This window comes from Aythya fuligula, chromosome 10 (assembly GCF_009819795.1).
Source record: "Aythya fuligula isolate bAytFul2 chromosome 10, bAytFul2.pri, whole genome shotgun sequence".
NCBI lineage: Eukaryota > Metazoa > Chordata > Aves > Anseriformes > Anatidae > Aythya > Aythya fuligula.
The window spans coordinates 18,120,622-18,264,423 of NC_045568.1; the positions used below are offsets into that span (position 1 = coordinate 18,120,622).

The 143,802-nt window shown below is 44.2% G+C and overlaps 3 protein-coding genes across 3 annotated transcripts; 2 read left to right on the plus strand and 1 right to left on the minus strand.

The window, feature by feature from the left end:
- Nucleotides 1-30,459: 30,459 nt before the first annotated feature.
- Nucleotides 30,460-75,922, minus strand: SHQ1 (SHQ1, H/ACA ribonucleoprotein assembly factor). The gene is made up of 13 exons (XM_032194096.1): nucleotides 75,878-75,922; nucleotides 75,331-75,424; nucleotides 74,489-74,671; nucleotides 73,559-73,623; nucleotides 72,587-72,709; nucleotides 71,344-71,495; nucleotides 69,909-70,021; nucleotides 69,511-69,638; nucleotides 62,822-62,976; nucleotides 60,980-61,033; nucleotides 58,922-59,045; nucleotides 51,887-52,007; nucleotides 30,460-31,500 (listed from the first exon to the last, which is right to left on the minus strand). The coding sequence occupies exons 3-13, from the start codon at nucleotides 74,629-74,631 to the stop codon at nucleotides 30,852-30,854; spliced, it is 1,827 nt and encodes a 608-aa protein (XP_032049987.1). The 5' UTR covers nucleotides 74,632-74,671; nucleotides 75,331-75,424; nucleotides 75,878-75,922; the 3' UTR covers nucleotides 30,460-30,851.
- Nucleotides 75,923-80,210: 4,288 nt separating this feature from the next.
- Nucleotides 80,211-103,562, plus strand: GXYLT2 (glucoside xylosyltransferase 2). The gene is made up of 7 exons (XM_032193939.1): nucleotides 80,211-80,401; nucleotides 86,769-86,958; nucleotides 87,159-87,290; nucleotides 94,169-94,420; nucleotides 95,475-95,598; nucleotides 98,799-98,971; nucleotides 99,260-103,562. The coding sequence occupies exons 1-7, from the start codon at nucleotides 80,211-80,213 to the stop codon at nucleotides 99,440-99,442; spliced, it is 1,245 nt and encodes a 414-aa protein (XP_032049830.1). The 3' UTR covers nucleotides 99,443-103,562.
- Nucleotides 103,563-112,166: 8,604 nt separating this feature from the next.
- On the plus strand, nucleotides 112,167-140,349 carry PPP4R2 (protein phosphatase 4 regulatory subunit 2). The gene is made up of 9 exons (XM_032193922.1): nucleotides 112,167-112,437; nucleotides 113,040-113,121; nucleotides 129,031-129,201; nucleotides 134,078-134,171; nucleotides 135,613-135,650; nucleotides 135,896-135,970; nucleotides 136,380-136,523; nucleotides 137,137-137,405; nucleotides 137,989-140,349. The coding sequence occupies exons 1-9, from the start codon at nucleotides 112,404-112,406 to the stop codon at nucleotides 138,300-138,302; spliced, it is 1,221 nt and encodes a 406-aa protein (XP_032049813.1). The 5' UTR covers nucleotides 112,167-112,403; the 3' UTR covers nucleotides 138,303-140,349.
- Nucleotides 140,350-143,802: the final 3,453 nt, after the last annotated feature.

Consider the following 143,802-nt stretch of genomic DNA (forward strand, 5'->3'; position numbering starts at 1 on the left):
CTTTGTTAACTACGACACAACTTTTGCAGAAGCCCAAAACAAGAGCCAAGATGTGGTGAACAAAACATCCTCAGCCCAAGCTCTTTTGCTCACCTCCCTGCAGGAATCTGTACGGCTCTGCCGTTGGGCAGAAGGAAAGTTTGAACACCTTGTCAGGAGCTCGAAGGTGACTTCTGGTTTACCCTCTCCAGCGTTGGTTGGTCGCACACACGGGTGTCTCACCATCATTTCCCCTCTTCTGCCTGCCTCCTGTGCACCTCTGAGGTTTCTCTTCCATACGCCCTCATAACACCTGACTTCTTTCAGCCTTAATACCTGCGTATAATAGCTTAATAACTCTCATAATAGCTCCAGCCTGTCTCCTGAGAGGCACAGAAATAAACCTGTCTCTCCTCGTTGCAGGGAAGACGTTAACAGATCCATTACCGGCCAGAACAGAGCCGCTGAGATTGTCAGCATCCCTCGCTCCTGCTCCCAGGGAGCGCCTTGGCTTCCTTCTCTGCAGGACGAGAAGTGCCTGCACCCGAGCAGTGCCCCCCGGTATTTTTGCCTGTCCTGGAAGTCTGTCAGCAGCACGCTGCGGCTGACCCCACTTAGCCAGCAGGACGGAGGGAGACCACAGGCAGGCAGGAATGAATTTAAGCCATGCCCAGCAGCAGGCTTCTAATCCCTATCACAAAATCTGCCCGTTCTGCCGCTGCTGCCATTCGGCTCCACAAGTTTGCAGGGCCAGGACCGCCAGCACTCAGGCTCCTTCGCTTTAAGCTGGAGGCTGATATCCACAGGATCTCGGGGAGTTGTGTTCATCGCATTTGGCTCAGCTGGGCACTTATTTCATTTTTAGGGCTCGGAGACGCAGCAGCACTCCTCGCTGCAGTGGCAGAGTTCAAACCCCAGAGGAGAGAAGTCAGGGAACGGTGCATGGGCGATGCCTTGACGCTCCTCAGCATAAATATCAATTTTCACACCGTGGTCGGGTTCTGTAAGTGTGGGGAATTGGTGTGGCAACAGGATTGTAAAGAGGTCTGCCGGAGATTAATCCCTCCGTAGGCAGTCCCCCTGCGCGCGCCGATTCCTTGCGATCACTCGGTAATTAAGAGACTAAAACCAAACCAAGAGGGACCACAGTGAAAAACTGCCCCCCTCCATCTGTCTGCCCACACCTGCTCCCAATCTGACCCATGGGCAGGGAGCAGGGCACTCCAAAACCTCCCCATCCCTCCTGCCAGCGAGCCTGGGCAGCCCGGGCTCAGCACACACCCGCATTACATCCCTTTTACTGACCGTCTGCCCGCAGCATCAGCCCCGTACCCTGGCTCCCAGCTCAGCATTACATCTCACTGTGCTCCCGAGCACATCCACCACAAAGGGACAGCTTCATCCCCATGTCCCCCGGGGAGCAGCCCGGAGGGATGCTGCGGGCAGGGGTTAGCCCATCGCACAGCACGTTAATCGTATTACTGCAGAAACCTGACACAGTTCCCAAAGTGCGAGCCGCCGAATCCTCCCGGCGCCCGGCGAGCCTCATTGCAGCATGCCAGAGGTTCTTTAATTCATTAATCATATTTGCTTAATAACCCTGTATCTCTCCAGTGGGGGGAACTGCCAGGCTCGCACGAGGTAATTGGGGATGGCTCTTCTGGGGAGCAGCACCAGGGTTGGGGCACATGGAGCAGCCCTGCAGTCATTTCCAGCTCCCAGCCCCATCCCCAAAGCCCAAGGGGGGCACACACCAAGCCCCACGGGTGTCAGGCACCCTTCTGACAGCTCTCCTCTCCCCGCCTGGCAGCGAGGCTCGTGGCAGAGGATTTATGACGCTGCCAGGTGATTGACAAGCCCGCGGCCGGCAGCAGCGTGTTTATTGCGGGTAATTACTGATGATGTCAAGGAAAAAATTGCAGAGAAGATCCCGCGCGCAGCCTGCTAATTGTACCTGCTCCTCGCGCTAGGAGTTGTGAGAGGTGTAATCCATCAGAGGGGCTTCGTGCGACTTCGCAGCAGCTGGCTGAAGGCCAATTCTGCTGCTTTTGGAGCCAACAGCAGCAGCAGGGCTGGCGGCAGCAGCCCCAGCTGGCACTGCCCAGCAGCAGCAGCCCCACATCAGCACACGTGCGGGTGGATGGGGTCAGCTCTGGTGTGTGAAGCTCTCCTCCACTCATTCCCTGTCCCTGCAGCACCAGTTGCTCTCATACTCACTGCATCGAAGCCCCTGAGCCCAGCACTGGGTGGTGGCAGCGCTCGGTAGCTGGGGTTTGGGTGCTTCCCATGTTGAGGATCAGCCTTCTTAAATATCCTGTGATAACAGCCCCAAAAATCTTCAGCTGGCACTTTTTCCAGGACTCCACTGCTGGCAAAATGTGTATCGACCACCCCATGGCTCTGCAGCCCCCCAGCATGCCCGTGTCCATCCAGCAGCACCCGGATCCCAGCCGCAGAGATACAGCCCCACGCTCTCCCCACAGCATCACCAGGGGGGTGTTTTTTCCTCACCCATGATCAGGGAAATCAGCTGGCAAATCCCATGGCCAGAGCATGGATGGGGTGGTCTATTTAATTGCTCGTTATCATCCAATGCCACCCACCTGAAGCACAGCCTGGGCACACCAAGGAAGCTGCTGCACCTTTATGGGGGCCCACTGGGGCTCCAGCTGCCTTTGGGGATGCAGGGAGCATCCCATAGCTGCTGCTACCTCTCTCTTCCCCCTTCCCAGGCAAGGATCAGCTTCACACCAGCAGCCTTATGGCCACAGAGCAGGCCAGCTTTAAATCAGCCCCAGCTGGGCCAGCTCCTCCTTCCAGAGGGTGCTAAAACCTCACCAGCAGACTCCCTTCACGTCCCACTGACTTTGGAGGTGCTGGGTGAGCCCCCGCAGGCTGACACGATGCAGGATTTACCTGGCATGCTGCAAGCACCACAAACTACTTGTTAATCTTCACAACGACCATTCAAGACAGACAAAAAACCTCTGCCTTGCTCATCTTCCTCCACTATGGCCATCAGAGCAGCACATCCCACCCGATGTAACCCCGACACTGGGTGCACCCGCGGAGCCCCGGGTCCGGAAACCAAAGCGGGGACAGGCGAGCACGCCGCCGAGAACCTGGGAAATTAAATTGAACTGCTTTTAAAAAGCACAGGGAAAGCAGACACCCTCCCAGGACAAGGAGGCTGAAAAGGCTATTGAGAGCAGCTATAAATACAGCCGGGCCGGTTCTGGCGGAGCCATGATATCATTTAATAACGTCGCTCGGAGGCTAATTGCAGAGTTTAAAAGCAAACTTAATAAGTAGCAACTATGAAAATGTTAGTTCTTAGGTTACAGGATTATAAGAAAGCAAACCAGTCTATGCTGTATGTTAATGTCTGAATCCACGTATTAGAGCAATGATCTGCACTCGGTCTCTCTGTATAAACCTGCTCAATATTTCAGCAGCTGGGTATTTTTGCCTTGGTTCTCAGAGAGAAAAATACGCTCATTTATTTCCCCGAAATAGCATATTATGATGGATGCAACTGCCAAGCTCCAGCTAATGGATGTAACATGATGGAAAACATCATTATTTAGGTGTGGGAAATTGTTCTTTAGGAATCCAGTGTCTGCAGCAAACCTGCACTCCTTGAACCTCAATCCCACAACGCGTTTCAGATGTGGATTTTAAGTGACTGTTTCTAATTAGTGCATCACAGAGCCCTGTCAAAATACCTCCTGGTGAATGGCAACAGCGTGTGCACGGGATTTTAAATCTCACCTAGAGAGCGGCCGCGGCTCCCCGCAGCTTTGGAGGCAGGAGGCCAGCACCACGAAGCAGCGGGGCCGCCCGTGCCCGGCAGGCAGCGGGATGCCAGGCTGTGGGGTGAGCCCGGGGCTGCTGCTGGTCCCGTGCTGCTCGTCCCCGTGCTCCTCCTACAGCAGAGGTGCTGGGGAGACAAGGCAGAGGCAGCAGAGATCAGCTCGGTACGGAGGCACCTGCAGAGGCTTCTCCCCAGGGCTGCGCATCGCCTGGGTACCCAAGGGGTTTGGGATGGCAGGCGGCACCGAGACGCTGCCAGCTGCACGGGGAAATCGTGAGCTCCCCAGTGCCACCTGACGCAGGAGGAGGGCCTTTTGTGCTGTTTCCCACAGGAAAATGAAAAGCAGTGAGCAAGGCGCAGGGCTGGGTACAGCAATGAGCCCAAGCAGCTTGGCTGCTGCAGGGAAAATCTCCTCCTGGTGCGGGATCTCCCTCACTCCCCGGACTGATGGGGTCAGCCTGGCCTAACACCCACAGGGAGATGCTCTCTGCTCGCAGTGGCTCTGAGCTTTCTTTGTCCATTTACTCACAGTTTGGCACCAACTCGTTGCAAAATCCCCATTGCACCACAGCCTGAGCGGCACAGGCCAGAGCCCAGCAGCCCCAGTCCAAAGGTACTCCCTCACAGGGGAAACGAGACCCTGCTCCTTGGGCAAGGGCAGCAGCATCAACACCCACAGCTGGTTCACATCAGCCCCGCAGAGGCGTGTGCTCCAGGTGCTTGATAACTGCTCCTGGCTTCCTATGCAGGGTTCTGCTGTGCATCAGGGAGGCGCTCAGCCTGCCTCCGCCGCCTCAAGTGGGGCACCCCTGGTGGTTTCGGTGCTGCGAGAATAACTCGCTCTGCTACCCCGGCGCTCGTTTCTGCTCCTGGAGGTGTGTGAGCAGCTCCTGCTGAATCCAGCCTGGTCGAGGCTGGGCTTTTGAGAGCTTCACAGCTGCCTCTGCCAGTTTGCAAAATGCCCAAAGGCTGGGTGCTTTGAGATGCTGTTGAGTCCTTCCTGTGCTTGAGGAGGGAAAATCCAGCTGTGGTTACGTGGGCTGAGCCCTCCTGGTCACATCCAGCCCAGGACTCGGTGGCATCAGTGACCACCAGCCCTCGCTCCCCAGGCAGGGGAAGCAGCATGCACCCAGGCAAGCTGGCTTTTACCAATGCTGCTGGCACTGAAAGGGCTCCAGAAACAGCATCTCTCATTAACTGATTGGGAAACCACAATAATCAACCCGCACTAAACCTGCAACTCTGTCAGCTACGTGATTGTCACCATCATTTTGGGGATCCATTCCTACTGCTCAGCACTGCCCAGAGAATCCCCCTCCACGTGTATCCCCAAAGGCCAGAAAGCAAAAGAACTACAGCAGCAGAACAATTACCATTTTAGGATCCCAGTTCTTAGCTCTCTCTCGCTGCTCCCATCCCCATCCCTCCTTTAGTCCCCCCCTAGCATCTCACAAAATTCCTGCACCCCCGGCAGATCCCTGCCACCCCTGGAGCTTTTTGTTCCCGGTGCCGCTGGTGTGACCAAGCGCTCGTGCGGACGGACGCACGGACGGACGGACGGACGGACACGCTCCCCCCACGCTGGCATTGTTCCTGCCGTGCCTGCCCGAGCTGCTCAGCAGCTGCCCGGGGGTTTTGTCTGGCTGTTTTGTGGCTCCCGGCCGGGAGCTCATTGTGCGTTTCCAGCAGCTCCCGGCTGACCCAGGTGATGGCTCAGCTGCCGCGCGGCCTGGCGCCGGCACAACTTGGACGGGTTTCAGACACCTGGCATCGCGCAAGGAGGCAGAGAGACAAAGGAGATCGATACCCTCTGCCCCCAAGGCAAACAAACGGCATCGATTAGCTCCGGCGGCCGCGGAGACGTTGGGAAGCGATGTGGGTTTCGGCAGGTCTCACGGACACCCGCTCCAAATGTGCTTCTGGTGTTCGGCCTCCCCGAGCTGCCCGGCGGGGGTCAGGGCTTTACAGGGAGCAGCCACCCCCTAGGCAGCAGCTCTGAGGTCCTGCCTTCATGGAAACGGATCTAGGTTGGGGGTCTTCATGCACAAATCCTCCTCCTGGGGTCCGGAGCCCCCTTCCCTCCCCGTCCCCCTGCCAGGATCCCTGGTCAGGCTCGGCGCGGCTCAGAGGACCCCCCCAGCTCCATGAGCACGTGCACTGAGCCAGGCAAAGCAGGGCACGGCCTTTGCACAAACACCTGCCCTGGGTTAAGTCTCCTTGCTTGCTGGGCAGGCCCCGAAATGGGGCTGGGCAGTGGGGTTTGGGAGGAGGGAGGCTGCTTTGAGGGGTCAGGGCCTGTCCTGCCCCAGCCCCGGGGGCTCCTCGTGTCCTCTCCTCCCCGTCCACCCAAACTCGTTTCTTCTGGCTGCCCAGCGTGGTACTCAGTCAGCAAGGACACTGATAAAAGGAGAAAGGCTTTTATTTATTATTCAGCCCTCTCCAGGGTTTCGGTGCCACAACACATTACCGTCCTTCCCACATCCATTATTTATTTCCTGGTTCAGCACAGGTAAAGCTAAAGCGAAGCTGAAAGATGTTTGAAGCCCGTGCACAAAAGCTTCATCCAGCCCAGCCTCCCCCAGCTGAAATCCCTTCCCTGCTCGGAACCTGGACGAAAGAAATCCCGCTTTTGCTGAAGTCAAAGAGTTTTGGTAACGAATTTCAAGGGGTCTGCGCTCCAAGCCTCAGCAAATGGCTGAAGGGGGGGGTGGCCCTGGCTGCAGGCAGCCCCTTCCCGCAGCCCAAAAAGGCTGTTCCCCCCCCAAAAAAGGCTGTCCCCCCCCAGCCCCTTCTGCCCCCTCCCTGCCCCCTGCAGTGCCTGGTCCCCAGGGAGCAGCGCAGGAGCAGAGCAACAGGGCAGGGAGGATCCTTGGACCCTTGGATTTTGCCCAGTTTCTCCAAAAACCTCCTCCCTCAGCCCCAGCCACCCAGCTGGTTCGGGGAAGGGCGGCCCTCACCACATCAAACACAAATGATTGCAGGATCTGAGGAAAAGACAGCAGGCTGGTGGAGTAAAACCAGCGCTGCAAAATCAAAACATCTTGGATCTAGGTACTTTTTTTTCTTTCTTCATTCTCTCTCTCTCTCTCTTTTTTTTTTTTTTTTTTTTGGCATCTGGTGTTTGAAGGGGAGCGAATTCAGGAACTGGAGATATTCCCAAGCCTTTGGGTCACGGCTGCCATCAGTGGCACCGGGAGGGCAGCGGGGAGCCACGAGCCCTGCCTGGGGTCTCTGGGGAGAATGGGGACGTGGGGATGGGGATGTGGGGATGGGGACACACTGCTCCCGGGTGCCACGATGCCACAGAGCCCCCTGTCCCTGCCCTACCAAGGATGCATGGCCAGACCGCGAAGCAGGAGCTCTCGGGAGCCAGGATGGGGGCACAGCCCGGCTGGCCATCCTGAGGGGGGATTGAGGAGATCAGCTGAGATTATTCAGGCATGGAAGTGTTTGCTGAAAGCCGGAGCCTGCTGTGAGCTCGCTGCCAGCGGAAACGCTCCTTTGTGTCTGCCCGGCTGCAGAGGGCTGGCGACCCGACTCCCTCACAGGCACCTAAAAACTGCTCCCGAGCGCAGCAGTGCTGCCCACAGGGCACTGCTGTGGGACAGGTAATTAGCAGAGCCACTGCTAATGATGCACAGAGTGAGATAGTGCCTTCGCCCAGAGGCAGCGGGGACACGAGGCCGCTCCCGGGGGCTGGGAGCCTCCCCAGGACACGGGGATCTCCCGGGGATCTCCCGGCCACTGCGCGTCGATAACAGGATTAGCGATCTGTTCTGTTGAACGGCGCTGTTTAAACACGAGGTGCCCTTAAGCATGGCGCTTAATGTCAATATTGGCTGGCGAGCAGGGACAGCCGATAAGCTGCCCGCGAGGACACCGGGTGCCGGCCCCCTCCATCTGCAAGAAGAGCCTGGGACCTCGCTCCCAACCCTTTGATCGCGCCCCGCAGTTGTCTCGTCCTCAGCAGAGGAATGCGGCCCCGTATAAATAGCGCTCGCTTTGATGTAACAGCCCCGATTCCTCGCTAATAAAACGGCCTTGATTCGGCCCAGCACCCAGCGCCCGGCTCGAGCCTATAAATATTGCTCTTCCCCTCCTCGGAGCCGGCGCAGGTCCTGCCGATATCAAAGGGGAGCACGCACGGGGAGGATTCATCGCGAGCCGCGAGCCAGCCGGGCACTTAAGTGATTTGCTGAACCGGAGCATTAAATGGGAAGCAGCGAGTTCTTTTAACTGCCTATAAATACCATAACTTCTTCTCGGAGCTGGAGCTATTTTTTAATGACTGGTGCTTAGCTACATTGAAGTTTAAAACCCCATGGAAAAAAAAAAAAAAGCCCTGCTTCAGCACATGGGTAACACAAAAGCAGCATTTCTTGTCCATATGGAGAACATATTGGCTGAACTCAGCTACGAATCGACCTTTATCTTCGTTCGGGAGATGAGACCAATTAAGTCACTGGTGGCAGCGCAGCCGGTGAGTTATCGCTCTCCTTCCTCGGGCAGATAAAGGTCAGGCACGAGCCGGCAGCACGGGGCTCGCTGCGGTACCTGTTGCCCCGAGCTGGCTGCGGATGCCCACGTGCTGCTGCTCCTGGTGTGCCCAGAAGCCAATTCCCAGCTAATCGGGGGGGGTTTGGAGCCCCCAGCCTCGAGCGGGGGTGCTGGGGAGAGGCTCCTCAGATGGGCACAGAGCCTCTGCTGCCCTGTCCTCCCTCTGGGGGCACGCAGTTTGATATCTCGAGCCAAAAAAATCCTCCAAAAAAACGCTCTCCGCGCTCCAGTGGAGCAACCAGAGCACAGATTTTGCCCCTTGTCCTCAAGTCCCTGCCTTCAGCAGGCTCCTCGGGTTATCTTTTGGGGTCTGTGTGTATGTATGGCTGCGTACGAGTGCCTGTATCCACACACACCCCGTCACGGTGCACAGCAGGGCTGCGGGCAGAGCAGCCTGAGCCAACCCCCCCGGGGGCACGGCTGGGGGCACGTGGTGACCCTTGGTGGCCTTTGGTGGCCTTCAGGCCGTCCATCAGCACAGCCAGCATCAGGGCCAGGGTGCAGGGCAGCCGCCTCCCCCGGGGGATGAATTACGGAGCCATAAAGCGCGCTGGGCTCAGCAGGAGGGTTTTATGCTCGCCATCAATCAGGAGACACAAACAGCTCCATTCCCGGCAGAAATCACGGCAGAAACGGGCACGCGGGGACGCTGGGGGGGGTTGTTGAGAGGGTCGGCCGGGGGAGCAGAGCTGGGCACCCCCCGTGCACCCACGATTGAGGGATCGCACCCCTGTCCCAGCAGAAGGAGCCCCAAAGCCTGGCAGCTCCCAAACCAGAGGCTGGTGCTGCTCACAGCCACGCACCCAAATTTCACCTCCCTGAGCAAGAACCCAAACCTGCCCCCATAACCGGGGGTTTTTGGGGCTGGTTTGGGGCTGGTGGAGCCTTCCTGGGGCAGGGGTGCTGTGGGGACAGGCTCCCAGGCAGACACTGCTGCCCTGCTCACCCCTTCGGTCTCCAAACGAGCATCGTGTGGGAGAGGAGAAGAGGCAGGGAGGGAGGTGTGCACCTACTGAGCTGTGTCACTGCCTGCCCGAACGCGGCCCTAAACACCTGCCCCAAACATATCTGCCTGTCCATCACCTGCAATCAGCAGGCAGAGCAAAATGTGAGCCAGCACATCCGAAAAACCTCACCCTGAGCATGGGGGGAGCCTCTCTCGGCTGCTACCTGCTCGCTGCTGGAGCTGCATTCTCCTTACCAACCCCGTGCTGCCGGAGGAGTTTCACACTCCGGGGTTGCTTCCCCGCTCTGCTCCCAAAGTTTTCCTTGCTGTCTTGTGGATGTTTTTCCAAGCTAAAAATAGGATTATCTCTCCACCAACCGAGTCTGTCTGGGATTATACATTCAGAGGGTGTGATATAGGGACGTGGAATAAAGGTTTAATGAATCACAAAATTGAATCCTTTATGGGCTGGCAGCATTTTTCTGAATAAAACAACAACTTAATGTCCTACGTGTTGTACTTTACGAACTGGGACCTAAACTTATCTTGTACAAAGGAAATTACAGAAGCAATCAGGGGAGGTCTTTTATTAGTAGTTCTCTCCCCGGCGCAGAGCAGAATATGAATTGATTGTCAGAGATTTTTTAAGTGCCTGTGATTGAGGAGATGATCTCTGATAAGCTGCTGGAGTAAAATAGGAGCCAACAGCTGCTCCATTTAACACCGGTTAGCCTCCAGTCCTGGTGGCTCACTAAATGACTGTTTTATCTCCCCGGCACACCCCTACATCACGGCGCCGCTGGCGCACACCTCCTGGCCGGGGCTGGGGGGATGCTGCAGACAGGGATGCTCCTTCTCCCCCTCCAGCATGGGCACCGTGTGTCACACCGCCCAGGAGCTTCTGGTGGGGATGTTTCCCTTCTTAAAATGGGGGAGAGATCATCATCCGTGCTTTAGAAGGGAGGAGAGAAGGTAATTCACTTGCTCTCCCCAGCAAAGTGTCCATCAGGCAATTAAAACACGGACCCTGCAGCTGGTGAGTTTGGAGGGGGCTGCTGCTCCCCAGATAACCCCGCTGCGCTCTCCCCGCTTGCAGCATGTCACATCACATCACCACCGGACCCATCTCACATCTGGGAGCTGCTCATTGCCATAAATTGCACAAATTGCTTTCACTTTAATGCCACCCACACCCAGATGCATCCCCGGTGCCCGCAGGAGGGCACGGCCACCCTGCCGCCCCCTCAGTGGGAAGATTTGTGTCCCAAACTCCGCCACGAGACGTGCCCCAGACACCTGCAATGAATCCTGAGCGCAGCTTTATGGCACGGGTCAGGGTGCAGCCGAAGATGTACGAGGGCACTGCGCAAAGGGGAGGGGGACCTGGAGCTGCTGATGCCCTCCGTGCCTTCCCTGCCCCTCCACCAGGGCCAGCAGCCTCTGACACGTGCTGCAGCCCGGTTTGCTGGCTGCCTGCGTTTGATGCTACCCTTGGAAGACTCTCAGACGTTCACAGGCTCCATGTTTTGGGTGAGCAGAGCTTTTTCCAAAGGAGTCACTTAAAGGCTTATGCAGGAACAAAGCTAAAGGGGCTGCTGATTATTTAGAGTTAGGCATGGCTGAGTTCACCAAGCCATCACCCATCTCAGCTCCCCACCGTACGGTGGTGAGAGGAGGCAGATTTCCTCGGGCTGTGCAGCCGGCCAACTCCCAGGCTGAATTTAGCCTCGGAAACCTCGGGTCTCCTAAAGAAAACACCACAGCCCTGCCAGAGCCAGGAGCAGGAGCTGACATCAAGTAGCTCAGACAGGCTTCGAACCACCACGACCTGGCCTGGCCCAGCTCTCCCCCAACCCACGGGGACACCGCGGGGAGCTGGGTTTGCACTGTGGGGAAGGGCGAGATATTGCTGGAGAGACGAAGGGGAAACTGAGGCAGCACCTCTGCAGCAGAGCTGAAGCCTGCTGCCATGCAAAGGGCTCTCGAGGTGCAGGAGCATCCTTCGGTGTCCCTGCTGGTGCTGATGGGGAGTGAACCTGCCCGTTGCTGGCAGCTCACAGGGGGGATGTTGGCGGGGTGGCTGCGTGGGCCCCCCTGAGCTGCCCACAGCCAGGCTCTCCCCGAGGTCTCGGCAGCGCAGGAGCAAACCTCCCGGCGTTTGGTTTCGAGACGCAACTCCGCCATAATTGATATCATAAATATTAAACCAAATAAACCCTTCTGCGCCCTGCCACGCTGGGAGAGCTGCCTGGGAGAGGCGCGTGCGGCAGCACGGGCTGGATTTACGAGGGCTGTAGTTATAGCAACAGGCGCTGCCCTGGTGCGGCACAGCCCCGGCACGGCGGCGACAGAAACCCAGAGCCACGGGCTGGGCTGGGCAGGACGCCCCTCGGGCATGGCTCAATCCCTCTGGATAGGGTAGCACGCCTGCCTTGCATGCCCTCCTCGCCTACCTTTGTGCCAGGACCCGTGGGCACAGACCCGTAGAAAAGCCAGGCAGCGTGCCCGCTCTGCTTGCCCTTTGGTGTACGCGGGGTCAGCCGGGCACCCGGCGTCTTCAGGTGGCACTTTGCTGCCTTTCTCCTCTTCGCAGCACGCAGCCAGGCTAAAGAGCAGCTCTCCTGCCTGCGACTCAGCCACCCTGCTAGGAAATCAATAGCAATTTGGTGATGTTGTGGCACTTGGCTCGCTGCATTGCAATGCCCTGGGAGGAGCTGGCAGAGCGAGCAGAAGCAGTGTGAGCAGCACGGGCAGCACGCCTCCTCCTGTGCTTGCCCCAGGAGGCAGCAGCCACCCTGCAGCAGGCATCCCGTCCTGTCCAGCACCACGTGTGGCTGCCTGGAGCATCAGGGAAGTGGGCAGAGGGCTCGCAGGGCACGGGCTCGGTGCACACAGATCTGGTTTCTGGTTTCTGCAGCTCCAAGGAAGGTTTGGGTCTCCTCCTGGCTGCTGCTTGCACATCACACGCTCCATAACAACTACAAGGCACGAAAAGTGGGTAGCCATTCACCCTTTTATTTAGCTTAGCTCAACCTATTTACCTACAGAAAGACAGAGTAGGAATCACAAAGTTCTGGTCAAGAAATAGGCAGAAGCCAGGACGTGACTCAGGATCTCAGGATCAGTCCCAGACACGACAGCAATGTGGTCCTGGTCACAGGCTCAAACGCAGAGCCAGAGAGAAATGAAAGGTGGAGGTGCCGAGCAGCAGCAGCTGGTTTAAAACAATCAGGAAACTTAAAATAGATTTAGGCAGCTTTGAACCACAAAAATAAAAGCTGCTGGCATCTTTGTTTAACAAAGAACAGTTGTTCTTTCCTGCACGTTAAGGAGGGCACGGGCATGGCTGGATTTCAGCAGGTTTCAAAGGGCAGCACACACATTATTTTAAAATGATAAATAAAATGTAATAGCCTGACCTCGGGAATACAAGGGTCTGTTTCCAATGCACTCCTGCTTCTTTCATTTTCCTCCATCTGCATGGAATACAAACTCCTGCTGCTTCCCACCTGCGTGCACCACGGTGCCAGAGCTGCTCTGGGTCCCAGCCTGGCCAGGATGCAAACCCCAATGGGGGCAGGAGGGGAAGGGCAGGGCTGTGCAGGGGGGGGAAGGACAGGGCTGTGCAGGGGGGGGAAGCTCAGGGCTCTGCAGGGCTCTTCCCAGGGCGCTGCCTGTGCTGAGAGCAGAATTAAGACCTCCAATCTATTCCTAATGGAGAGGTTACAAGAGGGCATTTGGGAAGCAATTGAAAGGTCGGTGAGGAGAGGCGGCCAGGAAATGTATGGAGTCTCATTACCTTTTATCTTCCAGGCGCATAAAGTTTGCAGGCTCTCTGTTTAGGCTAGGAGGAAGCCTCCGCAAGAATTATACACGCCGCCCGCCTGCTTATCAAGCGAGGGAGAGCTGTGCTCCATCAGCCAGCTGCGGGGCTTTGCGGAGATAAAGCTGTCCCCCTGCCCGGCAGCGCCGCGGGATAAATCATCCTGTCCTCGCTCTGCCGTCGCTCCTAACCTCTGCCTGGCCCTGCCAGCTGCACGATTTAGCTGCGGAGCCCGCAGGAGCGAGCGTGGCCGTGCCTGCTTGAAGCCTCCGAGCGCTCTGCCTGCAGTGTGGGCAAGGAGGGAGCGCTGAGTTTACAGAGTGAATCAGCTCCATCAGCTGCAAACACTGAGGTCGCGGCTTAAGCACACGCCCAGCCCGGCACCAGGAACTGCAGTGCTGGAGCTGGCAGCGGGGTGCAGGACACTCTCTGCCCTCCTTCCTGTGGCTCCCCGCAGCCCCCCGGGGATCCCGTCCCTTCCCCGGGGCTCAGCAGTGGCGGCGAGGTGCGGAGAATGAAGGAGCCTGCAAACGCAGCGGGCTGGGCACGGACACGCAGTGTCTGTGGGATTCGCTGTCGGCCAACAGCACGGAGACATGAAGAGCAGAGATGCACGGAACCGAAATCCCTGCAGGCTCGTTCTTCTCTGTAAGCACCACATACACACCTGGAAAATAAAACTGTGCGAGTGAAAGGGAACAAATTAAAATTCAATTCCTCCTATAGCAAAGAGACGCTACCATCGGTGGAAGGACGTTAGAGATATATCGGTACCGGCATAATTCCTTGGTGAACTTTTATGAGCCAATTGATAAAAAATATCCTCCTGAGAGCAATGCACATTATTTCCAGAGCTCCAGTATTTTACTAGCAAGTCAGTGCGGGGATGTGTGATTTACACAGTGAAAACAGAGGGCTACCTAGGCGCAGGCAGTACAAGCGCTAGTGCTCCGTGGGGAATTCTGCCCGGGGTCGATGCACAACGTCTCTGCTCGGCCTGCAGAGAGGATGAGCTAAGGCAGGGGTTATGGGGATCTCTGCTGTTAAAGAAGTGGCAGGCGTTTCTAAAAGCAATGTTCCCAAGCAGCACAAAACGCACCACAAGGAAAAAAAAAAAAAAAAAAAAAAAAAAAAACAAGATGCACAGCACTGCTGCATCTTTCCTTATGACGGCCTTAAACACCTTCAGCAGAGTGGAGCAATTTCCTCCGGCACTCCATGTGTTCTCCAAAACGAAGATGGAAATCTAGATGAAATGAGCTCATCCGCACCTTCCCTCCAGATGTGCAGCACCCCGTGGATCCTTGCACAGGAGGAGCCGCTCAGACGTTGCTTGCCAAGCGATGCTCAGCCTCGTGCAGAGCGGGGTGCCGGGCTGCTGCCGGTCCCTGTGTGGTGTGGGGGCTGTCCTGCACGGCCCCCGGCACCTGAGCACCCCCAGGAGCTCCCTGGAGAGCAGCAAACTGCCGGTCCCTGCCCCGACGTGGCTGCAGCTCTCACCGACATCAATCACAGGGCTTCCCCGTGGGACAGAGGATGCTGCTGCAGCCCCCCGCGGATCATCAGTCATGGTCTGCTGATGGGAACCAGATGGAAGGGGCGCTGTCTGAAGCCAGAATTACATTTGCTGCTCTGGTCTCGCTGCGTTCAGGGAGGTTTCAGCCAAGCAAGCCATGGCTGTGCCTGCAGCAGCACAGAGGTGATGCTCGAGCAGAGCCTCTGCAGCCCCTCAGCAGCTCCTGCTGTGTGCAGGCACCCAGCTCCTCCGTGCTCTCAGGGGACTGCAAATTTAGATCTAAGAAAGCCAACATCGGTCTGGTTCATGCATTCTTTGAATTCACCCGTCACGCCTCTGAAGACGAAGGTCTGCTCATTTAATTAGTGTAGTTTACATAGGAAAGAGCATGCAAAACCCAACCTGAAGCAGCACAGGAAATTTACCTTGAATCCTGGAAATTGGGTGCTTAAATGATAACATTCTGGTGTTTTACTACACCCCTGCTGTCAGCCCCGTCCTGCTGACTCAAGCAAATCACGAAGGCCCGCGACTCCGAGGATGCTTTCCTGCATGATTCACCTTGTCACTCACTGCAGCAGGAGCAGCAGGGATCAAGCTTTTCACCTGGGGCAGAGAGAGGGCTGCAAGTCAGAACCTCTCACCTCCGCGATCAGGAGGGAGAGAAGTCACTCAGCTCCTCGTGCCACGAGGGCTCAGAGGGGAGGGAATATTTACCGTGCCTCAACATTCACCTGATTTTTTGAAAATTTCGTCACATTAACTTGTATCACAGCTCAGCCATTTGTTGGGTACAAATTTATTTAAAAAAAGAATCCCAAGATGGTTAAAAATAAAAACTTGCCCTGCCTTTTCTATCAGTCCATCACCAGATATATTTTTCCTCCATCTCAGGGAGTTTTCTGGCCCACATGAGGAGTGTGGTGAAGCATCTGAGCCGAGCATCGTGCCCCTGAGCAGTCCCCACTGCAGTCCCCTGGTGCAGGGCAGACCCCAGTGGCATCCCACAGAGGGGACAGAGGATGCAGCTGGCAGGGCCAGAGCTGCTGTGGGAAGCAGGAGCTGATCCTGAAGGAAAAAACTGCTGACCATAACGACTTCATTATTTTTAGTGGGCACGGTAGTAGTCACTGTGATCAACTTTGCTGCATTTTAGCCTATTCAGCAGTTTTGTCCCTACTCATCTGCCTGTAATAACATGTGTAACTATTTTATTGAAATCTAATGCAACTACAGAATAAATAGAAACCCATCAATAATACTGAGCTCTTCAAAGACAAAAACATAGGCCACAGCAGGCAGGATCGGAAGAGGGGGCGTCCAGGCTGACCCCTCTGAAACCAACCACCAGCACTGCGGCCTGGCCCTGCACCTTCTCCGACCTCGGATTCTTTTATTTAAGTGGTAAAAGGAGCTTCACAGAGTGCCAGAGCAAACCTGAAAGTGAGAAAACCCACAGGTGCAGCCAGGCACTTGCTGTGCCCTACAGGGAACGGGGGCCAGAGCCTCGGTGGCAGCACCAAATGGCTCTGCACAGCCTGGCACAGCCGTGCCTGCGCTGTCCTGGGGGACCTGGGGAATTCCTCTGGCTTCTCAAAGTACAGCAAACACACAGAAAAATGTGTTCTAGTCAATAATTTATTATACCAAGATGGCAGCATAATTAAGTTACCAGAGGGCTTTGGGCAAGTATCTGGTAGCATAAGGTGCTACGTGCTCTTGGCACAAGCTTTATTTAAACACATTGGATCAATTTGAATCAATCTGACATGTACACACTTCAGGGCATGGCTAGTTTCAAATCAATTAAACTCCTTATGACTTTATGATTAGAAACTTGAGGTTATAAAACATTAATACAAAAACACAGTTTGTAAAGTAAAAAATAAAATCCCAGTGTAATGTTTCATGAAGATCACAGGAATCATTATACAGGCTTCATTAAACAAACAAGGTAAGGGCAATTAGACTGTAAATTGAGTACAGTAGTTAAAAAAACAGAGAAGCTATAATTAGGATGTGATGGCCACTTAAACAAAAATAAGGAAGTACGGCTAACTAGTTGTCTTCTGATTTCAGACAAAAAAGCAATTGATTTCTTCATGAGATAGAGTGTCCCAGCAAAACCTTCAACACTGAAAGCTGTTTGTAGCAAATGGCTCTAGGACAGGCAAGCTAAAGGAATTGATTTTCAGGCCTGGGAAGAGAAGACACAGATTTAAAGCAACAAAATGCATGCAGATCTCGCACAAACAGTGAATAAAAGCCCAGCTGGTATTATGGCCACATAACGATATGATTCAGCAGAGGATTTGGGCAGGTACCTGGGCACGTTCCTCTGCACGGACTTCCCTGGAAGAGCCCATGCAAGTCCCACTAGCATGGATGGGACTGAGACATGCACCTCAGTGCCCAGCAGAAATAAATTAAGCTGGGGTTTGAGAGCACTTCTGGGGGAAGGTCTGCCAACAGATTTTACCTTCTGGTGCGTTAAGCATAAGAACTGCCAAATCCCAAAGTGCTGTCCCCTGCTAAGCAAATGTTCATTACCAGAAGTCCCAGGGGAACAAAATCCTTCCGTTGCATGTTCTGTGAAAGGAGCATGATGGCCGTGCTCCTTCCTTGGCTTGGTACAGGTTACACTACACAAAAACCATCCTGCCACAACCGCGTGTCTTGGTCAGATTCAAGATGCCTTTTCAGAGGCTGTGAAAGGCCTGTGAGCAGTTCTCCTTCAGAAATGCAAACAATGATTCTCCATGTGCTTGTATCTGGCCTGACCAATAAAAACATATTAACATAATTAAGTGTTTCAGTACAAAAAAAAAAAAGCAATAGTGATAAACAACAACAGACACAACACCAGGTGCTGTGGATGGGAGAACCCCGCGGGCTCCCCCCGTTACACGTGGGGCACGGTGCCTCCCCGCTGTGCCCGGCTGTGTGCTGGCAGGCAGGGTCCAAGGTCCAGGAGCCGGCAGAAACCCTCAGCCTCGGCAGACTTTGCTCGGGGCCCCATGCACATAGGTCGTGTCCTTTGCTCCTCATTTACCAGGGGACACAGAGGCTGTGGGATCCTGGTGCCACCCCACAGCATGCCCCGTGAGCCCCCTCCTGCCCGCTGATGTCCCCAGCCCTGTCCCCTTCCCGGAGAGCCGACCGAGTGGCTGGAGGCCTGCTCCAGCCTCCCCACCGCAGCAGTGAAGCCCTGACAGCTCCAAACACACGGCGTCAAGCCTTAACACACAGCCCGAATCTGGATCGCTTCAGCCTTGCGTTGCCACTTTGAAATTCTTGGCAACTGGTCCGAAGCCTTTGAAGCTTAATCCCGGCCCTGCCTCCCTCCCGGTTCAAACGCGGTGGGGCTGGGCCGCCTCCATCAGCTGGCCGGCACATTGGGCGGGCGACCCACGGGACAGCAGCAGGGCTCGTGCTTCTCGCAGGGAACCTGGAGCTGTTTTCCCTCAGTGTCCTGACCCCACCTGTGGCCACAGGGCCCCCCTTTTGCTCCCCTCCGAAGGAACTGCCCCAAAAGGTGTTCCTCGCCACCGGCACCTGGAAGGAACGTGCTCTTAAACCCTATTTCTTTTCTTTTTTATTGGTCATCCCACAGTAAGTGCTGCCCAAAAATATAGCAGGGGAACGTGTGAGGGACAGGGAAAAAATAGGAAATCAGGCCGTACCTGCTGCCTGCTAACCCAGGCTCTGTGCTGCTTCTTTCCGAGGTGACGGCACTGCAGAAGGCAGGGGAGGAAAAGCAGCAGGGGTGGAGATGCAGAAATTGCCAGGATCTGTGCATCTGCCAGACGTCTGGGTACCCGAGTCTGGCCCCAAAACCAGGGCGCTGGGTTACAGCACCAGCGGGCTTTATCACATCAGCTCTGCTCAAGGTTCAGCTCAGTCCCCAGCTGGTTTTGGTTCTGATTTCAGGCCACAAACCAGCACCAGGCTTGTGGGCAAACGGCTCCAAGGAGGAGAAAAGCTGGTTGTGTCAGGGTGGTGGAGGCTGAAGTCATCCAGCCCCACCTGGGACGGGTCTGGGGGCTCTGGGTGCCACAAATCCCTGCCCGGGGGTGAAGGCAGCGAGAGCCTTCCCTGCTGGCTTACGGGAATGCACGAGGATGCCTGAGGATGCCTGAGCAGCGCTGGCGCATTTATTAGGGGACCTGCTGGCTCGCCAGGAAATTGCACAACAGTTAAATGCTTTATGTGCTGGACTAGTTTAGGAAGGAGCTATTTGAGGTTTTTCAGAGAGGGATCACTCTGGAAAGCACGGTACGGAGAGCAGGAGGCAGGCCCCGAGATGTGGCATGGCTCGGTGCCACTGCATCGCTGCTCACAGGGAACAGGAGCACAGCAGCCAGCACACAGCACAGTGAGGACAGAAAGAGCCATAAACCGGGAGATCTCTCCTCCCAGGAGCCTGCAAACACGTGCGAAAGGGCAAATAGCAAAAGGCGTGTGCAGGGCTGCAGCCACGTCTTGGCACCAGCAGCTGCTGCTGCGACAGGGCCTGGTCCATGAGTGTGAGCGCAGGGGGTGGCAGCAGGATAAATGCCACAGGGAATAATGTTGTTCTTATGTAGGGGCGTCCCTGATAATGCTGATCTCAGGGTGAGGAACCTGGCAGATGTGCAGGCATCTCTCTGCCCCCCCTGAGCCCTTCAGGCCTCAGGGCTGCTGCTCATGTCACCTCCATTTTCCAGCAGGCAGCTGAGACTCAGGCTGGCCTCTCACACAGGGCAGGGCTCGGAGGCTGCCGGGGGGAAACGGCAGCACAGCAACTAACGAGGAGCAATCCCCACCAGGTAAAGAGTGACTCAGGCACATTCCCCGGGCTAACAGGTGCCAAAACCAACACAGATAAACGACAAACAATGGACCTTGAGACAAGAAATAAAACAATGTGCGGAGCGGAAAGGTCGCGATAGGGACTGACCAGAAAAGTCATCAAGGCTGTTGCAGATAAGAGAAGGAAAAAAAATGCTCTTATCACAGCAAGAGGCAGCGAAGGAGCGCTGGGCTGCCGCTGCCACCCGCCCTGCAGCGTGCCAGAGCATTTTTTTTTCCCCTCACGGCTCTTTTTGCTGTGCTCACTGCATTTTTACCTCTTTCTGCTTTTTGGAGCTGGACAGAAAGGCTGTCCTTGGCTGGTGGGGTGCCAAAGTGGTGCCAACATGTGAGCTCCCAAAGGAGCTAATTAAAATTACTTCTACCAACCCGAACCAAAAGGCTGTCCAGAGCAGGAGGCAGCCGCTCCCATGGTCACGTTCCCTCCTGCAGGTCCCAAGGAGGAGAGGCAGAAAATGACTTTTCCTTGGTGGCCATAACTGTCAGCGCAGCATTTGCAGTGCATGGATTATCTCTGGAGAAAACAGGGCCGGCGAGCGCGTTGACCTTTCCAGAGGAAGCAGCCGGTACCTGCGGCAGGCTCTGTGCTGCCCTGGCAGGGCTCTGCCCCCAGCCACCAGCCCAGTTAGCCCGGGCCCAGCCGGGCGGTAGATCATGTACAACTGCGGCACTGTCACCGGCGAGGATGTGGCAAGAGGCAGCTCCAGCCGCTCACCCATGAAATGTAAATTTAATGCAACTATTTGCAATGTAAAGTGCTTTGCACTTTGAAAAATATGCCATTATGTGCGCCTTTTATTGGCGAGAGGGGGAAAAATATATTCAGAAACAGTCTCTTGTGCATGTTCGCTTCTTTCTGCATCCAGAGTTATGGAGTTTATATTGAAATTTAGCAGCTGTGGGATACGCGGACCAACAGTGCCATCACCACTAAATCATCTCTTATTTAGCTAATGCCCTTCATCGCTTGCACTCTCCTGCGAAAGCCACACACAGAATAGAAAATGACCTGCCAGGCTTACAACAGGCTGGTCAAAACAATTCCTCCTTCACTCAGTTTCTGCAAAATGCACCATCACCAGTCATACCACAACACATTTGTAAATATTCCAAGAGTATTGGGTTTATCCTTAGGCATTCATGACATTTTCCCCCAAATCTTTTTTTTTCATTCACCTTACCAGAAGTGTCCACCTCAAAATAGTTAAACCAGATGTGAAGGAATGTATGTCAATGCATTAAGGAACATCCATCCACTATGAGAGTATTTTATTCTATTTAAAATTGTGAGAAAGACTTAACTATCTAGCCTCATACTATATGTTGAGTTTGTTTCTCTTTTTTTTTTTTTTTTTTCTGTACATCTGTAGATCTTAACAAAGCAAAGGAAAAGGCTTGTAGGGAGAAGTAATTCAATTATTAAAAAATATATATATATTATTTTTCCCTTCTCATGAGTTTTAAATTACTCCTCCTTCCACTTTGATGTCAACATGGTAAGTTATGAGTTTCACAGGGAAAGGGCTGGAGCCAGTGAGAAAAGAAATGGAGATATTTGGGGGTGAGGGGAGGAAGCTGAGAAAAAAAAAAAAGTTATTGTCAGAAGTAATGCAAAGAAACTTCTTTACAAACATTACTCCTCATCCACAGACTCAGGAGGAAATGCCTCCAGCAAATCCCTGGAGAAGGCAGGATAAGCAGAGCTCTCTCACATCACATTGCCATGGCCTATTTATGCTCCTGCAATCAGTAGTTGAGTGCAGGAGAGGAGTGAAAACTCCTTTGGTCCTCTGGATCACTGAGAAGCATCTGGCTACCTCCCTGGTGATCAGTGAAAAGAAAAGAGTGGCTTCTTTATAAATTCCCCCCCTGCCCCCCCCCCCCCCCCCAAAAAAAAAAAAAAAAAAAAAAAAAAAACACCACAAAACAAACACATTTTTGCTAGTGAAGCCAAATTCTGAAACACCACACGATGCAACCTGCAAGCCAGCACGATCACTTGGCCATTTCTTTTCCTCAAAATAAATTAGCTGTTGGTTGTTTTTTATCTGAAGGCCAAAGGTTTGCATTGCTCCAGCCACTGTGAATGCATTGCCAGGCGCATGCTGGTGACAAGACTGGTCAATGGAGGTGACAAATGGCTCAGCTGCTTTGTGAGGAACGTCCTGACACCAAACCTTCATCTTCCACTAAAAGTCAGATGTGAAAGGTTGAAGCAGAGAGCCTGGCACCTCGATACCAGCAGAGCGGCCACATTTTATCCCAGGGTGACACCACACCTCCCAGAAGCTGTGGCAGGTGCCTACAAGGGACGTCCATCAGGATGTGAGGTGCCACCAGATGCGCCACGGGGGCTGCAGTCAGCGTCTTGTTACGGGAGGCTGAAGATAGATGACGGCGAGCAAGGTTTTCATCATTCAATGAGATAACAAGAGGCAGAGATAAATCCCTCTTTAGGCTGCAAGGCTGGTGGGAGTGATCTTACCTCCTGGTTCATTAAGCTTCCAGAAAGCTTCATCTGCCATCGTTAAGCACTGCGCTAATGGGCCTGGCTGGGTTTCCAGTGGCTCAGCTCCCAGGGACACGGCAAAACTTTTTCCAGGCACTTCTTTAAACGCAGTCTCAGTGGTGTCTGATAACAAAAAACTGAGGAAAGAGAAATGCAGTCCAACAGACACCGTGAGGGTGCTGTCCCAAAGCCTGACTGCCTGATCCTCTGCCATAGGAAAGCAAACACGGGTAGCACAATGTGAAGACAGAGGAAATCAGGAGTGCCAACAGGGTTCCTGCCTTAAAAAAAAATAAAAATTAAAAAAGCCTAAAAAAACAGCTGAGCACCAGAAACACCCACTCCAGTAGGACAGGTTGTGCCCAGCTTGCCCCCAGCATCCTCGTCCTGCCTGGCACAGGGGAGGATGCCGGGGGGACACGGGCTGGAGGAAGGCATCACACCAGCCACCACCTTTGTGGGCTCCCAGTGGCTTTGTGCACTGTGCTCCTTCCCGTGTGGTGTACAGAGTGAAACAGGTTAAAACCTATAGCCATTTATAATAATTGCTCTGGAGGTTGTCTGCAGATAATGTAGAAAATAACAGTGGATTTGGAAAAAAAAAACAACAACTACACAAAACCCACTTTTTAACCTTAATAAAAGCATTTCAAAGCAGTGGAAGGTTATTTATAGGGTGTGTAAATGTAACTGGAGGGGAGGCAGAGTAAAGGGAGTTCAAAGGGTGTCTCTGAAAAGGAAAAAAAACCGCAGCGTTATCAACAGCGCTTCCTGTTTTCTCACACTCAACAACATTTTGGACCAAACTAGAGGAAACAACAACAAAAAGCTCCCGAGAGCTATTTGAGTATTATTTGACTAAATAATACTCTTTGACAGGTGGGCTCCTGCTACTTGCCGTGGGTTGGAGCTGGCGGGGACGGTGCCCGTGATGCCCACAGGACAACGGGGTCACCTACCAGGTGAGGAGCTGTGGCCACCACCACCTCCTTGTCTTCTTGTCCCTTGTCCTGTGACCTTCCTGCATCACCTCCAGCTCACGGCTGGGTATACTTGTAGGACAGGAGATTCTCATCCCCTCGGGCTGAGCTCACTGGCCTCTATCCTACAAGGACCCCAATTGTTGTGGGGTGCAGCTCTGGCCTCCCCACCACAGCCCAGACTTTGGTGGGAGACAGCACTGGATGCTGCGGGGCTGCCCGCACAGGACACGTGGGGAAAGCTTTCCTGGCAGGAACACGATTTTAGGCAGAAATAAAATCACGGACTGCCCCTTTCCTGGGGCTCTGGATCATCCGCGGGCTGTGCAGGGTGAGGAGGAGGCTGAGGGCTGCCTGGGGAGGGGGACACAGCCCCCTGCAGGGATTTTCTCTGGGCGGTGCGATGCAAGGTGAGCACTGCTGGTGGAAACACCGGGCTGCAGAAGTGCTTTTCTGTGTTAGAAAATCAGCATGCTGCAGGAGAGCCATCGGTTCAGCTGCCTGCTCCCGTTATGTTTCCTGAAAGCCAGGCAGTGTATCGGATATTCATTCATTTTGGGCTAACTATCTTTTCCATTTCTGAACAGCTTCAATTTTCTTGATGTCTCGGGGAATGGTTTATGAGGAAATAGAGCCTTGAGGGTGGACAGATGGAGAAAAATCTCCCTTCTCACCAAATTGATCACCGTAATCCTTCATCCGCTGCCTGCGGAGCCGGGCTGCTGGCACTCGCAGGCCCTGCCCGTGGTGTGGCCCCTCTGGGAGCACTGGTGTCACTGGTGTGTCTCCAGTACCGGGGGGCTTGGGCATGAAGGGGCTTCGCCTCACTGCTGCCAGCACCGAGGGGAACAGAGCTGGCCAGCCCTGCTGCCAAGTGCTTGTGTAACAACACATCCATGCTCCCAGCTGTACCAAAACCGTGCTTTTTAGACTTCTTCATTTATCCATTTAACCCATTCGTTCCATTTTTAAAGAATATTTAAGAACGGGTTTATTCTGGTGCAGCTTAATTCCTGATGTTTCTTGTTTCAGTCTTTTTTTTTTTTTTTCCCTTTCCATCGATTGGGCCAAAAAAATAAAGTAGTGCCATCTCCCCGCAAGCTGCACGAACTCAATTAAGCTGATTTAAAGCACTCGGCGCTAACGGGGCTGATTTACTGCCCTCTGCTAAGCTCCGAGCAGCTGCGCGGCCGCCTCCACGCCAGGACCCGGCGCTCCCCTGCCTGCAGCTCCCACCGGCGGCCCCCAGCCCCTGCCCCAGGCCAGGGCAGGACCAAACCACATTTACAGGAATGCCCAGAGCCGCTACAGCAACAGGTGACAGACTTTTGAACCAAAGCCTGCATGGAAGCTGCACAATCGGGCTGCTTTTCCCAAAAAACACCCTTTTTTGGGCAGCAAGGACGCAGCTCTTGGTTTACATTTTCGTGTTTGTTGGCTGCCTGGGAGCGTTTCCTTCTATTTCTCATCACACCTCACCAACGAGGCTGTTCCCAAAGCTCTGAGCTGCCTTTTTGTTAGGATACGGAGCTCTGGGGAAGCACTGGCACCACCTGGGGCATAACGGGGCAGCGCTGGGCCCGCACAGCGAAACACGTGGGCTCTCCGCGGTGCTGCTCTCGAGGAATGGCACCAGCTGCACGTTCCTCGTCAGGGGCAGCAGAACAGAGCCGCAGCACCGAGGTCCCCTGTTGGGACGGGTCGTGGGGAGGAACCACGGCGAGGCAGGGCCTGTGCCGATGGCATCGGTCGCTATAAATCACCACGTCAGCAGTGCCGGTGCGGCAGTCTGCAGGTTCACACCTCATTAAGTTTCCAAGTGCCAAATTAATCAATGGGGTTCAGCACAACTGTTCTTAATTAATTGCCGTAGCGATGGAGAAAAGCAACGGCAGAAGAGAAGGAGAACTTGCTGCCAGCAGCAGCTTACGCAGAGCGAAACTCCCCTTCTGACTTGGCGGCGGGCTGGGGACGCCCCCGCCAACCTCAGCCTGCCGGGGGCTACTTCGGGGCTGGGGTGGAGAGCAAATAGGGGCTGGTGGCTTGGAGAGCCTTTCCACAGGCTCCTTGGTGGGTTTCGCAGGTTGGCAGTTGTTTATTTTTCAGTTATTATTAAGATTAAGCTGCATCCTGTCCACTTGGCCCGAAGCAAGATGCAAACCCAGCTGTGAGGGAGGGAGAGGTGGGTGCTGTGCTCTCACCTTCACGGTGCCCCCAGCTGCTTGCTCAGTACAATTTGTGATGCCAGGGTATGGTAAGGACACGGGGTTGAGCTTCGGGGACAGAGCCCAGGAGGGACAGGACTACCCCAAACACGATGCCCATGTCCTTGTGGGCTGCTTTCTCCCACATGCAGCAGCCACCACAGCACTGGGTCCCATCCACACCAACACAGGCACAGCCGTGCCCAGGGGCATCGTTATCTTCCCATGACAGCCCAAATCCGACTGATTCTTTTAATGGACTGCTCTGGGACCTCGCCTGCTTCTGTGGATTAATTTGAGCCATGCCTCCCACCAGCTCAGTACATCATTATTTTCCTTAGTTTCTCTTTTTCCCATATAAGTCCATACTAAATTAGTAAAGCTGACAATCCATTAAGCAAAAATGGTCTTAAACCGTGTTCCTAAGCCCCACACTTCCTGTGCTAGTAACCAGGGATACAAAAAAATATTATTTGTAGTTCAGTTTTGATATGTTGAGGGGGGAAAAAAAATGTGGGCTTAAAGAATTCATGGAGGTTACGTCCAAATCTCTGTCCAAAAATATCTGCACAGCATTAAAGCTCCAAAAGTGAATTGTTTTGGCACTAGAGAAGAGGTCCAAGACACGCCTATCTTACACGGTCATGAATAATTACACGGTGTAATTATTCATAACTCAAGTCCCAAAGGAGCACAGCCTTGCAGCATAACCACGGTAGCATCGCTGCCTTCTGGGGGGCAGAGGCTTCACCCAGCTTCCAGGCAACACCGTCCCGCTTCCTCCTGCCCTGCTCGTCCTGCAGCACTGTGAGCAGGGCAGAGGGCAGAAGGAGCTCCCTGCTGGTGCCTCACACCAAATCCTGCCACACAAAGCACGGCTCTTGTCTCGTAGCTCACCACCATCACCAAAGTGGGCTCCCAGCGCAGACGCTCTGACCTTGGCGGCTTCTACGCTTCTCCATTCTGCTTTTAAAATGAATCATCTCATTCCAGGTAAGTGCTTTTGAATTCCGCCGAGTGGGACGTGACTCTTGCTGACTGAGACGTGCGGGTCTCAGCAGGGAAATAGACTCGGCACAGCTCCGCTCCCTGGTCGGTTCCAAGGCTCCAGTGGCGCTCACCTGCGCTAATTTTAAACGGGAAGCCTCGCTGCAGGGTAATTAAGCACATGAGGAGCTCTGTCAGCACCTGGCAGTGGGATTCCCCTGCCAGAGGCACCTGCTGGATGGTAATTCCTCCTCCCCGCTCCCCAGCTTCAGCCCGAGCAGATGGAGCCGTCGCCCTCCTCCTCCTCCCGCAAGGCCCCCCGCTGCTACCCGGCGCCTGGCGCAGCGGTAATGCACGTAATTAGGCAAATCAGTGGACAATGCAGCGTATTAGAGTGGGAGGAGTCGCATCAAGGCAAAACACGAACCCCGATTTATCTGCCGCAGGAGACGGGATGCTGCTGCCTGACTGCCAAAAATCGCAGCCACGAGGTGAAACACGGTGACGGCACCGGCAAGAAAGGTGCTGCAGGTGGGTCACTGCCTGGAGGGCTCAGAGCATTTCATTCTCCTCCTGGCACGTGATTTATGCCTCAAACACCCATTTCTGTTCACATGCTGCACCCCCAGCCCCTCGCACACCCAAGCTAGGCAGGGTGATGGCTGCTGACGTTCACTTTACCGCTGGCACCAGGCTGAACGGCACAGCTGAAGGCTGCAAAACCCTTGCAGCAAGGAGCTTTGGGCAGCCTGGTGTGGGCTCACACCAGCAGCAGAGGGGAGGTGTGGGACGCAGGACGTGCCCACGTAGGAGCCCGGGGCTGAGCCCCACGCGGCGTTACGCAGAGCGGTGCAAGCCAAAGCGGTGCCGAGAGCTGGAGAGGCCGTTACATTTCTTGGCTTCTTCAGAGAAGGGGCTCCGCCTGCCAAGAGGAAACACCAGGGGTGTGATTCCAGCGCTGCAAACAGCCTCACACACACAGCGGGGTTTATCCCAGCCTATAAACTGGAGCACGGCCGTGCAGGGACCGCCCGAGAAGCCCAGCCCTTCCCCCAGAGCACCGCGGTGCTGCTCAAATGGTGGGCAGCCCTCACACGTCCCGCCGGGCAGGGGGCACTTCCAGATCTGTCCACACACAGCAGGACAAAGGGCCAAGCCTTCGGGTGTTGCCGGGTGGCTCTTTGTTCTCTTCTGACTTTTTGGGCTGGTTTCTGACACTTTCACGGGGTTTTGTCCTTGGCCCTAAGTGACTTCACAAAGTGGATCAGGACTGCAAAACCCGGTGTGCTTTTCCATGCCAAGCACTGCCCGGCTCTACCTGGCTGAAGGAACAGAGCTCTGCCAATGCCCGAGCCCTCACACAGCTTTTGTTCCCGTCCTCGAGCATCCTGCAAAGCACCGTCCGCTGTGCTGAGCCGTGCTGTGGCTTCTGAACACGAGACATCCAATAAAATGCAAACCAACATGACCAAACTCATTTCAGATACGATCTAAGCCAGGTCTGCAAACGCAGTAGTTGTGGAAATCGTACTGTCACTTCTCCAAAGCCAAGGAATATAAAAATAGTTTGATTTACAGGTACCACAATTCTACAACCCCAATTTATTTTGTCAATGTGAGACCGTGCCTCACACACGCCTGCGTAACCACAGCCTGCAGCCACTCACCACGAGAAAGGAGAGAGACAGCTCCACGACAGCAAACCTTCAAACCTACCGATCTGCTCTGCTGACCGGAGAGCTACAAACGTCATCCACGGCTGAAATATTTAATAAGAAGCTTGCAGGTTCACCCAGGCCGCTTGCCATGCTCACGGGACACCCCGGGAGGGGGCACCAGGTTTGCAGCACCACCAGACGCGAGCGCAGCAATCCCACGGTCGGTTCATTCCCCCGGCTTATCTTTTCGCAGCTTTGGAGTGCATTCTTCCTTATCTTGGAGACAAATGGCCTCCACGGAGAGCTCTGAACAGCAGAGCTATTTATCTGTTTGACATGTGTTTCCCTGTTTGTTTTCTCCAGCCTTGAGACAATCAGCCCCAGCTCTGACACCGCTCAGCTGTGCCAGTGGCGGGGGCTGCCCGGCCCCTTCGCTCCAGGGCTGTGAATCAATTTCTTTGCCATATTCATCATTGACTGTAGTAAATCAAGCCTAATCGATGCTTTCTTCTTTTGACATAGAACAAAGTCTCTATAAACTTTTCAGAAAGCTGGCTAGAGGGGGAAAAAAAAAAAAAAAAAAAGGAAAAGAAAAATCAATTCAGCTCCGTATTTTTCTTTCAGGAAACAAATGAAGAGGTGGCAGTGTCCCGGGGGTGACATTGTCTCCACCAAAAGAAAATAAGGAGGAAAAGAAGTTTTATCTGATTGTTTCCAGTAGTCCACTTGTTGCTTTTAGCACAGAAACCTAACCCTAGTCCTAAAGCACATCACCCAGCCTAACCCAAGCACATCTGCATGTTCTCAGGGGCTGCTCCTGGCCCTGCATGCTGCTCGTGCTGCCCCTTCCTGCTGCCAAGCACACGGACACGCTGGGTAACACAGCCACAGGGAATTCTCAGCCCTTAATAAGGAAAAACTTCGTATCCTGCTGCTGCAAAAGTCACTTCCAGCGGTTGTAAAATTGCCAATCAATGTAGAAATCAACATTCATTGTCAGTTCCACAACCACTAAACGGGATTTTGGAAAAAGGCAGTGATGAACATCAAAATGACCCCGAGTGGAAGTTATTTGGGTATGGGACTGGGTCCTGGCATACCCACGACACAGCACATTTCCCCAGGTGCAGGCACACAGAGCAGCAGCAGGAGCAGCCAGAGGGCCAGGCAGCATGCAGCAGACCTGCAAGAATGGCACAGGCACCATTATGTTTTAGGAGGCAGAAACAGAGCTCACCTGTACAAGGCCTCAAAGGTGAGGACACACCTGATGGCATCAAAGCTCTCTGCAAGTTAACGTGTGTGTGTGCATCCCATTCTCATCCAGACTCCGTCACGGTGTCACGTCCTATGGGCAGTGAAGGTATTGACACCCAAAGGGGATTCACACGGACATCGTGCAAAACGCTCCCAAGTGGCATTCAGAAAGGATGCTTTTAGATGGGGGAAGAACACGTAGATAAACTAAATACGTTGTCTTCCCTACTTGGCAGCCAGTCCCCACAAATTAAGTGGGACTACTGGAAAAAGGTACTTTTAATAGTCTGCCACAAAATTGGTAAAAGGAGAAGAAAAAGAGCTGAAGATACAGGATACTACAAATGCCTATTAATATGTAGGGTGTATATTTCCTAACTCACACTAATTTAAGGTTCTCCAGCCCACGTTCAATTGAAGGAAGTTTGTGTTCACACCTGTAATCTGGGGAGGGAGGAAGGCTACTTTTTTTTCCCTTAAACACATTTTTTCACTCAGACATACGCAGCGTAATTGCAGCTACAGCGTAGATTTTATTGCTAGCATTTAGAAGAGTAAGTGCTCCCTGACATGATGGGAAAGGTTCCTCCCCTGGGGAACGGAACACAGAGCCTGATTAAGCGACCGGTAGGTATTTAAGGACATAAAAAATAGCAGCAGGTCGGGGCTGCAGTTCTCACCAAAAAGGAGTCGGCAGAGGAACAGAACTGAACAGAACTAGCCTGCTGCTTTCCAGCAGGGTACAGAGCACTGGGGAAGAACAAGTCTTCAAGCACAGGATTTTTATGTTTTATAATAATAAAAAGGTTGAAAAGTAAGCATAGAATGGTTTGGAGCGGAAGGGACCTTAAAAATCACCTCCTTCCAATGCCCCCTGCCCCGGGCAGGGACACCTCCCACTAGACCAGGTCCCTCACTCACAGCTTGCTCCTCCCGAGCTGTTCAACAGGTAAGTCACAAAGCTGGGTCGAGACAGAGCAGGTTTGCTTGCAGTCCTGTACTGAAGACCACTGCACGATGTTGTTTCTTCATTTTGGTTAACACTACTTCAGTGAGAAGAGCATACACAGACAGAAGAAATAATAATTAGGACTTCATGTTCTTTAAAAAGCAGTAGCTGTGCTCACATGTGGAAACATTTCAAGTTAGATGAAAGAGTGAAGTTACTTCAGCACTTGTGATGTGTTAAGAACTGCAGAAATAAGCTATGAACTCTATCTTGCACTGAAAAATTTCCTTTATTTTCGCACAAAAATAGAAAAATCTTATTAACAGAATTTACATTTTTAACATTATAACCATTTTTGAAGTGGTTAGCTACGAACCATTTCAAAATGAAAATAGCAGAAAACATGAAATACAAACGTAACAGGAGTATTTCTCCAAGTAAATGCCACCATCTAAAGGTATCTTTAATGATTCTGCAACTGACTTCAGTTGTGATTAAGGACATAATTCTACTAAACAAGCTTAACAAAAACTTTTTTTTTTTTAAACAAAAACTTTTTTTTTTATATAAGTTCCCTGAAATTACACGTTCCCTCACGTAGAGATCAAACCTGACTCTGTAAAACCAAAGAAGAAAAATAAAAAAAAGTGAGGCTATCACACATTCACATCCATTCTTTTCAAAGCAGTCTTGTCCTCCAGACTGTCAACACAAAGAAGAAAAATATCAGCTTCTCTCTGCAGCTCAGCATAGCCTTGGGAACACCTCATTACAGCACCAAGCTGTGTTGCTGTTGGGTCACACTGCTCTAACATGGTCCCTTAGTCTTCATCTTCATTTGTACTGCAAAGAAAAAGCAAAGGATTTGTCTTTGAAGGCACCTCCAAGAAATTTCCCTTCCCAGTAGAAGCTTCCGAATACTTGTCAGGTTCGGACACATGGTTTTCTTCTTGTTCCCGTAAAGCAAAGCAACTTGCAGCAGCCAGTTCTTCAGGCTGTTCTGAAAGACTAATCGCAGTGCGCATTTGCTTTTCTAATTCTTCTATCAATTTTCCAGGAACAGACGTAGATTGCAAAGAAGCCGTTGATTTTTCATCACTAACCTCAACCATCGAAGTGTTTGCGACTTGCCTTAATCCATCACAGTCAATAAGTGGAGCTGTCCCCTCCTCTTGAAGCACGCCTTGTGAAGAATTTATTTTCCCATCTTCACCGGCTGAGGACTCTTGCTCATCTGAATCAGAGCCTTCTGTCTCAGATGAAGTGCTGCTCGATTCTTCAGAGTCACTTGTCTCCGACTCAGAGGAAGGCAGCTGTTGCCTGGAAACTGCAGCAGCAGCTTTTAAGTGTCTCTCCTCTTCTTGTACCAGCAGCGCTGCTGCTTCCAGCTCTTCCAGCTCAAATCCGAGGTGGGACTTAGCCAGTGCGGTTTTCTGCAAGGATTCAGAAAGTGCAGCCAACTTTTTTGACCTTTAAACAAGAACAAAACATGTTTAATGTTACAAACAGAACATTCCCATTTGATAATGAGAACAAATCAAACATTTCTACTATTCACTTGGTTTGCAAACAACTTCCTATTCCAGTTATAACTGTAAAAGTTACACAAAAGTATCCGAAGTACTGGTGATTACGATTATTCTCAGCAATTTTTCTTATATGGCTAAGCAATATCCCACTGAAAGCCTTCAGTGACATTTTCAGGAAAAAACACTGCTTTGTTGTTTCAGCAATACACAGTAAACTACTGGTTTCACAGGGATTCTCAAAACACCGATCTCAGAACAAATCTTTTCAGGATTGCTGTCTTTAGCAGTGACCTCTGCAGTATTTGGCTTATTGAATTAAGTTAAAATGCAGCAGAATCATTTTGTTTTACTGCCCTTCCAGATGTCTGCTAAACACAGATGAACTGATAGAGCAGAGTTGATCAAGTCCATCTCAGTGGGTTGTCTTCATTATTTAAATGCCTGATTTTTTACCGTTAACTCTCCCAGAACTATCTGATGCCTTCAAATCTTATACTGGTTACATATTTATCCACCTCTTAACTCCGACCTCTCTAAGAAACACAAATGACAGTCAATAATAAGCTGACTCTGCAGAACGGCCATAACCATACTCCAGGCCTCCGGGAATCAATCTTTCCTGCATTAGAAAGTTTGAGAAAAATATTCGGCAACTATGTTATTTATCCTACACTTGGTTTCCTCTGATATATTCTCCTCACTTCACAGCTACCTTGGTGCATCCACGAGGTGTCCAACACACTGTGCTTTACCCTGCATTTGTACGACAGCTGAAATGGAAGTGAAGAAAGCTATCGGGACCGTTCAGATAAGCACCACTCCTACAGCAGGCACGTTACCTCAGCTCCTGATCTTTGGAGCAGCCCTATCCATTTCCTCAAGTGCTCTGAAGTCAGCACATGCTTTACCAGAAAAGGGCATCGTGGATTTAAAAACAGAACAAAAAGCTAGGGAATGCCTGGAACTGGGGCGGGGGAGACACCACCACACAGAGGGGAAACCAGGTATAAAACCAGCAAGCATACATCCTGTTTCTTGTTGTAGAGTTTTGCCCCAGACTATCAATCAACTTTTCACCACTTCCTGCAACAGCAGGTCTGCTATAAATCCTGCAGTAACTGACTGGCTTTCATTTCCTCTGCCAAACCCTGCTAACCTGCAAGGCACGACACGCTGACACCGGAGCAAGCAGCTGATAATGTAATACATGACTCCTGCGAGGCACGAGTTAAAGTGCTTGTTCTCTCAGCTGAATGATTTTAAAGATCTTTATATTCTATTTCCCAGGGGGGATAATTACTCAGTATAACATAGACTCTTCAATTTTTCCCCCCCCCCCTGCTCCTAAAGGAATTGGATTTAAAACTGGGGGAAGGGAAGTTTAATGCAGCAGCTTATGCGTTTTTAGGCACAGCGCAACACTTAAAGGCTGAACTTGGATGAAATACAGCAACCTGCCTTCGCCCAACCCACGGAGTGGAAAACCAAGAAATAAGTGTTTACAGGAAATAACAGAAGCAACAGAAAAAAGGTATTTTTAGGACTTTTAACTCCAAAAAGCTTAAAGTTAAATCACATACCCAAACAGCTTCCAATGTAAACATGGGTTTCAAATGTTAAAGAGCTTGACATTGCCCAAATTTATTTAGGTAAAGTACTGCCAAATTTATTTATTTTTTTAAATCAATAACTTAATAATTGATCTTTTTATTTTTTAAGTTCCAGAGCATTTGAGAAGTTGCCAACTTTGTAACAGAGGAAACATCTTCCTTACTCCTTAAGTAAAAAGAAAGGCAGAAAGAAACCCCAAGCGATGCACAGCAAGGTTCATAAGGCCTTGCAGGTAAGTCGTACAGGAATAGCTGCCTCGCAGGGAAATTTGTTTCCTGAACACACCAGTTCGAAGCTGGGTTATGCTTTAAGTCACAGGAGTTTGCATCCCTTTCAGAAAGCATTTTTCTCCTTTGCTTTTGAAACACGTCCTTCCTCCTAACTTCACGCACGTACTCGCGTATGTGCCTCCTCCCACAGTAGGGGAGGTTAACAACATGAAGGCACAATTATTTTTGTCCTATCACGTGACTGTCCACAAGAATGTGACAAGCTCTACACCCTCAACTTGCTTTGTTACAGAGAATATTGTTTTCCTTGCATCGTGGCAGAGAATACGTGGTTCCTTTTAATTTCATTGACGCACAGTTTCCTCTGCTGACACATCTTCAACTCCAGCAACCTCAGTCTCACTACCTGTTTTACTACTGGCATTATAGATAGAAAATCAATTTTTCAAGCCCCATTTATCCACGTACCTTTTCTATCATGTCTGTCACTGTTTCCCAATCCTGTAGGTGTTCTTTGGCTTTTACTTATTTCTACTATTCTAATTTTTCCTGCATATTCTTCCTGCAAGATGTTCTGTCCTTGAAATCCCTTCCTTAAAAACTCCTTCCTCCTTTTTTAGTATTTTCTTATAACAAAGTTAACACTTGGGATAAAGAAATAAGGCACATAACCAAGTCAAGTATTAAGGAGATGTATGGCATCGTGTCCATTTTTACATTACTACTTCACTGTGCTCCAGATTACTAACGACAAGCGGTACAGAAGAAAATACACAGCGAGATGCTCATTTTATTCAACACACATTATTTTACTAAATTAGATGTGTGGTACCCCTGACAGATAAAAGAATGGCCCCTCTAAAGCAGCAGGTTTTTCAGCCCTCTACACTCACATGAATTTTTATCAATGAATTCAAAGAGAATGAATGAAAATGCTGGTGCCTGACAGCGGTGAACATCTGCCTTACTGGACAATGTAAAACTGCAGAAGGCATTCTTCTGAACATCTCGTTTCAATTCCTTCTGAGTGATCAAAGTAGACTACAAGATAACGATAATTAAGTCATAAAACAGCTGCGGCTTCCAGACTCACGTGTACTCCTTTTTCCTCAAACGATCTGCAACTACCGAAAGAGGAGATGCTTTTTATCTTTACAACAGATAACCAAAACATGGCATTGATTCAACCTCACAAGCAGATATTCTGCTTGAACGAGTGAATGCCTGCAAAAGGCCAACAATTCCACCCATCCTCCTGCTCTCCAGATCTGCCTTACCTCAGCTGTCTCCCATGGGGTCCCAGGGAGCAGTGTTGCGGCCACCACAAAGCACCAGGTCCCAGAGCACATCTCAGAAAAAAAGAAAGGGTGCAGACTTCATGCAGACCTGCACCACCACCAACTCAAGAATCACATTACACCAACCAGAATAGGAGTCTTCTGGTAAGCCATAAAAAGCCTAAAAAAATATTTTCATAGAAAACACAGAATGATTTGGCTTGGAAAGGACCTTAAAGATCGTCTAGTTACAATCCCCTGCCACGGGCAGGGCCACCTTCTACAGATCAGGTTGCTCAAAGCCCCACTACTATTTTTTTTAGCTCTTAGCTGCATCGGATATTTGATTTTAACTGGATTTAAAAGAGCATGAATAAAGTATCTTTTCAGTTACTCAGATTTCTTAGCAGATGAAATGTTTCCTCCCAACTTTTACTCTGGTCATCAAGTCTCTTCCAGAAAAAAATGGAAAGCCTACAGAGCTCAACATTTCAAATGTGAAAAATAAATTCAGACTGTCATGCTCTTGACAAATTTATACATAAAAGCAGCAAATTCCACTCCCCAACTTTCTAATCTTTTATATTAAAAAAAAAGGCACTCGAAGAGCAGCATTGTGTCATTGCACCCCTCCCGTTTTCCTGTGCAAGGGACTAACAGAACCGCAATTAGCTATCGGTCCATCTTGTTTAAGGGAATTATCTTATTTCAAGGAGAACTGAATTTCAGGAGTGCACTTCACATCAGCCTTAAGAAAAGGTGGCAGTACTCCTTGGACAAAAACAAGGCAAACAGCATTAAAATCAGAGCCTGGAAAATGCTTTCAAGGGATACTGCGGGTCTCTGAGCTGACAGTTTCCCTGGCTGAAAGATAAGGGGCAATTCAGGAAACAGAAGTGAGACAGCAGAAGTGAGATATGATGCGTGAGAGACTTGCAGTAAACAGGTCCTGCTGTTTCCAAAATCTTTTGAGTAGCATTTTAGAGATTAAACAGCAAATACTTTAATTTTTCAAGTATGATTAATGGAAACGCATGATTACTTTAAGACATGCTCATTCCGTATGCACATCGTGGTAATGATATCTTATTATTATGGTAATAGTGTTCTTACATAAACCTGCATAATAAGCTTTAAAGGTGCTACACAAGATAATTATTAGTTATCAAGACGTCAGTTGCTTAAGGAAAATGCTTAATTACAGGTTAAGCTGATCAGATGCATGTTTTGTTTAATGTACAGCTTCAAGAAACAGGTAACAACAGAGGCATCTCAGGTCCTGTCCATTAGTCTGAAATTAAAATCTCAAGACAGAAGTACTGCAATCCTTGCCTAGGCAGCAGGGAAGTTTGTCTAAAAGAAACAATAGATGCTGTTCTACAGAGCTCAGATTATAAAAGAGTAAAACTGGGGTGAAAAGAACAAAGATTTGAAGAGATTTAGTAAATAAAGGGAGACAGATAACAGGAAAAAAAGAGGATTATGGCAGCAGAAAAGGGAAAGCTGGGTGTAGGATGGCAATTTGAAGGACCGATCAACAGACAAAACTGTAAAGTTTAAACAAGCTACAGTCTACAATTACACTGCTGTACAGGAACTGTAAGAGTACTTTCTGCCCCAGTGGCCTTTCAGAAAGCAGAGATGGTTTTCTTTCCCTCATTTCTGCACCTCCTGTAGTGCTGATCATTCAGGATGATCACCAGGAGAGGTGAGGGCAATGGGGACTGAGTGCAGTGCCCAGTGACACGAGGGGCAGCTGGGGTGGGTGGGAAGCAGGACACGACTTCCCCAGCTACAGCCCGAGGGGCTCTGGTTCTACCTTCTGCTACGGAGTAAAGAGGGCACTGGGCTCTGATGAATGAAGATAGCTGACATCTCCAGAGCACAGAGGTACCAGACGAGGTCTCACAGAGGAAGACATACTGCAGGGACTTGCTTTTTTGCAGGAAGGCTTTTGTTAGCCAGAAGGAATGGTAACCTACCAAAATTACCTACCCAACCACAGCAGGTGAAGACCACAGGACATGGGGAGATGCATCCAGACATAAGATCCCCAAACAGTTTTCTGTTTGGGGACAAAAACCAAGTTTTCACCAAACATTAAGTACAAAAAAAAAAAAAAAAAAAAAGTGCTTCTGTATAATATGCTCATCAGTCAGAAATAGCACTATGAAAGGAAAAGGTTTAAAGAAAAAGTGTTAATGGGCCAGGCCTTTCCATCTGCCTGGTATCTGCCTTGCATCCAAATCTCTTGCTTAGCAGTTCGGCTATCTTAAAACAAACAAACAAGAAAACAAAGAACTTGAAAAATATGAAAATCAGCATTCTACTCCTCATTCTACATGACGGGTGGCACTGCATACTCGATCACAGCATTGTGAGTTGCATACCTAAAATGCTGTGCAAAGTATTTGCAAACATAGGAGTAAATAGTCAAATTGGCATGACAGCCTTTAAAAACAGGAGTCAGCAATGTTTCACTAAGGAATGAAAATAGTGTCTTCTTGTACTGGTACAAGCTTTAGCTTGCTCCTGTTTTTGTAAACAATAGAAAAATTATTTCTACTGAATCATAAGCCTGGTTTTGCATTTTACAAATGTATACAAACAGCCACTTTTCTGAAGTCCATGGTGTCAACTAGATATAACAGATAACAAAACTTTAACACAACAGAATTTTATTATTTTTTTTTTTTTATCTCCCCCTGCTCAATCACAATCAAGTTAGTGCACAGAGCACTAAGCCATGGCAGGTTGTGTTGTACTTGGGCAAGAACAGCTCAAAAGCAACAAAAGCATGGGAACCTGTGTATCAAAAACCCTGACAACAGCCTTGGTTACCAGCCTGGTGTTTGAATGCAACCTAACTGGTCTTGGAACTGAGATTCATAACTCAAGTCTTGTTGTATGAGGCTGTTCCAATGTGTCCTGGGCCTGTTAATTGTGTTACAATGGGAATCAGTCCCTAACAATACTCTAACTTGGCTCTACAGAGCTGACAAGCCCTGTTTTAAATGTAGAACACTTTCCATTAATTATATTTAAGCCTTAGAGGCAAGATAAACAACGCTCAAAGAAACAGTAGATACTTCAAGTGCAGGCTTGCCTTCGCAGTGTTGTAGGCTCCACCAAGTGGGAAAGCAGGCCTGCCTTATTGCTAAGCAGCCATCCCCTGGTAGCCCTACAGCTCCCTGAGAGCCACTCAAAGACAAACTAGCAGCACGCTGTGCCAGCCAGCAGGGCTGACAGGTACAAAAAGAGCAGTTAAATAACTTACCTCCACTCGACAGGAGCTCTGGACACCTAGTGTTCATCTAACAGCAAAGCTGCTGCGTTAAGCGAAAGGCTTCCCGTCTGCTGGGTCTTCAGGTACTCCCAACAGCCTCCGTGTGCTGGGATGGCTCCACGAGAAGCCACGGAGCTTAAGGAGAAAGCATCAGTCTATATTTAAACTCTCTCTCCTGACAAGGCCTGGCAAAATTCAGACTTAGGAGAGAAAGCCTCACAGACATCCTTTTTCTCAGATACAAGAGATAAGATAACAAGCAGCACGCCCAGCCAGTACAACCACTTTAAAGGTGTTCCAGATGACAGACCTGGCAGCACTGCTTGCAGTTTCCCACAACTACATGTACTTGTTAGCTAGAGGCACCCTCAGTACAACCCCAGGGGTATTGCTATCTCAGGCACCACTGGATTCAAACCCCAAGCAGAGCCCCAGCAGCTCAGACAGAGGGCACCTCGGTGTAAGGATCTGCACGACACTGAACACCGGGTAAGCTCTGAGGGGTAAGGGAACTCTGCCTTGCCCCAGCGGTGAGGGACAGGCTGCAACCTGACGTACCTGCTGCTTCAGCACCGACACCGGCCACCAGAAGCTGCAGACCCTGCAGCTCGGCCCTTTTCCTGCCCACAGGGGTCTCACCAGATTCCATCCATCGCTGTCTTCCAAGCCCATTTTGGCTTATGGGGCTACACAAGGGGTATGAAGAGACCTTGTTCAACATTCAGCCCATTGGTAATGCCAGCATCGACTTCTTAAAGGAATTCTGTCATCATCTGGATGAAAATTAGTCTCCCTCAGGCAGCAAATCTACTGCTTAAGGTCCTTCATGCAGAGGACTCAGTAAGTTACAGCTGACCACATAAAAAAAGAAAGTTGATACAAGAGTGATGCAGCTGAACAAGCACCCAGCTATTCTTACAGACTTGAGAAGAAAACGTGTTGTTCCTCCACCTAAAATTTAGATGTCAGCTTCCATCCAGGCCTGCACAGCTGCTTCAGCAACCGAAGCGGTGATCTTCAGGGAATGTCTTGAAGCTGGTAACTGAGCTCACCCTTTTAAGTAACACGGAAAGTCACTGGAAAAGCACATTGTGATATCCAGGGGTGCCTGATAAGGTGGGAGAGGAAGACACATAGTTGAATTACCCTAACAGGACTGAAACTTCAGGGCTTTGGGCCAACACTAGCATGCTTCCGCTAGAAACCCAACTAAAAGTCAAACATCCCTCCACATTTGAAAAACAAACTGCTAATAAGAAAAAAAATGATTTAATTCTCATGATACAGAATTGAAAGACAAATTGATTTTAATAAGATAGTCAAGACATGAAGAAGTCTAGGTTTGATCGACCCTGACTGTAAAACATAGAAGCAATAACAAAAATGACATTGAACTGAAAAGCAGACTTCATTAATGTAGAAACACCTAGAGTCAACATGCACAAAAAGCATAAATGGTCAAACAATGAGATTAGATAACAAAAAAATCCTCCAGTCCAGGAACATAATCCTTACAAACGGACATTTAGCTGCAATCGTAAGAAACTCATCACACTAAACACACCATCCATTTGCTGAAACTACTCCTAAAGCCTCGGATTCTGCGTGGAGATAAGGCCTCTGACTCAATTACACCTTTTAGCGTGTTTTATACGAGACACCGTATTTCATCACATTTTATTCCACTTTCAAGGTTATTCCTAATGAGAGCTTCGACTTATCCTCGACGCAGTGACCTCCAAAGAGAAATGGTTTTGAAAAAGCCAGCTCAGAATTAGCCCAGACTTTTTGCAGTGTTTATTTGCTAGAAGCAGTAATGCACACACCAAGAGTGAGCCCCCCCCTCCAAATTAAGCTCTGAAAGTAATTCACAGCAGAGTCTGTAATCTTGGTAGATTTTAAACAGTTGCCTATCTGCACACTCTGTTCTACTACAAACTGCAAAAAGATCCTAACTTTACAGTATTTTTACTGAAAACTACCTTATGCACCCCTTTACCCCAACTTCCCACAGGCTTGGGGAACTATACACAGATTTTATCCAGTTCTGGGAACACAACCGGTCTCTACTGTGAAATATAACTCAAACTTCAACGAAGCAGAACAACACTACCCTGAAGTCTGAGGCATGAAGTGGAAAAGAAAAATACACATTAACTGAGCCAAAGGGCAACCCTTTCTTGGAAAGGAAATGCACTCATTCGGAAGAATACAGACAGTATTTTTCTCTCTCTCCATAGGCAGACAATACCTTAAGTTCCTAATGAGCAGAGAAGTACTGAAGTCTAAAATTTTACATTTCCTTCTTCAAAAATGGCACATCTACCCTCAAAACTCCTCTTACTGTACCAGTAAAACAGAAAGCCATTCCTTTATGGAATAGACAACATCTAAAGGTTGCTCTTTCCAACCTTTACTGTAATTTCATCTGTTTTCCTGAGATGCACCATCTGAAAGGTGGCCAATCATAACCCCACCTGACTCAGGAGATCTGAAAGAATCACGGAAAAGGTAATATCATTAACAGGCAGCGAGATAAACTCAAGCAGCACCATTCAACAGTTCTGTGCGCTTAGTTTATTACATATTTTATAGTAAGAGGCAGAACCAATAAATAACCCCATTAAAATCTCATTAACTCTGATCAATGCGTACCAAAGCTAACCTAAGAACAAAGCTGAATTTAATGTGTTTGTGAAGGAGAAAGAGGACCATTTTCTTCAGGACCTGGCTAAAAATTGACCTAAACTTTAACTAATCTTCTACATTATCTACAGCAAAAGAAAGACAGATGAGTGTAAACACAACACAAACAATGCAACATCTGTTCACACGATTTAGTACGAGACTAACCACTATCTTTATAGGTAAAAAAAAAAAAAAGTCTCTAGAACACAGCACTGAAAACCACATAGTTTATAAACATCCTTATGAAAAGCCAGCTGCTAAAATAACGCGCCCAGTCTATTCAGGATGTGCAAGTGCAGGTAAGAATTCACTCTTTCCATTTTTCTTAAGAGAATGGATTCTGATTTTTAGTCTAAATAATCCAGGTCTGCACACTTATACTGTCTATACTTACTGTTAATTATTTCCTTTATAACAAATTTTCAAAGTAACAGGCAACTTCAATCAAATTTAAGAGAAACTACAGGTTGAAAAAAAATCTTTGAAATCCCGCATGTTTCGTGAAAATAAGCAGAATCACATCAGAAATAGACAGCCCCATGAGAAGGGCAGGCAGAACACAACCACTGTGTGCTGGGTTGGTGGGAGACCACAGCATGCACATCCCAACTGCAGGTACCAACCAGCCCATCGGCGCTCAGACCAGCTGCTGCCTCTTGCCTGGTGGAGGTGTCAAGGGCTGAGAAGAAACCAGGGCACAAGGATGGGATTTGTACCAAGTTTATAGAACTTTTTTTCCCCCTTCTTCCTCCTTTGTAGACATCAGACAAAGTGGAGACTGGAACCGTATTTGCTGCTCACTGAATCTTTATCTTAAAGATAAGAAAATCACGCCATAAAAATGGGAGCACTGGGTTCAAAAAAGTCTCCCATTAGGAGGGAGAACAGACAAGAGAAACTCACCGCTCGTCTTCAGGTGACAGACAGGAGTCCTGAGCACAAAACAAAGGCTGACGTGGAAGAATCCAACAGGCTTATGGGCAACAGAAAATGCTTTCATCCCGAAATTCTGGCTTCCAAAGGGCATTGCCTGAATTCTGAGCTAAGAGCGATAACTTACGCTGCGAGCCAACTCGCAGTCATGTAAACACGAACTGCTATCTACAGAGCTTAAAGTATTACAGTCTGTTAAACATAAATCAAATATGAAACGCAGCACCATCATTTCAATTTAAGTGACTTCTTTATGTTAATAAATCTGAGTATTTCAAGTGACTTTTCCCTCCATATTTATTCTGTAGTTCCACAGCATTTCTTTCATAAAGAATCTAAATACTGTATGAGCTGAACTTCACATTTATAAATATTTAAAAAAAAGATGAAGCTTTCCAGTGTAACATTTTACTTTCATTACTTGGTCTTTTGATAAGTTGAAACTAAACATATCATGGATTATAAAAGAAATCAAGGACAGCTTATGTATATGATGCTACGAAAATATTCAGAAGAAAAAACAGGCTTGTAATTAATACTGGACTATAAAAAGAAACTGAACAGTGTTTATGTTTTAAGAATGCTTTAACTGAGTTTAGAAACAGCTCAGTGTTGCCAAAATAGCTTCAATAAGTTGCAACCAGCCTAAACATCCAGCAACTGCACGGCTTCCAAAGTTCTATATGGTAAATAACATAACGCAAGATTAATAGGAACTCGCCACAGAACAGACACAGAGAAAGGAACGGATTTTAAGATGCGATAGCAAGTGTTGGCTGTGTGACAGAAACAGAATGCCGACACTTGTCCTACGTCAGCAGCATCTCACTTGGAAATTTCTGAATTGCTGTTTACCTGTAGCTTGGGCTTCACCGTGGCCTCCTCTCATCTCCTCTGCCACCACCCTGTGCTTTCAGGGTACCTCGTATCGGCTGCCCTGGGGCAGGATCTCACCTCTTACACCTTTTGGGGGTGATGAGGCCACGTCCCACCGAGATGGCCGCACACCTGGCTCCCCACCACGGCAGGAAAGCCTGCAGCCATCGTGCAGCCCGCAGCCACGGTCCTTGCGGGAAGGAGTCCCCGGGGAATAGTGGGGACAGGTCCCAAGTTAAACGACCATCCCAACCCCTTCAGCACGGTTTCTCTCGTGCCATCCCTGTTCGGTGTTGAGATGTACGGGGGAATCACCGCGAGGGGTGGGAGCGGGCGGATGAAACAGAGGCAGCACTGACAGGGCTGAAAACACAACAGGAAGGCATTATCAGGCTGCACATCGGCTCCCCGCTTTGATCACAGCTGCACGCTCCACCTGCTCAGAAAGGCAGCAACTACATGAGCCCATCCTTCCCCCGTCGGAGCAGAAGCCGGCCGAGATGTGCCGACTGCAGACACGGCACCGAGCGCTGACCCTTCGGCAGGCAGGCAGGAGCTGCCTCCCCACGACTTGGGGAAATCAAAGCAAGGGCCTGAGGGGGAAAAAACTGGCTTTCTTCTTCCCCTTCTCTACCCGCAGCAAGGTGCATGCAGACACAGCCTGAAGGAATACGAGCTATAGAAAAGCGATGGAATAAATAGCGGAAAAAAAACAAGAGAGGAAAGGAAAGGAAAACATCAAAGGAAACTGCAGCTAGCAGCTGGGAGGAGAGATTAAATCCCTTGTTAGAATCCATGCTTTACAGGGCTTGCTAAAACATATATAAAGGGAAATTTCTGGCATTATACCCACCTGTCTATCACATTTTTCAGCCTTTAGGGCAAACACTGTTTTGCTTTAAGCCTCTTAAGTCAGTATATTACATTACTTGGGTATTGTTATTTACAAAGTGCTCCACGTACACCTACTGCTCTGCAGACAATTGAAGCGACACCTCGGGCCTTAAATAAGATGCAATATTTAATGAGAAGCATGGCAGCTCAGGATGACAGTAAACAAAGAGAAACTATATTAAAAACATGCATCAAAATAGTGAAAGATGAGACAAACACAATGTGCCTGCAAATTCTTAGTTGCTATTTTTAAATCAAAGAACTGTGATCTAAGGATTAAAAGCAGATGACTTGGCATGAAAATAAATAAAATTTGGGTCCTCTACCAAATTCAGGCACCAACTGCTCATGCACTCTGATCAATTGGTAAGCCCTTACCTAAGGTCTAAGTGCTAAATGATAGCAAAAAAGGCTAAAAAAGCCTATTTTAGTAACAAATCGTGAAAAATCTCAAATACTTTCTGCACCATATCCATAGCCAGTGTTTGAGCCATGAGGTATGAACCACGAGTTACGCTGTCTTGATGGAAACATAAAACAGCACAAAAAATCACCCAACAACCTAGGGAGAATGAGGGAACGCAACATACTGCTGGTCTGAATTTTTCCTGTTTCATATTCAATTAGATGAATTTTAGCTGCATTTTTGTTGTTTTTCTTGTATTACACAATAGCTAAACAACAAATCTCTGCCCCAGCATACTTGCAGACATGTCAAAAATCAATCTTTCTTAAGAATGACCCACTAAGTTTTTCCAGTTCTTTGCCATAACGTGGGTAATTCAGACATGCACATTCATAGAGCTTTTTGTCCTGTAACTCTCACCAATTTTCAACATTTTTAAAAGTAGACTCTAGAATTAGTCAGTCTGTTAGCAGGCTCACAAATGATGCAGTCTGAGGTCGTGCCACTTTTCTCCTAAGCGATACCATTCTGCTTCTTCAGTGAAACACCGTGCGCACGCTCTTACCTACTGAGAGATGAATAGGTACTCAAGTTCAAACTGTTCTCGAGCATGACCCAAGCTATTTTTCCTGCCCTCAACTGTCTTATGTTCTTCAATTCATAACCATAATCTACAATCTCTTATTGTAAATGTGCCATCTTATACTTGATTGTATTAAAATGCATGTTGTTCAAATAAGCATATGTTGCCAATCTGGGTCAGTCTGTGCAACTCATCTGTTCAAATCATTATTTCCTACTTTAGAAAAAAGAACAACTTTAAATGTCACCAGAAATTTTATCTAAAAGAGACATACTCTGTATTTTCTTACAGATTGCTTAAGTTATCAGCTAGTACTCAGACAAAGACTCCAAAGACAATGGATGATCCTCATTTCATAAAGAAACAAAAAATCCCGTCTTTTCCTTTTTTTTTTTTTTTCCTCCCCTTTTCCAGTATTTCCTAGAACACTGACACATTAGTTACTCCAAGGGTCAGTGGTACGTAAACTGAAATAGGTGTAAAATGAACCTCAGGAGCCTGCAAAGATCCCATTTGAAGCAGCCACTCCCATTACTGGTAAAACTTTGAAAACCAGCTGAAACATCTGAAAGTTAATACACTACCACAGGCCAACAAAGAAGTGGTAGAAAAGCAAACCTAAAGCAGCACGATTACTTCAAGCAGTAAGCAAATGTAGTCTGCCAGCAATAGGAATGCCAGTTTGCAAAGCCTGGTAAGAGGGAAATACATTAACAGAGGCTTGTAATCGTGAGCTACTGTTGCAAGGCATTGCAGCCACAAAAACCAAATAGAACAGCTTTCTTACTTCATTCACTGAAAAAGCGTGATCACAGTGCAGCACATCAAGATTTTTTATTTTATCCCTTGTACCTGCATGGACCTCAATATTGAGTGGAAACTGCAAAGGAAAGAATAACCTTCAAAACATGATCTCCACAGTCCAACAAGTTGTTTTGTTTTACACAGAATATGGGGGGGGAATTAAGGGGCTTCAGTGTATCCAGATAACAATACCATTCAAGAAAAACAGTGAAAAATATAGTTCTTTAACTACAAAATACATCAAAAGAAGGGATTTTGTACTGGTGGCAAGGAGGTTGTTGACTAATAAATAATATAACCAGCTACATGAGAGCATACACTAAAAGCAGATGCTAATGGCAAGGCTGCTTTCAAAGCAATGTGAAAGCAATTTTGCTTTTCTCTGCACCACCTACTTGGAATACTGGAATTTTATCAAACCTGTAATTCCCGTATCTTTCAATAAATTAAGCTTAATTTGGCAGTAATGAAGGTAAAGTAAAACCCACACTACAGCCAAAGCAGACTGCAGTTGACCATGGAAGTGTAATTCACATAAAATACAATCCTGTGAGTTGTATTCTTCTTAAGATCTTAACTGTAGGAAACGCTTAAACATACCGTACCAATCAGTTTAATCCCACAAAACCAAGAAACAGGATTTTCATCCAGAATATATTACTGCTTATGCTTTTGTTCTTCTGAATCATGGCTGCTGAATCCAAGAGGTTAACAGCTGAAAATTAGCATATTCTTCTAACAAGAGAATGCTTTCAGCCACTGATTAATACTTCTTCTCTGCTAATGATCCCCACACACACACAGACACACACACAGAGAAAAATTAATAAACTAGCTTGCTAGCAGCATACCATTTAACAGTCTGTTTGGATAGTTTTGTTCCTGAATCTTCCTTTCTGAACTTAGTATTTTCATCATAGATATGCAGTCAACAAGATCTACGCCATTCACCTCTCATTTGAGGGTAGTCCTTAGCTGGATGTTACAGCTAAGTTACTCCTAGGAACACTGCAAAGCCACAAAGAGAGAATAGGACTTCAAGAACATTAACCCTGTAAGTCGCAAAAAAGCAAAGACTGAAAGATTTTTGAAAGTCTGTTTTTCCTCTATTAAAATATTTTGATCTTTCCAAAGGTCCAAACCACTGAAAAAAAAAAAAAAAAAAAAAGCCAAGAAACAGATGCAAAAATGGCACAAAGTAGTTTCTACACGACCTTCCAGAGTTTTCTAGATCTCAGCAAATAATGACGGGGTCAAATTTTAAGTTTGCAGATGGATGATAAATTTCAGAAATAATTTCTAACATACAGCTATTTATATTCACCTAAAGATCATAATATTTGACTACACAAGCTTAAAGATGTTATATGTTATATGTTATAAAAATATTTTCCCAAATCGAGCGGAAGCTTGAAGCAGTTCTTTCAGGAGGGCTGTCATACTTAAGCTGCTCTTAAATGCTCTTTGCCCTACAAGCAAGCACAGAAGAGTACATGGGGGAGCCAATGTAACAAAACAGAAGGAAAGTACTACAAATAAGATGCTCCACAGAGGACAGAACTTGATGTAAATTAGTAACAGACACATAGTTATGCTAACAGCTGAATAAACGGAAGAGGCTTTTGACCATTTGATGGTACAGTGTGTTTAGATGGGCACAACAGCAAGCTATCAGCACCACTCCGATTATCAAATGTATGTTTGGAAAAAAACATGAGTAGGCTGCCTTTTTTTCCCCCATATATAAACAGTTGATCACTTGTAAAATAAATATTTAATATCAGTTAAAGCCAACAAAAGAGGTCAGAACCAATATACAGAAATCTTCCCTCTACCAAACCACAGCAATGGACTAAAACTATGATGCCGAAGGCAGAGATCCTTATTCCCCTACTTTAGTGGCTTTATCATTTCTTATCTTAAAAAACCTAAATCTCGCCGATCTTACTTTTTTCTGAAAGACTTGTACTCCTTGATGCCTTTGCAACAGCAGCCCGTAAACCTTCAGGCCCACATTACGCTGTATTGATTAAAAGAGTAATTCAGAAAGCCTAGGGAAAAGGGAAGGGGAGCTGAACAATCACAGTCAATCTCATCACCTCAATGACACACTGTGAGTGTAATTAATCCTACATTTATTTAGAGAACTTCACACCCTACACATCAAGCAGCAACTCCCTGCTGGCTTCTGACTAGGTAATTATGTTGTAACAAGGACTAGGTTTTGATTATAACAAAGAGATGAAAAGGAAAACAGAGCTATGAAGCTAGGATATCTTTTAGGGTATGTCTAACCTGCAAATCAACAGAAGCAAACGGAACACGTTTAGCAATATTGACTTGGCTTTAGTCTAGTTCCAATAAAGATACCAGCTTCTACAGAGGCTGCATAAATGACACCAGGGATCCTGGTTCTTTAAAGCTTACTCTAAAGCAAACAGTCCATGCTTGAACTGGCACGTTATACCTGGAGTCATCCAAATTAGCAAGATTACATTTGTCGTAGGTGTAAGTATCTGTACTCTGCAACGAGGAGGTGTGACTGCAGAGCATGTACACACCAAAGCAGCCTGTACGCAGGTGTCATAAATCAAGTTGCAGGCACAGTTCCACGGGACATGCTGAAGCAATTTAGTGGCTCATCCCTCTTAACGTAACAGATCTCCTTTACCGTGAGTCAAATCTACAGCAACACACCATGTGAATAATGACTTCAGAATTTTTTGCAGTAGAACGGATCATGAAAAAAATATGAGATGGCAAGATAAAAATATGCTGTTGAAAATACAATGCAAATTATATGGGATCAAACATCTTACTCTTCTGCATTCCTTGAACCCACGAACTTTGGAGACGTATAAACTATAAAACTGCCTAAGTGTAACTACCCCTGGAGAACTGCCAGGGGCCCTACCAGCTTCAAATCCATTTCAGGAACACAGGAAACATACGTTTACCAATAATGAAGTGGTATATGTTTAAACCTAAACATGTATTTAAATGTTAGGTAAACATACTTTAAATCGGCATGGGCTCAATTGTTTTCTTCCACAGGGATGCAGAACGGCATGCACTTAACTGCCTGCACCACGACTCGAAGCTGTTCAGCCCTGCACTCCGCCACTGATCTTACAGCCAGCAGCATCACACGGCTGAGCTACGAACAGAGCGGTGCAAACTGGAGTACAAAGCACTGGAGAAAGACATCAGGCTACACAAAGGAACCTGAGCACAGCAGAAGTCAGTGGGTGAACTACTCTGACATCTATCCATAAGGGAAACAACTCCTACGGGGTCACAGACAGAACTATCCTCCAGCAAGGAAAGGGAAGGGAAGAAGTTCTTCTGCAATAAACCCACACTTGATTCCCCGCTCTTCACAGCCCAAACGTAGCTATGAGACAACCAGTGGTTCCCCAAAGCTCTCTCTCCTCTCCCTCATCATCTTCTGCTTTTTATATCAGAATGGTGCGAAAGACAGAGAAAAGCTCAGACTTTAATACACGTCCAGTTGTAACCTCACTTTGGAGAGGCTGCCATATGTATCAGAGCGGTTTGTAAAAGCTCTGACCTAAAGAAGAAAAGCATGCAAACCAGACAAATTAAATTTAATTTTATTATGGAAATGAAAGTAGTAACAGAAGTGACAGCAGGGTGGATGATAAGCTCACTTAGCAGGGGGATCAAATGAAGTGATGACATGTCATTATGACCTCAGGGGTTAAAGATGCAATTTTCCATCTGGCTGCATCTGGCTTTTCAACATAAATGTTGACACCACCTGCCGAGACTTACGACAAGCTGCCTGCATAGGTCTTTGTCGAGCTTTTGTTACCCAGGTTAACCTTTACTTTTCTCTCTCTTCTGATAGGTTTTGCCGAGCAACATGCTCCCTTCCTTCAAAACACGATGGAGTTAAAATGATTTTACATGCCATTTTATACCACAGAACCGTATTTATTTCACAAGCAAGCTGGAAGTCTAAAAAGCAGGTAAAACTAAACTTAAGACTGCAAAAGAAAAGATGAAACTTCAGCTATACTAGCTAATATCTTTTATTATCTAAGATTTCCAAGAATTTACTTTTAGTTACAATTACCTCAATAAAATCAGTTTCTCAAAAAATCCTTAGAATTAGAGCACTGGATTGTACTCACCATATCCAACTGACTATTAGCCACCTGCATTTGTTTTTATTCAGAAGCTTAATCATTTCCAATTCCAGACACACTGTGCTTAAAATAAATCATCTTCTGCCAGCCCAGTGACACATGCACTTATTCATCTAATTTAGCCACAGCCAAATGATGATCTCAAACCAAATTTGTAATCTGCTATTGACACACTGCTGGCTATAAGGTTTTGTTTCCACTCTGAAATTGAAAAGGTAGTAACTACCTGTGGTGCTCCCATCCCAAAGGCTTCATCTTGACTATTATTCTCTTACTACCATACGATATATCCATTGTACTTCTGCCTATGTCATTGTTTTTTTCCTAAACCTATGACTCCCAGAGTTTTCTCTGCCAGTACAGGTGAGCTAAAAATCTTGCTTCCAGCTGTTTTTAAAGTGCCCAGATTCTTCACTAAAAATAACCTACAATCTGTTTTAACTGTTAAACAGAGGCCCCAACCTCCACTAGGACTGGGTAACATCTCATGGAAAGAGAGGAAGAAAAGAAAAACCCTTCACTGATTTTTGAGAGTAACCTGGGACTACACCTATGAATAGAGAGGAGAAAACGGAGACAAAGAAGATTAATGAAGCTTGCACAGAGCAAAGAATAGCTAAGAAACAAAACAGAGAAAGTATCCAAACCAAGTGGGTATGCAAATTATTTCATTAAAAGACCACTAAAGAAACCTATGAATTCTTTCCCCTCCCAAAACTCTTTCCCACAGAGGCAATTATCAGAGAGCTGTAACAACTTTCTGCCCCTGGAACCGCATGTGTACCACCCTCCCATCCCAACGCCTTACTCACCTTGAGGAGCTGGAACCCTTGCTCTTACCGGACTATTCACCACTCCTTTCCAAATCTGTTAGGTATTTTCTGAGTGAAAAGTGGACTCAGTAATTCCCTTCAACACTTACAAGGGGAAAAAAAAGTGCCCCCACTCACCTAGAACATGCTTAACTTCAAGCACACGCTTCACTGCTAAACTGAACCAGGAATGACTTAAGCATATGCTTAAATGCTTTCCTGATTCAGGCAAGTTCATTCCTAAAAATAGGCAAAGGTTTCTACTGTTCCTCTTTCTCTTGTTCTCCTAATGACAGACAACTATTGTGCCATGTCATTATGACAGTAAGATAGCTTAATTGCCCTCTTTCCAGAAGCTGTCAGTTCTGCTTAACTGGTACATAATGTATGTGTCTGGCAGTAAATGTGTTAATGTAGCAGTCACTTATATCTACCATACATTTTCTTCTGCTACGTTTAAAGAAATTCTTGGGTTTTCTGACTGACCTCCTTATCACTGAATTCACTGATATGGGCAGCAGTGATATCACTGTTCTGTGACTCATTTATTTGTGAAAGATCATGAAATAACTCCCTCTTTCATTTACTTTTTCAAGTCAATTTCAACCTGAACATGAATTTCCCCATACTTGTATTAAAGGTCTTGGCAAAAAAGACCCCTCAGAAATGGAGATTTGGAACGAACTGGCTGCTCTTGTAACTAACCAGGTTTCATCAATCAAAAATATTGGAAACATCCGTAGTTGCTTTTGTGTATCATCGCCTGCAGGAGCGTGATCTTTTTAACATATAGAGAAGAGTAAGACTCATCTATATGAATAGCACATACTAAGCAGTTGTGAACAAAAGGCCTTTAACTTATGAAAGAGAAGTGAGCCAGCTTGCACACTGCCCTTTCTGATTGTGAGAATTATCAAGCTCCCTCTATATCCCCTCATCACTTCTAGTATCTTGCACACTATTTCTTACCCACAGATAACCCATCTTGAATTGTGAGCTAGAAGGCAAAGACTACTTTTATCCATTGTTAGGAAATTGCTATGTTGCTATATTATCAAACATGACAATGGCACTTTTTGTATTTGTGTTAGGAAGGCCATGATTCCCAGATTTAGTCTGGAAGTGGCAGAGTCACTGTTTCCTCTCCAGAGGAGTGGAAGCCGAAGCATATTGCCAGGCAGAGTGAGCTGGCAAGCAACTACAGGGGCAACAGTATACAGCACACAGATTTGAGACACTTATTCTGGTGTTAATAATCAATTGGTACACCTGCTATAGTTCATAAATCAACTGTTTCATACGGATTTAAACTGTCTGCATGTGCATTTGACCTGAATTGGAAGCTGTCAATACTGTAAGTAATTGTAAATTCAATGCTGAACTTGAATTTGTTCCAACCATCTTCCGGACGTTACATAAGTTCTCTAAAATCTCTTACTCCTAGGACTGCAATGGCATGAAAATTCCCCTAAAGCTGTTTTTCCCCCTAAACCATTAATAATCAATGAAAATTCACACCTATATTTAAAACGCAACTCCTCCCTCCCTTCTCCAGTGATGCCACCAAATAAAAAAATGAACTGGATGTCTTCTCCCATGTTGTAGGAATACCTGGATAACAAGGTTACGAAATGAAATAATGGAAAACATTTCCCTTTATAGGATGTAGCCTGTATTTTAGTTTTACTGATTATTTGTTCCTACATGCAGTATGCTAAAAACCTTTCCCACATCAATAACAAGTTCAGAACTTACTTGGTTTTTTGAATCCAGACGCAGTAGTCTGTAATGAAGAGATCGTTAAGGAGGTAGGCAGGGTCGCTCTCCCTAAAAATCTTGTGAATGTCCAGCAGACACTTCAAAACCGCAGCTCTTCCTGGAAATAGATTTTTATTTCTGTAATTCACTAGAAATTAGTCATTATGATTTCTATCTTCTTCCCACCTTTGAGACTTTAATAACAGCTATCTACAACCACCTTGGAACTTTAAGTTGATTCACCGTCTCAGAATTGCAGTCAGATGACTGCCCCTCGGCTCCCACATCTCTGTGGATGCAGAGCCTCCGACTTCAGCAAGAAAATCTCTGCAAGACTGAAGCCTCGAGGCACAGTCATGCGTGTAATTCTCAACAGCTCAAGAAGCCCCCTCCCCCTGCCTCTCCTTTCTTCTCACTGTATGGCTCTATACCACATCAAAAAAAAAAAAAAAAAGAAAAAAACAAGCTGGAAAGTAACTCACGGATAACAAAAAGGTTATGCCCCATCATCATTCCCCTGCTGAAAAAAAACATAAAGCCTATTTCTCTGTATGCCTACACAAACACCTGCTTTGGGAAAAAATAAAGTTGGAAACACACAGCCCAGAGCAGGATCAGGCACCCAGAAGCCACAGCAATTGTGTAAGCCCGTGTAAGTGATACCATTGCCTAACAGCTAACAATTGCTTTAAATTAAGCAGAACTTTCCCTACTGCTCTTAGTTACAAAGTAACTTGGCAAGCTGAGCCTCCCTCCAGAAAGAAAAATTCACTTCAGGCTCAAGAAAGTGCCATTTGACGTACAGTTGATAAATGCAGAAAAAGATAAAGCCTTGAACATTTCCTCATTCCACAACCAGAAATCTTTCTGCAGTCGGTTTGTTTCTGTTCATATGCAATTATTCCTTGTTAGTAACTTCTCTTCCTTGTGTAAATTCCAATTAACTAAAATCTCCTCCTTCAGTTTTCTGATGGGAGTTGCTAAGGGGTTAAAGGCTGGCACACTAAACAACAAAAAAAAAATATTTTCACTGCTTAATGGGGGAAAAAACATTCAAATGAAAACAGCCACTACTGCAAATGGAATCTAATAACCCTCTCCCAAGAGACTGGCTCCTCCTAGGCTATGAAACCTGAACATGGATGAAATTACATTTTACAGAATTAAAAAAAGGAAAAAAGATCAGAACTCCCCCTGCTGTTTGAGCACAACATTTTTGTTTGTTGCTTGTTGTGGAGTAATTCCATGCTGCAAAATATATAGACAGAGAAAGAAAGTGAAAAGATGGGGAAGACCACAGTATAGAAAAAGAACACTGAGAGCACAAAGCAATGGCAAATAAAAATAAAAAAAAATGTGTATAGAAAGCACTACTTTGGAAAAGAAGCAATTGAAGAAAAGTCAGGGAAGAATGCAAAAGAAATGACAACCCCAAGTATAACTGCTGAACTTTCAGATTCCATCACCATCAATGCCTGTCAAACCAAACCTGTCAAACCGAACTATTTTGACTACAAAGAAGTATGCTCTTTTAAAAAGAAATTATACATGGAATTAAAATTTTGCTCAACTTTTTGGTTCTAGCTGTCAAGCTGCCAGCCTGAACCATTTACAACATCCACTACATTTACTCAACTGCCAAGTAGCTATGTAAATTAGTGACTCGAACACTAATTCTCAACAAAGAAGTAGTCCTTCTTCATTAATTACAATTTTAGATTACTGTAGCTTAACATCTCTGTCCTCACAGAGGCTGCAGCTCTAGCCAGCCTTAATCCCTGCTCAGCATGGGCATTCAGGAACCCCAGAGCTGTGCCTGTGTTAGCAGAGGCAGCTCCCAGCTCCTCTTTCAGCCCACGGCTGCACAGTGAGCAGCTGCCTGTGCTGGTGAATGCAGCATCTTCTGCACAGAGATGACTTCAGTGATGCCCACCTTACCTCTGCCTTGGAACACTTCCAAATCCTGTATATGTTTAAAACATGCTATACGTTCTTGTAATAAAAATATGATTTTGTACACCACTACGGGACACTTCATTTGTGAAACACAACCAGAAGATTACACTGTATTTACAAAACTGACTTTGAGTAAGTATGCAGATAAAGCATCCCAGAGACGGGGCACTATAGTCTGTATTCATGGTCTGGGGCGTTTTTCTGACTTTTCAGACAATTTGCTATTACCACTAACATACTGACTCTAATCTTATGTGTTTTTTTCCCCCCATACTTTCACTGGAAAGGGAATATATAAAATTATATTTAATTTACAGATTGTGGAAATGATCTCTACTAAGTCACACTGCACATACCAAGATAGGATGGGAAACAGGACAGCTGCTTTTTTTGGCAGCTCAACCCTTCTTTGCTAAGATACACCGACATTAATGTAGATTAAACTTTCATCATGTTGTCTCTCAAGATCATACATCTCTTCTGTTACAAGAATAAAAAAATAAATTTGTGTCTGAGTGATACACGAGTGGGAATGGTAGATGGTGAAGGCAGGCTGGGAACAGCAGGGGTAAAAACATGGCTCTGAAGGACTCTGTGACACTGCCATCAGCAATCCCATCCCAGTCCTGACATTCCAGGGGAGACTGATTTAAAGTAAGTCAGCAGAAAGTTATATCAAAGGCAGTTTAGTTACACTGGAGGTAGGCATTCCCTCTGTTTCACTGCAGCAGCCCTTACCAACAGCCACCCTCCTCCTCCTCCGGCAGCCGAAGTCCTGCAGGGGGTGGCCGAGCAGTGACAGAAGCACATCTCCCTGCCTTTGGGAGCTCAGAGCAATGCCTGGTACAGTTGTCGATCAACAACAGCAATAAAATAGCTGAGGGAATACAAGCATGGTTTTCAGATGTGGTAACAACGATGGGAAAAGATGAAAGTGTCAGCAACACACGCGTGATGATCTTCAGCTGAGGAGACAGAACACTGAAACAAAATGAAAGCAAATGGAAAAGAAAAACAGCTCTTCAGTGGATTTGCTTGGGTTCACACGTTCACACGGAGATTTTATGTATGCACATGCATGCAACACATCAAACAGGGAATCCCACACAGGAGGAACACAAAGCACAGCAAACACACTTCTGCTTTCAGGATATGCATCTTATACGCGTACCCAGTAAATAAGTCCCTATAAAAACTCCTTACCACAGGAATGAAAAATAAGCACTGAAGAACAAACACTAGTTAAGCCTTGAAGTAGGTTATCCCATGAAATACAGATGATTCTCAGCCAATTTTTGTGAAATCCCATACCCTTATGTTTTGTCTTTGGATACACCTACTTCAGTCTCCAGCAGGCACCCGGCTGCAGCTCAGTACCCAGCACCATTCCTGCTCACGCTGCCTTCAGCGCCCTGCTGCACTCCTGCACCTCCCCCTTCTGCACAGCTCTTCGTGACGTGCCAGTGGCAGTGTTTGTGAAACCGTACAGAGAGCTGGAACAGGGAACCGGTGAAGCCAAAAGATGAACAGGTACGGGAATTTTTTGGCGGTTATGTCAGTCTCACTCACAGAAATGTTGCCTGCCAAAGCAAAGCTAAAACGTGCTAGTTTTAAAAAGTCTCACTTCTTTTCTAGCCCTAGAATTCTCATTTTTTAAAATTCACCACACATTAAAAGTTGGGGTCTTGGAAATGGGGTCTCTGACATTTCACTTCCTTTCCTGACGTTAACAATCATCCCACTTGTGCTGGATGAGAGCAGCAGCAGCCTCAGAGGAAGAGCAACAGAGGCTGAGCACCCAGGGCTGAAGTTCCTGAAGTCAGAGCACGGCTGCAGATCACTGGGTTGTGCTGGAGTTCACTGCTACCACAGCTGGCAGGGGGCAGCCCACAGCTGGAGTTCTAGATTGTTTCAGAAATTCAGTTCTTCCCACACATGACTTCAGAAATTGATATAATTCAACCCCAGCTATTTGCCACTTGATACCAAAACTACTGTTTTTACACAATAATGAAATTCTACTGGTTTTAATACTGAATGTTTAGAAGTAGATTCATCCTTTCATTTTACTTTACTTTGCCTATAGAGTATATTTTTCCATATGTGCAAGAAGGAACATTCACCTAAAGAAATAAACCGAAATTTTGTCATCTCATGAAGCAGAGAGAAGAATGCCATTCTGAAAAACAAGCAAAGGACTCTTCTGACTTCTGAATGAAAATCTCCTGGCAATAAGTTACCCTGCAGCCAACAGCGATAATTATTTCGCCCTAAATCTATGAGCATTAACTTCTGCGTGGAAAGAGGCGAAGCATATTTTATGTCACAGAGGATAAATAAGTCCCCTATTTTTAGCTCATAGATGATGGCTTCCAAATCAGCATTAGGCAATGGTAGCACAATGGCAGTAAATACTGACAGAACCAGCTCGTGCCACGTACTTACTACAAGTCTCCTGAAAAAGGGCTCCATATATTTCCATAAATGCAGAACACAGATTTTGCTTGAAATAGCACCGTAGCTAGTACGTGCCACTATTTCATTCCATTTTTTAATTATCCAAAGAACAGTAGAGCACATATCCTCGACAACACTGAAGTTTGAACAGCATTGCTGAAGTATTTTACGTATTATTGCTAACTAAAACAGAATGAGAAAATCTGCTAAAGACCTTAATATTAATCAGCTTAATGCATTTTGTCTTATGATTAACACTTTGGTGGGAAGTCGTAATTCAAATTAAGAAGCGTTTCAACCTCATGCAAAGTCCTTAATACCTTAAAAATGAAGTATTCTGTGTTTTTGAAGTGATACATCAAGATAGCACCAACATTTAAAAAATAAAGTCAAATACCTTGACATAAAACAGTTCAATTCCATCAGAATTCTTTACTAGTACTCAAGAAATTATTTTACTGTGTTCATTTCCTTAGAATTCAAGAACTTTTTAAAAGCAGAATATTTATTTCCTCGATTATTTTGTTAATAGTGGAAAAATTGTATGGAAAAACTGTCAACTTTCCTAATACCTGTCTATTAAGTTGCTTCAATTTTACACTTGAATTATTCCTATCCTGGTACACAAAATTTCAAATCTGCAGCTAGTAGTTTGAGCACATAAATACACGTACAAACACACCTGGGCCAAACTGCACCCAAAATACCCTGATTTTATTATCAAAACCATTATATATCCCACCTTCTGCTACCAGCACTCTGTAAAGAAAACTTAAGTCAGGATGCCATCAGCTGAACCCAACACTTCCTTGGAGTCCCACTTGTCCTCTTGCACAGCAGGGAATAGTTTTGTGGTCCTGTCTGACTGCATTCATTACCTGTTAGCTGACAGTCATTTTTACCTGCACTCCTCACCCCTACATTGCAACACAGTGCTGAATCAGGTTGGTGATGCATCCCGTGCACTAAACAAGAAGGGTAACAGAGCCCGGTATTCTGTAAAAAGAAATCCCTCAAAACCATGGCGTGACCTCCAGTGAAATCTGAAGGCAAAAACATTCTCATTGAACAAACAGGCCTTAGCCATACAAACAGTATCTACAAACCCATTTCTTCTGACACTTTCCCCCCCCCCACTGACTGTAGGTAGGTATTATTTCCAATTTTTATCTTTCCCAATACTTTGGTAGTTGGCTATTTAAAAAAAAAAAAAATTTCACTCTAAACACACATGACAATAGGAAAGTAATAGGAAAGACTAATTTGATGCATAAAACCCAGAGTTTTCACAACAGCCAGTAATAATCACTCTGACTCTTATCACCACACTGCTAACTTGCTAACATCCTTCCCAACAGCCTTACAGCCACATGAAGAAAATCACGTATTTGTGTCAACTTCCCGGGCAGCACCCGGAGATAATCACTGCTCATGCTGAAGATCCCGCCCTCCTCTCTGTTGTTAACAGCTCTGGCTGAAACGGGCACACATCCCTTTTTGTAAGACCCACATCTGCCTTTCCAGTACCACTGAGGCAGCCAGAGCCCCCATCCTGAGCCCTTGTTAGGATGCACGTCCACGATCTGTTCTTCTTTTTGTTACCAATGGGTACACAAGTGTGGTTGTGCACAGCTGCACAAGTGAAGTTGGAATAACCTTAGTTTTGAAAGTTTGTCCTTTGGCCAGGAGAGCAGGAATTTAATGTTACATTAAAATTCCTTTCTGCTAAAATCCTAACAGGATTGACAAGGGTTAAATTAAAAGAACTCATCTTCCAAACAATAAATCCTACTAAGGAAGCCGTTCAGATTCATGACTGTGAACAGCAGAATATGAACTGAACAGTTGGAACAGCTGAAGAGGATGCTTTAAGAACTTCCTTTAAACGTAGACAAACCACGAAAGTCAGAAATCCTAGTCTTTCCTTTCCTAGAGGCCTTCAGTCAGGTAATTGAAGAAGATCAAGAGCAGCAAAACAACAGAATTCCTGCTACATTTGTAGCAATAAGTGACTCTGCTCTGAAATATATCAGAAATAAAAAATACAAGACACCTTTAGAATAGGGTCTAAAACAATTATAGTATCTAACCTACCATAAAAAAGCTTTATTAATGTTATTTATCAACAGAAAAAAAAATCTTTAAAAACAGAGAAATACAGCATAAAGAAAAATACTTTAGAATTCAACATCATGTTAATAATTACAGTAATTTTCTCTGAAGACCTTTTCCCTAAAGCTTTACAAATCACAGTTGGGCTACACTGATTTATTAAGATACTAGCTCTGATCAAAGCTTTTTCTGAGGATGAGATATTCATAACACTTGTGTGGATTTTCTGGTGTGAATAACGTAGCTGAATTTCCCCCCAACTGCATGCATTATCTGCTGCCTAATTAATGAGCTGCTTCACAGGCTCTTTCCTGGCAAGTACACTAATTTTGTTCCCTTCACTCCCCGGTCTCCTTTTCGCAAAGCCAGCAGATGTCCAGGAACGTGGCTAAGTTCAGGTGAAACGGGCCAAAAGATTAGAAAGTATTTTTGTTGTTTCTTTGTTTTTGTTTTGTTTTGTCTGTGTGGATTTTTTTTAACAGACAAACAATGTGGCTGAATGCTTACCTAGTTGTAGTATCATGACTGTATCATTCAAGGCACGTGTCACCAAGTCGAAATGTCTGTGCAGTGGATAGCAGAGCACTCGTCTTCCAAAACATACCACAACATCATGAATGTCATAGAAACACTGCATATATCAATGACAAATCTGAATTAGTCTGTGTACTTCTCAATACAAAGAGCTACTATTTCTTTTTACATATATAGGGAAAAGTTTATATACATAAGGAAAAGTAGCATAGATAAAAAGTAGTTTATGTATTACGCATCTAAAATCTGTACTTTGATAGACACGAAAATCAACATGTTAAATGGAAACAAGACTGTGCAGTTAGTTTGCAGAGCAGAATAACAGAAGTCCTATACATTTCAGTGGTTTTGAATTAAAAAAGTAGGGAACGTTAGAATAAAATGTCTAACTTGAGACTTTGTCATTCTTTAGATTAAAGCAATAAATTCCATCTGCCCCACATTATTATATATATTAAGGGGAAGCTATAAAAAGCCTTTTAAGATTTTTTTTTTCTTTTAAGAAAAATTAAAAACACATGATATTAACAAAATACATGTGTACATGTAAGATCTCTAAAAATGATACACGACGCTGCCTTTCATGAAAATTATAGATATTTGAGACAAGGATAAATATATCTGCCTAGGGAAAGCAGTTCATTGTCCTCGTTTATGAGTGAGGAAGACCTCTAATTTACTCAGACCGGAGGCATTAATGAGTTATTACACACTCTCTTACAAGAGCCACTTCTTTTTCAGCTTTCGCTTTACAAAAGACAAAATATTCCATTTATGAATTCAAATAAAAATACCAATTTCACCTTGAATCCACAATTTATTAAAATTAATAAAGGTGCTTTGTTGACAGCGAGCACTGTTTTGTATTATATGACCACCTCAACTCGTTTTTCATTTTAATGACTGCTGATAAGCATTTTAATCATATTTTGTTATTTGAGTCTAAGGTGTGTACGCATGACAATCAGTTCAAAAATGGCAGTCAGTTCAACCAACCCATCGCTGAGGCAATTTTGTTTACAGATGGATGAAAACACCCGCCTCTACATGGTTTGTGTAACAGATAGAGTTATTAACAGCTTGGTGCCAGGAGACTGAATTTCCTGGGTGTGAAGTATACTGTTGGCGCAGGCTGCGCCAAGAACTGCTACATTATAGGATGAGCACATGCAGAAAACTCCTTCGCTGTGTTAGGGTATGGATCTGCAAGCACTCGAGATAAGGCAATCACTATTTTAGCTGCACTCCTCCGTCACTAGCTACTGCAGAACACCCAGCCGGACACAGAGGCAGACTGACCAACCTGGAAAATCAGTTATGAACAGAACAAGTTCTTGTTAATCTCTCACCACTGCTAGAAGTGGTCATAGGACCGAACCCAAATAGCCTGTCAGAAATCTCATTTTTGATCCCGCAAACTGAGACGTGGCTCAGTAATTTCAGGAATGATGGAACGCCAGACCTTTCTAGCCCGCTGCCATCACAACCAGTAAACGGCCACAGGCCAGGTTACGTCCCTTCCACTCCCAGCTCTGTGACAACTTAATTACAGAGGCCTGTGAGCTCCCAGTAAACGATGTGAAAGCACACAATAGAAAAAAACAGTTTGTTCCCTCCAGTCTATGCTGATTTCAAAGAGCCAGCAAATCCCCACAAGTAATGGGACAACAGTGCTGAAAGGAAGGGACGGAGTAAAGCAACACACATCAACTGGCTAACTTTGCAAGAAATATGAAACAAAATCATTCAGATAAGTAGCTTTTTTGTATTGACTGAGCTCAACTCTTCCACAACAGTCCAGAGCAAGGCCCAGCACCAAGAGACAGACCAGAGGTCATGCTCGAGCCCTTTGGGGCTACTACTAACTAGGAGCCCAGAGGTCATGATCAATTTCTGCTAGTATTTATCAACAAGTGGATATACAGTTATTTTAGACTCAATACTGAATGAGTAAGCCTTCCTCAATTGCAACGTACAATGCCAAGAACAAATAACACTGCAAATCTGTAACACAAAGAAGTTTGAACTCACCTCCAGCCAGCACAATGTAGCACTCAGTTTCCTGACGTTCCAAGATGATTCAACCTGATTTTAAGTGGAGACCATAAAGCAAATATCATCTAATTCAACATTCAAGACTGCTGGCAAACTATTTAAGATAACATTCCTGCTGCAATTTAAGAACCTTTGTGAACATGGAGGAGTAATTACACTATATGCATTGAAATGGTCACAGGACAGCATTAAAAGTTTTATTGCAATACAGATGTTAAAATATCTGAAATGGTTTCTGTATTGGGAATATCTAGCCCATGCACAAAGCCTTTAAAATACAACACCAATCACAGAGTAAATTATTTCTGTGGAATTCTGTCCCTTTTCAGCAAGCAACAGAAACGTCAGTCTGCCCAGTGCATAAATCCAGATCAAGCTACAATGCCTTGTTTCATGAAAACAGCTCAAGACTTCTGGCTTTCAGAGGGTGTCCTAAAGCCAGCAGTATACATAAGATGTCATTATTCTTAAGATGTGGCAGATTCCTAATATTTCTGTGGTAGTGTGGTCTAGGCGGATGATTATGACTAAAAGCCAGGAAGCCTTCAACTATAACCCTGACTTTTGTAAAGATTTGTGTGGCCTGAATGTCTTAGTCTTCCTATTAAAGAGAAACAAAGACAGAATGTGTTTTCTACACATACCATAAATGACTATTGCAAAGCTCAATGACGATTTGTACACGTGCTCCTCACACATATGCACCTTTGTGCAACATTAACAAACAATACAAGAATCCTGTGATTACTCTGTTCGATAGGCAGGTCTGCATGGTTCTGCCAGCAATTCTAAAATCCATGCTTCACAATTCAGTCTGATTAGAACAGAATGGTTTTGATTATATGTTGCAATATTTTGATTAAAAGCATAAAGAAAACATCTCCTTGGTTAGTATCAGCAGAGGAGATGTTAATGTTTTTATCTGGAAAGCAGGTCCATTTTAAGAAGACAAGTTTTCCAAAGAACTGCACAGAAACCACACTAAACTTGTGCTATCTTCTTCCTTCTTTATATCTTACAAAAAGCCTAGGATACAAAACACAAAATAAAGCTGGCTGCTCTTCTATGCAAGAAACAGAAACACCAGAATACTGAAAGTGGAAGCCGCCTTCCTACTTCCCTCCAGGATTTAAATACTGGAGAAAAAAAAAATCATTGCTGTTTTGTATTCAAATGTGTATTGATTTTAAGATTTTAAATGCCTAACGGCAGTTTCCAGAATGCCTCAAACATTTTTCATACTCACTGCACAAGTTTAAAAATAAAAATTAATCAGTCTAAAAAAAAAAATAAATCAATTTTGTTAAAAGCACGTACCGATTGCCTATATAAAACACTGAATTCATAGTCTCAATCCTACAGAATTAATGATTTTCCATGCTTTTCCAGAATCCAAATCAGCAAACTTACCTATTACAAAACAGTCAAAAAAAAATCTGAAGAACCGTCTATATGAGAATGCTTTCATGAAATCTGCGTTTACATAAACAAGACATCACAAATCAGAACCTAAGGGAAGTGTCTTTAATCTCCTGCATCTCCTTCACCTTGCTCCCATAGCTAGAATTCTGCTTCAGAAGCAGCATTTAGAAATTGCAATAATCCCGAATTGCATCCCAACAGCTCAATCTAGAGAAGGAATGTTTTGCATTGTAACTTAGTCAATGATGTATTTTGAAACACTTGGAACTAAGTTCACTTTGAAAGTTAAGTTTTCCAAACAACCAAACAGGGTCTGGCAACAGGTTACTAAGACGTAGTGCATTTCCTTTTATCTTTTTCTTTTTTTTTTCTTTTTTTTTTTTTTTAATTACTTACATTTTGTTCTCCTTCGTTGACACAGATGTCATAGCAATATGCCAGAAGGATATCAATTAAGCTCAGATACACGTGATGACGGCTTCTTTTATCCAGAAGATAGGATTTATTTGTGAACCTTCTCAGCTGTTCTTTCTCTTCTTCAGTGAAGACAACTACATAAAGTAAAAGGATAATTGATTACGAATTTAAAGCTGACTCTTTGATTTAACGGGTGGTAATACTATTTCGACAGTATCTTTAAAAAGAAGCATTACTACTTACAAGTCACTCATCACTCAAGAAAAAGCCTAAATTATTCTTCATTATTTATTAAACTGATACACTCTTTGCAAAGTGAAGCTCCAGCCCTGGAAAGTATTACATGTATACACCAGCAATTTTGAAGCCCTCAGAAAGCACCAAGGATTTCCGTGGACGTGTTGGTAACTCAGAGTAGCAAATGCATGATCAGGACCTGAAGGAATTTTAATTTACTAAGTCCATGTTGTACAGGATAAGAAGAACACAGAAGAAAACAAGTGTTTTTTCTTAATTTAGCAAAGTGTAAGAACTAAATAAATAGGGAAGGGAAAAAAGGAAAGATATAATTTCGTATTTCTAAACGTCAAATTTTGACTCAGGACCTAGATACATGATTTAGGAGCATCATTTACACTGTCCGATAATATCCTCCTGGTGTTTAAGGAAGATCAAAGATTAAATCCTATCCCAGTGATGGCAGTATGAAAGCTGCAATTATTTCCAAAGAGCTATGGTTTCCACTGTCCGTGACCATCGCATTTTGCTCACCTTCAGTGTACCTCATTTAGTTAACAGCAGCTATACTGAGCCAAGGCAGCGAAGCACCTCACCCAGCTCCTTCTCTTTGGGATGCACAAAGAGGAAGGCACCACCACAGCAGGCGTGCTGCAATAACGCATCAAAATATTGCTCTAGGGATCTGTGGTGCAGGCATGGAGAGCTGAAGGAGCATCCTGAATGGCAAACTTTCTGAAGAGTACTTCAAGCACTTCAGGAAGGATGTCACAATTACCTTGAAATAACAGCACAGATTAAGGAGATAACTGACTAAAAGCCATCTCTGCACAAACTCGAAGTACATCGAGAAGTCATTTAGTAAAATTAAAGCAGCTAGAAGCCTGAGCTAAGAGATTTTCATCCAGGCAGCGTGGCGTGCAGGCGCTCCGTGTCAACAGGCTCTGATTTACTGAGTCAGATGGATGTGGCAGACACATTTTGGTCACACCACAAGAGAAAGTTACAGACACAAAGCGACTTGACAGGAGAAAGCTGTGTTACCAGCTGATGCTCTGTTGCATTGCAGAAGCCCCACTCCACTATTTTTGCAAGTACCAGCAAAACTGGAACCAGCCTGATTTAAGGATGGCAGTCATTTAGGGAGATTTCTGAGAAGATGGCTACAAGCCTAATGCAGCGCTCTCCTTACACCTTCATAACAAGCCCTAAGCACAAGAGTGGATATGTGGTGTGCCCCTTAGCTTAGTGAATTTGATTTATTCTAGGAAAGGAGAAAAAACAACACCTTATAATATTGAAATCTCTCTTCAGTTATTCTTTTACCACCTCTTTTCTGAGTCACCATGTTCTGCCATACTCAGCTGGGGGCAGAGAGAGGCAGCAAGCAAAACACCCGAACTTAAAAACAAAAAGCAATTATTGGGCAACACACCAGGACGAGGGGTTGATACTGGACAGTACACTCAGCACCCTGATAAAGCGCCTGGAGTCCCTGGTAGCCAGGCACCAGTCAGAAGGGGAAAGGTCAGCTTCTGCAGCTCTCCAAGACAGATCCTCAAATATTACTGAGCTGCCATCTTCCACCAGCTTCATTAGCACTAACAACTTGACCTGATAACCCAACAATTCCCACCTCGACTCCCTATTTTCCACATCACCATTTAGCTCTGGAATCCTTAAGCCACTAACAATCCTGCCTCCACAACCTTACCCGTAATTCTACCACTCCGATTTTTCTGTGGACTTTCTCACAGCCGTCAGTGTGAGCCAAGGTTACGCGGCTGGGACGTAGCAGAGCCCCGGACCCTTGGAACACAAACAAATCCCTCAGGAGAGCTTACAGCACAGCTTACAGAGAGAGGTTACAACTCCTGGTAAACCACGTTTCTTTTTACATCCCTTACTCATTTCGCTACTCTAAGGATGATGATCATGAAGGTGCTTAGAGATGTTTCTCCTCAATTTATACAATCCACATTCTCAGAGATGCTACCCCGCTACAAGACACGTGAACTTCTTCATCCAAGGAGCTTTCTACAAGACTTCTAATTTTACAACTGTTTTCAAACAAATGTCTGTGATACCCAAGGCACATACATATGCACACACCTCGTATTGAGGCATCAAATTACAAATTAAGAAAAACATTTTTGAATGTTTCTTCTTTATGAACTTTTTAAACGTTTCAGCTTCATAACCATGAAATGCTTGATTTAAATTCCTATGGAAACTTCTTTACGAGCTAAAACATTTCTCTGGAGTGGAGCCAGTCTCCATTTATTTACAAGCTCCCACAAAAAAATTCCAGCTTTTATGTCATCTTAAGAAAGCTGATCTCTTCCATTTGCTATGATCTAGTACAAAATGACAATTTAGTGAGACTGTGGCAATTCAACTCTGTTTTCCCATTAATGCAATGCAGCTCAGTATTATCCCCTAAATCACCAACCTAGATGGCACATCTATATTCTATCAGCAAATTTCTTGGCAAGTTCTTAAAATGCATTGATTGTTCAGCGAGTCACCTCCATCATTCATATTAAAATTGTCCATAAAACCATATGTGCAATGTTGTAGCACACTGGAAAAAAAAAAAAATTAGTTTCTGAAAAATATAGCATAAAACCACTCTGAAAGTTGCTACAGTAGGGTGGGTTTAATGAGGTATCACAACAGGGTGTTTACAGTTAGGAGATCCAATTAGGAAGAAAAAAGGCATTTCCAATTTCAGCAAGCTTTCCACAGAAAACCCTCTCCTGGAGTAGAACACAATTTATTATTAATAGTATATGCAAGTGGCACTTTCATCCCGAAGAGAAACACAAAAAAGCAGAGGTAAAACCAAAGCTAAAGGAACAAAAGAAATTCTGAAAGAAAAAAAAAAAAAAAAAAAAAAACACAGGAAAAAAGCCCAAGTCTGCAAGCAAAGACTTCTACATCAGATCACATTCATAAAGCTTAAAATCACTTCCAGGGACTACAGAAGTAAAGCAGTTTGCTACAAAGAAACTAACGACTCTCATGCTTTGAAAGAATTGTGTCACAGAACACATTTTCTGCAGGATGTAAGTCATTTACCCCAGCACTCGCCAACTTCTAGGTCCATCTCACTGTGCTTGCTGCAAGCAGCAACCAAGATGGGCATGCATCAGGATCACTTCTGTTCTCCTCCAAACACTCACTATATCAAGTACTGGATCTACTACCAAGAAGTCACCTTCCACTGTTCTTAATCAGTGACTTAACAACTGCAAGTGGATGTTTGTCTCACAGCTGATGACAGTTGCCAATGAGATCTCCCTCATCCAGGTTAAGGAACAGCCCAACACTGACAGCAAACATTTTTAATTGTACTACTGAATACCTGTTAGATACCCTAGAATCCATATTCCAGAGGTATATGTAAAATGGCAACAATGGTTCTAAGTAGAAAGCAAAGAAGTTGTGAATTGAGTGAATTTCATGAAAGGTGAGACTTTTCCTCCTCTAAAAGAGAAACTCTGAAGCATTTTGACATATACAACTGGACCATAATCACAGAAAAAACAAGTCTACCAGACAAGAGCAAAGAAGCAGCAAGACTAGACAATTCCCAAAGGTAAACGCTGCAAGATGTTCATTAACTTAGTTACTGCAAAGTACCAGGTGTTCTTAATAAAATTTCTCTCTGGAGAAAATACTTGAAGTTTACAAATAAAGATCCATCAATTCCATAAAGATCTTGAAGAATAAATTATCCAGGCCTAAAACTAATTATTAGCATGTCAAAACCACCACCTAGTTTTCCTAATTCAAAAATACAAGTGTATAGTACAAGGTAATCAGAACAAGTGAAATCATAATTACATTTTCTGCTATATTAAGCCTGTGCTTTGTCCATTGGCATTACCAATGTTTTATCTAACAATGCCTCCACAACAATCCATAGTCGCTTTCTGAAAAGCAGCATCTGCTGCTGCTGTTTATCAAATCCTAAATTTGCAACTTAATTTGGATTTTAAAGCATTTTATGTTTGCACTGCCAAAATCATGCCTCTTCCTGTTACAGTGGGACGGTGTATTCATACATTAACATCTAAACGAATTGTGCAAATTAATCTCACACACAAATTTACTGCTATACTGAGACTACCCTCACTTTTTTAATCACTTCATTTACTTATTTTAAACTACCATTTCTCATTAACACGTTTCAAATTGCTCCTCAGTACAGTGAAGTACAATTTAATCCCTAAACAGGACGATGCTTTCTTACCATGTGGCTAAAATTTTATACAGCTGATCACATCACTTAAATTCTAGATAAGGCTCGGAGTATTCAGCACTCAAGGGTGCAATATCTGTATCTCAAGACTGTTGTGAAACTTAGGGCTCTGCATGTGTTGTGTTAGGGGTACTGAGATAACGTGCTACCTACAGAGAGCCAGCTCAGTGGTCAGACTCGCAGAACCATAGAGAAGTCAAGGTCAGACAGGACTTCTGGAAATCAGCTGCTCCAGCCGTCAGCTCACACCTATTGTGAGTTGTAAGCAGTTTTAAACACCATAAAACTTGTAGTCTCTTAGCTAGCCATGTGTGTGGAAGTACCTCACCCTCTCAGCAGCTGTTTAGAGGCTTCTTACTAGAAGCACCATCTAATACCAGCAACTGTCTCCGTATCCTTCTAGGTACGTTAATACACCTTGCTGGAATGCATTCAGATTTCTCCCACTTCTAATGGAAATGATGCAAAGTTTCTCAAGTAGTAAAGAAGGTCCTTTACTCAGCACAGTCCTTATTTTTATGTGCATTTTCTGTGTCGTTTCCGTTTACTCAACATGCACACTAGGAAACATATTAATGCAGATATGCAATCGAATTGCAACCAGTTTGTGAGAATTCCTGGATCTGTAACCCAGATAAACCAGATCTGTGACCCAAATTATCCAATCCCTTCAACTGGATAAACCATAACAGCAATACAAGAACATTTTAATCCTCCTATTGATCATAAGACTCCAGATCGAATAGCCTGGACCCCCCTCCTGCCCTTATTTCCACTATTCAAGTGGAACCTGTACTCCCCCTCATGGTGGTTTCTTTTACCACAACTCATTCAGGTTTAGCAGCCTCCGAAGGCTTCAGATCCCTGTTCTGCTGCCTGCCATCCAAAGTCTGTTACCAGAACAGAGGTCTAAGTTGGAGGGCACATGGGGCCTGTTGTCATTACCTAGCCCAAACACCAGATGGCCACTTACGCTATTCAAATTTACTCAAGATCCCCAAAACTACATGAGCCTCTTCACTCTGCCATATTAAGGCCACACTAAGCTTTATTTGATCATCCTGATTACAAAAAAGTCTGTTTTAACAAATGCTTTAGAGAAAAGATGAGCCTTTGTGAAGTCCTAATTTCTGCATTACTTTCCTTAGCAGGCTTGCCAGGCTTTTGAGCAGTTTCTGTATTGTTGCTTCCCCTGAAGTCCGAGAACATATGCACGTGGGTTTTTTTAGAACTTTAATTTGGAATAAAAAAATATTCTTTATCAATAAAATCATCCAGCAGCTCTTCATCTTTGTTATACTCCTTTACACAAACATTATCAATATTTCATTCACTAAGGAGAGAATGGGTAAAAACAAACAAAAGAACTCGTTATTCTGTTTCCAAGCCTCTTGTACCTTTGTCCAATGCTTTTTAAATCAAACACTTATGGTGGATATAATTAATTTCTGGTTTCAAAGGCTGAAGAGAGATCAGTAATGAAGATCAGATTACATTTGCAGTAAAATACACAGCATTACCCAAATTCCATTGTTCTACCCCTGTAGAAGATGTGCAAGTGCAGGTTTTATTAGTGCGCTAATATTTTATTTGTTACAGAACCTCTGCTAAAGGGATTATCGTTATCTGCTTCAGAAACATAGGATTTTCATACTATAGAGGAAATGAGGGAAGGACAATAAAAGAATATGCATAATAGTAACTTGTAATAGTCTCTACAATTATTGTGTTCAGAAGGGTAATCTCAGTTATCTGGTAACAGTACTGTTACAAGGTTATCTATTTAGCTTCTAACCTGACACAAAGATTTTCCCCTGAAAAAAAGTCTCTAGGAACTATAAAAACGGTTCAGTAATAAGTACCATGAATGTCTGTGGCACTGTACAAATAACATGAAACGCGCCACAGGCGACACGACCATCAAACAGAGCTAAGGGCTGACACTAGGAGTCTTCCACAACTGATTGCTGGAAAACTTGCTGTGAAATGTCTGCACCACATTTTTAAGTGGGCACTAAAGTCTGTCTTCCAGACTAAAAATTGTAGGCTAACACCATACTTTCCCTTTAAGGATGATAACCTAGAACATAACAAGGCTTCACAGCAATTATTCTGTAACAAGTACGTACACGCAAACACACACACACATATAAAATGCTCTCACCTACTGTATTGCTGTCGTGTTTCTGATGACTTTCTCCCTGCAAGGCTATCATTTTTTCATGAGCCTCAACCCACCACGGTTTGTATTTCAAAACACGCTGAATAGCTTCATCTTCAAAAAAGTCAGCTCTGAGGAAAAAGAAGACATAGTACTCAGTTAGCTTTCTGGGCTGCAAGGGCACGTTGCCAGCTCAAGTCAAGCTTCCCATCAACCAGCACTCCCATGTCCTTCTCCTCAGGGCTGCTCTCAGTAACATCCTACTGTGATGAGACAAAGGGGCAGATAAGAAGTAAAGCTATTATTTCCACAAGTGTTCTTAAAACCAAGCACCCATAGAAGAAGTGATTATTTCAACTGAGATACTTTTACTTGACCAGATAAAATAAATCCGTACTCACAGGTAATGATCAGAATCGAACTTAGCAGCTTCTGCTGCCAGGCGTTCCTTCCTACGTTCACATACCGGAGTTTTGTCTGGATCCTTAACGTCTACAACATCACTGAGTTCATCCTGAAAATGCATCAAGAGTGAGATGACAAAGCTGCAGATACAACATGCAAGATTAATTTAGTAAAAGTTTATGAAGGATGCTTATAAGCATTACAGTGTAAAGCCTAGATGCTGTCCAACCTCTCTTTCAAATCTTTCAAATTCAGGCTTTGCTGGGCAAATAAAAGATCAAAATTCCAATGAGTTACAATTATAACAAACTCTAAAGACCTTCAAATATTATGAGCTCTATTAACGCCTTTATACCATAAGGCAGACAGGTTACTTTGCAGTACAATGACAATTGCTATGTTTAACAAAAGCACACAACCACAAGAAGGCAAGATAAAAATCATAGCTATTGTTCTTGTGACTCTTGAGATTACTGCTATGCTCTGAAGTGGCCATACATTAATTAACAGGCGATTGTAGTGCCCTTTTAAATATCATTAAGCAGTGGTACTTTAATGCTGATGGGAAATGTACTTCGGAAATTTCATGGTAATAAACCAGTGTATATGTCTGAACAGAATGCAAATACTTTCTCCATAAATAGCAATCTTTCTGCTCCAAACCCTTAAAATCCTACAATTCAAGCAGTCGTAACTTACAGTTATATGATTTGTTTTAAGCACCTACTGGCAAAATTGCTCGGTGTAAGAACTTAAGCAGAACATTAAAAAACAATAAATTATCAACTACTACTTTAACAAAAGCTTTGCACGCTATGAAAGGTATTCTCCTACCTCGCATGTTACTGGGTGTAGATTACTTTCCATCTATTCATGAAATAAAAGAACTTCTGAATGTACAATAGCAAAGTAACCACATTTTAAAGTTCCTGCCCTGCCAACTAATCCACAAAAGGAAGTTCCAGTGCATCAGCATAACCCCAGCAAATCTAACAGATACCAGGTGGGCGATCACCTTGAAGAATTATGATCTCAACCAGTAAATACCACCTAATTATATTTCAATTTATTTTATTCAACATAGTAGATAGCGAGGCATTGCCCTCTTCATGAAATATTTTATAAGTCTAACAGTAGAAAGGCTTCACTTTGCATGTTTTTTTAAATCTAAGTATTTATTCAATAAAAAAAAAATAATAAGAAGAAATAACTCTGATACACAATTAACTCATTCAAGCATCTCTATTTTCACAGAAAAACAAAGATCTGTCTGTACTATTACATGCAAGGGCATAATATACTCAGTCTCAGAATGGCACAATGGAGAACTGTTACCTAACAATCCCTTCCTGACTACAGAATGAGCCAGGAAGCCTACTCAACAGGAAAGCTACCTGGAACTTTTGTTAGGAAATATCAAAATGCATCTACCTGCAGCCGCTGGAACACCCCCGAACGCAGATTCCCAAACCCATAGTAGTACTGTAGTGGTGGAAAGCTTTCTGCAGTTTCTTTATAAGGGGTCTGCTCTACTTCCCATTCAAATTCTTCTTCCTCCTCCTCAGACAATGCAGCAGAGGCACCTGCATATATTGCATGGTCAAAGGAACAAAATTATTGTGTAGGAAAATTATACAATTTAAAAGAAAGGCAAACACCAATAACAAAATAAGCATTTTTCATTGTTACATCTTTAAGAAATGTTTTACTACACTGGATCAGCTGTAACTTCCAGAAAAACAAAAGAGGGGAAAAAACAGAGGCAGTGGACAAATGTGAACAGCACAACTCCAAATCCCCCTTTATCTTATCCAGTTGACTGAGAGCATCCTGAGAACTTCCCTACCAAATAAACCAAGCAGTTTGAATGAAAATTAGCTATAACAGACTAGATTCATAGATAACAAGGCAAAAAGACAAAGATTAGGAAAAAGCTTTTTTTTTTCCTGTTGATGCAACGCACAAATTCCCAAATATGGATGTTCAGAATTTGTGAGGTTTCATTGGACTTCTTGTGCTGCTATCCCAAAGGGCGGTCTTCCAAAAAATTATAACTCTTGTCACCTGGAATCTGCAATAGTATCACTTTCACACACAAGCCCTGTTATTTTCCAATTGCATTATAAGGTTGAAGGGTGGCATGTGCCTATATCACAGTTCACACTGGAATAGTGTGAATCACTGCTTCTGTCACAAAGGATTTTAGTGAACAAAGAAAAAAAGACATTCACTGGTTACTGAAGTGTTTCAGACAAGCAGATGATTAAACAAAGAATCATAGATCCTGCTCTAGATTCAACAAATTTCAAAACTGGAGACAAGAAAAACTGAAGCTTTTTGAGTACACTCACTCAAAGTCTGAGATCATTGTTCCACTGTATACAGCCACTAGAGGGGTACAAAGATCTACAGAGGATTAGCATATATTAAACACACCTTTAAAAAATGTGATCACAACTAAGCCTACAGATACAACACCTCTAACTCCTGAAGACATTCCTTTCAATACATACTAGTAATTCCAGTCTCACTCATACTCCGCTTGTGCCTTGGACTAAGTAAGAGTAGAAATACTCTTATTTTTTTGTAATATATATATATAGGTAGATCTATTTTCCTAACTATTTTCTTACATATCTGTATCGATAATGTAACGAAGACTTTTTTGTCTTACCTATCTCCTCCACTAAATGTTTTGCTGATCTTGATTTTTTGGGTGCTAAAAGGGATGTTACCATATCCAGTCCTTCAAAATATTGCCCAGGACTCTCCTTAGGTAATCGAATTGTCAAGGTCCCTTAAAGGAAAGTCAGAATACAGTTATGATATTAAAATAACCATGACAAACAAAAAATGTGCATTTTTCCTCTAATGAAAAAGGCTCTCAGAAATTGGGATACATGCAGGTAGCATTTTATCGTGCATCCATCTCTGTGCATGCTTTTAAACACACCTAACAAGTTTCACAGAAATCAAAGATTTTTATGATAAAGCACAGAAGAGAATATTTAATGAGTTGTGGTCTCTTGACTCACATTGCATAACACACCAACAGAAAACAAGCTTGAATTTATCCTGAATCCGTCCACCAATCAAGCCATCAACTGAAGATCATAGGAAGCTATTTAGCATTCTGATTATTGTTCCGAGTCAGTACATAATAAAGGCTTTGCAAGCCTTTTGTTTTGTTTACGAATGCATTTATTCCAAAAGGTAAATACTGTTTTACAGAAATACCATCCACCTTAAGAGAGAGGACTGTCATGAGACTGCCTCAGGATTACCTCATTTCTGCTTAGTACTATCTGACTTCATTGTGGATTTGCTAGACTAATGATCTTTGTACAATGGCATGTCTGGCCCCTATGGGCTCAAAGGAAACTTGTACATATTTTTTTCATTATTAGGACAGTTATGGAATGTCATTTGTGCTTACTGATAGCCTAAGTACAGCAAATCCCCAGCAATTTCTGCAATTTCTTTTTTTTTTTTTTTTTTTTTTAATACCACGTAATGTGGGAGAAGCTTTGAATTTATTTACAGTATCATATACTTTGCTAAATGCAATTCCAGTGCAAGGAAGTATAAGTTACTGGAGAGTTAGTAACATTCTTAAAAACTAATATACTAAGAACATTAACCATACGTTTGTCTACATTGTAAGATGCTTTTTCTCTGCCATCTTCCACAATTCTTCCAGGAAGCGTCAACCTGTGGGCAAGAAGCAAGATGATGACTGAATGCCTGACTAGTTGTGCAACTTAACATCTCAGCACACAGACATGTAAGGCGCATTCCAAAAGGAACACAAACAATTTAACTACATGATTCCTCTTGATACTAACGGAAGCGATAAAGCTAAATCCCTATGCAGTTCAGGGTCACAGCCACGACAGAGACAAACAACATCCTTGGCACTATGTGCAGCATTTGGAAGATTCTGTAATTTAAAAATTCTAAACGAATCTAATCTACAGTGATGTGACATGAGGCAACTAATTCACTGCATTCTACCAATCTACTAACACCCCTTGTGGTCTGCTAACATGTACTGGGGAAGCTTATCCAAGAACACAGGAAACAGAAAATAAGAAGGGTTGATAACTCATCAGCCCTTACATGCCAAAGGTTCCCTTAGTAATTCCCTACTGAGATTGCCTCTTGGTCCTTTTCTGCAGCATAGTGGGGAACTTGCAAGCTATAGACTTGACTTCCTACCACCTGTACTCACGTGACTTTTCTCCGCATGCTATTGGGCATCGAAATACATTCTTCATCAAATATATTGTATCTGGGTCTACATCACTTACACGCGCCTAAAGAACCGTGTTGTCACTTTACAACTAAAACTCTATGGTATGGTAAACTCAGAAAAGCAGTTATTTAAGTTCCTTTTAAGGTGACTTAATGTCTGGAAACAAAGTGAATGGATCCATAGGAAGAATTCCTTGCAAAAAAATGGCCTGCCTGAAGTCAAGAATGATCTGAAATATCCCACATGAAGTTCATTTTCTACTGATTTTTATGTATTTGATGAAGCCCAAAGTTTTTTTTTTTAAATGCTTCTACTACTTGCCTGAGAAAGTAAGGCTTAGAATAAAATTTAAAGTCTTCCCCTTCAAAGTACAAGTCGAACTCTGAAGCTCTTGCATAAGGTACGTCAATGATTATTGTAAGGAAATCCGGATCCTGGCTCAGCTCAAAAGCTGGAGTAATCATGATGAATGCCGCAGGCAAAGCAACCACTGACTATACGGTCCTATCAAAACAGAGAAACAAGAAAAGGTTAGTATGTTGTAGTTTCCATTTTATGACAGTAAATAGAATCTCTTGAAAATTTTGTATGAAAAACATTTCAGATTCTCACAGAATTATCTTCTACACACTGAAGAAGAAAACACTCATGAAAACAGAAACAAAAAACGCGTTCCTATCAAGAATACGAAGGTACCATCTTGCTGCAGCATAATGAGAACTTATCATAAAAGATCACAAACATTTGGAGCACACAGAAGTATTTAATACATTCATCATAAAAAGCACACCAAGTTCAGTCCTAAAATTTGTCTGTTTTCTGTAACCATTACTTAGTATTTCACAGCGAACTGACCATAAACCATGATTAAAAACGTTGAAAAAGAGCAGCGTTTTATAATAACTGCAGCTGTGCTTTACAGTGGCATGCACAGGTGAGCCAGACCACAAGCAACAGACAGAGTACACCCCACACAGATGAGCTGGGTGCACGCCCTGAGCATCCTGTCCTTCGTGTCACATTTAACATACGCCACGGGGATAGTACATGCAGAGCAAGTCAGAGGTGCTCCTGCGCAGCGGGCTCAGGCCACAATAGCTGTCTCAGCAACACAAGCAACTGACAGGCTCGGATTTCCTCATGTCCATTACAAGCACACTTACTGTTCTGATCAGTTTGCAATTTTCTGGTCAGTTCCAGCGATGCCGATTTCACAGCCCAGCCTCGGTTCCGCCTGCAGGTTCGGCCAAAGAGCACCTGAACACAAGTTGCATTGCATTAAGTTACCTGCACTTGGAATCTCCCTCACTGAGTGATTTTAAGGTTTGAATCATCACCTAGCAGCATCAGATATATGTTTGTACATGGGCAAATAAATATTTTGAAGGAGGGAAGGGATTTACAAAGTAGCGCCCATCTGATGTATATAACCTGTCTCACTCCTTGAAAGCTTCCTTATGCAGGATATTTTTTAAGTTTAACTTAGAATCCAGTTTTAATTAAAAAAAAATAACATTTGAAAACACTTTTTACCTAAATAAGAAAAATACGCGGGGCACCACCTGAAAGTGCGGCTCCCCCCCTGCCGCCCCCCAGCCCCCCCACACCACCCCATCCCCAGCAGCGCCTGCTCCAGCTTAACGCCGCGTTTTCCCGAATAACCCAATTTCCCGGCTTTTTCTCTTGTTTTAAATAAAAGAACACACAAACCGGCCCTGCTGCGCACGTGAACCGTTGCCTCAGCGCACCTCTCCCCCGGGGCGCCGCACGGGACCCGCCCGGCTCCCGCAGCCGCCTCAGGAGGCGCGGGCTCGGCCGGGGGCCGGCTGCAGCCCGTGGGCAGGGCCCGGGGACCGCACCCGGGGCAGCACCGGAGGGACGGGACAAGGCACAACGAGGCCGTGCCGCCGCCACTCACCATGCCCAGGCTGTGGCGGTAGCGCATGTGCGGGCCCGGGCGGCAGCTCCGCCTTCAGGGGCGGCCTCGCACAGAACCGGCCCTCACAAGCCCTTCACAAGCCCGTCCCTCACAAACAAGCCCCGGCTGCCTCCAGCTCGCTGCCCGCCCCCGGAGGAGGGCGCTGGGAGGGAGGCGAGGGCGCCCCCGCCGGCCCTGAGCTCGGTTTTCCCCTCACAGCATGGTGCGGGCTCCCCCCCGCTGCTCCGTAGAGAAGCCACGGCGCTGACTGTGGTGGTTTGGTGCCCCTGGCGTCCTGCTTTTGGGGTTGTGTAAACGGTCTGAAACAAGTGAAAGCAGTATTTGATGTTTTTAAAGCTCTGAGCTTCAACTACCGTCACTACAAGTCTTATAAATCTGGCAAAATCATTCTCAGAGGATGGGGTGCTGTGAGGGGAAGGCTGCCCGCATCACCCCAGTGTTTTCCTCTGATAACCGCAGGGATAGCTGAAAGTGTTGGTGTCGTACACGGCCAGATCCTGATCCTTAAATACAACAGGCTGCTGAAAGTAAATTCAGTGCCACAGCTCAGAATATAACTGCTTTATGTATAAGTACAGCGTGTGGGCAGAAGAAACACCTCTGGAGAGAGGGAAGCTGAGAAGTGAGTAGGAATGGAAGGTTTGGGCCTAATGTAATTCAAATTAAGGTATTAAGGATAAAGTGATTTCAAGAGCTGAAATGCAGAGCAGTGCAGGGGAGCAGGAAAACACAGATCGGTCCCACAAGTACTGCTGGAACAGGATGCCCAGTTCCGTGAGTGTCTCGCAGGAGAGCAGGCAGATGTGAACCAGATTGTCCATGTGAATAGAGGCAGAGCCTGATGATGCCAAGGAAACAGCATTTGGGACAAAGCACAAGAGGCTCGAGGAAATTGATAAAAGCAGAAAAGTATGTTTAAAAGCCAACTATTTAAATATAGAATTTAATGTAAAATTAATCTGATTTTTCTGTCGTCAGACTATGAATGGTATTCTGGTTCCACATCATTCTCTACGTTTTTAAGTGCTACTGATTCTCTTCTCCCTGTTCCCTGTGACATGCATTCAAATGTTTGTCCTGAAGGGATACAACCTCTGCTGACAAAGCTTAAAAAACAAAATAGACAAACATTCTTCCATGCTGATAAAGATTGATTTTCTTGCTGGAAATCCAAAGGATCTGGCATCTCTTCATGAGAAAACATCTTCACTCATACAGAACTGAAACAGCAGTTTAAATACCGTGCAGTGTTTCATTGACATGCACAAAAAGCAAATACTTGCTTCAAAATAGATAATTCTCCCCAGTGATCTAAAACGGATGGACAGTTTTAATACACAGCCTAAATGTTCCCATGTCCCATTTTTTCACATGCAGAAATTGAAGATGCATTGTATATAGAATGCATTTTTTGGATTAAGAAGTTAATGGCATGTAATTTCAGATGCTGATTTGACTTAGACCAAGGCCTCAGAAACTTTTGATGCATTTCCAGAGAACTTCAGCACTAATTAACTTTTGGACCTTGCCAGTACAATCTGTGGTAAGTGTGTTGGACAGGAAGCTAAATTATGAACCACTAGACACCATTCTCTAGACAAATCCAAATTCACATAAGATGAGTCTGTGAAAGATAAGAAGTTTCATCAGAGAATTCATTCTGGTCTAACTGATGCTTTCCAAGACTGCCTCAGAATTATTTTTTTCAGACTCTAATAACTCCTAGCCTTTTTTGACTGGTAATACTTTGCCTGTAAAAGAGAATTTATATGCTGATTTCAGTAAGGAAACTGGCACATCAACCAAAAGTTAAATTGACTATTAAGGCTCCATATTTAATTTTTCTCAAAATATAACTGTACTTTAAATTAGTTCCTTACAGATCTACATAATAAATCTTACGGTATAGCACAGGCCTTTGAATGATTTGCCTCTCAATACATATGATGTCATGGTACTGTGGCTGCAATATAAAATATGCAGAACACACTTGGTGTTAATAAATTTGTTCAAATGAAGTCTAAAGTATGTGAAGTTTTACTTAAGCATGCTTTCACTGTTTTTTTTTGTTTGTTTGTTTGTTTATTTTTTGTCCCCCAGACCTAAGCCATCTGTTTGATTATCTCTGTAGCCACTGTCATGTAACAAGACTACACATCGTGACCAGTCCATTGCTTTGCCGCCAGAGTTGAACCCTTTGGAGACTGCAGTGGATTTAGCAGTGCTGACTAGAAATTGTGCCATGGAATTCTTCTCCAGTCTGGTAATGTAACTGATTTTGTTTGAGCGTGCATGTTGGTAGCCCAGAAGAACTGGTATCTTCACAACTTTGAAAGTTTGAAAGAAACTGGTGCAAATAGGCAGGTAAGTGTACAGTGTAGCATATCACACAAACAAGGGAAAAAATCTCCAAAATCATGTTAGGAATGTTTTGCATATTCCATAATGTTTACCCTGGCATTTTTATGCAGACATTGCTGGCACATCTATATAAAAAAAAATATTATTGATAAGTAGTATAAAATCACACATTTTACTGGTTGAGGATTTCATGGGATTGCTATTGATAATAGTTTTTATTAAGAAGGAAGTTTGGTAAGGTTTTGTTGTGGTACATATATTCTTAGAAGAGAGCATATGGTTATGCATTGTGGTTTTTCTGTAGCCTCTCATTTAGTATTGCTATTTTCTCCTTGTATGAAGTAATTTATATTTTGACATCTGCTCAGAATTAAAGTTGGATGAAATTCTGAAACAGTACGTTTTCTTCACATGTCCGTTGATAGTAAGGCTAAGTATTTTTTAGGATACCATTGGTGAAGACTTGTGACATTGGTACAAAATGGCCAAGCTGTGTAGCTTTGCCAGCCACTAAATGCATTTTAGTAGTGGAGGACCAGCTCTTGGGAGACCTAGCCTCAAAGTAAATATGACTTTACAGAGCAGGGCTGTGCAGCAGGAAGATTCACCCTTTTGGGTGAGGTGCATCATTTACCGTACACTGCTCCTTACCTTGGTGAGGTCCTGACCCGCAGATTCAAGAGGCTTTGGCCTCACAGCCTGCAGTTACCTGTCTGCAGTGGCGTGCTTTCCCTCAGGTAGCACTGTGGCCTCTGTGGTGGTCCTCACATTACAGCAGCAGCACTGAGGATTTATTTTAAAACTAGCAGACCGAATAGGCTGATGGAGAGCACATCTCCAGAGAGGTGAGAGACAGCAGGAGAGCTGTGTTTGTTATGAGCCCTGCGGCTGCTCCAGTGCAGCTTGTTAGCTCATGGTTGTCCTGCACAGCATTCCCTGGAGCTAAAATGAGCCACGGAGAGTCTGAGTTCAAGCAGTAAGGCCATGAGGAATGGGTGAGGCTACAGCTCCTGCTCCCTGTGATGATGTTTGTGCCTCTGCTCTTTGCAGAGCTTATGCTCCAGCTCCATGGGGCAGCAAGAATCCTCGCATTTCCATCCTTTAACAGACATACATTAGCTTACAAACCGACGCAGGATTTACTTCTGCGAGTTAATTTCTGAAGCTTATTTCTGGAAGGGGTTGCCCAGCGTGTTTCAGGACAGGCTGGACGTGGTTCTTGGGGACAGGGGTCGGGGGGTGACAGTGCTGTGAGGGGCGGTCGGACCCCAGGATACTGGAGACCTTTCCCAACCTCGGTGCTCCTGCGAAGCTGCCGGTGTTGCTCTCCCAGTCCCTCCAGCACAAGCCCCAGGAGTCAGCAGCTGCTCGTCGAGCCCCCAATTCCTTCACGAAGTTTTATTTCTTCATATTGCAGCGGGGCAGGCTCTGAGGAGCGGGCCGCCTTCCTCCCCTCACGGCGGGGCCGGCCGCTAACCGAGGGCCGCCTCCCTTCCCCGGGGAGAGCAGCAGGAGGAGGAGGAGGAGGAGGAGAAGGGAGGGAAGCAGCGGGACCACCCCAAGCCTCCTCCCCCGGTGCCGGTCCCTCCCCGAGCCCCTCCCGGCCGTGCCGTGCCTCAGGGCCCGGCTCCTCCCCGCTGCCGGCCGGGGCTCGGCGGCCACGTCCCCGCTCGGGGCCGCTCGGGGCGATGGCGGCGGCGGGGGCGACCCCCGGCCCTTAGCCCCTCGCCCCCCGCCGTGGCCATGCGGTTGTCCTGCAAGGTGGCGGCGGCTCTGCTGGGGCTGGCCGGCCTGCTGCTGCTCCTCTACCTGCTGGCCGGCCGCCACGCCGCCCCCCGCCCGCCGCCGCCCCCCACCCGCCCCGCCGCCCGCCGCCAGCCGCGCCTCGGCCGGAGCCCACCGCGGAGGAGCGGGGCCGGGGGAGCCGGCGCCAGGTAAAGCCCCCCGGAGCTGCCCCCCTGCGAGCAAACAGCACGGGGGTGGTGGTGGTGGGGGGCTCGGGAGCGGTGTGAAGCCGCGGTGTGCCCCGGAGGGGTGGCTTCTGCCCGGGGGTGGGGTGCGGGGAGGTGCTGTCACCCCCCAAATTGTGGCTGTGGGGGGGGTCCGAGTGCTGCAGGGCGGTGTGAGGGGGCTGGGAGGTGCTGCGTGCTGCTGCCGTGTCCCGAACGGTGAGTATCGACGGCTTTTAAGCTGCCCAGGTCTGGTTTTAACTGCTCTTTACACGTAAATTATCATGAAAGGTTGAAATCAGGCTGTATTGCATTCCCTCTCCTAGTACCTCACAGATGGGATACTTAAAAAACATGAATATTTGCAAAAAAATCTAATTACTTCAGAAAAAGAGGCAGTGTGTGCATTCAGTGGGTGGAGGGCTGAGTTCCCCATCGCATTCCAACTTTATTATGGTCAGTGTGACCTCATATATCTAATTAACTTGGTATGTCTTTGTGCCTTTGATTCGTGATTTCACAGAGATGTTCTGAATGAAAACTGTTCCTGTTTCTTGAGCTCTTATTCCTTAACTTGCTGAAGCAGTTGGTTTCTTACAAGCATTGTTGCCCTGCTGAATGCAAGAGATGTTTACTGTGGCTGAGAATGTGTCATGGACAGAATTCAAATGTGTGTATTAAAGCAGGATTATTTCCACTAGCAACTGTACCTCCTGAAGTCATTTTTCTTTAGGGCATATCTCTGCAATTATCATGGAAATCGAGAAGAACACTGAGGGAAGGAGCCTGGAAAGTATGAAACTCTGTTAGAGTGTAAACAGCCGCTCCATTTCAATGAGCTTTTCAGCGAGCATCTTCGTGTTCCAAAAGTTGACGTTATCTGACTTTTATTTACTGACTTTGCAAGGATTTTTGACAAAGGTTGTAAACTTTTGTTGTTGTTCTGCAACACAGACACTGTACCAGACACCAGCAAGAGTTTGCATCGTGGAGAAGCACAATTTTAAGGCCCAAATATGATCCTTGCTGAAAATTTATGTTGTATTAGGTACTACCAAAATAAAATGTAATTGTTGAGGGTATCCATACAAAAATAACTTAGGGGGAGTGATGTAGCGTGGTCCAAGTCGAGGAGGTGCCTGCCGTCTAGGAAAGGAAGCAGCACCTGCGAACAGGTGCCATGCTAGCACAGATCGCATCCGCACGAGCACGGTGAAGGTATCAGGTGGGAGGATCGGCTCATTGTGAAAAGTCTGATCCGAAATACACTGAAAGCAGTGCGGAGGCTGTTTCCAGGGGACTTGAATGTGGAACAAGGAAAACTGACAGTAGTTGAACTAGTTACTGACTTCGGGAGTGAGTATTCCTGTTCATTGAGCAGGCTTTGCTTGTGCATGGCCTTACAGAAAAGCACATCCAAATGTTAAGCTGAATCAGGGTTGTTATTACCAATTCATTCCTATCCTATAAACAGTGATTATTTTAGTTACTCCTTACAAGCCAAGGGAGATTTACAAAATTACTTTAAGGCTATGTGTGATCTAGCCAATTCCTGCAGGATAAAAAGTCCGATTATGACTGCGTAAGATCTTGTGGTCTTCCTATGGTGTCTGTATTCATATGCAGACTGCGTGAGTAAGTCACATAACCTCAGTGAAGCTGTGTCTGTGTAAATGTAAAAAGTTGCTTTAATTCAGTTTTGCTGAGTGGATTAGTGTAGTTTAGCCAGAAGAGTGCAGGTTTTGGTCTGAATTCAGAAATACTCGATGCCTCACCTAGGACATGCGTTTGGTTTGTAAGAACCAGTCATGCTGCAGGCAAGGTAGTTTTGCAGGTTGACAATTTTAGTTTAACTCTGAGTCTCTAACGCTGCTTTCTGCAGTTGCATGAGAACAATAGAAGATGTTTGTTTCCAGTTTTGAAGAAATTTCTCCTGATACAAGTAGTGATCCATGGTAAGAGCTTTGAGCCACGTAGTCCCAGCTGGCTGGGGCCTGGTAAGGATTAGGGAATAGGGGCACGTGTGCTGCCTCAGTCATTAGATGATTTTGGCAAGTCTGGAGATGAGCATCACATCTGAGTTTCTGAGTAGCTTGGAAAGCTTGGTTTTGGGGGGTTTACTGATCCTTCCTCTCGGAAGTGAGAAGTCCTGGGCCTTCAGTAAGATTCTCTTCCTGTGCGTAAGTACAAATACGTGCCAGACCGATGTGTGCAAAGCATCAAAAAGCAAAAGGGTTATTTTACATTCGAAGGGCAGATGTGACCACACTTTCTATTAAACCAGCGTGGCAAGGTTTGGGAAGTGAGCCTCTGCCAGGATGTTTGCTTCCCTGGAAGTAACTTTCCCAAAGCAAAACATCTCTTATGTGGCAACCAGTCAAGACGCTTTTTCTCTCTGTGCAGCCTGTGTGCACACATGCAAGTTTGGCTTGAGGTTGATGGCCATAATACCGCGGTGGTGGCCCCAATCACACTTTTCTAACAAAGAGCACCCTTGATAAAAGAAGAAGATACAAACATCCGTTCTGCTTTTCAGTGTTTTCCCCCCTTTGTCTGAGTGGTAGGAAGAGGTTTCAGGAGTTTTTTGATTGCCAGCAACTACAGTCAGTTTTGTGCAACTGCATTAAAGTGAGAAAACTTTATTTTTAAAACATTTTGAGCCTTTCTGGTTTATATTTTAAAGTGTGAGAGGGTGTTTCGTATAACAGAGCCGCTGTTGGGGCATTGGCTCAGCGTTGAGACGCAGGAAGGGAGCCCATCCAGTGAATCACGTTTTGATACATTGCCTAAATCTAACCTTGTTTATGCTGAGGGAGTAAATGAGATCATAATAAGAAGAAGGTTTCAAAAGCTAACAACTATATTGCATTTTGTAAGAATCTGCATGCATTATCTTTCTCCCTGGAATAAATTTGAAGGTTTGAATAGGTTAGGAGGCTCCGTAATGAGATGGGAATGCATTATTTTGAATGGATCTGGATTGATTTAGACAGGTTTTGGGTTAATTACGTTTGAGACACTTTGGCTGTGACTAATAAGAAAATTGCATGTAATCCAAACTTTAAGGCCTAGAAATGTAGGCTATTGTGCCGGAGCACTCAGGCTTCTTCTGTGATGTCAACAAGCATGCCTGTCAGGAAAAAATGTATGCAGTAAATAAAATGCCATCGGGCATCTGGGTAGGAGCTGGTCTGTAGTGCTGGGAGACCTTTTCTACAAGTATTTTATCGTGCTACATCCTACCAAGTCTGGCTTCAGCTGTTTCCCAGGGATCTCTTCTGCTGGTATTTTGTTAGGCTTTCTGCAGTGCTTAATCCTAGGCAGCAGTGCTTAATTTTAAAGCCATAATAATGGGGAACAGAAGGAAAGGGAAAGCAGGAAGCTGTTTTCTCTGAACAGATGGGTAAAACTGGGAACAGAGCAGGGGGGTTGACATAATATTAGTTAGATTGCTAATATATCAACAAACTACATTTCTGTACTGAAATTAGAAGATGGGGAGCAAGGTAGCAAAGACCTGGCGTATGTAATTCCTTTATTTGTTCTGGTCAAACCTTAAATTTTAAGGACCAGGTCACTGTATTGTGTTAGATGCATTTGAACATTTAATTCAGGCCATAAAGTCCAATTATAGACTGTACCTGTAACCAGTGGGTTGGACTATAAATGAATGAAAGCCTGTGTGCAGGTTAGGAAGAATTTGCTATTAACAATAATTATGGTTCTCTGTGGGTCTGTGTGCTTCTTTTAATATGTATGGAGTTCTCTAGAGGTAGGCAACTATTAGTACTGGAACAGCCGTTCCTCCTTTTACAGGCAGAGCAGCTAAAGCACGAGGAATTAACGACTCACCCACAGCTTTGCAGGGGCTGAGTTACTGAAACAGCCCCAAATGGTGCTCGCTCACCCTCAGCCACCGCCCGAGGACTTCTCTGGTTCCAACGCCTACGAGTGTCTTTGGTGTACAGAACCTAGCCACGTATTCTTGCTTGCTTGCCAGCTGATTTTTATTTTGCGTAACAAATCGCATCCTCTGCACTGTTTGCTGGAGTATTTGAAACAAAGCGTGCATCTTTGCTCTGTCCTTTTGTTGTAGAGTCTAGGAGCGACTGAGCAGGCAGGTTGGGAAAACTCGAGGTGCCCAGTCAGTGTGCGGCACCCAGCGGTAACTGCACGGTGATGAGAGGACTTTGTTCTCACAGTCCTCTTGGTTTCCTAATGTACTTACAAAAAGACAAAATCTTGTGCTATTTGTCATCTTCCAACATCCTTCTGCTCCTCATTCCCGCTTTCTTCACTGTTTCCCTCGGTGTCCCAGACTACTAATGAGGTAGCTCAAACACTACCTCCTGCTCCTTTTCTCAGGCTTTTTATTCCTGCTTAGACCATTGCAAGCTCCTGAATGCTTTCAGCCCAGCTCCTCATGACTGATAATTAGCACGAGGCCCAGGTTTTTCCTCCGCTCTGGAGCCAGGGCAGTGTCTGTGTTGGCAGTCGGGATGCCTCCTGTTCTCCACGCCTCCCCTGGGCTCCTGGGGCTGTCTGCTTTCGTCGAGGGGCTTCTTCTGCCGAGTCTGTTGGAAGCACCCATCTGCTTGTACGGGGTTTCTCAATACAAAACAGCTGCAGAACGATAAGCTCGCTGTGCCTAACGTCAAAAAGTCATAGCGCTTCGGTGTAGGGTTTAGAAATGTCAAAAAAAACTTTAGTCCCTCTCCCAGCGACTTCCACTGCCACAAGCTGTATCAGAGCAGCTCTTATCCTGCATATGGCTTGATTTAGAGACTCAATTAGAGGAAACATTAAAGGGATGGGGGTAGCGTGGGGGGAAGCGGGATCTGTGTGAGCAGCTAATTATTCACTTTAATAATTCAGCGGTTTTTACACTAATAGGTTGGTAAGTAAATACCACTTCACATAGATGTAGTGTTCTATTATTTATACGCTGATGAAATTGGGGTTTAATTAAGACTAAAGCCCAAGACTTTAAACCATTAATGAAACATGTTGCTTTGTCTAGCCAGGCTGGTATTCCTCAACACAGAAGTGGATTACCCCGTGGTACAGAGCGCTGCTGCTACACTGAGCTGTGCTTTAATGTGTGGAAAAACATAATGACAGCTTTATTAACTGCAATTTTTCTCTTTATTTAGAACTTTTGTTTATAGTATTAACTTTACTGATTAATTTTATGTATGTAATTGTGTGCAGAGAGCAGGCAGGGGCTGACGTCCTGTGCTTGGCGGTCTGTCAGGAGCTGGCAGTGATCTATGATCAGCCTTTTGAACTTTACTCGAAAGATTATGATGCTTGTGATTTAGATCCTTTGTCACCATGAATCCATCTAACGGAGCAGAAATGCAATCTGTGTTGGAATGTGAATACAGTGCAGCAGCAGCATTCCTGGAGGATGTGATTTTACCTCCGTACTGACTGCAGGGGGGAGGACGCAACCAAAAGGCCCCATTTTCAGAATGTCTTCAGGTCCCTAAAAGGACTCTGATTTTTCTGAGTAGCAAGGAGCCTGAACATGCCTTTTACATGCAGATTCTCCTGGCTGAAATTTCTCTAATGTCCACACAGACAAAAGTAAAAAACCCCATAGCTTGGCCTTACACTGCTTGCGGAATCTAGTTGGATTCAACTGGGACAAATAAATGTGTTTGTTTTTAAAAAAATCTGTATTTTAGTAAAATCTCAGGGATTCCATCCAGTGAAATGGAGAGCAGTCCTTTGAAACTATGCCAGTACCTTCAGGCCAGGATTAAGGCATGCATTTTTAAAAGCCAGATTAATTAACTGTTAAAATAATTTGCATATGGATGGGTGATTTATTTATTTATCTATTCATTTCACGATTGGTTGTCCTGTGCCAATCTAGCCAAAAGTTACGGTCCTGGAATGAAATTACTGGATATAGCTCTGTAACCTGCTCTGTGTTTGAAGGCTGCCTAGGTAGTAATAAGCCCATTCTGGCTTTGTAACATCAAAGCTGGAAACAAAAGCTATCATTTGCACTTAGCAAGCTGCTGTTGTCTGCTTTGAGGTGCTATTGAATTAGTTTCGTGTGTGGATATAGTGCTGTGATTTATGCCAGTGCAGAAATGCAGGAAATCACAGATACATTTCTGGGAAGACCGCATTTCTTTTTGTTGTAATTTTAAGATTCCTGATTTGCCTTGATTAACAAAATCTGGCCTCCTACTTGCAAGTTCTGTGAGTGTCTAATCAGAAAAAAACCTCTCTGATCCCCTACATCATGGAGAGGAAGAAAAAAAACCTCATCTCTTGATGCAAAATTATCTTCTTGTTTACCTTAGTATTTTTTTATATGTCTGTTACAAATTTTCAGGAAGCCTGGAGAACAAAAACATTCAAAAGAGCCTTCATCTCTACAATGCATGCATCTGGCAGTTGTGGCATGTGGGGACCGGCTGGAGGAGACGCTAATCATGCTGAAATCAGCAGTTCTCTTCAGCAACAGGAGGCTCTGTTTTCACATTTTTTCTGAGGATTCCCTTAAGCCTGAATTTGAGAAGAAGGTGAGTTTTTTTTTTTGTCATTTGGTAAATAAATGCACGAGTCGCTTACATGCTACAAATCCTGGAGCAAAATTACACTGACATCAACAAGTAGCAACTAAGTGCTTTGTTACTGTAAGCGGTTTCTAAATTCCTTACACATGCATATTAAAAAAGAAAAGCAATATAACATGTATAATTCCTCCCCTCATGTCTTCTAGTTACAGGAATGGCCCTCCTCATACACAAAGAAGTTTGAATACAACATTTATCCAATAACCTTCTCAGTAGGAAATGCTCAGGAATGGAAAAAGTTATTCAAACCATGTGCTGCCCAGCGTCTTTTTCTCCCGGTAAGGCACCTGGCTTTCTGAGTAGGATGCTTCAAGAAAAGGGGCTGCTTCAAGAAAAGGTTAATTCCACGGAAGGGAAGCTTCGCTGATATAATATTAAAATGATTTTCAGGCTAAAACATCTGCTTAAAGGTACTTTAGTCTGTACTATTGCCACTTAAAAACAACAAAGCAGAAATCCAGCCTTTTTTTTTTTTTATGCTAGCAAAAAATGTGTTTCTTATTTGCCTGCAGTTCCACTAGTCTCTCAGTGGAACTTCCACTTAAGACTCAGCGCAAGAGCTCTTTCAGGGTAGATGCTGCGTGCTTTCCATGAATAACATTCTTTTCAGCGTGCAGTCATCATATCCTCTTTATCCACTATCTCCCTTTCCATATGTTAGTCCTCGGACTGATGCTTTCAGGAGTCCCTTTTCTTGTGTTGGACTTCTTTTAGCAAGACTGTAAGATTTGCCCTTAAGGTAATAATTCCAGTGTGTTCTTAGAAACGTAAATTTGGAAATTATATAAGGCTGCTGGACAGAAATAACAATTTTGCATATGCAGAAATATGCAAAATTAAAAGAAGCTTTGCATAAAGCAATTTCAGTGAATTTGAGAACAAACAGCAAAATATCTTGTGCATTGCTGTTGGCTGGGGTGACTCCAGTGAAGTGGCACGCTGCTCACAGGCTCCAGATTTCTTCATTGCTGTCTAATGAGAAATGGGGGGAAAAGAAATCTCTACTTTCTCAGATGGAAACAATCAGGAGACAGCTGCACATCCAGATACGTTAGCCTATGAATACATATGTGAGAAAATATGTGCTGTCAGCAGTTCTGTTTATCTGCCATTTCGGGGTAGATTTTCAAATGCACAAAGGCCAGATGGGCTGGAAGTAACTCCAGCTTCAGCAGGGATCCTCTGCTCCCTGAGTTTTAGATCACCTGGAAAATAATCCCCAAGTGTTAGCCTGTTCTGTACAGATGTGTTGTAAGGATTTACTCGCATGGGGATGTTCTCACTAGGAAAACACAATTCTCTCCTCTTCCTGTGACTGTGGCGTTTTTTTGTCACGTCAGTAGAGACACTTGTCACAGAAATGGTCTCACATTTGTTGTCAGCTGTCTGACAGGAAAAGGGTCCTGTATCGATGACAGTTCCTTCAGGCTGGGCAGTGCTTTCTCGGTTCCTTCTTTGTCACTTGCGTGTTGCTGAAGTTTGGTGTCTCCAGCGACTTCTTGCAGGGAATGATTAGACTGGTACGTGGTTTCTTGGGAAAATTATGAGGCAGCCTGAACTGTAAATGTTTGTTTCTCTCAGGGCAATTGAATGATGTTGTGTGTGGCCAGGCCGAGGTGTCTGGCCCTCAGCAGGTGGGGTTGCCCCAGAACAGTTGCAGCTGACACTACGTTGATGTGGAGACAGCGAGGAAAGTAAGTTGGAGTAAGAGCGGAGGTGGCAAGCATCCCCTTGGCCTTCTGCACTCAAGTTCACAAGCTGGCAGAACCTTAATCTGGGTAATTTCAGTCACCATTAATGTTTGTTACTCCATGACTAGGCTCTGATGTCCTCTTTGGATGAGACAGAGCTGTAGAAATCCAGTCCGCACACAGTGGGAGCAGAGGGTGTCTAGTGTTGTTGTGTAGTGGAATATTTTGACTTTTTAAATATATCAACAGGGTGTCAATATCCTTTTTTTCCTCTCCCTCCTTCCAGGCCCTAAGCATTTTCTAGATTTCTAAATGTGCCTGGATTTTGGGAGGACCCCAGGGGAGCAGTGGTGGAGTTGCTCAGCTGTTGAGCCCTCAGTTGTGCAAATTGTCTTGTTCCTGATAATGCTAAGCCTGAGTGGAATGCGAGCCTTTGATTCACAAGTGCCTCTCCTGCCAAAGCCGTCTCTTTGGCGGTGACAGCAGGCATGTGAAAGTGGACAGGAGGGAGCGAGGAATGTGTTAAAGGAAAACTGTGTGAAAATCTTCTGGTGGTTTAACTGGCTGATAAAGCTAGAGCCTACGGGATGTGATCCTACAGCCTGTAGCAATGAAGTGTTCCGCCCTGGGTATGAGGTTGAAGAACACATTCTCAATTTGTTGAATCTATTTGGGTTACTAATATATTAAGGGAGATCATATGGCATCCTACATCTTGTAGAGGCATTCTGTGACATCTGACCTTACGTTTGCTACATAGAGGCAGGGGAAGTGGCCTCTGTGTAATCTCACAGAGGCTCCTTGTGATCTCACAAGTCTAAATCTTTTCCTGCAGTCCATTTCAATAAAACTGTCAATGGGATCTGCAAAGGCAGAATAAGGAAGATGTGGATCATCATTAGCACAGGACGATACCTTAAAAATAAATGAGGAGGATAATGCTCTCAGCAGTTGCTACCTGACATCTCTGTTAGCAGGAAGGTAGGGTGGTAAAATTGTCCTTACCAAGTAGAACTTTTGTCCTTGTGCCGTCAAGTACCCGGACATCATGGCAGTTGGCAGCTATCTACAACCCGAGACAGCTATTGTGCAATGTTAGGAAGATTGGCAGAACGCAGCCCTGTGATACAGCTCGATGCTGTCTGCAGTTCACAGATGTGGAAACCGAAAAATTCCCTGAAATTCTCTGCTCCGAAAGTCACGCAGGAAGTGTGAGGCTAAGACTTCTCATCTATCACCTTTTGTATGCCAAGTTGGTTATATTCTCTTCTCCTTCCTGCCTTCCCCCCTTTCCTCCCAATAAATAAGTCATCACCCAAAGCCAGTTTTTATTCTGTGTTTTGGATAGCTATGGGGGTTGTTAGTCCGACTGGACCGTAGGATCACTGAGGATAATCCTAAATATCTGTGTTTGTTTTTTTTTTCCCCCACTGAGAACACAATTGCTACATTGAAAGTGTTTGGTGGTATTGACATGGATGTTAAAACAGGGTAAAAAACTGTGTTCTGTTCTCATGAATGCTGTGTGCCACAGAGCTGGCTGGCAGCTGGCTCTGCATTGCTCCGGAGCTACCCAAACAACCGGCTAAAGTATCGTGAAATGCTTAAGGGATTTTTGGATGATTTTAACTCTAATAGTAACTAACATTTACAATGTTTCCCAAAGCACTGAATCTACTTAACAGCTTTTAAGGTAGATTAACGTTATCCTTGTTCTGTAGGTGTCCTCTTGAGGATGCTGAAGTAACCTCCCCAGTGGATCGGCGACAGTGCTGGGAATAGAGGCCAGGGCTTTACGTAGACAAAATTCTCTCTGTTGTAACTTGAGTTAATTGCTAATTACAATTAAGTTTAGTAACTCAACTTTACATTATCATGGAGATGCAAGCTTAATTGTGATTTGTCCCTAATTTTGCATAAAGCTCTGCTAAATTGACACGCTGGCTGTTGCAAACCAGTAGGTAACGGAGCTTCTTGATGCGCCAATATGTGTTTACACAGTCGTGTGTTATTACTTGCCAACCTTGCTAACTACAGAGACAGAAGTTGTGAAATCAAATTGCAGTTAATTGAGTATTTAAGTGAAGTGTCAGGCTAAATATAGCAAGTTCTGTGCAGAACTTTTTGACAGATTTACTAAGAATACCATCTAGCTGCAAATGAGGAAAAAAAAATAATCACAGTTCTTCTGAGCTGCAAGTGCCAGCAGAGCGAGGAAGAAGACGAGGCAGTCAGCCCATATTCCTGACCATTCGTTTCAAAAATCACAGTCTGTCAGGTATGTCTACATGGTTCGTGCTAGCAAGCATAAACTCAGAGCACCAGACACAATCTTGTGCTGCTTACGCTGCAGGTCGGATGTGCATCTCCTCCAGCGTGTCCCCCCGTGAGCCCCTAGCAGGCTCAGTGCCACTCTGCTCTGGCAGAGCCAGCTGGAGCAAGGTCTCCTACCACTGCCTGCCTCCTGCTGCTCACTTGCTTTTGACGTTGAAAAGCAGCAGTCAAAAACATGCTGCTTTTGAATAAGTAAAGGCTAAATATTGTTTTAAGGTCTGTGAAAAGCACAACATATTTTTCTGAAAATTCTTTTTAGCTTGGGTACAGGGCTGCCTGGAACCTATGGGACATTGGGAATGCCAGAGTTATTTAAATGAAGTTTTATTCCCAGTGTAGTTCCATTGAAATCCAGGGAGCTATGCAAGGAACTCTACTGACATGATTTCTGAAATTAAATTCCTCTACCCAAGGCACAGCCAGACAGGGATGTGATCAATTCAGGCTGACATGTGTAGGTTTTAAATAAGTCTTAACACTTCGCATGTGAAAGAGGAAAGTGTGAAGGGTTTAGGCGGAGGAGAGCAGCTTTTCTTTCAGCCTGTTGGGTGTCCCTGCAGGGCAGCAGAGAGGCAGCAATCTTTTGACAGACCAGGAAAGAAAAGCGTGTGAATCTAAGTGGAGGAAGACAGGGTGGAAGGCATGGGGATGAATGCCTGTAGGCACCCGCTTGACAGGGAACTGGAATACTTGCTTGAATCTGTTTATATATTGGAAAATCATTACAGTCCGTTTAAGCCTTCCCCAGGCTTAAATTTCTGTGTGTGTTTGCAGTTACTGAAAGAATATTTTCTGCTGGCAGAGGCAGTGCTGACACTGTCAGTTATGCTTGAGAGGAGTTCCTACGTGCACGCATTAAACGCCCCCCTTAACCCTCTGCTAGGAAATGCCTAAACTTGTCTCTCCACCATGACACCATGTGTGTATATATATTACATAATTATATGTATATTATATGTATTTTAAAAAAACAAACAAAAAAACAACAACAAAAAGCATCCTGGTTTGGTCTGCAGTGTGCTGCGGGTCCAGCAGGCAAATAGCTTCTTATCATGCTCTTCATATTTGAATGTTATCACCTGTCTCACACTAAATTTGGAGGGAATTGTTATTTTTAGTGTTTTCATCTTTCTGTGAATTCACATAGTGGGTCCCTATGAATCAGGGCATGGCAGTGCTACAGAATAGCATGCAATACCCAGAATATCCTTAAGCTAAACATCCTTTTCGTCTTTTCAACTACCTGTCTTCTGTTGATTTACTCTTAAAGTAGCTATCTTTTTGAGTTTGTATCTTTTTTTTTTTTTTATAGTATTGGACTTAAGCTCTGTAGTGTGTTATTGGACTACTGGTGTCATCCATTATCAGTACCTTCCCCTGCTGTTTCATGTGGAAAAAGAAGTCCTGGTGGTATTGCTACAGCCTTCCATGCAGCAGAGTGCTCTGCCTGTTGGACTTGTTTATGTGCAGTTTCTCGTAAGCAGATGTACAGACATTTGCCTTCTCCTGCTCGTCCTGCTATGTGGGAAGAACATAAAGTTATGTCAGGAATTTGTTAAACTTGGCTAACTGTCCGTCGGAGTCCCAAAGTGTGCAGTCAGGTGAAAAATCTCACTCAAATCTGTACTCACACACTTGGCATCTTAATGGATGCCTGCTGAGCATACTTAAAAGTATTTTTTTTTCACTTGCTCAAAGTTCTGTTGTTTCATCTGTCTTTCCCCAGTAATCTTTAATCATGATACATTTCAATTCATGTAAAATTAAATTTCTTTGGTAGCATTAAGTCATCTGCATAAATAGGAGGATTTGACATTAGTATCATTGCATTTGGATGAGTGACTGGTGGTTCCATGCCACAGCCTGGTGTAAATCAGCCCTTTGGATGTGCCTTTCGAGTAAAGAGAGGGAGAGAAGTGGCCTATTTGGCTGAGACCATAGTAAGAAAATTTCAGTCCTTCAGGAATCCTCGGACAGTTTTAGCAACCAATGAAGAAGAGCAACAAAAATTCAATTGGACCTGATGGTGAACCTTAGCTAATGGTATTTCCTACCTAACAAACAGCATTACAAAGAGCTGCTGCAAATGGCAAGGGAGTTTTCTCAGGCTGTTGAAGCACTCTATAATTTGCCCTACAAAAATTAATGAATGAGCATGTAAGCACTTGGACAGCCACAAGGGGGAACATTGTCAACGAGAATAGATTAAATATCCTGGATCTAATTTACAATTTACACCCTTGTGACCTGAGTAACTGTACTGTGCTTATTCCTGATGTAGAGTCTGATAACAAAGGTCAGAATCTGACCTGATAAGTCTTAAGAGGACATTTCTATTCACCAAGCAATTCTTTGTTCTTCAGGAGGATGTGTATAGTAGTTGTGATTTCTGTGATTAGTAGTTTTCTTAATGTAAAACATTTTTATGTACTAATATTGAATGTAAATCTCCTTGTGTAGGAACACAAGGTTGTAATAGGAAAAACATAATCCGAAATAGAGATGAAAAGCTTTCTTTTATGAGAGCTGTCTATGGTGGAAGCTTGTATGTTTCATCGAGGTCTGTGGTAGCCAATCTGACTGCATGATAACGATCCAAATTAGGTTTTGTGACTGATTCTGAAAGCATCTTCTATATACATACAGAGTAGCAGATGTATATTATGCTGTATGGTATATAATTTTCAATACTAATCCTTTCAGAAACCTTGTCATGCAGTATGCAAAAATGACATGTTTTCTAAAACCGGTTAATGTATTTGTAGGTTGTTTTTTTTGTACAAGCATAGCACAGTTTGTTAAAAGAGCTAATAAAATTATGTAAATATATGTTCTTTGCATTTCATTTCTGAACTGATACTAAGTAGGCCTTGTAGATATTTTTGAGAGGTAAGTGGATTGTTGTTGGCTATGAAGGTTAGAATCCAGCGTTTGTGGTCTGGTAGCTCTTCTGCTTTGCAGTTGAAATAAACAAACAAGTTATAACTGTTGTTCCTGTATGTAATTGCATTTAGCTGATAAATCAGCTCTTTTAAATGATCAGCTTAAAGTATTGACCTTTTGTCAATAATCTTCCTTTTTATTGTCTGTTTGCTTCCTTTCTTCCTCTCCTCGCTGTGCAAACCCAAAAGGTTATTTTAAAGGATGTGGATTCTCTCCTGTATGTGGACACTGATGTTCTCTTCCTGAGGCCCATCGATGACATCTGGCACATCCTGAAAGAATTCAACTCAACCCAGCTAGCTGCTATGGCCCCAGAACATGAAATACCAAAGATTGGCTGGTACAGTCGATTTGCGCGTCACCCATATTACGGGACAACTGGAGTCAATTCCGGAGTGATGCTAATGAATTTAACACGGATACGCAGCACTCAGTTCAAGGTGAGAAGAAATGCAGCTGTTGCAGAAAATAGCGATTTATGTGTTTTTCACATCTTTTAGGGAAACAGAGTTATGTTAAGAATTAAAATTAGTAGAGAATTATATAAAGCCTATATTATAAAGAATCTCAAAAGTACAGAATGCATACATGGATACTAAACCCAATTATTGTGAAAATGATCACTAAAACAAGTGAAATATCCTCATGAGGCTGGAGCACTGAGAACTTGCAGATGAAGCAGTCTGCTAGTAGAGAAAATGTCATCTTCAACAGTTCACACTCTCCTTTCGCAGGTACATAAAAGGAGAAATTCAAGGACCTTCAGTGTGGTCACAATGTTGTTTTAAAATTGAGAAGCTTGATGTAAATATCCAGATAAATTTGTAATTGTTTGCATCTGCTGTAAATAAAATTTTGTACCCTGCTGCAGATGAAGTGATTCTGTGAATCAATATAAACGAGGAGGGAATGTTTTCCCTCCTTAAACTGACATCTTTCCAATTTTGTGAAAGGCCTGACACGTTAAATTTTGTTTGCTCTGTTGAGCATGTGTTCTGTAATCTCTTTAAAAACTTTATTTACCCCCTGAGTGGTCTTGTTCTTCAGTCAAGGCCAGGGGTTACTCATACAAGAACAGCTTGATTAAGAAAATAAACAAACTTCCTTTTTATATCAGAATCCCTGGGAAGGGAAGATCGTTTTCAGTTTGCATTTTCCTCACTTCTATACCTCAATTTTCACCTTGTCCTTGCATTTTTACGTTTTTCCACATTTTCTCCCTCCTGTTGCTCAGAATAGGAAGATTCTCAATAGCAGGAGCTGACATCAGAGCGACACCCAGGAGACCTTGCTTTCCTGTTCAGTTAGATTAACAGCACAGTCAGCTCTGCTCTTCCAACCCTATCCGGGTCAATGTTTCCTAGCAGTTCTTCATTTTTCTAGGTATCTGACATGGCTTAGCAGATGCAGGAATATGTGGGTGCCACGCTCTGAGTCATACATCACATCACTGTACCCGGGATTAACCCATTACTTCTGTTTTTCTTCCTGCAGAACAGCATGATACCAGGCGGTTTGACCTGGGAGGAAATGCTGTATCCATTATACCAAAAGTACAAAAATTACATTACGTGGGGAGACCAGGATCTACTAAATATTATTTTTTACTTTAACCCAGGTAAGTAAGGATTCTTAGAGTCATGATTATCTGTGCTAAGAAATCTTACTGACTTCACTAAATTAAAAAAAAAAAAGCTGTTTGTTACTTTTGATAGCATAGTGTACTCCTGCATGAAGATCATGTGTATGCACACGTAGGATTTGCCACCTATAAAAATACTTCTGAAAGTGGTGCGGGTAATGAGGCTCATACTTGGCTCTAATGAATATGTAAATTTGTCTTCTGGAGATTGTGAGAAAATAAGTATAATGTTAGTTTCATGATCGAATGCAGACATAAAGTTTAAGTTGCATATGTGCTTAAGAGCTTCACTGGACCAGGGCCTAGCTGGAAAATATTTTTGTTTCAGATGTTTATCTGAGCACAAGGTTGCCAAACATTCTCCAAAATTATGGTCTATTTTTCTGAAATCCAGCTGAATTCTGACACTTATGCAAATAACTGTGTTACTATAAACAGAAAACAGAAACAGCCACTGAAATACCTCCTTTAAAGCCTGCTGCCCTCCTTCACTGCAAGTTACGTTTTGAGAAACGTGCGGCTAGCCTCTCACCTGAATGACTCATCCTCAGCAAGCAGCTGAATGGTGTCATTTATATTCTGCTGGTTAGCTGTGTGTTTTCTACTCTTCCTACATTCTGCTTGCTCTGGTGCTATGAAGAGCTCTAGAGGACCTCCTATGTCTCAAGATGTTATCATGGCATACCCCACCCATCCAAGGGATTGCAAGGCTCCAACAGAGGGTTAGCACGACCAATCCGTATATATTTGTAAACATAGCAAAATAATATATCAGATTCCTGTCTGTCACTCTTGCACAATGTCTCCATAAACAATTTGCAACATTTCTGGCGTCTCCTTCCTGTCCTCCTGATTTTCAGTCTTACTTGCATGAGTGTGCATTTCCAAGGAACTGGCAGCTGAAAGCTTCTTCGTTTTAAAAGGGCGTGTCTTTTTTCCACAAATGCTGAGGCAGTTTCTGGAAGTTCAGCTCCCTTGAAGATCACACAGAAGTAACTTCAAGCTCTTCCAAAAACAGTAACATGTAAGAAATGCAAGGATTTCAAAATTGCAGCATAGTAGGTGCTTTCCAAAGAAGCTGAGAACCTTATTTCACACTTGGGAATGTGCTAAGCATCCGTCCTTATTTGCTTTTCCTCATTTCCTATGTGACCTTGTATTCCCTCAAGTGAGCTTGAAAACAAAACAGGTTTGGATTTATCTTTATTCTGTCCCCTTTCCTTTTACTCTGAGGAGTCGTAGTGGAGGTAACTGGATGTGCTCAAATCCAGCCAAAAATACGGGAGAGCAAAAGCAAAGCAGGAAGTTAACATCTGTTTATTGCAGACAGATGTCAAACATCAGCGTCCTGGGTACACTGCTCATTAGACTCAATCCTGGGGGAATATAAAGTGGAAGAAATCTTCATAATGAAATTATAAATTAATTTCTGAAAAGACATAAATATTACGAGAATAGGGTCTTCTGGAGAAAGATGAAGCTGGATTGGTCATAAAGTCAAACTGAAGTTGCTAATTTAAGCATGAGAGGAAAAAAAAAAAAAGCCTGTTGAGTGTTCTCTATCAAATCCATATGTTGAGACTCTGTTCTGCACCATAATCTGCCTTTTCCTTGTAACTGGTAAATTTTTTTTTTTTTCCCCAATCAAGTAACATCAGACTGCACAAGAAAAAGAAAACAAAATAATTGGATACAACTCAAACAGCAAACCAGACTTTCCCAAGTTTTTAAACTGCTGGACTGATGAAACTGACCTAGGAAAGAATCAGTCGAGACTGCTGCAGATGGCTTTTTATAGATGCACTGCACTGGCTTAAAACTGCACAGAACTGTGCTACCTGGGGCACAGGATGCCCCCTTCTTCCTTTCTCCCAAGTCTGTTCAGATGATTGATGTATCTGAAGGCTCACCGAGCAGCTGGAGGTCAAGCCCAGCTGCGACAGCAAAAAACGTGTGAAAGCTTCATGGTGAGAAGAAGATGGAGAATACTCAAGTAACACGTACAGAAGCTGATAAGCACCTGATGACATCCTCTCCCCGTAGTGGCCTGCTGAGCAGTTGTGCTTGCAAACATCTGCTCAGGCTTCCTGGAAAGTCCCCGTTAACTGGATCAGAGTTTGGATTGGGGAATCGCAGCCTTCCCTGTCCTTCCAGCAACACCAGGGAGTGATTTTGGATGTGTTGTAGGTCAGACTGAATGGAGACCACTTACCATCTACCCTCTCTTGAGCAGTCTCCTGCTAGAGATGCCTTTAGGGAAGAGCTGTTTCAAAAACATTTTCTCTCACTTCCTCAAGAATCACACAGGAGCTGCTGCACATTTCTCGGGAAGCTAGGAAAGGCCAAGTGGAAACTTCAATCTTCAGCACTTCTGACACGACCTGCCAGCGTAGTGGAATGATTCATTGTGCTCCATTTCTGTAGCAAAAAGGTCACAGGCAGTGGCATGATTCATTATAAGCGTGTTACAAATACTGTGGGTGTATGGAGAAAGCTTAAAAAAAAATCAGTAGGGAAAATGAGGTTAGAAGCCCTTTTGAGAAATCAGGCTGATCTTTAAAATAGTCTGCACCTTTGAAATGAATGGATGACAACTCTAAGGAAGACTATGGATAAAATACAGTGCCTCTTGTGTCCTGCTGTGTCTCAGTTTAACAAAGTGCCATACCCTCAACGAAAGCTTCAGCAGTGAACAGTGGATATACTTTGCAAGCTTCCCCTGCTATCTCCAGCAGGATTCAGGATTTTGCATACCCATCAGTGCTCCGTGTGCTTCCCCCATCATTTCTGTGACTCTGGAAACTTCCTCCTGTGGCAGAAGACCCTGAATAGTGCCACATAGCTCGTACTCTCTGGGTTTGATTCTGTCATTTCTAACCTTGTAAACATACTCTTGGCTTATATTTGCACCCAGCCTTTTCATTGCCCTCCCCTCTCTTCTGATCAGCTCCAGTCCAGCAGTGCTGAGGGAGGTGTAGCCGTCCTCTGAGGAAGGGAAGCTTCTGTGTCTAGTTGTTGCTTTGGACCCTTGTAAAAAAGTAACTGATTTTTTCTGATCATCAGTCCCAGCTTTTCCACAGAACCACGGTTTAAGTTTTAACTCATTTAATGTGTCTTTTTTTTTTTCTATTTCCCCCCTTGTTTTTTCCTCCCAATCCCCTGGCTGACACTGGCAGAGTGTCTCTACGTGTTTCCTTGTCAGTGGAACTACCGCCCTGACCACTGCATGTATGGAAGTAACTGCAAAGGTGCAGAAGAAGAAGGTGTCTCCATTTTGCATGGAAATAGAGGTGTCTACCATGATGACAAGCAGCCTACGTTCAAGGCACTCTATGAAGTGATACGTGATGTAAGTCTCCTCTTTTGATAGAGGCAGTTTTTTTTTTTCCCATGTAGATTCTAGCTTTAAGCAGGTCACTCAGATCGCTATTCCAGCACACCAGGCTGAGCGGAGTTGTGATTCATGTATACCCTTTGGTCACAAATAATGAGGTTGCTGTGGCCTGCCCTTTTTTACTGGGATGATTTGAACAATCTTCCTTCATGTTACAACAAACTTCTAATCAAAACGTCCACTAAATTGCTTTTCTGCGATACTGGAGCTGAAAACTAACAATTCTCTTTCTCTTTCCTTTAGTTTCCATTTGAAGACAATCTCTTCCAGTCTTTGTACTATCCTCTTCAGTCTAAGTTTCTGGACACAGTGCACACTTTATGTGGGAGAATTCCACAAGTATTTTTGAAGCAAATTGAGAAAACTATGAAGAAAGTATATGAAAATCGTGTCATTGTCTACCTGGGGGCCAACCACAGATACTAAATGTAGCTGTGTTTTTTACTTGGAGTTTTTCATTCTTGCACTCAGACATCATGAAGCATTTAAATGAAGAATGTGACCTCTTTTACTCAGAAAAAGATATATTTTTTTCCATATCCAATTTCTTAATAACTCTCTGAAACTGCAAAAACAGAAGAAATCCTAGAGATCCACCTAAACTGTCCTTTTTTAGGCATTCTGTTGTCTTCCTACATTGCTCTTGGTTGCCACACAGTGAGTTGATGATTCTAACTTTTGTTTGATGAGTTCAGTTTGGTTATTTGTTTAAGACCAGCTGTATTCAGTGTAACTTTCTAAGTTGTGCAGAAGTTTGTACTGGACTTAAGCTCAACAAAGAAGTGACAGTTTGAACTATTTAATATGTATGGGATATAACTCTTGAAATGATAAGGCAAATACTCTTGGCTGTCATGAGAATGCTAAATTACAGCAAAGGTCACTCTTGTCATATGATGAGTAAAAATTTACGGTAGTGTAGGGAAAGCATTTGCTTAAAATTGAAGTTCTGTCTGAAGGTATGTTACTTGCTGTTCTTCACACGTAAGACCTTAACAAAGGTTAGGGGAATAGAACAGTCCACTTTATTTTACAGCACTTTTTGTCCAGTGATTGTCAATTTTACCCTTTGCTATTCAGTAGTTTTATGAGGGCTTCTCACAAAGGAAATAGATGGAAAATAATTACAGCATAAACAGCATACAAGTAATGGGAAGGGGATGCAGTGGAAGCTGTGTCACCTGCACAAGTAATGCACAACACAAACAGAATCCTTTCTTGCATGGAGCGCAGGCATGGTCTTCCTCTCTGCTCTCCTACAGGTTTAAGAACATATTCCCTAACTTGGTAATGCTCATTGCATTAGATGCAGCACAAGAATGTTGTGAATGAAGAGTCCAAAATCAGGTATTATTGTTCTGTTTTTAATTAATTAATCCTCTTTAATTGCTATTTACTGCACAGTGATGATGCTATGTCACGGAGAACCTTTGTTCTGTACCTAGGCTGGGAGACAGAACGCTGGCTGTGACCTCTGCTTTTGGCAGTGCCGGGAGCCTGGGCCGTAGGAAGGTGACTGCCTGGCAGCTCCCTTCCTGGAGGTACAGTTCTACGCTAGGATCATAATGGATAGCTTCAAAGTGAAAAGGGGATACAAGAAGGCTTTGATGTCTATTTAAAGTACTTCATTTAGTTTAGATGTCAAAAGTATGATCATCGTATGATATGCACAGACAAAAACTTCCTAAAACTTGCAGTAGCCAAGAGGTGATAGGGACGAGTTACTGGGGAACGGAAAGTAAGGACACTCTTATGGAGCAGTGACACGGGAGCAGACTTGCAGAGAGCATCCTTTAAGTGTAAACAAGCCCTGATGGGTGCACGTAGGTGGGAGCATGTAGAAAACAGCAGAAAATGATCTTACTTTCCAAGTGTGTTTAGCAAAAGAAATTCACTCTTGAAATTACTGTATTTTATGTCTCACAGGCAAAGTAGGAGAGAGGTGAGGAAGGTGAGATGCATGAAGCTTTCCTCTAGTGAAAAGAAAATGGATACAGTTTGCATATCCTGTATATGTAACATACATTTATTAGAGATAAATATCTGTTGTGTGTGGGTGAGGGGTAGGATGTGTTTCTGAAGTTACAAAGGAGGATTTCGGAAGAGTTGTACTTCTGGAGGTTGCTGCCCTATCCAGTCAGGACAGATGCACGGCTTCATAAAAACCAGCCTCCAGCAGAAGGTACTCGCAGCGCGCACATACCTCTCCTTGTGTGGCAGCTCACAAGAGAGAAAAAACACAGACCTTGCTGGCATCTCCGGCTGCCAGATCGGCTGCACGCGGGATTAAGTGCTGACAAACTTTTTCCGAATGCACGGGGTGTGAAAGTGGCTGTGACACATCCCGAAGCGTGCTGTGTGAGTGACACGGCGTGGCAAACTGCATCGCTACCCGATCGGCTGAGCAGAGGGGGTGTTAAAGCAGGGGGTGTGCAGTCTTGGGCCTGGCAGTTTTGCTGCAGGCCTGTGCTAGCCCTCAGCGGGCCTGACATGCAGGCACGTCTGCTGTTCGCGCTTCTGTGCTGCAAATTCCAGTCGACAATTTGAGCGTGTTTTGTGACTCAGAGACATTATCTTACAGTCTTTGCCACATAAGTGTAAATTGACTTGTAAAAGACAGAGGCCCTTCTGCATCTGCTCTGATGGGAAGCTCAGAATTTCCTAATGGGAACCAGGGAGGCATTGAAGCTTCAGTTTAGGTGTTGCTTTCTCACACAACTCTCATCAGTATTTTCTATTTCAATTAGAGTTCTAATTGCCGCTTAGAAAACGCTGCATTTCTAGATAGAGCAAAGCTTGAAAACAATGCAAATGGACCTCGAAGACTTCAAAACCAGGAGGCAATGAAAGGAAAACTCAGTATGCTGTTTTAAAAAAGTTTAAATTAATGCAAGCCTAACATAAGTAAGCCTTTTAGGCCAGCAATACTGAGAACTTGTAGAAATCTTAGCTTGCTTTTTGATCTTTATTTTTGAGTATCGGGGTAAAGCTGCCTGTAGGTCAAATGAGGATAGATGAGACGCGTGTTGGGCTCTCTGAATTCCTCATTTCCGTGATATCTACAAGCCACAGAAAGTTGCAGAGCAAAAGTCTTGTTGCCCAGACGGTTGCAATACTGATGCTAAATGTCTGGAGGTTAGGAGGCTGTGATTGTGTAAGCCATGATTCAGCAAAACCCTGCGCTAAAATGAAGGAATGGAATTAATCACAAAACAAAGGCATAACTACATATAAAATGATTAGACTTTAATACTGCTTTTTATGTTTACAGGGGGTGCTACATTATTTTTAGAAAGAACTGTGTTATGTTCGCAACAGCTATTGAAATGTATGAAGTATATGCTTTAACGTGGAGACGTCTGTTCATCCAGTATCAGCTTGCAGGAGGAATGGGGGAGTTCCCCCCGCTGTGCTTTTTCTGAAGGGGGGAAAAAAAGCTATAATTTGAACTCTCCAAAGTGTACTAAAACAATTATGTAACTTTGATTCTGCTGTTGTTGTTAGAATTATTAATTTATATTCTGTTACAGCTTTCAAAAGCATATTGTATTTTGGTTTTAACAGTAGTTGGTTCTAGTATTAATCTTATTTAGAAACCATTTTTCATTCATTTCGTATTTCATACTTGTGGCTAATTCATGTAAATTAGCCTTCATTTACTTTAATAATGGGATATGTAAATACTTACATAGACCTTGTATCCTCTTTTCTGCTTCCTCTCATATTTTAGTTATTTCCAGTGGTATAATGTAACCAAAACACCTTTGTTAATGTAACACATTCAGCAGTGTGTCATAACAGAGAAGGGAAAACCAAAATAGTTTTCTATAAAGGAGCAGACACTCCAGCAGGCTGAATGTGCTGGTAACAAAGAATCCCCTTTAACATGGAGAAGGAAGCAGTAGGGTGCAGCCCCCGGAGCTGTGCCCTGGTTACATGAAGGTAAGCCCAGACCCAGCAACCCTTCAGTTCTCTGAATTCTGCCCGTAGTCAGTAGGCTTATATGCAGTGCATAAAGTTAAGTGTGTAAGCAAGTCCTTGCTGTATCAGCGTCAAATATTCAGGTTTTAAATTCGCTATATTATACTTGAACTTGCTGAAGATAGATAAATAGGGGCTTTGTATTAAGAGCTGCTGAGCACCTCCTTTTAGCCCAAAGCCATTTAAGAAAGTGTCAGGTTACAAATGCACGTTGTAGAACAAAGAACTGCCAGAGTGGGAAGCACTTGGTTGCATCATTTATATAACGTGAGAGCTTTTCTAGGTTATTTGCCTGCATATTACAAAGGAGGCTTAGATAGCTTTGTTATCGTTTCTTTTTTCTTACAAGAGGAAACTGGAAACTGCTGTGTGTGTGCATACCTACACAGCACGAGTGTGTGTGTACAGAGCTGTGTACCTTTTCTGTATCATCAGATTCTTGTGTATTTTTATTTGACAAGTGCACCAATTGTTTATAGCTCCCAAGGAGGCATAGCAGTGCATTTCTGTGTTAAAATCCTCTGGCTTACAGTACAAATAAATGAATTTTTAAGCAAGCTCTGTATTTTTATTTATATAAGTATATTTAAGTGTGTGTACTGGGTCTCATTGGGATGGAGTTAAGTACTAATGCTGTTAACTTTCCGTTGTAGCATTTCTGCCCATGCCTGTTTTGAAGAGTTAATTACTTTATCTATGGTTGACACTAGAATTCAGCGATGTCTGTTCTTCAATTTGCTTTCAAGGCGGCTGTATTCTTTGGTATGTTGTAGCCTTTCTTTTTCTTGTTTAAGGTAAAAGGGGTATGGCCTCAGGGAGGTGTTGCCTTCTGCTCACCTGGTGTTGCATTTAAAATGTATGGATTTTGCAGTTCAGCACAAAAATCCACCAGCAAGGTAAGGTTCTTGGTTGTGTGGCTTGTGCTGAAGTAATGGGGAGCGAAGTGGAGAGGGAAGTACAACACTGGTTGAAATATCGCCATGCGTGTGTATGGTCTGTCTGCATCGAGCAGAGAACACTGGGCTTACCGTTCCTCTTCTACCACGTTACTCTTACCATAGTGAAGGAGTGTTAGATTGGATGAGACAAATACATACGTTTAACTTCCATCAAAGTGGTGGTGAGTCCTGCTCCACTCCAGTTTTGTGGTGACAGAGTTGGGAACCTAGTCTCAGAGGAAGCTGAGGTTACCACCTTCTGCAGCACTTCAAGGATTTGGGCATTTAGCATCATTTGCCTTCCCTTCTTTCCTTCTTGTTTGTTTTGTGTTGTTGCTTTGTTTTTTGACGCTCTTGTGTGGTCACTGCTGCAGTGTCTGTGGTTTTGCTGCAACACCTGTGTGTGACAGGAGCCTGTGAGCTGGCTCTGCAGCCAAACCAGTTGAATGCCTGGTGATGAAATTGTTTTCCCATTTGCTCAAATTGCTCAACTGGATGGTATGTTGGGCTCAGTCACACTCTCTTTGAAGTCAAGAATAAAACTCCCATTGATATTCATGAGAAGAGGTAAGGCCAGCTGTAAACCAGTAGCACTCTGTACAGTGTTCCTTCATTTCTGGCCTGGGAAGTGTGTGGCTGGGTGGTGTTTCATTACCTGCCCTTAGTCAGCCTGGGCAGCGCTGTCCTCATCCAAGATTTTTTACTGCCAAGCGTGGCTTCAGTCAATATTGAAACTTATGGGGAGAACGTGCACAAAATTTCCTAAATACAGAGCAGACAGAAGTAAGATGGGCATTTACCCCTTGCTGGTGGTTCAGGGGAAGGGACCTGAACTGAGATTTCCACGTCCTCATTGCCATCCTGCTGGGTCTGCTGGATCAGTATGAACCTTGCTGGCTGCAGCTGCCCTGTTGGGCACAAACAGACTCTGAGCTCCCTGAAGCACAGTTACCAAAGCTGGGGGACCTGGGTGCTGGATGAATCCCCTCCCCTGCTCTCGCTGCTGTACGCACGTGGATAACCACGACTGATGCTAGGAGACATCCCCGTCGTGTTCACATGGAGCGCTGAGTATAAATGGAGCTCAGATAAGATTTTATATTCATCCTTGTAAGTATGATCCTAGCAGAGATAACTCTGCATGTCTGTGACATTTATAGCTGAGAATGAAGTACCAGTAATGGAAGAAAAAATGTGGGACTTTCATACTGCAATAAATCTTGACATAATATCAGCTTTAACACAAACCATTGATCATTTAATTTCAAGTGGTTTCCTTCCCACTGCTTCAAGAAGAGATTCCTCTCCTAAGGATCAGGTACCTGTAACCATGAAGAAGCCAACTCTCAGAGAATGTTTTGCACCTTTCTGTCGGAACATAGTCAAATATTTTCCTGGCAAAGAGACACCACGGACCCATCTAGATGGGACAGCACAGCTACAGGGAGCCCCCAGGGAGGCTGGAAGTGTTCCAACGCTGGGCTCTTGTGGCAAATGCCTGTCTGTACTGGGATCCATGCAGACTACAGTCTCCTAAAGAACAGTAGTTGCTGTGAGAGAAGGAATCGTTTGTGCTTCAAAAGACACGGCAATGTTTGGAAATTTTGCTTTCATTCTGGACTGGAATAAAAAACAACCTGTCAACACCTCCTTTGAAGTGAAAATGAAAATTGAGACAAAACAAGAATCATCATTTAAGATTAACAAAACACTTTGTTAATGTTTGGAGGTAAAACATTTTGCTTTTATATTTCTATAAATAAACCATAATTGCTTATGTTATTTTGTAAAGATTATAGTGTAGTCCAAAAATGTGCAACTGCTTTAGAACTACAATATATTTGTCATACTGAAATAATGGAACTTTTATTAAAAAAAAAAAAAAAAAGTAATTGATTGACCTGCTCCTGCAGAAATATCTTTCCATGAAAGGGAGGCTGTTCCTGAATCCCTCTGATTACCTGCTGTACTGGTTGGGGTTGTGCAAAGCTGGTGCCTCCTCGGTGTACACTTTTCCAAGACGATCTCCTTCCTGCTCTGCTTGGCTCCTCTGAAGGGCACGTTGTTTTGAATACCAGCTTCCTCACACCTTAGGCTCCAGGTGAAAAAACAAGTCTGCTGGTAATCTGAACGATCGGTTAGTGTGCGGGGTGGTGTAAAGGCAGCTTTGTGTCCTAGGGATGTACTGGGAGGAAGGTATGAGAAAGCCAGCTCGGAATGAGCACTACACAGTCTCACAGTTCCAGAGAATCAGGGGGACTTCAGCTGAGTTAGTTTTGAGGCCAGTGGCTAACTTTGCTAAAGCCTAGAATATTTACCAAACATAGCTTTTTATTTTTATTTTTTTCATCTTGCTGTTGGTACTTTCAACATAAAAACCCAACTCCCACAAATACAATCTTTGTTTTCAGCCTTGTCTAGATTTCAAGCACCCCAATTGAGCTATTCTCATCTTTTGATGTTCCCAGGCCTTCTGGATCTATTAAATGATCTTCAGCCGTTTCCTCGGAGGAGGGATGTAATTTGTCTTGAAGTGGCTATGAGGTACTTTTAAATTAAATAATAAATACACAACTTTTTAGTGTCATTTTGTTGTATCGTGCTGGTGTTCCTGCAACTATAAACGTAATAAAAACACCCAAACCTTAACCTCCTCAGGTAAATCCTATGATGTATATTGATACGTCATTTTTTTGAAGATCTAAGTGGGTCTTGAAACACGATTCTTCTGATTTTCTTACGCTCACACTTTGTATTCTGCTGCACTGCACTTGCTTGATACTGAATCGCTACAGATTTTTTTCAAAGCGTGCTAATCAATTTTGGTTCAAACAGTTAAAATACCTTACAAATTGCTGTCACACATCAGTGAATGAAATTACTTCAAGCCAGGTTAGGTCAGGAATCTCCAGACACCTAATCTAAGCTTCATTACTGAAAGTAAAGGTATCTGCAGATCGTGTGTCTTACCTTGTTGCATTCAGCACTACAACCATTGATCTGTGCCCAGGGCTTTGATGGTGTGTAATTCTGTGGAAATTTTCAGGAGCGTTAGAGACCTGAAACTCAAGAATCAGGTTTTGGCTGTTGTAAAAAGACCTTCCAGGGCAGTGAGGAAAAGCAGTGCACCTGAGCCCCTGCTGCGGGCAGGAATCCTCCCCTCCTCTTCCCCCGAGTGCCGCTGCTGCTTCCCCTGCGTTAGGGGCCTGGCCACGCTGCTGCATGAGAGCTGCTGCTGGTGTTGAGAGCCAACCTTGCAAAAGGAATAGTTTTCAGCTGGCTCAATGTAAAGGAAGGAATTGGAAATGCTCTTTTTGGGGAGTGCACGTTAATCTCTTAAAGATCCATCAGAACTGGCAGTATTGGTTTCTGTCTCTTATTTTGCCTGCAGTGTGACACGGTTACATTGCTGGAAGTTGGTTTCCAGTTTGTTCTAATTTCTGCTGGTGTTTTAGGAAGATGAGAACGTGGAAGTACACGATTATGCTATATAATTTGTATGTTACGTCTGTCTTCCTTCAGTACTGATGAGTATGTACATAATTCTTACCAAATCAATGCTTGATCTGAGCTTCTCAAGTGTAAGATCTTTCTTTCTTTCTTTCTTTCTTTCTTTCTTTTTTTTTTTTTTTTTTTTTTTTTTTTTTTTTTTTTAATGAGATTTGTCCAACTGCATAAGGCAGAACTGGATTCATATTGCTAAGATATTGGACCTGGTCCTGCTCTCTTTAAAAATTCCAATAAAATAAAATAATGTTTTGCAGAAGTTTAAAAAAAAAAAAATCTAAAATAGGCTTTACATAAATTTAGTGCAAAAAGAACAAATCTGTATTGGAAAATGATTTCTCAGTCTTTTGCTGCAAGTTTGAAAGCACCACATCTCCTTTCCTAACATGACTTTTTTCATTGTTGGTTCTCAGTAAATACTCCACAAGCAGCGTTGGGAATTTACACAAAACGAAATCGTGCTCTCTGTGTATGCTTTTATTACAAGGCGTGCCAAATACCTTTCAAAGAGTAATTAACATTTCTGTCTCATTAATGTAGAAACTCAGGTATGATTGCCTAACTCATTTGGTTGAGATCACACAATGTATTAATGATGAAACCACACACAAGCTTTTTTGTCTTCTAGGATTATATTTAAATGTTTCTCCTTTGAGAATAGAAGGGAAATATGAATTGCTGTGAATTGAAATATTTTTCAGTTAGCTGTGGGGATGTGGGTTTCAAAACATGCAGGCCTCCCCTCATGTGAGCTTCATCCTAAATAAAATGCATTTGAAATAATCTTTGTTACCACCCAAACATGTAAAGTCATTTGTGTGCTCTCTCTGCTTTATTTCCAGAGAAATAATTATGGTTTTTATTCTGTTCCTGCTCCAGAGGAGATGATTGTCCTCCAAGAAAGAGGGAGTCACTATTTGTATATCTTTAAACATTTTCCCCGAAACACAAAACAAACAAAAAACCCACGGTGTTTTCATTTAATTTGCAAGGCTGTGGTTAAATTTCCAAGACTTCTTGATGCCATGGTTCAATGTTTTTATTTTTTGTTTCTAAAAAAAAATCTATTTCAATGAAAATGTCTTTCCTATAGGAAACAAAAAGCTGTTGGAAGTGTATACTTTGAAAAAACGGTCTTCTATTAATTCTAGTGGAGGAAGGAGGGGGCTGAAAAATAGAAAGCATTTTCTCTTACTGTGGTAAGAGGAAGGAGGAGAAACGACAGGGAATATGGCTTTACTATTTATTTCCTACAAGTTGGGGAATGACACTTTTAAAAATGAAAGATTGCTGTCTCTTTGAAATACCCTTTGCACTGAAAAAGTAAGTTTTTATAGATTTATGTACACATTCTTTATCCGTGAGCAGTATGGAAAAGAGGACTGGAAAAAAAAAAAAAGAAATTAGACATTTTCTGTTGCATCAGTGCATGCAAGGATTCAAAGGCAAAGCAAACTGTGTAACTGAAACTTCTCCATAAACCATTTTTCCAGATCTTACTAAGCATTGCTTCCCACTGTCCACTGGTATCTACAGAACACAGTCAACTTTTCTAATGATTCTGAAGGGGGCCTAATCTAGTCAAATGTCGATGCTTTGTCATTTTAATAAAAAATGTTTTCAGTCCAAAGATATTTGTAACCAGCACATAACATTTTGTCAGTCCTCCAAAAATTTTGGTTTTGTCTGGCTAACAATAAGAAGTGGGCATGATCTCACCAACGGCAGTGGTTTAATTAAGCTTATTGAATGGAGCTGCTGCCTAAATGGCAGGCCATTGTTCAGTGTTCCGTACGTGCCACTGAAGTATCTGTGAAAATACAAAATGTTGTCTTTTTTACTTGGCAAAAATAGATTTGGAGCTATAATAGATCTGCTTTCTTGTCTGAGCAAGTGGAAGGAAAGTTCTTTGATAATGAAGAGTCAGTGCTAGCATACAGTTGGTTTGACTCTTGGGATTCTCTCACACTGTGAAATAAAGATCTTCCTCCAGTGTCATTCTGCAACATTTTACTTAATATCCTTTGCTATTAAATAAAATTATACGACATGTAAGTGCTACAATTCATATAATACAAGTCCACTTTCTTCAAAACAGAAGTTAAAAGGATTGGAGTGAAACCAGAGGCACTTTTCCCTATTGATTAAATCCTGCCAAAAGTATTATATTAACTTGTATCTCACTTTTAGAGACAAGATCTGAGAGCGGTGGCCCCTATTGGCTTTACCTATCCTCAGAGCAGCATCTGTTACAGCGCGGTGCCAATGAAATTCAGAACCTGACAGCAGCGGCACAGAAAGTTGGAGGGCTGCAAGCATACCTGCCACATCGTGCAGCATTAGCATCAAACCTTCTACTGCTGCTTTTTACTTTCTGCGTGCAAAGAAGTAGCTCTGAAGTGCTTAGTAAAAAGGTCAAGTGAGTTTTATTCTATTTCAAAATTAGTACTCAGTTCCATATTTCTGTGCAGAATATAGAACAAGAATTTAGATCAATTTATTTTATTTTATTTTATTTTATTTTATTTTATTTTATTTTATTTTATTTTATTTTATTTTATTTTATTTTATTTTATTTCAACTTTAGTGAAGAAATGCAATGTTTTACCAGTTTAGGACACTTGAATTTGTCTCCTATGGTTTTTAAGTAGGTAGTGGAAGTGTACTGGTCTTTAAAATGTATGTTTATGCCTCTCTAGGCTTGTTTTGGCTGGTGGAATTCTTTAAGAGCAATCATGCTGGGAAATGCAGTTTCTTATGAAAAACTGAAAATCAGGAGCACGTGACCACCTCCAAGAAGTATTACAGGGAGCAGACTGGGCTGTGGATGTGAGCTGATGTGGTGTCTGAGGGGAAATGCAGTCAGCTGGGGTAGATAAGTTATTTAAGAAAAGCTGTGTTTTAGGAAAGGTGTGTTCTCCACTCCTTTGTTATAGTTAAGGTTGCAAAGGTAAACTATTATTTTTGCTGCTTTAATTAGATTTTGACACCTCTTTTAAGGTAAAGGGTACCTTGAGGAAAAGAGCTCAGAGTAACTTGTAATCTGAGTTGTATTGTCCTTTTCTATCATCAGCGTACCTGCGTACACTTAGCACTTCTGTTTTCAGCCCAATATTCACTGTTTGCTTTGAGTGGTCAGAAGAAAAAAAGACAGCTAAATTCAGTGTGGTTTTAATGCCATCACATGCAGCATGCTGTTTGTTTGTCTGGCCTAGGGTTTCAGGCATAACTTTGTCTCTGGTCATTTATTTGCTTAACAGAGTTAGTTAATGATGCTGCCTGGCTGCTAGGGAATAGGCAACACAACAGACATACAAGTAAAAGTGCCAAATCCTAAGTATTGCTGGGACTTTTCATGTAATTAACATCCACTGGGGAATACCAGTTTCTGTTTTAGAAGCTGACAATTGATCCATGGCCCCAAATGGACAAATCCTTTGTAAAACACTTAGCACTCGAAAGCAGCGTTTTAGAAAGCATCAAGCTATGGCATGTTGGTCAGAGAGAGCCCTGAAATACTAAATCTGACCTATCTGTACCTGCCTGAAACCATTTTTGGAGGCAATAAGAGACTTTTCCTAAGCTTCCTCTAACAACACAGCACTCAAGGGCAGCAGCTCCATGCTCCTTGAGGTGCCTCAAGCGAGCTGGCCCATCCCTTGCAGCTGCTGCTGCTTTTCCCTCTCCTTTGGACCAGAGGCCCAGGGCATTGCAGTAACTCCCCTCTGTCTGACCACTGCCTACACCAAGGGCCCCAAACTTTTTGTAAGGTCTGTTTGCTTTCACAATAGCATGAACCAAGGATTTTTTTTACAGTATGGCTGTGAGTATGAAACCATAACTACCTGTATTATATATAGAGTTCCTACAGTCAAAGAAGCCTGAAAGGTTCTTGATGTTAGAAGGCATACTCTTAATATATTTTTCTATATGATGAAATTGCCAGCAGAGACCACTAATTCTACACCTGTGCTCAATCCTGATTGCTGAAATCAAGACGAGGGAGCACAGAAGGTTGCTGGCAGCAGGGCTGTGCTTGCCACAGGTGCCAGCTCTGTCTTTTAGCCCTTGTGGTCCCCAAACCAGCTCGTTGTGCTGTGATGGATGCCAGCTGCTCTTCCACCCAGGGCAGCTCTGTCAGAGGCTTTCTGCTTCGTTGTTGCGCTGCTCTTGAGAGGGAGGAGAAGGTGCCAGGGGCCTTGACATAGAGACAACATTGGGACCCCTCTGGGCATTAGGATCCCTCTTGGTCAAGGCTGTGGGGTTGGAGCAGGAACCCTCTTCACCCCCAAACCCAGCCCAGCTCTGTACCAGCATTTTACCTCACAGCACCCCCCCGCCAGCTCCCCTACGCCTAGAACAACAGCCGGCATCGCTGTTTGGCTACCTTACTTCCAACTTTTTGCCCAAAAACGAGCTTTCCCCTTTCCCCCCTGACACAGCCCCGCTCCCCACCGCCCCCACCCCAGCCTTGGGGCTGGAGGCAGCCGCCCGCGGGGCTCTCTCCTCCGGGGGGGGGGGGGGGGGGGGGCTCGGTGAGGACGAGCCCCGGAGCCCCCGCTTCTCCCAGCCGGGCACCGGCGTGAGGCGAGGCCGGTTGGGGGCCGGTTCCCTCCCTCAGAGCCGCGGCGGCCCCGCCTGGTGGCGGCAGGAGGAGGAGGAGGAGGAGGAGGAGGAGGAGGAGGAGGAGGAGGAGGAGGGCGGGCTGGCGGGGCCGCGCACGGGGACGGCCCGGGCGCCATGTTGGAGGCTTGCTGAGCCCGGGTTGTGTGTTTGTGTGTGTGTGTGTGTGTGTTTGTGGGTGTGGGTGTGTAAGGGCGGCTCTGTGTGGGGGTGTTTGTGTGTGTGTAAAAGCGTGTGGAAGAGCCTGTGAGAGACCCGGCTCCTGCGCGGGGTGCGGCGGGGCCGCCGGAGGGCAGCGGCGCCGAGCGCGGCCGGGGGGGAGAAGCCCAGCGCGGATCATGGATGTCGAGAGGCTGCAGGAGGCTCTCAAAGGTGCCGCCGGGGCTTGTGGCGGGGGGAGCGGGGTCCGCACGGGGGCGGGAGGCAGCGGCTGAGCCCTGGAGGGGGATTTGGGGAGCCCCTGCCCCTTCTTCCCTTCCCCGGGGTGAGGGCCGGGGGCTGCTCCTGAGGGGGGAGACGGGGGTCCGGGGGCGGCCTGTGGGGAAGGGGGGGCTGAGATCCTGCCCTGGAGCCCCCCATGAAACCCCCACGAAGCCCCCCGGGCTGTGCAAGGGGCGAGAGGCGGCAGGGGGAGGCCGGGGGCCCCCCCGTTAGGCCCGGGGCTGCCCCTGCCTGGGGCCGTGCCCTGCGCTCCCCGGCCCCGTGCCCAGCCCCTCGGCACCCCCAGCCCCTCACCGGCAGCCCCCCAAGCCCCGGGGCCCTCGGTGCTCGCCGGGGGCCGCTCCAGAGAAGTTGGCGACCAACTTCTGCTGCTCGGCTGCGCGCAGCTTCTCCTGAGGAGAACGCCTGAGCGCGGCTCGGGCTGGGGGAGTTGGGCTGGTTGTTAAAGCAGTTACTGTGGGTTTTAACTGATTTTTTGTTGTTCTGTCCTGTTTTCTTTCTCCGTTCTTCTTCTGTCATCCCCACGCCAACAGACTTTGAGAAGAGAGGGAAGAAGGAAGTGTGCCCAATACTGGATCAGTTTCTTTGTCATGTTGCTAAGACTGGAGAGACCATGTAAGTGACTTTTTGGCGATCCTCAGCTGTACCTTGTAGGATTCCTGCCTTTTAAGTGAGCGAGGTGCTACCTGGATTCTCCTTTTTATGTCTGCAGCGTGATTTTTGAGCTAAACAAGCTCGTCTTGGCTCTCACACTAACTTTGGCCGGGTTAGTTTCGTGTGCTGGTAGGTGGCTTGACCCCAGAGAGGGGATTTCTGTGCAGGCCATGCTGGGGGTACCTCGGGTTTTACTGCTCCTGCCCCACACGGCGCAGCTGCTGCTCGCTGCGTTTGTGTGACGGGTGGGGGGCTTCGGGTGGGAAGTGAGCCGCTGCCTGCCGGCTCTGCAGCAGCCAGCAGCACGGCGTGGCGTGGCTCCACGCTTCCCTCGCAGCTCGCTGTGACGAACACGCAGCCTCAGCCCCTTGGGCCAAGGGGGGAGCCGCCAGGAGGGGAAATCAGGCGGTGTCTTCAGCTGGGGGGGCACCAAACTCACTCCCCGCTCAGTGCTGGTGCTTGTTCGCCTTCCAGCCTGCCGTGACCCTTTGCGGGGCCTTCCCTTTCCCCTCCTTTTCCCCTCTTTTTCCCTTTCCCCTTCCCTTCCCCCCCCCCCCCGCTTTGCCCCCCCCCCCCCGCCGCGCCGTGCTCGCCCCGGGCCGCCCCGGCCCACTTCCTGTGGCTCACAATTTGGCAGGAAGCGGGCGGGCCCCGCCAGCTGCGGCGTGCGTGTGCTCACTATGTGGCAGCCGGCCTGCCTCTGCCCCCGCGGCCTGGGGACGGGGACAGGGGACAAGGGATGGGGACAGGGACAGGCCCTGCGCTGGCTGCCCCCGCCGTGGGGCTGTGCGATGCCTTCTGCAGCCCCTCCAGCCCGTGCCAGCGTTGGTTCTGTTGCTGGCCCTGTGCGAGCACCGAGCCCTGAGCTGCACTTTGCTCTGGGAGCAGAGGCTCAGGCCCTGGCGCTGGGCCTGGTGCCGTGGGGCCTGCTGGCTGCGCCCTGTGCGCCCGCCCCGCTGCCTCCTCGGGTCCCTGTCACCCACAGAGCCTTTATGCTCGGAAATGTTTTTCAGGCTGTTGTTTTTTTTTCTTGTTTCTGCCACCAATACGGGTATTCCAAAGCGGTTTTAAAAAGTGGCTGTAAAAGAGCGTGTCCTTTACAAAATTCCTCCCCGGGTAGAACTTGGAGTTAATTTAAACTTCGTTTTATTTCCGTTGGGAAAACCTAGATTTAAAAAAAAAATATATCGTTTGATTATTACAAACTGTGGCTTAAACCTCAACAGAAGTCAGCAGGCGCTCCATGCAGGCCCTGGCCTTTTATGTTTTCACTATTTTCTTTAGATTTTTTTCCTTTTTTTTTTTGTCTGTACCACTTTTGCAGTGTTCTCAAACCTTTCAGTTCCATTAAATTGTTTTTAAAAAGCGTCAGACGTGAGCAGCAGCAGCGTTCAGTGTAATCTGGAGACAGACGTGGAAATGCTGTTCCAGTACATTTGATTTGCTTCCCATTACCTGTTAAATTCTATTTCTTTGGATAATATGCTTCTGTTTGCAATAACGTGTTGTGCGTCAAAGTATCAGGAGGAAATTAGTAAAAATTAAAATCTCATCGTGGATATTCGTGTAAAGACTGGTGGCTGGTAATACACATTTATAACAGCCTGCTGTATTTTTAAGCTAGTACCTCTTGAGCACTGTAATAGAAGTGTTGTAAGTGTTCCTGAACACAGAGCTACTAGATGTGTCAGTTCAAAATGAGCTGAATAGTCTTTATTTCATGTTATGCAAAAATAATTTTATTTAATAGAAATCCAAAACAGTAAGGAGTGGATTGTCTGGGAAGATGAAGTCTAAGAACATGATTTGTAGTAATGTTAGTTGGGATTTTTATGGATTTCAGAGCTCAGTTTGGAAAAAAAATAGTGATTAAGTTGGGTAATTGCACAGTTTGCAGACTTACTGAAAAACAATAGGTCTTATTCAGCCACAGCCTGTTCCTAGAGTAACAAACAAAAAGTACCCACACAAGTGAGGACCAAGGCAAATAAGGACAAGTGAAACGTGAAGTATTTTTGCTTTGAGTTATTGTTTCTGGAGGCGTCACATAGTGCTCGGGGAGGTTCGCTCTGCTCTGTAACTTGCTCTGACGACTGCTGGTTGTGTTCTGCGGGCTCCATCCTGGGTCAAAACACAGCGTTCTCACTCCCCATACCTTTTCCTGATGTAGTTGCAGCACGCCTTGTAAAATAATTGATAAACTTAGGCTGAAAGGATGCTAACAAAGTAAACAACCATGATTTTTAAGGTTCTCCCAGCAGCGCGATCACGGCATACCGAACTTGCTCGACAGACTGGAAGCCCAGTCTGACTGCTGTAAGGCCACGGGTGCCTCCCTGCCCCTGTTTGTTTCAAGGTGCTTATTCACCTCCGGGAGTTAAGAACAGGTACATGCAGGTTCAGGTTAGGCTGTAATTTTACCCTTGTTTCTCTTGGCAGCGGTCTCGGCGAATACAGCCCTTGTGTCACTGCCGCGCTTGTGCTTGTTCAACTGTTTATGTAGCTGCGTGGTAACCCAGAGCAGGGAAGTGCTCGCAGTTGTAACTTTCTTCTTGGCAGTAGGGCTCGTAGCAGGGGTCAGTTCCCAGCCCCAGCTCGTCGTGCCCGTGTTGGCTGGTATGGCAGCACCGCAGCTGCCAAGGCGGTGCAGGGGAGGGACAAAGGGTGAGAGCCGTGTGAGCCATCAGTGCAGCCGTGATAAGGCTCTCTGGAATATCTTTACTAATAAAGCCTTTTCTATTTACACTGAAGATTTGGAATAAAAATGTTGCTAAATTTGGTCACCAGCGTAAGCTTGGATGTTTTATCAGTACCCCGCAGGAAAAGTGCGATCATACAGCCACCTGTGTTAGATTCATCCGTTTGAAGTCTCAGACTATCTTCGTGTGCATAGTTAACCATTCACCTCATTGTTTGCGAGATTATGAGCAGCATTTACAAAAGCCAGTCCAAACTTCCTTTGTTGTATCTCAACAGAAGCAAAAAATGGATTGCTTGACTGCTTTGCAGTAGGTGGTTGCTTGACTACTTTGAAAGTTTGGTTTCCTCACAGTTAATGTGGTAAGACTTGAGCCTCAGGTGAAATGTAAGGTATACAGCTCAAGCCTTTTTAATCCTGTGTTGAGTTTTAGGATTTTTTTTGAAGGAGTTATATATTCCTTAATTGACGTGACTTTACTGAGACATTAGCATGGGTTTTCCTTGGCGAGACCAAGGAGAGTCAGGGGAGGATCATTACAACGTGCTTTTCTATAGATTGTAAAGGATCAGCATGACTTGCAAAACTGAATAAGGGGAAGAGATGAAATTTGTTACTCTTAATATCTCCCTGTATCTGAAAGACTTCTTTAAAAACAGGATATGTTTTTATGCTTTTATTTTTTGCATAAAAATTACTTTTTATCTTTCTATCTATTATTTCTAAGGTATAAACAGCTTTAAAAGGTGGTACAAAAATTCACATCACTGCAACACTAGAAGCAGAATACAAAAGTGAAGTACAGTTTTTATGAAGAATTATGACAAAAATAGAAATGAAAATCACTGACCAGTGTCTTGTCTCTAAAATGTTCTCTTACCTTTTAGGAAGTTATCTTGGATGTAAAATCACTCTGCCCCTTCAGGAGCTAAAAAACATTTATTTTCTTCCTTCATAAAGAGAATCCAATTTGTTTCTTACTGGAATTTTCTTTTGTTTCTAAAGTTAAAAATAAAATGTAGAAAACAAATGAGATCAAAAAATCATTTGTCAATTCTTTCCGAGTTTCCCCTGTTCTTGCCCTAGGGCAGGCAGCTTACAAAGCACAGCTTTAACGTCTTTCTGAAATGCAAGGTGTAATACAGGTCCTTACTGACAGCGAAGGAGTGCAGAAAGGAGTAATAAGGTACCAAAATCTGGAGAAGGGCAGTGTATATGCAGCAGTGATGAGCTAACATAGTTCTCTGTTTAAGCAGAGAATACTCGGCCTGGCCAGAGCGTAGGGTAGTTACCCCAGCTCGTGCCCTGGATGCAGAATAAAGCCATTGAAACACACTGACTGCACATTCCTTTGTGTAGACAAATTCTTTGCTCCGAGTTTTCCTAGAAGATGTGAAATCCCAGTCCGTACCTCCTCTGAGGCTGAGGACACAAGTTGTCACCTCACTGGTTCCCTGGAGGGTCAACGTAACTGCGGTTCTGCAATGTGTCTAGGGTGAAGCTAAGTTCGTGTGGTTGTAGAGCAAAGAGGAGCACCTGCAGTGTGGCCGTGGGCTAACAGTTGGACAGGGCTCCTGCAGGGCAGCCGGTCTGACCCAGGGGAGCCAACTCCAAGGTCAGACCGGGTTGCTCAGGTTTCATTTCAGGTGCCCCGATGTGGCACGGCCGTGCTCCATTCTAGAGGCAGGATTTGAGGTTCAGACCCCCCCCAACCGCTGCTCTGGGGGCCGGCTGCCCGCGGGGCCTGGAGCTGGTAAGGTGCCGAGGTGCTGCGAGAGACGGCGCTCTGTGTTTCGCTGAGGTCCCGTGAAGCAGCTCTCTGCTGAGTCGTTCCGTCACAGTCAGTTCTCTCCAAGGTAACATCATGGGGCCTTTGCAGCCCTTTGATGCTGTTTCATGTACCCTGCGTAGGGGGGTGTATTTTCTGACGGTTCCTTTTGAGTATAGTTCTTCAACTTGGATCCCTCCAGTTTTTATTTTGTGATGGCGATGTAATACTTGCTCATCTGCTGAAGAGGTGCGAGTGGAGATGGTAGCAGTGAATGCACACGGGAATAAATTCCTAATAAATTCTTAGCTTTAGTGTTTTAGGGATGTGTTCTGACCTTTTGTGCAGTAATTTGTTACAAATATGTAAATGTTTATAGCCATGTTTCCTTTAGCTTATTTAACATGCTGAAGTCTGATTTTTGTGCGAAGAATGTTGGGCTTTGTTTAACTCTTAGTTTTGTTGCTTAATGTGTGAATGATAGATTTTTTTTTTTTTTAGTAGTTTGGAAATCATGTTCTGATTTGGAAGCAAATCATTATCTAGAAATCTTTAAAACTAGTGGGGGAATATAATTCCTTATGAACTCTTAAAAATGATCTAAAGCGATTCTCAGTTTTCTGCTGTAATAAACAAGGTAGTATGCTCTGAGAGGAGCCCGTGTGCCATTGTGAGCGTTGGCCTCTTCCATTTCCACGGTCACCAGTGAGGCGAGAGGTGTGAGTAAACTTCCTCGTGTTGCTTCCTGCTATTATTCCCCATCCAGTCCCACTCCACTCATAGTGCATTTTCTTCCTTGGAATCCGCTCGTGCCCCCAACGGGCTGGAAACGTGGTTGAAAAGCCTGCTGGTTATCTTCCTAAACGGTGAGAGACAGGGAGCTGAACCCAACCTGTGTTACACCATCATGTGTGTATCGGATGTGCAGTCGGGGTGCTTCAGAGAAATCCTTGCTAGGTAGATGAAATCCCTCGCTCCTGCAGGGACTGCGTGCTGTTCTGTTTTATTTTAAATGCTATGTGCAAGCAGATTTTCCTTGGTGCATCCATCGTCGTGTTCTTAGCAGCAGGCTTTGTGCAGGCAGTTCACTGCTGCTTTGCACAGAAAGCCACCCCGCCGTTACTCTGCACCACTTAGCACAGTTGCATGTGCTTTTGACCATCACCTTTAATTATTTTCTGTTGTCTTTCTACTCAAGCTCAGTCCTGCACTCCTTATTCCTCTCTCAGTTCGTACCTTTACCTCTTAGTGCTATTTCATCACATCTGCAGTGCCTCTTTTATCTCTGTTTTCCATTGAGCCTCAACTTGACTGTTTTGTGGTGGCTTTGCTCCTTGTTATTTAATGTAAGCACTTCCCCAGACCACTGGGGATTGTCCTACTCTATATTACACTTTGCAGAAGCAGGGATGTTTATTTCTGGTTTGGTCCTGAGCCTCACTCCTCCTGCCTGCAGGTTTTGGGAAGGTTCCTTCTTGATGGGACCCATTGTGGGGAGGGAGCAAGGTGCTGGAGCCTGCAGGAGGGAGGGTGCAGAGCAGTCTGGGCGGCTCGGTGGTGTGGTGGTTTATCTGGTTTGTGCCTAAATGAGGCTGTTGCTGCTTTTCTGCAAAGCTGATGTGCCGGGCAGGTCTCACAGGTTCAGAACTAATGCTGCCTGAAGACAGCTACGAGGTTTCAGGAGGAGTAGAGCAGCACCCTGGTAAGATGGCTGTACCCGATGAGGCTTTCTGCTTGGAAGTGGTAAAGCAGTGCAAAAACACCTGCTGGCTGTTTACTGGGTCAGAGGGAGATGGCATACACTGTCTCAGCCTAGGCTTGGTGTGGGAGCCAAAGTGCCTTGCGTAGAAGTCATTTGGGTGTCTTCTGTTCTTGGTTTTGGAAGGAATTAGCACCAGAAGCACAACTCACTTACACTGCTTCCAGGCCTGAGTGAGGTCTGTGTTTTTGTGGAATGAAGCACAAACTGACGAGCACTGCGCTACAGTGCAAAGGAGGTTCAGCTCCAAAAGCAGTTGTGCAGGGCAACTTTTCCTTTATCTGTTTTCCGAGCCTTATTGCTCAATACAGTCCAATTTTGACAGTATTATCTCAGTGGGATCTGCTGCTCTTGTGAGCAGTAACCTGTGGATCTCTACACGTCGGTCATTTGCAAGTTACACTTACTGGGTGAGTTACAGAATTTTTTATTTGCTCATTCTATGCAAACTTGTGAAAGCTGGAAGGATTTCAGTGCCCTGTATTACTAGATATGCGGAATTTAGTTTGTTTATGGAAGGGGTGATACATATGTGATTATCCAAACATTAAAGTTACATTACTCAGAATGATTTTACTTAGGAGGCAGCTTCTGTAGAGATAGTAATTTTAGGTGCAAATTCAGGAAGACTTTAAAGTACACTTGGGTTGTTGCATAATAGTTTGCTTAAATTTGACTCCTGGCCTTCTGCTGAACAAGTTTATTAAGAAAGTGCAATCTCTTTTATGTTCCTGTACTCCCTGCATCAGCTCTACACTCCTGTCAGTGTGTTGTGCCCTTGCCTGATGGATCGTTTTCCTGCAGAGTATCTGTTGTATGGGGTGCACTCTGAAGAATGGTATGGGATTCCTGCAGAATCTTGATGATACAATGCACAGCATCACTTCTGAAACGTGCCTTAGGGAACATTAATCTTCAGTGAAAGTTTATTTGAAATAGAAATGAGGAAAAGCTGGGAACAATGTAAGGAATTGTTAGCATTGACATCATTATGGTTGTCTAAATTTAAACAGAATGTCCAGTTGTGTTAAAGGCAGGTCTGGGCACTGTGTAAGTGGTTCTCAGGAGGTGTTTTGACACACAGACAAAGCCTGACTGCTGTTGCTGCTCTGCTCAGCCAGTGCTGCTCACATCCAGCTGTGGTTATTTGTGGAGAGCAGCTGAATATCGGTGTCCTTGGGCTGTGAGGGACTGGCACTTGGGAGAGGGAGAAGTTGGGCACACCCCAACTGCAAACCTCTGTGCTAGTGCCTTGGTGTTCACAATGCTAAGGCTGGTGTGATTGTCCCTTACTTGAAGGTTAAAGAACAACAACGAAAATTCAAAAATGAGGTCACTGAAATCATGCCTTTTTGAAGCAATTATTCATGGGGTAGTCTGTTGTAGTGATAACGGAGCCCAAGTCTTGAAAAAGAAAGTAGCTAAGTCATAAATATGTTAATATACGCTCCGTGCTGCTTAGATGGCAGGACTTTGCTGGTTTTTGATGCTCATCCAAAAGTCTGGGTGTGTAGGACTTGCAGCACTGTGTAGTTGGTGAGTACTTCATAGGAACATCGATATCTGAGGTAATCGTTCTACTTGTAATAAAACTTGAGATTTATAATAAATTTTATGTGAATATGTGCATAACTGAAATTACACGAAGGAGAAATCAAAGCAAGGTCAGAATTTACACAGTGCAGAAGCCCATAAATGGGATGTTTTAGCAAATATATCAGTTTATTCCTATCAGCCAAAGAATACTTAAAATTTCAAGTGAAAGAGGGAAGTGTAATGAAAATATCATCTCCTTTTACTTTTATCTTCATAGATAAGCCACTGCCTGTGGCTTGTGGAAGTTTTGGAGGCTTGCAGTTACTGTGTGCGCATTGCTTTCAACTCCACTCTAAGGGATTTGTTTCCTAAATGAAGAACAATCAATCATTTTTTTTTCCTCTTGTTCTGTGGTCATTTTTTTGCCTTTAAAATAAAAAAAATAAGAGGTAGTTTGGTTTGTTTGTCTTTAGATAACTGTATTACGAAATACACTTTCCCGAGACGAGCAGCTCAGGCTTTCTGTTGTGCACAACAGCTGTATTCTGTTGGAGTCGGTTGAATATTTATCAGCAGAGATCAGAATTAGTCCCTTGATGATTACAGATAGCACTTTAATGCCTTCGTCAGCTGTCTGTTTCCACAGCTAAGTTTTAGTCTCTGTTGTTCCTGGCAATAACAGTAGTAATTCGTAAGTAGTAGAGAGGTGAGCGCTCACCACCGGGGTAGGTGCACCTCTAATGTATTCCTCTTTCTGTGGTTCTGGAGGGAGCTTGTCAGGCTCGCCAAGAAAGAAGGCAAGGGCTGTATTTAGGCTGCCAACAATGAGTGAATGGAGATGGAACAATACCTTTTGTGCTTATGGGAAATAGCAGTTTTCCCTCTTTTGAGCTCTTCGGTATTTTTTTTCCCTTTAAAATGAAAGGTAAAACGAGGTCAAACCCTACTGAAGATAACGTGAGAGCGTTTTAATTTTACAAGAGTTAGGAGGTGGGGGTGCTGGCTGGACACTCCCCCATGAAGAGCGTTTGCCAGCGTTTTCCTAACAGCAGTATGCAGCAAAGCACCGTGTTCCAGCACATTCACAGTGCCCTATCACCTACAGTTTAAAGCCTACCGCTCATTCAGGAACACCGAAAAATAACCCAGCACTTTGGGAACTGCCCTGTTCCTTCTGCTCACGCTGTTTCTGTTTTGGTGCACGTGTCCTCAAGGCTGTGGGAGAGCACGCCATGAAGTTTGCTACTGGCACAGGGGTTTAAGCTGGGTACGTGATTGCTGGGAGCACTTCATTTTCTGCGCTTTTTGGCTTTTCAAATAGTTTCCTAGAGCAGAATAGGAAAGGAATTAACTTGTCTTGGGTGAGAATTTAATTTTACTTCTGACAGCACGGGAAGATTATTGTGTTCTGCAGGGTGTCTTCATCTTCTATGAGCTCTGGAGCAAAGCATAAAAGAGAAGAAAATTATTGAAGTTGGCAAGTTATTTCACTTCAAAAAACACCTGTTTCCTACTAGCAAATCTCAGTGGGAATGTAATCTAAATCAACAATAATTGGGGGAAGCTAATATGAGAGATATGTCTCTTGTTAGAAGTTAAGAGAAGTCCTCTGAGATTGCCCGACAGTTCTTTCATTCTGTGTCTTGGGGACTTCATGCTGAAATCAGTTGAGCTGAATAAGAGGGGTTTGAGTGCATCCTAAATACAGCATATTTAGGATGTCCACCATAGAAGAAGGATGGAGAGGGAAGTGCTCCTCGCTTCTGCCTGGTACTAGGCTGTGATGTTTCTTTATGGCCTGTTCAGTGAACAGAATCGGTAGTGGATCTGCTTTGGTTTTCCTGTGCCTATTATGTATGTGCTGGTATGTAGCATCTCTCCAAAACATCTGGCATCCTCTTAAAATTTAAACCAAGTGAATTTGCAATGAACTTCAGCACTGTGAAATCTGAGGACAGCCATCCCACCGGGACTCCTGGGATTCTTAATGTTTTAAGTACGTAGTTAAGTCTCCAGAAGCTTAACATCCCTGCAATATAATGGTGTTATTAATTACACCTATAATCTGTGAAGCAATTCCAGCAAGGTTTATGCAATAATTGCAGCACCTTCATGCCAGGGGGTAGCCCTATTTCAGGCAATACTGAGTTCTTCCTCCTGTGCTTCTAGTTAATTTTAGGTGTTGTCCTGGCTTACCTTCCATGGCTCTTATGGAAATTTGTAACTTAAAATCCTGTAGAGCTTAGAGGAAGTGTGTAAGCCATGTGTAACAGCTTAGTTTTCAATCTGATATGTTAATAGAGGTGCAGAAAAGGGAGATATGTAGCTTTCTGTAGTTTTCTTAGGCACTTCTGGAAGCTTTCACTCCAATCTACATGTAATATCCAAGGCATGTAGCACTGGTGGGGATCCCCTGAGTTTTTATGTATTTTTTTCTGAAAGCAGCAGGGAGAGCTCTGTGTACCTGGCAGAGGCAGGGGCTGTGCAGGTACAGCTGCCCTCCTTGGCTTGGTCTGTGCCCTGTCAGTCCGTGTGTGTGTGTGTCGGCCTCTGCACTGCCAGATTTTAGCCTCTCCATTTGAGTTTCCCCAGCAGCCTTTCAGATTTCCTTGCTACTTGCTTTTTAGTATTTGTCAAATTGTGCCTGAACAACTCTGCTGAATACTTCAGTCTTCCTGCTCTTGTTGAAATTTCGCATCTCCCGAAGTGCCTGTCCCAAAGGGCAGCAGAATGTGATGACAAAACTTGTCCAGTGGTAGGAAGCAAATAGGTTTTGGAGGTGAGAGAACGAACTGCTATCTGAATACTGCAAGCTACTGACAGGTGGTTCTCCCGTCTCACTGTAAGCAGGGCAGTACGGGGGAAGGCTGCTTTCTCAGGCTGATCAGCACAAATATTTTAAGTACGTGGGACATAAGGGAGTTGGGGGAAGTCTTTTTGCATTTTGACTGCTTCCCTTTCTCTGTTCCCAGAGAGTGGGAGTGATGGGATTAGATTATTTCTGTGTAAAATGCAATTGTGTTTTTGCTGTGCATGTTTGGAAGGATGAGTTCTGCACAAATCGTGTTAGCAGAGAAGCAATCTTATCTTGCAAGGAACTTCGTGCTAGTAATTCCTTTAAATCAAGGCCCAGCATCGGATTACTCGAGCTGCTCTCTGTCTGAGGTCACCTCTGTCCCTTGTGCTGTTTATCAAATAGGTCTGGTGGATTTCTAAAGCTGGGTGATTGGCAAACTTGTGTTGCTCTGTGGTAATGGATTACTTCCAGCAGATAATCACGTAGTTTAAGGCCAGGTGTGAAATAGTTTGCTTTTATGAGAGAAATGCTATTTGGGGTTCTGTTCTCCTTTGTTTAAGCTCGGGTGCTGCGAAGTTACATCTTTTTGTAATTCTTCCTTCTCCGTGCAATGGACATCTGCTGCCTCATCAGCTTGCAGTGAACAAGTATGTTATTGTCCTGCTGCTCTGTTGGGTTCGCTTGCACTCCTTTGTGTCGTTCTTTATAGGACTTAAACTTCTTATCTTTACATAATTTGTCCCCATCCGGGGGCTGGGTGTGTTTGCAGGGGTGTGAGGGGTGGATTTTTTAAATAATATTTTATTTCTTCGGTCTCTTTTTGTCTCCCCCACTGATTTTTAGCCTTTTCTCATGCTTCCTCTCAAGCCACACGTAAATGTTCTCAAATCTTGCTTCTGTTTTTCATGTTATTGCTTCTTGCATCAGTTGCTGCCTACTTTCCTGTTTAATTTCTGTGAAACACAGCTGAGTATCTTCAAACACGGAAGTCTTTTCCATCCACATTTCTCTGTTATCTTTCTAATGTAAACTGCAAGGTCAGGGGCTCCGTAATGGTACAATATTACGGTGTGAAACATCTGGTAGTACCTCGCAGTGTAATTACCAGCAAACCTAGGACAGAGCATCTTGTGTTTAAGGGATTTGCAAGGACAAACTGAACTGTTGCACTGGGTTAATTTCTATGCTTTCATCTGTGACCTATTTTTTTTTTAATTTAAAATTTTTGAGTGTATAATATCAGCATTTGCACCCCTCCTGGGAGGGTTTGAGATGCGTGGCCCTGCTGCGATACAGGTACTGTACAAGCTGTAGTTATGGAAGCTGCCTGGGATTGCTTCCTTTCTGCCTCATTCTTGCTTCTGGTGGCTTCTTTCCTGGCTGCCTGTTTTGTTTAATAAAACCACTTTCCTTTTTTCCCCTCTAATTTTCTCTATGTCAGAGAAAAACCTTTCGGCTGACGTGAGGGAAGGCTGGCGCAGGAGCTGGTGGGAGGGGAGCTGGAGGAGAGGAGGCTTCCTTTGAGCAGAAATGCCAGTTTGCAATGATGTGGAGTACCTGTGAAGTTGCAGGCTCATTAGCCCAGGGGAGCTGTCTTTGTACAGATATAATCACACGGGATGACCCAGATCTTGTAGTGAAGGATGCTTTAGATGTACATAAGGTGTATATAACTTAAAAGTTGTTCCTTCTCTACAATGTGAATACGCTGTACCAAAGCATCTTAGGATAAACTCGTTTTTTGAAGTATTCCTCCTGAAGGTGTTTCCACAGATCCTTCAGTGCTCACGGGGATTTTTGCATTTGTGAATTGCTGTAAAAGCTCTCGGAAACGTTGGTAGCACAAAATCACAGGTTAGTGGACAGAAAAACCATGGTTTAGAAGCCTGGGTGTGCGTTTAGCAGCGGCTGTTTCTGTACAATGCTGAGTGGGAAGAACAAGTTCTTATAAACAAGTCTGCTCAGAAGAATGCATGAATAGTGTTTCTGCCATGGAATTCCTTCACTTTGCTTTCCTGACAGAGCTTAAATTGTTTGCCAGTTATTTTCCAGTGTATAAAACTTAACGAGGTTGTACATAAAGCTCTGTGGAAGTTTTTCAGTTCCATTTGGCCATTAACTATAGAAGGGATTTAGCAAACTTTGCTCATTTTTTAGTGTCTCCCATTTTAACAAAGCAGCTATAATAGAGATCTTGTGCAGTAATGCCAGAGTTATGCTCAGGGAGCACGTGAAATGGGGAATATATATCCTTTTTTCCTTGAAAACCGATATTCCCTCTTTCTTTATCTCTTCTCGTTACCGTTGTCTGGCCAAGTGCCTGGTCTTTGCAAAGCACTGGGATAAGCCATTTGTAATCTTCGCTGTTGTGTTGTCTAAGGTAACAGACTTCTACCCAGCATTCAGGAACCAATTGTTTTTCCCCATACATGAGCTGCAGGTGAGTTTCAGGAGGTTAGGAGCAGCGGACACCAACTCCTACTTATCAGTTTCAGAGACTGGTGAGACAGGAAAGCTAACTTTTCTCCTCTGACACTCATTTTCAATCACTTTCACTGAAGTAAATAGATAGTAGGGAAAAAAAATCTACTGCCCCTGCAGAGATGATGCTTTTGTCAAAAGGAAGTTCATTATTTTAACAGTATTTTAACCCCTTCCTAGTGGCCTGGCAGACACAATGTTAGGCTGGACGAGGTAAGGAAGAGGGGAACTGAGTTCTGGACATTCCTTATCCTAGGATAATAATAGAAGAGCAGGGCCTAAATGAAACAAATGGCCTGCACTGCATCCCTCAGGAACCATCTTCCTGCCTGCTAGGGATGCACTGTGCTGCCCTGCGGGACTGAATGCTGCCTGTGCAGTTGAAGGCTCTGGAGCTCTGTTATTTGGGGTGTAGATGGCACTTCTACTGAGTGAGCAGAGTTCTGGAACTTACTGGTACTGGGATAAAAATGTTCATTGGAAACCAGTTGCATAGATTGAAAATGATGTTTGGTGGGAGCATGTTTCAGTGCTCATGGGACCATCCTGGGGTTCCCTGAATGTCCAAGGGGCGACCCTGAGCTCAGCAGGCGATGCTCCAGAAGCAAAGGGAGCTCTGGGCCTGTGGAGCAGTGGGTTATGTTGCTCTTGCCTTGTGATCGCAGAAGCAGCTGTGGTTTGTGCCACTGGCTGTAACCAGTTGGCTGTCCTGCTGCCAGCAGTGCAGCCGTGGCAGCGTTGAAAAAAAATCATTTTGAGGTAGCCGAGTACATGGCTGCTGCCAATTTGCCCGGAGCTTCTGCTGCTGAGGTTGCCCTGCTTCCAGCAACAGCTCAGGGTGAGCTGATCCCTAACCTGCTGCTCCTGGCTGTAAGCTGGGCCTCGTCACCTCATCGGCAGGCGTTTATCATTCATTTGGTCTGAAATACAGGTTGAAAGATGCTTTTTAGGTCAGTATTGCAACGGTCAGATCACAGCGTATTGCAGCAGCGGGTTCTTAGCCTTTCTATGTAATAGAAATACTAATTAAATACTTGAATTTAGAAAAAAAATAACATTTTTCTAGACTTCTTTACAGGGGTAAAAGGTTGCTTTGTTTTCATAGAGCTTCAGCACTGGGAAGAGGAGGTGGTGGATGCTGCCTGCAGGCAGTAGGTTCCCATTTTAAACATATTTGCTGTTTAGGGTTGGGTTATTTCAGCAACACGATGCTGATGGGTTAATCGTCTATGAAAAGAGGTGTTACTATTCAGCAATAAATAAATAAAAATAAAGTACAGCTTAAGTTGAAACTGAAAAAATACCTGAACAGGCTCATCAGAAGCCTTAGCAGAATAGTGGAATCCCTTTTCATGAGGCAAGTACAGCTCTTGGGGTGCTCGGTAGGAAGTAATCCTTCCTTGGCATCAGGTTATTGACGGCTTTGTTCTGCCTGTGCTTTGTGATGTGCTTAGGTACTAACCGTGAGATTTGGTGTGAAAGCTTTGGTCTCACGGTGCTAGCACTGTGGAGCTGGAGAGCTTTTTCATTTCAGCTTTGCAGGAGTCGTGTCTAATACTGCACGTTTGAAATGTTGCTGCATTTTGTATTTTCCTGTATGATGCTAATTGGAGCAATAATCCCATGAGAACCAGTGGTTCTAGTTAATCTGCCCAGGACATTCCCTTTTGGGACCTTATTTCCTTCTATTTTGCTTTCTGGTTTTATAGTCATTCACCAAGTCCTGCGTTCCCCTCTGCAGCAGAGTGCTTAATGATTTCCTGGAAGGAGAAGGAAGGTTTGCCTTTCCTCTCCAGATTTTCTTCCCCCATTCTTGCCAATTTATTACTTCTAATGAAAGACCAAGGCTTTGTCTTCCTATCTCTGGGTAAATCTGAGCTAAATTTTCCCGTTTTCATCTCATGAGCAAGCGGAAAATTCAGGTGCAGGTCACAGGGCACTGTTGTTTGCCGGATTCGCAGAGATGTGACAGTGCCCGTGTGGTCGGAGCCTGTTGGTTTCAGATCACACGTGGATAAATGTCATCCGGTAGCTGCGAGAGCTCCTGCGCTGCGTCAGCGTGGACGGACTGCAATTGGTAGTGACCGAAGGAAACGAGCTGCTGGCACGGTGCTCCCCGCGCCGCCGAGACGTGCGTCAGCGGTAGGAAGCCCGGAGTCACTTCTGGGGCTGCTGCGGGCTGCTCGGTGCGGAAGGGCACTCAGATATCCCTGCTCTGCTGCTCAGGAAACCTATTTTCTTGCAAATGTCATTGTATAGAATCCTATAAATGGCAAAACTGGAAGTTGTAAGGCAGAAGGTGGTTGATACTGTATCTGTGATACAAAATGTATTTGCCTGTCTGAGAACAAGAGGTCCCATGAAATGCTTTGAAGGTGTGTGGATACCCAACAGTTGATTACAAAAGGCCCAAACCAGAAAGGTTTATAACAGAAGGCAGACGATGCTGGGTGGTTTCCAGACTTGAAACTTTTTTTTTTTTCTTCTGTAAGCTGAGCGAGAACTTCAGGCTGTGTGTATGCTCTCTGGTAATGTGATGTGCGCGTACCCTGTGCAACTTGAGGTTGGAATTGTAATGGTTTGTGAAGGAACTGGCCCATCCTGTTACCTTGTTAATGGCAATTAACTAGTGTAAGATTGTTTTACTGTAATTATTTAAATAGTTATCGTGCTTTAAATTCAGGAAGAAAAATAATACTTCCTTAGTCGCCATATTTATCTTAGGATTGCCTTACCAGCCTGAATTTTGTTTTTACAATTGTGACATTACACTGTTTTCCTGTGGTTTTGGGGCTGACTTGTATACCTCTTATTTCTTGTGTCCTATGCAGGGTTCAGTGGTCTCAATTTAAAGGTTATTTTATTTTCAAACTGGAGAAAGTAATGGATGATTTCAGAACCTCAGCTCCTGAGCCAAGAGGGCCCCCCAACCCAAACGTGGAGTATATTCCCTTCGAAGAGATGAAAGAACGAATCCTGAAAATTGTCACTGGATTTAATGGGTATGTAACATTTGTTGCCTAAAATCAGGATAAGAAAAATACTTCCTTAAATTTTACCCTTAGTGTTCTGCTTGGTGACCATTTATTCTACTTCCTTAAATTGATGAGCAGAAAGAAATTTTTACCTTGGAAATCTATTGCAGCAGTTTCAGAACTTTCTCTTATTATATATCTGTATTAGATATATAATTTCTCTTAATCTATATCTATATTAGAATAATTTATATTATCTGAATGTAAATATTGATGTCTTGTGACATGTCAGTCATTTCAGTTTTTCAGCACATAGGCAGGTTTGTATTGATACCCTTCAATGAAGCAGGATAGCGTTACCTGCACGTAACAGGTCCAAGAGCTATTAAAGTCAGGTTTCTTTCAATGCATTTTAGAATATCTAGCTGGAAGAACTCTTTAAGTGTCCAGTTCTTAATAACTGTTCCAGTTCAGTAGGCTTTGAACAACTAAAGCTGTGGTAGACACGGTATGACAAGGAGGCGAAGTGAACCTGGTTTTGAAGTGTTAAATTCCACCAGACTCAGATTTATAGTTCAGGGGATGCTTGTCGAGAGATGTGTGATATTTGATCTGTTGCTGACTGTGTCTTGAGTGTGTACCCTTTGTTGGTTTTGTAATCCTGGAAGTTTTGTTTCATTTTAAATAAAGCTCCTGATCTGTTTTTTGTCAAGGGTGTCTTTTTTATTTGCTGTATTGCTTTAATAGCCTGCGTAGTTATTTTTCTTGTTTCTAAACTGCATTATGTACTTACCATAAGCTGAGCCGTTCTGTTCGAGTCTCGATACTTGTTTATGAGAGACTTATTCTGCCTTTTTCTCAGCTTGTCAGTAAATGGTCATACTGTAAGGCTTACCTCCTTGTCGCTTCCTTATTTCAGTTTTGGAGGTACAGCTGACACGTCCTTAGCATGTTATTTTGATGTTAGCTGAATAATTTTTACTGTCATTGTTCCATGCAATGTTATGTACTTACAATGTAAGCGTCTTTTATAAGTCAGGCCTGGTTCCCTTTAAAAAAAAAAACAAAAAAAAAACACGTTGTTTCAGGTTGTTCTTATATAAGACAATCCAAAGAATGTAAAATTGAGTGTGTTCTCCGCTGCCCAATATTTATATCAGGCTGCTTCACTGGAGGAATTTAAAAATAAACCTGTCCTTTATGCCAGTCTGTCTCTCTCCTACCTCCCCCAGCTTTTATTAATGCTTCACTGCCCCAAAAATCTGTAATGTTCTCACGTTGAGACAGCTCATGAATGGGCTGCTGTTATCTGCCGTTTTTCAGAAGAGCACTAAACAAACCTCTGGGTGACCCAAGCGTGCAGCTTGCTCTGTGGCTGTGCTGTTCTCAGCTGGTGCTTGAAAAGTGTGCCACTTCCTCGTTCTTTCAGCTAACCACCTGCTCTTTGAGGAAGCAAGCTGTGTACATCAGCTGCCTTTAAGAAAGTCATAAATTAGGATGTTCCAGAGTCTGGGGTTGTAGAATAGTCCATTAGTAAATACCACAGTTCCTACAGGAGGATATGGATGTGAAAGTTGAATCAAGTGAAGGTGTGTCCTGAGGGTCTCTCTAGATGAAGGAAGAGAGGAAACTCTTTGTGTTTTAACGTTACCGTGTCTTACCGGACTTAGTGTAATGTGCTTCTGGGGCCAGACTTTGGAATTGCTTTGGAGTAGCAGATCCTTGAAAGACATGCTCTTTTCTTTATCTTTTGCTCCTAAAGCAGAAAGTTCCAAGGTAAGGTACCCAAGATCTCAGATGGCAGAGGAGTCTTCATAGCACCAAAAAAAAAAAAAAAAGGAAAAAAAAGATATATTAAAAATGATTATTCAAGGTCTCAGTTACGTGCTTTGCATTCTGGCAGGTTCGTTCTGCTTGCTATGTTTCCTCAGTACCACGTTTAAAATCTGTGTTATGTCCACTAATTGTCCTTCGTTTTGAACAGGACCTTTTAGTTATAACAGCTGAGTTCAGGATTTTAAACTTAGGGGGTCCGTGCCTCCCTGTTACTTCTTGACTGCTGTCTGTATGAAGAATTTGTGGTTTGAAGTTCATTCTGAACAATCTGGCTAGGAAGTGCAGTTACGAATGTCTTCATGGGGAATTTTAGGCAGTTACCTTAGGAAGGCAGGTAAGGGCTGACGCTCACACATTGCCCTGCACCAGGCATTTTCCGAAGCGTTGGAGGAGATCAGCTCTCACGTTGCCCACAAGCTTTCACATTGGTGTTTACGTACATATTTGCACCAATTTTGGTTACTTTTATTTTAAAATCATATTGTTAAACTTTTTTTTTAATTTATAGATTTATATTAAAGACTTTATAATTAACTAGAGGTGAAGTTAACTTTGGTTGGGTTTTGCAAACTAAAGCATATACAAATGTTGAACAAATGATATGCAGAGGTGATACCGTGACACTTGGTGCCATCTACTGCTCGGTAAACAAAGTTCAGTTTACTATGGAAAATTCTGGAGGAAAATGAACCGGTTTTACCTTTCATTTGAACGTTTTATAACTGAGTAAATTAGGGGTGTGACTTCAGGCTATGCATTTTCTTGACTATTTCCCAAGAAACCAGAACTCTGTTGATGTGCAAAACTACTTTGTCTTTGTCTGTACTCCAAGTGCCCAGTTAGATGCAGCTAAATAGGAGTTAGCCTGGGAATGATTCTTCAGAATGCTTCATGTGTTTGGTTGATGAAAAATAATTTAAAATTCTGTATATTGTTTTTTATCTGAAATAATTTGATTTTGCACAGACAACTTAGTCTACTACAACTTTACAAAGACACTTGAATTAGGGACTTTTAAACCCAAAAGCACAGTCACCATCAGTGAGAAACAATAGCTACAAGTAGTGCTGTGCCTGCGTGGAGAGGTTAACAGATCAGGTGAATTCGTGTGTGCGACCAAGTCACAGAGGTGGGAATTCGGTTAAAAGAAGCTGAGCATTGTGAAGAAGTTGGGTGTCAGAAGGATTGCTAGCTCACCAATCACTGCTAAAGAGCAGTAATGTTTGATGAATAGTAAGGCAGCTGTAGTGAAATTAAGAATGAGAGGAGCATTGGCAAGCCCAAGAGCTTTCATGTAATAAACTGAATGAAAAAGAACCTTTATTCCTGGCTTGTTCTTATCAAACTTTGGGGTTGGGAAAGAAACAACTTAGGGTCAAATAGGGAGGTGAGGTGTATTTTGCTTGTGTGCCAAAATATTACATTTCTGCCATTTGTCTTACTTGCTTTTAAGCAATCGTGTCAAAACAAATGCTTTAGAAATGGCCTGCTTTTAGCATTGCTTTTTGCAAGTATTGAAAGTATTTAATGCTTTGTCAGCTGTATTCTAACTTGCCACAGCTGACTGATGGAAATCAGTCCTGACCATCTTCCTGTTCCTAGAAGTCAGGTACAGATAAGCTGGTGTGGTGTAACTGGGGCTGAGAGCAAGGCAAGGCATTGGCAGGGTAAATGTGGGATGCAGTCTGGATTTTTTTCTGGTAGCAGCGTTTGAGCTAGGGCTGAGGGTGATTGCACAGTAGCATATACCCGTACTGCTTTCAAGCTGAGGGTTGTGGCTTCCTCAGTGACATAATACCCAGTTCTGGAAAACATGATCAGGTTGTTGATGCTTGGTCACTCTATTTCTGCTTGCTGCTTGCGTTGAAGTGAACTGTCACGTAGTGTGAGGAATCGCAGCTGTGCTGACGTCTTCGCTGACCCAGTGGTAGATTTGTGCATCTTTAAAATGTGGCTTTTTAGCTAATGGGATAAGCTTGAGGTGCTGTGTTAGCTAATGAAACAGCCTAAAGATGCTGTGTACTGAGTTCCTTAGAAAATAATAAAAGTTGAATTAAAAAAACAACCACAGTGTAGTGCTGTATGTGTATGCAAACGTGTATTGGTAATGCTCTGGATTTGGTGTATCAGTCATGTTCTCAATCAAGAACTGGTGCTTAAGTATTATTGTATCAAATATTCTTTGAAATGTTAATGGCTTCGATTTCACATAGTCAATTGTAAAAATATATAAACGTTCATTATTTTATTGAATCAACCTGAAGTATTTAATTATATTGTCAGAAGTCATAGAAATCTGTTAAATTGTGACATTGTATGTGAATTTTCAGTGAAAGTGTATGACATCTCAGGTAACTGATTGACGTATGTAAATATTGCTTAAAAGGTCAGTTTCTCATTTAAGTAGGAGGAAACTGAGTGCAAAATTGTCAGAAAACAGCGTGAATGTGATGCTATGGATCTGTGTAACTTACTCGAAGTTTAATAATGATTTTATGGAGGTGTTCCATGATAGATAAATATCCTGTCCAGTTGTGGTAAAATACAGTGTGTGTAACAGCTAACGTTAGTAATTCCACCATTTAATGCTTTTTCTGTAAATGTATTTTGTAAAACATGAAATAAACTACAAGTTGAGATTTTTTTTTTTTTTTAGATCTAGCGTGTATGACTCAAATTTATTTTGAATCACTTCCCATTTTTGTTCTATTTGAGTTACCTAATAAATGCAGTCTTAAACTACTTTACTGTTGATGATCTGGTTTCTGAATTTAAATACCACTTTCCCTTTCATCGTTTTAGTGGATTGAGTTGTGGGATGATGCCTTTAGGATGCTACTTAAGAGTTGTCATGGTGAGCACAGAAGACAGTGCCTTATCTCACTGTGTGAAATAAGGGAAATGAGGCTTTGAGTTACTACCCTATATTGCTAATAACAACAAATTTCTGTACTATTTTCTTTCTGTCCTCTCAATAACGGGAGGAAAGCAGTAAAGTTTTTGCTTCCTAGCAGTCATACTCATAAAAAAAAAAAAATTAAATTGTTATAAATCTATTTCATTGCAGCATCCCCTTCACTATTCAGCGACTCTGTGAGTTGCTGACAGATCCTAGAAGGAATTACACAGGAACAGACAAATTTCTAAGAGGTGTGGAAAAGGTATGTATTTTGCTGACAACATGCAGCTCAACAGTCACCATTTAAATAACTATTTAAATAACTTTGGAATTACTACCAAAAGTCTGTTGGTTTCCTTAAGGTTCACAGTCATGTAATAGCTAATAGCTACTCTTAACCATGTGAGTTCCTTCCTTTATTTTTAATGTTGTAAGAGCAGTTTGAAATAACTTATTTAAACTTGAAAATAAATTTCAGGAATATAATTGATGTTTCCTAATTACTGTGCAATACTCAAGCTGTAGTTTCTGGAGGGTATAATGTCATTTTAATACTGAGTCCTAACTAAAACCAAGCAAATAATCAGCTGAAATAACCTGAATTTTTTGGTTTGATGCTTGCTTCCCCTTTCGGGTTCGGGTGAGATCAGGAAGAGAGGAAACCTCCACCCAGTGTCTTTTGTGTCAGTATTGAAATCCTCTTGTATAGAGGAATGTATCTTCATAAAAGCATACAGATGGCAGTTACTGGTCTATGTTAAAATGCAGTTCCACATAGGATTTTCTTGATAACAAAATTAGCTTGAGATTCCTACTTAGACTATTCAGTCAAAAAAAAAAAAAAGTTTAACTTTTAAATGGAGCTGCTTTCACTGTTATAGGGCATACAGTCAGATAAATTCTTGCAAGTTTGGCAAAGGAAGACAGCAATAAAGGATGAAACAGGGATTTCATAAAGCAAAAATCAGCCAGAGTGAGAGCTGTGAAACAATACTTCAAATTTTATGGAGATCCTTCATTAAAGTTAGTCTGGGTTAATTTAAGCAGTCCTGCAGAAAAGGTTGCATTGATAATTTGACTAAGCATTGATTTAAAAAAAAAAAAAAAAGAGAGAGAGAGAGAGAAACTTGGCTCCTTTTAAAGCGAGGTTTCTAGATATTAAAACGGATTTTGTTTGCAGTGCCATTCAAGAGGAAGAGGGGGCTAAGCAAAACACGTTGAATTAATAATTATTTCTGCCCATTTTTTTTATGCAGAGGCCAAAATAATTTAGCAGATGAAATATGGCTGTGCCAAAAATAGCTAATAATGCTTGCATGCTTTTCAGTATAGGACTTGTGCAAACAGAACATTTCTTCACCAGTTCAGGAGTTTTTCAGCATTTGAGAACATTTTGTTCCGATTTCCAAGGATATACCAGTTAGAAATTACAAACACTTGGGCCTGGGGGTTAGTGTGGTTGTCTTGTTTTGACCCACTTAGGAAAATACTGGCTTTTAATGTAATTGTGGTCTGATCTTGTTAAAGGGGAGCCAAGATGGTTTTTATGTTTTTAACATGTTGATATCTCTAAAGAAAAATTATCTGAAAGCTACTTCAGCAGATACGACCAATATCCTGTAACCCTTTAAGTTTTGGACTGTTGTCAGGTACAGAAGTTTCTGTTTCTGAACTCTTAAAATGTGTATTTTTGTGTATTACAGAATGTCATGGTTGTCAGCTGTGTATATCCATCTTCAGAGTAAGTATAATCTTCAGTTTCTTGGAACTTCAGGATTGCATTAGTAGCCAGGAGGATGTGTGTCTGCATATGGAATGTATTTCGCTTCCTGACAGTAGTTGAATCCCGAAGTGCAACGTGCGGAGTTCAGTTTTCAGTATCAGTAGTTAAGCCAACAGTAGTGGTAGTGATCTGCAAGTGTTACGTGTAGTAGTTTGGAAACATTCCTTTATTCCTAACATTCTGATTCTTACTTTATTTAATAGGAAAAATAACTCAAATAGTTTAAACCGGATGAATGGCGTAATGTTCCCAGGAAATTCGCCAGGCTACTCTGACAGGTAAGTTTAGCTTCAGGAGTTACATTTTTCAGGATAAAAGCAAGGTTGTTATGGAAATGGCTGGCTCAGATCCCTTATTTTTGCCTATTTTGATCCTGAATAGATAGGCTCAAAAATGGAATACGATATGGAATATGAATGAGGGAGAGGAGTCACGGGGATACATCATGTTCTTTTTTCATATTTTTTTGTAACCTTGTGTAGAATTTTCTTTAAAGTTTTGGTGATACTGGTTCCATTGGAGGCAAGGGATTTTATTTATTGCAAAATAGGAAGTTACGCTCCCCCACCCAGTTCTTCTAAGAACTAGATTATAGCTGCTCTTTGTTGGGAACAAATTCCTTTATTAAAAGGATGGGGTTTATTACTACTGTTGTTGTTATTAACTTTGTTATTATTTTTTTTAAAGATCTAATGTAAATGGTCCTGGAACTCCCAGGCCAGTAAACCGACCGAAGGTTTCTTTGTCATCTCCTATGACAACAAACGGTTTGCCAGACAGCACGGAACATAAAGAATCGAGCTTGCAGCAAACGGACGATAAGAAACACAGGTTTGTGAGGAGCAATGCATTCCAAGTTTTTATTATTCTCATGTTTTTTCACCTGCATTTGAAAAGCATTTTAAAAGGGAATGGCCTTCCAAGGTACGCATAATTAAGCCATAACAGAAGAATGTCTGTAGGAGGATTCTGTTGTGTGCTTACTGCTGTTTGGGCTGTCTAGGTAAATAGTAGCTCAAGTTTTCAAAGTTGTAGTAATGCATCTTGTAAGCATATGGCATGTGTAGTAAAACTGCGGAGTCAATAATAGAGTTCAGAAATGGACAGTTACCATATTTGTGCCAGGATGATGAAGTCTAACCAGACACGACATTTCATAAATGCTTGCCATTAATGCTGACAGTAGGAGCAGTGTGTAATTTAGACCCTCCAGAGCAGTGTGATTGCTGTTTTCATCAACAATCAGGTGAAGCTGGAGTGATGATTTTGAGGTTTTGTCATGTAATGAAAGAAGCAAGTTTTACTGTTTTCTTGTAAAGTGTTTAATTTGAAATAGCTGCTTTAAAAAAGAAGTGTAACAAGCTACAGAATGTTTTTTCAAAAGCAACAAAAAAAAAAAAAAAAAGAAAACCAAACACCCTACAGCTGCTTTTGTTGTTTATAGTGAATCACCAGCATCTGAATCAGAAGGTGCTCAGAGCAGTCCTGTAAAAAATAAGCACTCTGAAGATGACCCTGCAGAAGCAGAAGAGCATGAGGTAAAAAGACTTAAATTTGACAAGGAAGGGGAAGCCAGAGATGCACCTAATCAAACTGCTTCCAGTGAAGTTTCTTTAGGCATGGGGGAAGAGACAGAAACATCCTCTACATCTCAGGATAAAGAAAAAGATACTACTTGTGCCAGACAGCACTGTACAGAGGAAGAGGAGGAAGGTATTTCACATTTCTTGTTACATTTGTTTGGTGCATTTTCCAAGAAGGTTGGATTTTCTTTGCAGGAAGCCAGTACTGTTGGGATTGTTGATTGTCTCTTCTTCTGGATTCTGCTTTGTTTTTTTTTTTTTTTAAACATGTTCTCCCAAGATTTCTTTTAATATTTATTTTTATGGATCCTGTATTTGTAACATGTTCCTTTAGATGACGACCGATGTATACTTGAAGCAGTAATGTTTTCAGCATTTCCAGAAGACTAATTCTGAGGACAAATGAGGAAATGTGTGGAAGCAAGAATTTATTTATTGTTTTTTAAACTGTCTTTTTCCGCTGAAGTTTTATTAAGTGAAGCTACCTATTTAATCCAAAATATGACTTTATTTTATGGTATGTTAGTACAGAGTGGCTATCCTGATGAGGTTGGCTGATATTTTAAATTTTTAATAAAAGCTGGGATTGTCACTTTGTCTTGTCTTTGTGTTGTAGAAACTTTGCTCAGCATAGCCAGGAATGGAAAGTAGCAGGATTAAAATTTTCAGGATAAAAAACTGCCCTTGTAATACTGTCCTTTCGCTGTTTCTAGAGTCCTTCATGTCTCCCAGAAACTCTGGTCCAGACAGAAAAGATCAAGAAAAAGACACTGAGTCCTCAACTGTGAATGAAGAGACCTCTGAGGAGAGCAATCAAATGGAGGAGTCCGATCAGTCTCGATCAGAGAAGGATTCACATTCAGACAACAGTGAAATTAGTGGATCTGGCAGTAGTGGAGCTGACTGCAGTGAAACTGAAGAGTTAGGGTCGTATGCTAGTGAAACTCCAGAAAATTCATCAGAGACCCCTATGGAAAACAGTGAGGAAGCCACAGAAGTTGCAGATGAACCTATGGAGCAAGACTAATTTAAATACACTTAGATGCAGTATTTTCCATAAGGCTCCGGTTTTACACTGTATAAATAATTTTATGTAATAAAGTGGACCTTTAGTTTTACAAAAAGAAGCAGGTTGTAAAATAAACTTCTCCATGGATTGAACCTTGAAAGAGTTGTACATGATAAGAACTGTGAATACCAGCTCCTTCAGGTCCTGCTTACCGCTGAACTTTCGTTTGGTCAAATCAGTGGTTTGTGTATAGTTTTTTTTATTTAGAATAAAAGTTTTTAAACTGGAAGGTAATTATAATTTTGACAACTTTTTTGGAAATTACCACACCTAGTTGTATGTAAGCAAGAAAGCTTTTTGTCTTGTCTTTTTCTGACAGCTATAGCAGTTACTTCATATTTTGGTTACAGTTTCAACATTTAACATGTGAACTATGGGGTTTCATGCTGGTTTCCAGATTTTTATTTGAATACACACTATGAAACCTTACGTTGTGTGTTTAAAATGTGTTACATTTCACACACACATATGCACGCATGCACACGTACGTGTACCCTCACTGTTCTAAGGGGGAAATGTTATATTTTTCTGTTTCTATAAAAGATAAATACAGCAAATACTTTTTCTATAGGAAAAGACTAAGTTCACCTCTCAAGGCACTTTGTTTTGCCTCTGGGGAAGAAAAAAGGCAAATGAAATCTGGCCCATATGAAACCCTGGAAATATGAACGTTGTTGAAAACACCAGAGTAAACACATTCCAAGAGAACTGTTCAGATTACAACACTTTTGTATACTTCTGAGGTGCCTGAGTGAAAGGATTTCATTTATTTATGAGAAAATGTGCTTTATGTTGAGAACGTTGTAATCAAAACATTAGCTTAAACTTTTTGTAGAAGAAATGTTTGAGAGTATGGTAAGAAAGTATCTCGGAAGCAATTAACAGGTACTTGCCTTCTTGAGTGCTTCTCAAAGCATTGTGAATATTACAGAGAAGTCTCAGAATTACTCTAAGGTATGCAGATGGCATTGGTATGATCACATCACTGTATTGGAAGAATTAATATATGACAGTAGTTATGTACCTGAGCTAAAAAACTAAAAGGTGTAGAGGTGCATAGAAATCGCCATGATTTGTATAACATTTTGGAAGTGAACTAAATATTTTTGAACATGCTACTTTGACAGCCAGTGTTACATTTTTTTCAAACCAGCTCAAAGCACAACTACTGCTTTACTTTCGATATTTTCCAGTTCCCATATTTAAAGACATGCAAGCTGCAACCTCCCAGTCACAATTACTGGCTGCCAAATTTATACCTGTTTCTTCAACTGTACCTTTTTGATATTTAGGATTTTTAAATTTCTGTAAAGTAGATTTTTGTAGATTGTAATGAGTGCTCACTGCCATTGTGAAACGGTATATAATTGTATAATTTCTGTGTGTAAACTGAATGCTTGGGCTTTCAATACAGTATTCATATAAAGCAATAAATATTAATGTTATGAATTACCTGAGTACATTTTTATCAGAACTGTCCCTTTTTGGTTTTAAACGCATATACCTGAAGTACAAAAATGACCTCTAAAATGCATGCTGATAGTTTATTGTACTACATGATATGCTTTGTATCATTTAGGAGAAATCTAGGTTTCGATTACTACCAGAATAATTTGGCTTGGTTGGAGCATCAGAAAGTTGTTTCTCGCAGACTTTATCTATCAAGTTCTAAGCAGACAGAGGATTCAGGGAGACGCTTGCCAAAAAAAAAAAAAAAAAAAAAATCCTACTGAGATTCCCTTATAGAAGGAAAATTGTACTTTGAGTCATTTTCACTGTGCTGAAGGGTTGGATGTGTATTATAAAATGAAAGGACTGGACCAAAATGTTGGAATTAGGGAAGTTCAAAAATGTAGTGACATTTTACATTTCTCATTCATTTCTTGGCAGGGAATATTTTGCCAGTGAGAACAAAATTTTAAATTTTCTAAGTTTAGAGATTTCTGAATTTTTCTTTAGAATGTTTATTTGTGGAGATATTGTCAATAAAATTGTTCTTAAAGCACCTGTGACCCACTGATAAGTTTGTTTCGGCAGCACTAGTGCCACAGTCATAAAGACTTGAAGAACTTTGAGGTATGGATCAATTTGTGTATCTGCCAATATTACTTATTTTTGTTCAATAGCTAATAAAAACTGAAATGGTGATTTAATGTCACAGTAAGCATCTTAATACTAAATATGTACCTACATTTAAAGGCTGCATATACTATTTTTTTTTTCCCCAAATTGTCAGAAGCACTGTGTGCCACTAAATATACAGGCAGCTGCTTCTCAGGGTGAGTGGAGCTGTGGTGTTGAATCTATTTTCTAAATCTGGGTGCTTAGTTTTGTAGCTACATGTACCACACAGCAGGTTTCTGTATACAGAGATTTAGACAGACTCGGTCATTCTGTTTCCATTCATGAAGGAAGCGTGTGGTTAAACCCAAGAAACCACAGAGCAGGTGCTTTATATTGTTCACAGGTGTATTTCCTATTTAAAAACAAAACTGTTATGTGGAGTTAGAATATAAATGTGATGGAGTTTACTTCTCAGACTGCAAGGTAAACGTCAGCCCTCACCTGGGCTCTTGACAGTAGAAAACAACAAAACCCACAGCAACTTACTTAGAAAAGTTCATTTCCTGAAAGTATCTGAGATTTCTCTGTCCGCCTTGATTTCTAACCCCAGGAAACGCTCTGAAGTTTTCAGTACTCATAGCTTCCCACTAGAGCATATATTTGGTGTTTTAAGTATTAGGATGCTTATGGTGTTGTAGATACTAGCACACTGAAGTTAAAATGTTCAAAAAAGTCCTGGAGTCCGAGTCCTTCAGTGAGGGGAGCAGAAGTCCTGCAATTTGGGGCTAATTTATTCTGCCAGGCCCAGCCTGCTGGTGGCTGCCCCGCTGCTGCCCATCCCAGAGGTGGCTGGGGTCCTGCTGGGGTCGTGGTGCTGCAGGAAAATCTCACAGGCTGAGGTCAGAACAAAGATTTATGTTGTGCACGGCTGAGTTTGCGTGAAGTTCTGAGGCCAGGATTAGCACTTTTTTGTATAGCTCACAAGGCCCTGGACAACTTTGGATTGCTTTTTTAAACCTCCTTGGGTCTGCAGCTAGCTTGAACAAAGTGTGTGTGTATATATATATAATTTAAAAACTGTGTATAGAATTTTTTTTAAGGCTAAGATAACCTCTACCTGTAGCAAAAGTCCCTGTTACTTTTTAAAACCTCTTAGGAGGAAATATTCCTTGCTGGAAAACTGACTTGGAGTTGCACTTCAGTTTATGCATAGCCTACGGGATGCAGAAAACTGCGACCTGAAAAATATTTCCTGTTCTGCTTCAGTCTGTGAGCAAGTTTAGGATTATTTATGTCTATCCTCCGGATGGGCCCGGGCAGGGCTCCGCCGGCTGCAGCCACGGCCGGCGCCACCTGGCGGTCCGGGGCCGCTCCTCAGGGCCCTCAAACACGGTCATAAAACAGAATTAGGATAATTACCGAGTCCCTGCGGACCCCCACAGGGAGAGGCAGCCCCCGGGACCCCGCAGCGAGGATTTCACCGAATATTTAAGATAAATTATCTTGGCAGCAAACTAAGCTGATATTCCTCTCCCACACTAGCGAGAACAAGGCTGCTGACAGACTTCCTGCCAACAATTCTCCTGCACGCTGGAAATCCTATTAGTTTAGCCTGCCACCCCAGTTTTCTGCCTGTGAGACTAAACAAACCCCATCCTTCCAACCTTCCCTGGTATTATGTGTTGTTCTGAGCCATTGCTCTTCTCCCAGTTGTCTCCCCCTTCCTTAAATTGCCAAATCCAAATCAGGACACAGGATGCCAGCTGGGGCCTCCCAAGCGCTGTGGAATAATGCCTCCCCTGTGTTGTATATATGTCTCCAAGTGATATTTGACTGTATTCAATTTGTGGTCCACCATAATCTCCAAGTCATTTTCTGCCCAAGTTATTTCTGAGCCATGATGTCCTGTGGTGTGTATTTGATTTTGCCTTAAGAGTTCTGTTCTGCTCTTGTCTCCCTTCAGCTGTCTTCCAATTTTTTGTACCCTTTCTATATATATATATTTTTTTTTTAGATTTCTTTGAATTCTTGTTTCATAAGGTCTTTATAAGTGCCTCTCACTTCATTGTGCTCTGCCTGCTCTCTGGGATATTTATGCTACCATGCCATCTTCTCTGTAACACAGCTGAATCCAGAGCAGATACCTGCAGGAATCAAACTGACCTTAAACCGTGCTGGGAATAAGGACAATTAAAGGGCTGATGAAGGCAGAAGGCCTGATCTTTATCTTAACAATCGAGCTCTACTTTTGCATCATTAGTTTGTATTTAGTCAAAAAGCACAGTAGGTTGTGTTAGGGCCTTCAGTGACAGAAGTGTATGTTGGTATTTGTGTAGCAGAAGCAGGGCTCGCTCTGGTGGGCTATGTGTGAACTGTGGCAGCCAACAGCTCCAACTACAGCCGTGCCACTCCTGCTGCCCAGGCTGGTCTGATTCCCCACTGTGACACTCAGGTTTTCAGACAGTTTTAGCTCCATTCACTCCTCACTGTCACCAGTGTATTGTAGCAATCTGGTAGAGAGATGCCCTGGGACTGCCTGGCAGCAGAGCTACCAATGCTTGTGAAACTGGTCTTTGCAATGTGCTTGGTGATGTGATATCAAATGAACAGAGGTAGGCACTAGAAATGTACTGAAGTCAACAGAAAAACATGTCAGCTGCTGCCTCGCTTGCCATGGGCTCTGTGGTCCTTCCAGAGGTGCCCCAAAAATCTTCCTGGTCCACTTGTTCACATGCCTCTGAACACTGATCACAGAAGAGGGACAAGGAAAGGGAGCTCAAAAGCAGGATGGGGAAGAGGGCTTTTCTTGTGCAGTTGCTTCTCAGCTCTCCATTTCTGTGCAGTTAAACGATTCTGTTTTCTACGGGACACCCGATAAAAGGATTCAAAACAGGCTGCAGCCTGGCAAACAGCACTTCTTGAAGTTTTTAAATAATCCTGTGGAAAACAAAAGGAGTGCAACGAGACACCTGAGAGAGGAAAATGTGGGGTTGCTCTCTGGAACACGAGGGCAAGCAGGAGGAAGAATGTGAGGACCTGAAGGCGAGAGGCCTGCCAAGCCCCGCTCCCTCCGGGCCAAGCGCTGCCGGCAGAGGGCGCTGCGGGCCGGGCGCGGCGCCGCCATTTCCTCACGGGGGGCAGCCGGGCCCCGGGGGGCTCCAGCGCGGCGCTGAAGGCGGCCGCTGCCGAGACCCTGTCAGAAATTACCCGCTGGGGAATTAAACCGACTCCCGCCCGATCAGGGGGTCGGCTTCCGAGCTTGTCTCGTTTATTTATTGATTTGGCTGTGTTTTTTTTTACCTCACAAACCTGGGGCGCTCGTGCCGTCTTAAATCTTGCCCCAAACTTTTTTAAGTTTCACACCTTTGCACACTTTTAGCCTGCACCCTCCTTC

Coding starts and splice junctions, on each gene's coding strand:
- SHQ1 (XM_032194096.1), bottom strand. CDS start 74,631: ATGATTACTCCAGCTTTTGAGCTGAGCCAGGATCCGGATTTCCTTACA. Junction 69,639..69,908: donor TTCGATTCTGATCATTACCT/GTGAGTACGGAT, acceptor CTTTTTCCTCAG/AGCTGACTTTTTTGAAGATG. Junction 62,977..69,510: donor ACACGACAGCAATACAGTAG/GTGAGAGCATTT, acceptor TACTTTATGTAG/TTGTCTTCACTGAAGAAGAG.
- GXYLT2 (XM_032193939.1), top strand. CDS start 80,211: ATGCGGTTGTCCTGCAAGGTGGCGGCGGCTCTGCTGGGGCTGGCCGGC. Junction 80,402..86,768: donor GCCGGGGGAGCCGGCGCCAG/GTAAAGCCCCCC, acceptor ACAAATTTTCAG/GAAGCCTGGAGAACAAAAAC. Junction 87,291..94,168: donor CCCAGCGTCTTTTTCTCCCG/GTAAGGCACCTG, acceptor CAAACCCAAAAG/GTTATTTTAAAGGATGTGGA.
- PPP4R2 (XM_032193922.1), top strand. CDS start 112,404: ATGGATGTCGAGAGGCTGCAGGAGGCTCTCAAAG. Junction 135,651..135,895: donor TGTGTATATCCATCTTCAGA/GTAAGTATAATC, acceptor TTTATTTAATAG/GAAAAATAACTCAAATAGTT. Junction 137,406..137,988: donor TACAGAGGAAGAGGAGGAAG/GTATTTCACATT, acceptor CGCTGTTTCTAG/AGTCCTTCATGTCTCCCAGA.